This window comes from Phocoena phocoena, chromosome 2, assembly GCF_963924675.1.
Source record: "Phocoena phocoena chromosome 2, mPhoPho1.1, whole genome shotgun sequence".
Classification (NCBI taxonomy): domain Eukaryota; kingdom Metazoa; phylum Chordata; class Mammalia; order Artiodactyla; family Phocoenidae; genus Phocoena; species Phocoena phocoena.
Window position 1 is genome coordinate 93431398 of NC_089220.1, and position 122906 is coordinate 93554303.

At 37.9% G+C, this 122906-nt stretch overlaps 1 protein-coding gene across 1 annotated transcript; it reads left to right on the forward strand.

The window, feature by feature from the left end:
* Positions 1-22635: 22635 nt before the first annotated feature.
* AP4E1 (adaptor related protein complex 4 subunit epsilon 1) lies at positions 22636-90330 on the forward strand. The gene is made up of 21 exons (XM_065872125.1): positions 22636-22785; positions 24780-24851; positions 27829-27952; positions 31649-31722; positions 34141-34262; positions 37088-37247; positions 38813-38979; positions 42404-42477; positions 48886-49008; positions 49111-49220; positions 52567-52706; positions 53746-53858; positions 53966-54084; positions 60466-60768; positions 62915-63029; positions 72011-72134; positions 76012-76270; positions 85595-86152; positions 87270-87460; positions 88989-89146; positions 90170-90330. The coding sequence occupies exons 1-21, from the start codon at positions 22636-22638 to the stop codon at positions 90328-90330; spliced, it is 3417 nt and encodes a 1138-aa protein (XP_065728197.1).
* Positions 90331-122906: the final 32576 nt, after the last annotated feature.

A 122906-nucleotide genomic window follows, 5' to 3' on the forward strand; every position in this document is an offset into this window, starting at 1 on the left:
GTGTTTAGGTTTCCTCAAAGTGCTTTCCACCACCCAGGGAATTACGAGTTTTACATTTTGTAAAGGGCTTAGTTGGGTCATTTCACCAGGACAAAGGGTGACAACAATGAGTAGTCAAGTTTTTACCTCTTTCTAAGCTGAAAAACTCTCTAGCTTTGAAGCAATAGCTTTTCTGGATTCTTTCAATCGACTGCCAACCCTCCCTCACTTAAAAAAATCTTGTAAGTTCTGGGCATCCTGCTGAAACAACCCCATTTAAAGGATTAGAAAACTAAGATCTAGAGAGGCTTAATATCCTGCTCAAGATCAGGCAAGATGTGCCCAAATTTTAGATATAAATGCCACGTGTTCTCCATTGTAGAACACTGTAAAATTAAATACTATAAACTCACAAAGAACTTGAGAGGTACTCCTTAATAAGGTCCCAAGGTTGAACATGCCCCTATGTATTTTTTTCTGTGGAAGAGAAACTAGCCCCAATCTCTACATGACTATAACTGGAAAAATAAATATTGATCCCATTTCTTCCTGTAATTCTAAATTCTAGATCATAGGAATTTAAAGTTGTAAGCAAATTTTAGACATTAAAATCCATCATAAATTTTAAGTATAAGGGAAAACCCAGAATAGCCTTATTTAAAACAAAAAAAGCACCTTTAGATAAAATGCTTTTTCACATACACATTATTGATAAATGAACCTATTGAGACAAAAATATTAGAATAAGCTATCTCTGAGGCCACAATACAGGTCTGGTCCTTTTTATGTTAATGGTAAAATTACAGGCTTAAAATATATACGTTAGGGGCTTCCCTGGTGGCACAGTGGTTGAAAGTCCGCCTGCCGATGCAGGGGACATGGGTTCGTGCCCCGGTGCGGGAAGATTCCGCATGCCGCGGAGCGGCTGGGCCCGTGAGCCATGGCCGCTGAACCTGTGCGTCCGGAGCCTGTGCTTCACAACGGAAGAGGCCACAACAGTGAGAGGCCGCGTACCGAAAAAAAAAAAAAAAATATATATATATATATATATATATATATATATATATATATGTTAGGATGAAGGTGAAAAAAGTTATTTTACAAAGATCAAAGTACAATGAAAGTTTTGGCTTTCATACAAGGTTTGAATTTGTTTTGTAGATTCTTCTTTGTAATTAGATTTAGGGTTTAGATTATCTCACATGACTCTCTTATAAAAACAGAGGTTTTAGTCAAGCACTGACATGTAAAATAAAAACAAAAAATGGTTTCCTTCAAGGACTAGCCTAGCTATAGTTTTAGTTGTAAGTTCAGTAATGCATCTACACATACATGGTAATTAAATCTAGCTTCTAACAAACTTAAAGATAAATTTTAATGACCTTTTATAGCTGGGCAGTAAATTATATGTAAATGAGTCATGGATATAGACCTTAGTTTATAGAAAATGTCAAAAAACAGTACTGATTGATATACCACAAAGAAAAGAGGCTGTTGGAGATCTGCGTTCTAAATCTAACTCTGCCACCATAGGTCCTTCATCAAATCATTTAGCTTCTCTGGGCCTCAGTTTACTCATTGGTAAAACATGAGGTTATTACATTTGGTTAATTGTAACTAATGTGTGTATAGTGCTTAAGTTTCCAAAGCTCCTTTCTGTGCATGGTCTATCTTAATTCTTTTAACTCTATGAAGTAAGAAGGACAGATACTGTTACCCTCATCATACAGATCAAGAAGCTGAGGCTCATAAAGGCTAAAATATAAGACCAAAGTCATGCAGTTTGTAAATGGTAGAGCTAGGATTCAGATGCAGCCCTTCAGACACAATTCTGTATAGGAAGACACCATGCCTACCACCTCTAAATGTCCGATATAATAAAGTCGTGTTTAGTCATCACTCAAATATAACCAGACTTTTAAAGTACCTTAAACACCATTCAGCAAGCACAACATGTTCTCTAGCCTGCAGGACTGAATGCTTTTATGATCCACTGTAGGAGGATCCAATTAGGTGCTAAGTTAATAGCCAACTTTATAGCCAAGCTAATAGAAAAGCCACATTACACTGGCTCCTTCTTGTCAGACCAGTCACTTTTAAGACTTTGTGCTGATTTATGTCCCCTGATATTTATTGGAATCTCTAGGTTACTGTAAAATAAAAATGCTCCCTATTTCTCTGTTACTAAAATGTGTTAAGTCACAATTGTAGCCAGACCACTTGTAAGTAAACAATGTAGAGTATTCAACCAGTTTAAGAAATAATGCTAGTTATGTCTCCAAACTCTTTCCTCAGATGTTTGACCCCAGGCATTTGGTAAATCCTAATAAGCCATTTCAGCTGGGTTTCCTCTTCAAGTCAAGCCAAATATTACATGTGCATGGCATGCTTTTGTATTTTTCAAAGGGCTTTCATGTTCATTATTTTGTTCTAGCCTGATATAACACTAATGTGTAGGTTGAAACTGTTCTCTGTGGTCTCCCAAAACAGCTATTTATTTAGTCTCTGATTTTCTGTCTGCTTTTAACCCACTGGGGCATTGCAAACATTAAAGAATGAATAGAACAGGAGCGTCACAGAACTTTTATGAAGATAATAGAATGAAGAACAGGAGTGTGCGCTAAGTCCACCTTAAGTTAGCAGTGCTTGAGACTAAGGAAGCAACAATAATAAAATAGAGCAACAAATGTTTCAAAAGTTATGAATCAATCTAAAAAATATAAACTAGGTTCAGTCATCAAATTTGTAATTCGAAAGGAAAAGAGAAAGTTGTAGGAATTGGCAAAAATACCTTTGTAGCAGAAATGCCCATAGCACTTAAAGATTCAGAAGGAGGCCAAAATAAATTAATGCTAATTTTTCGAAAGATAAAATAAGAAATAACTGAACACAGCTTTACCAAAACCCATGAATGTTCAAAGTAAGAGAAGAGAATGGAGAGTGAGGTTAACTGTTAGATGTCATGGTTTAATCAATAGTCCTTTTTATAATAAAGTTTTAAAGATTATTTGAAAGTGTTAGTTTTTCTTTTTATAAAGAAGAAAACATGCTGGTATGTACTTAGGAAAGAATATCTGGAGGCATATACATCCCTTTATTAGCAGGAATTGGCAAGAAGAGAATACTTATTTGTATGGATCTTGATCTGATCTGACACAGAAGTTTCCAAATGTTCTCGAAATATGTGTGAGTGTGTTCTCTTTCATAAGACAGTAAGCTCAGTCTCCTTTAAAAATTCCAGCTGGAGAGCTACTGATCTGCCTGTAAACTTACTGTCCCTTGAGACATTTTAAGTCAGTGTGTTTCAATCATGGGCCTATCAAAATCTGGCTTCATGCCTCTCATAAATTGGTTGAGGGAGAAAGAAGAGAGGAGAGAATAAGAACCAGAAGTCACAAGATGGAGGATAAAATATTGTTGTTGTATTTCAATTTATCCAGGAACAGAGTGGGCAGCATTCTAAGTTTATTGCCAGTGATAGCATATTTCAGAATGCTCAGGGCCTTCTAACCATTTAATATATGCAAATTCTCCTAGAAAAATGCTAATTTGGTTGACTGCCACTTTGGGACCATCCTGGCTCTGGGGCTGGAGTTGTTTTCATCTGTTCCCTCTGGGTGCAGTTAAATGGCCACCTATTGACTGAGTTGGGAATTGCAGCTCCCCTACAGCCCCGGAAGCTTTTCAATTGAGCCACTGAAGGAGAGAAATTAGCCTGGCAAACCTCTCCCTAACAGAGACCTCCTTAATGACCCACTTTGCAAGTCTTTTTCCTTGTCCAGAAGAATTTCTCACAGAGCCTTCAAGTCTCACATTTCCTAACAGGGTTACCAAAGGGATAAACTGAAATTATTGATATATAAACTGAAACACATAAAAGTAGTTTAAAAAATTACTGTTGTTTTGTTTGTCAAACCCTTGGAATAGGTCACCAAAGAGCCTTGTGAAATGCAAGACTGTCATAAAATCAGGAATGTCAAGCTAGGCAAGATTTAATGAATCAATAGTCTGAACCCTTTATTTCAAGAATCAGGAAACTGAGCCTCAGAGAGGTAAAGAGGAGGAACTTCACGGGGCTGTTATACTTTCATTCATTTACTACCAGATATTGTTCACCGAATTTCTACTTGGAGCTAGGTGCTGGGGAAGCAAAGATGCATAAGATCCAAAGAGCACTCTATCTAGATGGGAGCCAGACTTGAAAGCAAGAAAAAAGAGTGTGGGAGTGCAGTGGTGGAGCTGTGCAAAGGACCTGCTCATGCCAGATCCACTAGGGACCCTGGGTCCCACATAAGTCAACACACTTTAAAAAGCACACAGAATAAAAAAACACCAAACATGGTGTATCTGTACAATGGAATGTTATTTTGCTTTAAAAAGGGAGGAAATTCTGACACATGCTATAACATGGATGAATCTTGAGGACATTATACTAAGTGAAATAAGCCAATCATAAAAGAACAAATACTATATGATTCCACTTACATGAGGTACCTAAAGAAGGCATATTCAAAGAGACAGAAAGTAGAATCATGGTTGCCAGGGGCTAGAGGAGGGGCAGGTGGGGAGTTATTGTTTAATAAACACAGAATTTCAGTTTGGGGAGATGAAAAAGTTCTGGAGACAGATGGTGGTGACAGTTGCACAATCTTGTGAATATACTTAATTCCACTGAACTGTACACTTAATTGTTTCGATGGTAAATTTTATATTATACATATTTTACCACAATTTTTTAAGAAGTACACAGAAAGGAATGAATGAGAATGAACTAACTATAGCTCCACACAATATGACATGAAACTCTCACAATGTTGAGCAAATGAAGGCAGGCACAAAAGGATGCAGATTGTGTGCTTCCCTCTATATAATCCATGTATTAAAAGTCAGGGTGTGGGTCACCTCTGGAGGAGGCACAGATGAGATAGCATGGGCTTCTAGGGTTCTGGTAATGCTTCTGTTGCTTGATCAAGGAGTGACTCTGTAAAAATTTCACTGTGTACATATAATCTGTGCACTTTTCTGTACATATATTAAGCTTCAGGTTTTTGTTGTTGATACATGGGACATAGACGAACTGAAGAGGAATCAGTAGGAGAGTGAAGGGATTTTAAACTTTCATGGGAGGAAAGGTTGAATATTTTCAGGATGGTCAAAGTAGTCTGTAGTATTCAAATACCTGAAGGAGTGGCATGCAGAAGAGGAAGACGACTTTGCTATACCGAGGGGTAGAACTTGGAGGTGAAGGTGGGTGGGAGGTAGAGGAAGACAAATTCAGCTCATTATAAAGTATGCTTCAGGGACTTCCCTTGTGGCACAGTGGATAAGACTCTACGCTCCCAATGCAGGGGGCCTGGGTTCGATCCCTGGTCAGGGAACTAGGTCCCACATGCATGCTGCAACTAAGAGTTCGCATGCCACAACTAAGGAGCCAGCGAGCCACAACTAAGGAGGCTGCAAGCCACAACTAAGACCTGGTGCAACCAAATAAATAAATAAAATATTAAAAAAAATAAAGTATGCTTCCGTTATAGGGTTAGAATGGGATCTCTTAGAAGATCATACAGTCAAGTGGAATGAGCACTGACTTCCAGGCCAACTGCAATGGGTACGAACCCTGGCTTTGCCACTTGGACTAACTAAGTCACCCTATCAAGTCTCAGTTTCATATTTGTAAAATGGGGCTAGTGCTAACTACCTTGCTGGGTTATTTTCAGGATTAGTGACAATATATACAAATGCCTAACTCAGGCCTTGGCCCTTAGGAGGTGCTCAATAAATGACAGAAGTTATTTTCAGTAGAACATTAAATAGAAGGTGGATAAAACTTCTGTAAGGTATTAGACTATGTATTCAAGCACTGAACCCTTTCAACCTCAAGAATCTATGATTCTTTGCATCTTTCTTTGTAACTTTCCCAAGATCACACAGCTACTGATTGGCAGGGCCTTATGTCCCTGAGATCAGTTCACTCTGGTAGCTGCCTCAGGTAAGAGGGTTACCAAGCAATCCCTTACCCAGTGGGAAGTAGATAACCATCATCTGCATTAGGCCCTGAGGGATAGGGCCCTGTTCCTTTAAATTCTGAGTGCGCTCTGGAAAAGTTCAAAGAGGGGAAAACCTGGGAAGGTTGTTCAAGTGGTGGGCTGTGAACAGACAGGTTACAGCTTGAGGAAACCATGGATCTCTGGGGCAGGGGAGGGGGGAAAAGGGAGAAGGGAAGGAGAGATGGAGGGGAATTGTATTTAAAAAGTGAATTAAAGACAAAATTTGAAGACAAGCTTAGCCTGACTCGCCATTTTTTAGGGTCCAGTTGTTACTGGCCAAATTTATAAAGCATAAATAAGAGATGTTACTTTGAAAACCAGTTTCTTCATTTGTAGGAAAAGCAATAGATTCATTCCACAAAGGCAAGAAAAACCTGTGTTAGTTTAGCACTTTGGGCTAAGTTTTCCCAAAGCCTCTTATCCTGACTCCAGGCTTACTAACCTTTACATTTCCAAAGGAAATGACTTGCTGGAGTGGGGCTTCTCAGTTTTACTCAAGGCTACCTTCCTGACCTCTGTTGAATATTTCTGCCTTGGATTTATGCCCTGGAAACAAGGTGACTCCTTGTGACAAGAGACCTGAGGAAACAAACACCTAGAAACAGTCTCCCTTTGTCTTAGGCATTATACATTCTAGTCAGACTGACCGTTTGAACTTGTTTATTCTGTATTGGTGCTCAAATGTTATGTCTTGGTCTATACGACTTTCATATTGGATGAAAAATAAATGGTATGAATTTAGCTTGCTATAGCTTTGACCCAGGCCAAAGGAAAGAAATACCATCAGCTTCCTTTTGCAAGTAGCAACTTATTTTAGCATTTTCCCTCCTCAGACTAAAGCCCTTGGTAAAAACCAACATTACAGCCCAAGCCTACACAAAAACCTCAGATTTTAGTCATATGTCTCACAAGGATATTACATCATTTCTTAGTTTACCAAACAAACATTTCCTGAAACACAGAGATCCACTGCAAGCTTTTGCCTAAAGGATTTTGGGGTGATCTGTAACTAGATCTCCTTACTTGGCTATCCCATCACAGGTTTTTTCTTTCAGCTTGGTCAGTGGGTCTGTCCTTTTCACGAGCAGAGGACAAAGCAGTTAGCTGTCTTATTTTTTGGATCCCAAGAAGCCCCTTGTTGACATTGTTAGGGTCCTGCAGGAAACCATGGCATACTCAAAATGAGTAATTTGAGGAGAGTATAGTAAAAGGACTATTTACAAAGGTAAACAGAGTTTGGGGAAAAACAACAAAGGACTGTACAGTATCGCAGGGTTAGAAGCTGTGAGAGAGAAAAAAAGAGTAGTTAGTTACAGCAGTGGTTGTCAAACTGTGTACGAATTACTTGCAGGGCTTGTTAAACATAGGTTGCTGGGCCTCCCCCTGGAGTTTCTGCCTCAGTAGGTTTGGCGTAGGACTGGAGTATTTGTATTTTTCACAAATTCACAGGTGATGGCAATGTTGCTGGTCTGGGGAGAAAACTGTGTGGAGAAGGCAGTTTGATTCTAGCTGTGCCCTCCATAGAGAGTTGCAGCCAACCGGAGGAGAACCAGCAGGGAGGAGACCAGGGGAGTCTAATCCAAGCAGCTGAATAGCCCCCTCTCCAGTCTCTTCTGTTGCTCCTCATTGATGAAACTCAGCCAGCAGCCAAAAGACAAGGGAACCCATTGATGCAATTCAGAAAGTTCAGCCTCTAGGATACAGATGAGAATGGAGAGTGGATGTGGAAGATCAAATGGAAAATACCAGCACTTCCACCCCAAAATATCTTCAAGTACCTTGTCCTCACTATTTTTTTCATGCTGCCTTGTATTTCTAACATGCTTTCCAGTGTACATGAACATTCACATACACGACATAATGTATTTCTCAAAGTAACCCTACAGGGTAGGTGGGAATGATATTTATGCTCATTACAAATGTGGAAACTGAGGCTCAGAATAGTAAAGGCTGCACATTTGATAAGAGCTGGGACTTCAACACAAGTTTTCTGGGTCCCAATTCATGACTCTTGCCACCACTTCACACCTCAGACATGAGGGGATCGCAGTGACGTCAGTCTCCCCTCTTCTGGCTCCTGAGAAGCTGTCTCTGCCTCCTCACTGTCCCATGTGCAAGTCCCTCATGCTGTATCCTCTTCTGGAAGAGGTGGCTCCCTTCCCGACTGAGGAGCTCAGCTCTTGCTCAAGGGCATATGGTGAATTTAGTCTCCTGCTAAAGTCATTTCTTTGGGTTATTCGCTGGTTTTTAAACTCTTCAGTGGCAGGGCTCCTTAAAGTCTTAGTATGGGGGCTTTGAAGAGGCCAATAAACTGCAGCTCTTACCCCCTCTGCGTTCAGAACCTTATGAAAAACAGGCATGGAGATAGAAGCGTTATCTTTGATAGGGTAAGGTCACAGTGCAAGAGCCCCACAGGTCAGGGCTTAAAACCAGACTTCCTGACACTTGCCCCCTAGACCTCCTGGGGAGGCAGGGATGGATACATGTGTGCGGGGACTCAGGGCTGGAAGCACCTGTCTGGCGGGCAGGCTAGTCCCAGGAGGAGATGAAGAAGGGGCCGAGTGTGCTCAGTTCCTTCCCTAGTGGCCCAGTCAGCTGAGTCCCTCCTGCCCTGGGGAGAACTGAGAGGGAACTATCAGGAAGGCAAATGTCTTTCACAATTTTGAAGAAGTGGAGATTCTATTTTATGGACCTGGGAGAGGGAGAGAATGACCTCCCTCCACAATAATGCCATTTGAGGAATATCTTGCTCTTAGCGGTAGGAACAATTGATGTAATTAATTCTCTCATATGATCTAGGTACTGTATTTTTAAAGATTTGACTCTCATTAGTTTATTAGTATAGCCTCAGGCCTCTTTAGGTGATTAATACCACTTCAGGTGATAGTATATTATCACCTCTTTGGAATGCTACTTTTGTTTCCTTCACCTTGATTCATTTCTGATCTCTTGATCATTTTTTACAGTGCTTTGGATTAGAGCCTCCTTGAAGATTGAAAAAGTTCCCATGGTTTCCTTCTGAGAAGATCCTGCTTATTGAATCTACAGTCTATCTCTTTTTCTTGTCCAGGATCTGGTAGACTATTGGGAAAAGTCCTTACAAGCGTTTCCTGGGAACTGGATTTTTAAAACAAGTTATCTGTGGGAAAATACTCTCCAAGTACGAAGGGGCTCTGTTTTTGCCTCTACTTATTTCTCAAGCTCCTTGGGGAAAAGAAAGTACTACAGGTCAAATCTTTTTACAAGTAAGCTCCATTGGACTGTCCAAATACGTGGTATGGATTAGAATTTTGTTTCATTGACTGTGGCTTGAATTAGGTTATGCATAAGCTGTGCTGTGGAGGACTCTTGGTTAAATAAAGATTTTCATTGCAAATTTATTTGTTTTAGAGGAATTTACCTGGTAAACACAGATCTCTTCCAGCTAATGTTTTCACCAGGCTGATTCAGACTGGGGAACAGGAGTGGGAAAACACTGTGGACACAGTCTGCTGGCTAGCAGTCAAGGCAGAGGAAAGAAAACATAGGCAAAGGTCTCTGTGAAATATGAATCTGAGTCACAGAGGGAGAGGAAGAAAATAGTATGTGTCATTCTGAAAAAGCTCCTCTAAGGGCAGTTTCTTTTGGCTATAACAGTTGCCTCTCTCCTGGAGACAGTCACAGGGCCTCAGCTGGCTCTTCCTGCCCCATTTTCAGATTTAAAAGGAAGCCACCTTCAGGCAAATTCCCCCTTCCTCCCAAGAAAGAAAATAAAAGGAAATTGAGAGTACTGGTCTCTGAAGAACCTGGGTGGGATTTTGAATGGACCTAAGAGAGTGCCCTCCCTCAGCTGAGAATGTCTGCAGTCACAACTGGGACTTGCTCTTCTGGTGCCCCCTTGGGCATGAGGGTGTTCTCTAAAGTTGCCTAAATCCCGACTATTGCAGTCACCAGAACTCTACCCATCATGTCTCCTTTTCTAGGCCTTGCCTCTCAGTGTGGAGCGTTTCCTGACTAACTTTTGGCCGTTCCCAAGGCTGCTCTCTTGAACTTTTTCTCTGGCCACTCCCTATAGGCCCTCCTCAATATATTCATTTTTCTAACAAATTCTTTCTTTCCATTTGACATGCATCTCTGGTCACTAAGTCCCAGAAAGATCCTGCAGCAAACAGTGAATCAATAATAAAGGAGCATTTCTAAAATTCATTTAAATATTTTACACTTTTATTTACACTTTTATTTTATTGGGATATAACCTATATACCATAAAATTTACCCATTATTCACTTACAATAGTGTACAGTCAATGATTTTTAGTAAATTTATAGTGCTGTGCAACTACTGTTACAACCTAGATTTAGAACATTTCCAAAATCCCATAAAGTTCCCTCATGAGTATTTGCAGTCAATTTCACCTCCAGTTTCAGGCAACTGCTGATCTGATTTCTGTCTCTACAGATTTGCCTTTTCTGATCATATCCTATAAATGGAATCATACAATATATAGTGTTTTGTAACTGGCTTCTTTTACTGAGCACAATGTATTAGAGACTTATCCATACAGCATGTACTTCATTTCTTTTTTCTTTTTAAAATATTATTTATTTATTTTAAAATATTTGTTTATTTATTTATGTATTTATGGCTGCGCCAGGTCTTAGTTGCGGCACAAGGGATCTTCGTTGCAGCATGTGGACTTCTTAGTTGCGGTATGCGGGCTTCTTTAGTTGCAGCATGCGAACTCTTGTTTCGGCATGTATGCGGGATCTAATTCTCTGACCAGGGATTGAACCTGGGTCCCCAGCATTGGGAGCGTCGAGTCTTACCCACTGGACCACCAGGGAAGTCCCTTCATTTCTTTTCATGGATGAAAAATAGTCCATTGTATAGATATATTACATTTTGTTTATCTATCATCAGTTTATGGACATTTGGGTTGCTTCCTGCTTTTGGCTATTATGAATAAAGCCTCTATGAACATTTATGTACAAGTCTTTGTGTGAAGATATATTTTCATTTCTCTTGGGTAGACACCTAGTAGTAGAATTTCTGGGAAATTTGTTTAGGTTATTAAAAAAAACTATCAATCTGTTTTACAATGTGGCTCTTCCATTTTACTTTCCTACCAACAAATACATGAAGATTTTCCCACATCTTGTCTACCACTTAGTATTGTCTGTCCTTTTGATTATAGCTCTAGTGGGTATGTAATGCTACCATATTGTGGTTTTAATTTGCATTTATCGAATGACTAATAGTGTTGAGCATCTTTTTTTTTTTTTTTTTTGCGGTACATGGGCCTCTCACTGCTGTGGCCTCTCCCGTTGCGGAGCACAGGGTCCGGACGCGCAGGCTCAGCGTCCATGGCTCACGAGCCCAGCCGCTCCGCGGCATGTGAGATCTTCCTGGACCAGGGCACAAACCCGTGTCCCCTGCATCGGCAGGCGGACTCTCAACCACTGTGCCACCAGGGACGCCCTTGAGCATCTTTTTTTAAGTGCCTTTTACCCATTCATATATCCTCTTTGGTGAAATGTGCATTCTAATATTTCCCCTATTTTTAAATTGGATTGTTAGTCTTCTTATAACTAAGTTATGAGTTCTTTGTATATTTTAGATAAAAGTCCTTTATCAGATATACAATTTGTAATATTTTCTCTCAGCCTGTATCTTGTCTTTTCAACTTATTAATATTATCTTTTGAAGCACACAAGTTTTCATTTTGATAAGGTCCAATTTATCAATTTTTCTTTTGTGGATTGTGCTTTTGATGTCATATTTAGGAACTCTGGGACTTCCCTGGTGGCGCAGTGGTTAAGAATCCGCCTGCCAATGCAGGGGACATGGGTTCGAGCCCTGGTCCAGGAAGATCCCACATGCCACAGAGCAACTAAGCCCGTGCGCCACAACTACTGAGCCTGTGCTCTGGAGCCCGTGAGCCACAATTACTGAGCCTGCACCCCTAGAGCCTGCGCTCTGCAACAAGAGAAGCCATTGCAATGAGAAGCCCGTGCACCACAACAAAGAGTAGCCCCCACTTGCCACAACTAGAGAAAGGCCGTGCGCAGCAATGAAGACCCAACACAGCCAAAAATAAACAAACAAACAAACAGACAAAAACTCTGCCTAGCCTAAGTTCATGAAGATTTTATCTTATGTTTTCTTCTAGAACTTTTATAGTTTTACTTTTACATTTAGGTGTAAGATCCATTTTGAATTAATTATTTTGTGTATAGTGTGAGATAAAGGTCTAAGTTAACATTTTTTTTGCATATGGATATCAAATTGTCCCTGCATCATTTGCTGAAAAGATTGTCCTTTCTCTATTGAACTGTTTTGGCTACTTCATTGAAAATCAATTGATGGGGACTTCCTTGGTGCCGCAGTGGTTAAGAAGCCGCCTGTCAATGCAGGGGACACAGCTTCGATCCCTGGTCTGGGAAGATGCCACATGCCGTGCAGCAACTAAGCCTGTGTGCCACAACTACTGAGCCTGCACTCTAGAGCCTGCGAGCCACAACTACTGAACCAGTGTGCTGGAACTACTGAAGCCCGTGCATCTAGAGCCCGTGCTCCGCAACAAGAGAAGCCACTGCAATGAGAAGCCCGTGCACCACAATGAAAAGTAGCCACCGCTTGCTGCAACTAGTGAAAGCCTGAACAGCAACAAAGACCAATGCAGCCAAAAATAAAGAAAGAAAGAAAGAAAGAAAAAAAGAAAATCAATTGACCACAAATGTAAGAATTTATTCCTGACTCTCAATACTGTTCCATTAATATATATGTCTATCTTTATGCCAATACCATACTGTCTTGATTACTGTAGGTTTACAGTAAGTTTTGAAAATGGATATTGTAAGTCATCCAGCTTTGTTCTTCTTTTTCAAAATTGTTTTGGATATTCTATATAAAATTTAGGATCAGCTTGTCTGCTTGTGCCAGAAAGGCTGCTAAGGTTTTGCATACAGTCTATAGATCAATTTGGGCAGAACTGCAATCGTAACAATATTGATTCTTTCCAGTCCATGAACATGGAGTATCTATTCATTCACTTATATCTCCTACCTATCAACAGAAAGAAAAACTGACAAAATTGAAAAGAGAAATACAGTGCTACAATAATAGATGGAGACTTCAATATCCACTTTCAACAGTGCACAAAAAAACCAGACAGAAGATTTATAATGAAATATAGGCCTTGAACAACCCTATATACCAATTAGAACTAACAGACATATATAGAACACTGTACCCAACAACAGCAGAATACACATTCTTCTCAAGTGCAGATGGACTAGTCTCTAGGATAGAGTATATGTTAGGCTACAACACAAATCTTAATACATTTCAAAAGGCTGAAATCATAAATACATGCAAGGTATCTTTTCTAACCACAATGGAATGAAAGTATAAATCAAAAACAGAAGGAAAACTGAAAATGTATGGAAATTAAACAACATACTCTTAACCAATAGGTCAAAGAAGAAAATACAAGGAAATTAAAAAATACCTTGAGATGAACGGAAACAAAAACACAACATACAAAACTTATGGGATGCAGAAAAATAGTGCTAAAAGGGAAACTGTAAACATATACATTAAAAAAGAAAAAGAATTTCAAATCAATAATGTAACTGTACACATTAAGTGACTAAAAAAGAAGAAATATCTAAACCCAAAGCTAACGGAAGGAAACAATAAAGATTTGCGCAGAGATAAATGCAATGGAGAACAGATAAACAACAGAAAAATCAATGAAACCAAATTTAGTCTTTCAAATGATCAACAAAACTGACAAATAACTAAAATCAGAAATGAAAGAGGGGACATTACGACTGATACCACAGAAATGAAAAGGCTTATAAGAGAATACTATGAACTGTTGTGAGCCGACAATTTGGATAACCCAGAAGAAATGAATAAATTCCTAGCAACACACAACCTACAAAGACTGAATCATGAAGAAACAGAAAATCTGAACACTCATAATTAGTAAGGAGATTGAATCAGTAATCAAAAACCTCCCAACAAAGAAAAGCCCAGGACCAGATGGTTTCATTGGTAAATCTACTAAACACTTAAAGAAGAATGAATACCAATCCTCTTCAAATTCCTCCCTGATACCTAAGTCAGAGAAAGACACTACAAGAAAAAAAAAGTATATATCAATATCCCTTATGAATACTGATGTAAACACCTTCAACAAAATACTAGCAAACAAAGTTCAACAGCACATTAAAAAGACTATACACCATGACCAAGTGGGATTTCTTTTTGGAATGTAAGAATGATTCAACATACAAAAATCAGTCAACGTACTATACCACATTAACAGAATGAGGAAGTAGCTCATTCAGATTCAATATAATTATGCATATGGCTGGATTCGTGTCTTCCATTTTGCTATTTGTTCTCTATGTACCACGTGTTTTTTTTCTGTTCCTCTTCTATTGTCTTTTGTTATGTTTAATATTTTTTGTATCCCATTTTAGTTCCTGTGTTAAGTTTTTACTATATTTTTGGTATTATATCAATGTACCATGAATATCTTTCCATGACGATAGATACAGATTCTGTTCTGGAATTGAGAATAATAAAAACATGCTCTCTATCCCTGAGGGTTCAGTTCTAATAGGGGAGAGACATAAAAATAGATCATTTCAATTCAATTTTAGTAGAGGTTGTATAAGGTACAAACATGGGGCAGGGAAGGCTTCACAGAGGAAGTGATGCCTGAGTTCTGTTTTAAAGGATAAATAGCAATTTTCTAGTTAAGTAAGGAGTAGAAGGATATTCCAAACAGTCAGCATGTGCAAAAACATGAGGAGTTAAAAGTGCGGCATGTTCATGGAACTATCGACAGCTCAATATCCCTAAAACAACAACAAAAAACGCTAACCTAAGCCTTGCAGGAAAAGAGGCTAGAGAGGTGGGCAATGGGAAAGTTATCGAGGTCTAGATCCCCCAATAAGGAGTTTGCAATTTATCCATCAGACTATTTTGAACTGAGAATAATATGATCAGATTCTGAAATAGAACGCTCTCTCTGAAGGATTAGCTGAAAAGAGAAGAAATTGGTGGTGGTGGGTGACTAATTAGAAGATTTTTATAATAATCCAGGACAAAGATGAGATAGTAAAGCAAGATGGCAGGGGAAGTGGAGCAATGGGGATATTTTAAGCATGTTATCTGGGGTAAATGGAGGCAATTTAGCTTGAGTGGGAAATCAGAATTATTGGTGAGAGCTGACAAGGGCTTTGCAAGGAAAACAGTGCCAAATGTTAAATGCAAAGGGCAAGGGGATGAAGAAAGCTAAAAGGAGTTTAGAAGTTGAGGGGGTTGGGAATGGGATGGATGACTTAGAGCCTAGGTGAGAGTCTGGCCAAGGATAGAGGGTGAGAACTGGGGCCGTGGGTATGTATGTGTCCTGTAATTCCTCTGTCAGGTGGTTCCCGTGCACATTCCTGGGAAAGCATGGAAACCTTTGAGTAAGAGAGTGTGAACAACTGTTGTCTGTCTTCAACAGTCCCATCAACTGAGGGCAGGAATTTTTGGAAAAATGTTAGATGAAGGAATGATTCCCTAGAGATAAACTCTGAAAATAAGTGGGTTGAATTCTCTGTGGGCACAGGGGTGGAATCTAAGGCTTTCAAAGTGAAAGCTAATGTTTATGTATAAAATATTTCTGAAGAAATAGATCATAGCAGTTGTTTCTACTGAAGGGAAGTGGATGGCTGGGGAATGGGAAGGGAGGAAGACTTTTCTGTGTATAACTTTTTGTACATTTTGAATTTTGAATAAACTGCATTTAACATCTATTCAAAATAAAAGTTTTAAAACAGGAAGCTGAGGAAATGTATTGGAGAAAAATATTTATCACCCCTTCACACATCTGTATGTATTTTCAGGTGAGACATCCCTGCTTAGACAGCCCTGTTTGTTCCTGTAGGGGAATAAACTAGTTTGCCCCCTACTGTCCTAGGACCACTGCACCTTCTTAAAATGTACTGAGTCACTTCTCTGCCCTATTTTCAGCTCAGTGAGAGCCACCTTCCTCCCTGACTGGAAGAAGAGACAGAGGAAATCCAGTTCTTGAGGGTTTAATTTAATAGGTTCAATCCCTGTGACAGTATGTCATTCTGAGTGAAATTACCTGGGACAGAGGTAGAGACAGGAAAAGGAGAAAGAAGAGCCCATATTTACAGGAAAAATATACAGCTAAATTTACAAGCTTAAAAAAGAACATCCATATCCCCTACATTTTGGGGTAGGACTTGGAGCCAGTCTCAGAACAGGAAGCCACAGACAACCTCTTTACTGTCAATACCATGAAAGTACAGGTGAAATATTACAGGCTCAGAATCTAGATTCAGGGCTGTAATTTCAGTTCTACCCCTAAGGTTGTGCGACCTAGGTCAAGTGGCTTCCAAAATCTAAGTATCAGTATCCTTTTCTACAAAATTAGCTGATTGGATGTATAGATGAACTCCAAATATTCTTTCAGTTTCCACATCTTATAATTCTAAATCTTAGCTGGGCCTGCCATATAGTTCTGTAGCTTCTCCTAATAGCCATTTCACTACTGGGCTTTTAACATTTGTTTCTTAGCTCTACTTTCAACTTTTAGTTTCGGGAGGTGAAAGCTAGAGGAGGAATAGTAGGAATTGGTGGGTATTCAATCTTTGTGCCTGGGCCACAGGGGAGGAAGCTCTAGTTGTCGTTTCAGCAATTATTCCTTCATAACCTGGTCAATTGGAGACAATTTTGTCTTTTTCTCCCCCCCCAATTTCTTTTTCTGAGAACTCTTTTGTCTTCTTCCCTTGCAAACATCACCCTACCCCTAAACTCCTGCTGTTCACTGGCCTACACTCATATACTGATTGTTGTGACTGAATTATAAATATAATGATTATTTCAACAAATAATTGAGCACCTACTATGTACTAGATAAGCAGTTTTCAAACATTTTGGTTTCAGGACCCTTCTATATGCTTAAAAATTATTGAGGGCCCCCCCCACAAAGCTTTTGTTTACATGGGTTATATCTATAGATATTTACTGAATTAACAAAGTAAAATTGAGAAAAATCTAAGCTATTGATTTTAAAATAGCAACAGTAAACATGTTAACAACATAAAAAAATAAAAAACAACTATATATTCAAAATGAAAAAAGTGAGAGAAGTAGCAATGGTTTACAAATCTGCAAATCGCTTTATGTTAGGCTTAATATAAGACAGCTGGAATCTCGCATGCTTGGTTCTGCATTTAATCTATCACTGTGGGGTTTGCAATAGTTTCCTGGGGCTGCTGTAACAAATTACCTTGGTGGCTCAAAACAACAGAAATGTAATCCCTTATAGTTTTGGAGGCCAGAAGTTCAACATCGGTCTCACTGGTTAGAAATCAAGGTGTGCTCAGGGAAGCACTCCCTCTGGAAGCTCGAGAGGAAAATTCATTCCTGCCTCTTCCAGCTTCTGGTGGCTGCTGGCATTATTTGTGACTACTTGTTCCAATCTCTGCCTCTGTCTTTACATCAATTTCTCCTCTTTTGTGTGTGGCGGCTAATCTCCCTCTCTCTCTTTTTTTTTTTTTCTATAAATTTATTTATTTATTTATTTTTGGGCTGCGTTGGGTCTTGGTTGCTGCACGCAGGCTTTCTCTAGTTGCGGTGAGTGGGGGCTACTCTTTGTTGTGGTGCAGGGGCTTCTCATTGTGCTGGCTTCTCTTGTTGCGGAGCACGGACTCTAGGTGCGCAGGCTTCAGTAGTTGTGGCATGTGGGCTCCGTAGTTGTGGCTTGCAGGCTCTAGAGCTCAGGCTCAGCAGCTGTGGTGCACGGGCTTAGTTGCTCTGCGGCATGTGGGATCTTCCCGGGCCAGGGCTTAAACCTGTGTCCCTTACATTGGCAGGCAGACTCTCAACCACTGTGCCACCAGGGAAGCCCTGCCTCTCTCTTTTTTTTTTTTTTTTTTTTTTTTTCTGCCTCTCTCTTATAACAACATTTATGATGGCACTTAGGGCCCACTGGGATAATCCAGGATAACTTCTTTGTTGCAAGATCCTTAATTTAATCACATCTGTGCAAGTTTTACTATATAAGATAACATTCACAAAGTCCAAAGATTAGGATATGACCATATCCTTGGGAGACAGTATCAGCCTACCACAGGTTGGTATGTTGTTTGAAGTTTATGAAGAAAACCTGGTCTCACACAGATATGTAGTTCAGGAAAAAACAGTATTTTAATAGCCTTTTCAAATAATTGTGGATGTTCTTCTTTGATACCATACCAAAACTCAACAAGCAGTAGTTTCTTAAAGGTTTGTTCCAATTTTAAATTATATCAGTGAACTTTTTGTATAGGGTTACATTAAAATCATTGGTCTATATTCATTTTAAATAGATCTTCACTCCATGTATAATTTTATAACATCATGCATTGATCATTTGGAAAATATTGTTTCATTGAGCTATACAGATCTTCTGAATACTGACACTTTTAATTATACACTATCAAAAAATAACATTCATTAATATCACCACTGATCTTGTCAGAACAGTTCTTACATATTAGAGATTACCAGACTCCTGGTAGCAGATACACATTTTTCAAAATTCCAATTTACTCTTGAAAGTTTGAATTTTATTAGTGGTAATGAATAATGTCAGTTATTTCTCTTGAGGCGACAGACTCACTGCTCATTTTCAAGAAAGCCATTGTTTGTTAATCATTATTTCAATTAAAATTGTATTCCATGAAGAAAAGTGGCTGGTTCAGCTTTCAAGTCAAACTGCACCAGTGCTTTTCCTTGAGAAACCTTGATTACATGTCAGAACTGCTTTATGTGTACTCCCCATTTTGTCACACACAGTATTTAAAAGAAATGTACTCAAGGGTTGATATTTAATAAAATTAAAAATTCTTACTGCTTCATTAAAGATATTCTTTTGTGAAACTGGCTTTTTTTAAAAATGTGAGTGTCAGTGGTGAAGAGTACAGTTGGGAGCCTCTGCCTTGATTTGTGCCAAGGTGCCAGCAGTTTTGCCCAGTATTGCTTTTATACAATTAGTGCAAATATCAGCACAGTTGTTCCAGAATAAACTATAAGATTAAAAAAAATTGTACAATGTTTTATTTCAGCATCACTTTAGTTTATTGCCAGGCATTTATATAGATCTTCAAGTATTAGCTGGTGCTGCCACCTGACAGATATAAGCAAAGCAACAAGACTAGCTACATCTATAATTATATAATTTTTGTCCATCTTAAAGACAGTATAATTCTGCAGATAGGATATTCACCCAGTCTTTATGTTTGCAACAGAATTTCTAATTTGGTGAGTTACTGCATCTTTGGAAAACAGCACTGCCATGATTTCTTTGACTGATTTTTCATCTAGCAGACATTCACCCAGTAATGTACAGGCTTTATTAGTCTTTCAGCTATCGTATGCCCTTCTCCAGCCAGTGCAATACAATAATTTAACCTGTAAAATGCTTCAGCTGGTTTTTCATTTGTACTTTGAAAAAGTGGTAACAAAATAAGCTTTGGCTTTTAAAGAGGTTATCATTTTAATTTTTTATTGTTTTCTAATTTTTTATTTTTTTTAGGTTATCATATTTTAAATATTCAATTTTCTTTAAACTCTGAATGATTGGTCTCAAAATGATGCCTCAACTACCTGGCACCATAATAGTGCTTGAAAATATTCTGTTGAATAAGACAAAATAAGGTAAATCATTAACATCTCTAACATCAAGGAAAAGAAATAAGCTTTTGTCACATTTTCCTTTCTTATTTACAGTTTCACCCAGATTATTCCCTTTACCTGAGTCAGAATCCTCTGATATTGATGTCAATATCATATTTTTCAGCATCTTTAGATGTGGGAGATTGCGAAAGCAGGTCTTCTAATCTCCCTCTTGTGAATCAATGAGAGAATCTAAAATAAAAAAAATTATAGACAAAATTTTATTTTAGAATAAAAGATTAAATTCTAAAAAGTAAGTTTTAGAAAAAATTTAAATATTTAGAAAAGTTTTCAATAAATTAAAAATATTCTTGCAAAACAAGTAAACAAAATGAACTTTTTTCTTGTGTTTCTACACAGGCACAAGGAGAATTTAGGGATTTCAAAATACCATTTATTAGATGATTAAATGAGGAGAGATAAGTATAAATGAATGTTGACAAAATTCTTTCTTAGGGAGAAATGGAAACTTTTATTCGAGCCAACTGAGGATTACAACCTGGGAGACAGTCTCTCAGAGAGCTCTGAGAACTGTCCTGAAGAGGTAGAGGGGGAGGCCAGTAGTATATGTGACTTTGGCGTAGGGGTATGTGCAATCAAGCATTCATTCACCTTGGTAGAAGGTTACTGCTATTTCCGAGGAACAGATATATTAGTTAATGGTTTTAGTACTTTTCTAAGTATAAGAAGATGCTGGGTTCATAAAATTTTCTCCTAAAAATATCTAACTATCTGAGGGCCATTTCTGTCAGTTTTCCAGAGCACAAAGTGCCTCATGCTGAATTCTTTTCAGGGTATATTGTAGGTCAGCAACTACAGTGGCTGATGACTTGATTTTTGTATAACTGGATGATCTTTATTTTACAATCCCTTCCCTTTTGGTCTTACTTTTGACTAAGGTTTGGGAGTCATTTCATGACCAATTTGTCCCATGGTGCTAGGAATGCTCATTCCCAGGTCAGACAAGGATTTCATTGATATGCCCCTCACTGTGCTATTACTGGACTAGGCCCTGTTAACAGTAATCAAAAGCCTCTGTACTGCCTGTCTTACTAGTCTGTTACGGTCCAGGAAACGGTTCCATCTTGTTGCTTCTTCCCATATTTGGAGTTACACTATTAAGATCATTGATCTTATAGGACTATATATTTGACCAATAGTTTCAAATCACCTAATCATCATTAATTTTATCTGAGGCTCAGCCACACATTTGGTGATGCAAAAAAACAATAATCTTATAAAATACATGGAATACAAGTAACGTTCTAAGTAAATATTTAAGCTAAGAACTTCCACTAGGTGTGGGCCAGTATCTCCCCAGGTTATCTGACCAGCCTGTTGTGCACCACCCGCTATCTTTAAGGGAAATGATATACTGGCATTGTACATAAAGTCCACCAAAGTTGTCTGCACATACAAGGTGAGTGGTGGAGCATTGTGACCCCTTACAGGATTGAGAAAGGAATGTTATCTTCTAAGAGTTACATGGCTGGAGCCAGAAGAAGGAAAACTGATCTTTACGGCTGAGCAGATACTTCTGCCATTGGGGAAGTCTGGTTAATGCATGATGCACAGGCACAATGAACACTAGAGGGGAGAGAGGAGGCCCAAATGGGCAGAGAAAAATTTTATGTCGAAATTTCTCATCTTGCCTTAAAATATGAATTTTTATTTCATCATAAAGATAGCTTGTAAGAACACACTAGAAGTACTGAGGACAAACTGAGTTAAACTCTGAAAACTTATACCCTAAACCTTAGACGAATCTATAAAATACAAGAGTAGTACTCAAGCACACACTTCATCAGTCAGTTGAGAGGTTCTAAGTCCTCTATCTTGAAAACTTCTCTATATGCTCTGGAGAGGATAAGAGTGAAAACAACAAATAACATTTAAGTAATATTATGAATATAATTTTGACTTCCTGGATCCTTTGTTAGGGTCTCCTTCAGAACTCACCAGACCACATTCTCCAAAGCACTGCACTAGATTCTGTTCTAGATGGAAGCTGAGGTGATAGTAATGAATAAGACAGGGAGATACATATTTATGTAGTGGCAACTGCCATCAGTTCTAGAATGGAAAAGAACAGAGCGTTGTGAGAGGATAGGACTGCGACCTGCTGGGCAGGAGCAGGGGGGTCTGGGGGGCGCGGGGGTGGCCAACCGACCACTTCCCCTTCCTGGCTGCCTCTCCAAACCCCAGGAGAAGGGGGGTCGGAGGGGAAGAGACAGTGGCCAAGAGTCCCCCGTACGCGGTGGGCGCTGAACCCAGTAGGATGAATCCACAGGACTGCCGTGCCGTCATTCAACACCACCAGGGTCCCCGGCACCGCCAGGGCCAGGGCCGCGCGTGGCGCCGGGGCCCAGCATCGATTCCGCCCCTCCGAGTGCGGCCGAGGGAGGTGGGCGGATTGCCGGTGGTCCCATTGCCGGTGGTCCCCCAGTGAGAGGCCGCCGAGAGAGGGCCAGGAATGGCCACCTCCCCGTGCGGTCTCGGGCAGCGCGGAGGCGGCCAAAGGGAAAGGGAGACTTTTGCGGCCGAAGTATAAAAGGGACAGACGGCAGCGGCTACCTCAGGAGGACCCAGAGAAGCTCGGGACGCAGAGGTTGCCGTCGAAACCGGGAGCGTCCGGCCCTTCTGCTCCTCCACAGGAGGACCACGTCCACACAGGCTTGGCGCGCGGTCTTTCGCTTGCGGACTCTCGCGCCCTCACGCGGCGTCTCTCTAGAACAACACTGTGCTTGTCCGCGCAGAACGCGAATAAAGATTTCTTTTTCAGACAAACAGGAAGTGCCTACGGTGGCCGGGGAGGCGGCGGGGCAGGGCCTGGGCATGAGGCCGGGCGGCAAGCGGAGTGCGGGTGGCGGCGGCGGCGATGAGCGACATTGTGGAGAAGACGCTGACGGCGCTGCCGGGACTCTTCTTGCAGAACCAGTCGGCTAGCGGGCCCGCGGCCGCCAAGGCGTCCTTCTCCTCCCGACTGGGCGGCCTGGTCCGCGGCATCACCGCTCTCACCTCCAAGCACGTAGGTGTTTTCCGGGCCGGGAGGTCAGGGGCGCCCCGGGGAGGCCCCCTCGCTGGGAGGCTCCGGTCCGGCGGCGAGCCTCCGGGGCTGGCCATGAGGCGTGTGTGTCTGTCGGTCCTGGCGTCTGTCCGGAAGCGTCACTTTGCTGCCTGGACTGACAGCTGGGAGGCCGGGTTTCCACGGTTGGCCCTGACACTGACTCATTATTATCTGGGGCAGATATCTTTAATCTTTGAGCCTCCGTGTGTTTCTTGAACGTTGACATAACGGAGTACCAATACATATTTCATAGGTTGTTTCGAGAGTTAGATGAGACATCGAGCGTGTGAAACTACCAGGTACCATGGAAATGTCAGCATTATTCTTCTAAAAAGTTTCTTTCGCACTCGGGTTCTTTCTGGTTCCCGGTTCTTTCAACTGCTAGATGTCATACACTAGAACAGACCCTGTCATTTGAACCTGTTGTTCAGTATATTTGGGGAGCTTGAGGTTCTCAAGTTAGACCCACGGGTTGGGCAAAGAAAAAGCATAATTCTCCCCAAATGCACTATTTGCTGAGTAAGTCTCTGCCTCAGATGGGCTTTGAAAACGAGCAGTTACAATGTAAGTTTTTAAGTTCCCACAGACTTTTCAAAGCTTCAAGGATTTTGTATCTTAAAAAAAGATCATGTGGTAGGTCAAAATCTGTTCAAAAGATATTTGTGGAAGAGACTATGTGTTAGACCCTAAAGAAACAGTGTAAAACACATTTCCTTTTCCCAAGGATTGGTCCTTCATCTTGGGCTTAAGACAGCTGTAAGCAGTATACAATGAAATATGTGTCAGGAGAGAAGAAAAGACAAAGAGAGAAGGTTTTTCTTCAAAGTGCTCTGAGGGTTTAAAAACGTTCTTTTTTAAACTGAAATAAGATGATGTAGTGGGGAGGATCTGCTTCACATTCAAAAATCACACAAAAATAATTATTTGTAGACTTGATATTGCTTGTCTTAAAATTTTGTCCTTTGCTAGTTTTTATGAGGTGGCTGAATGAAATAAAATACTTTTGGTTTTTTGTTTTTGTTTTTTTTTGCGGTACGCGGGCCTCTCACTGCTGTGGCCTCTCCCGTTGCGGAGCACAGGCTCCGGACGCGCAGGCTCAGCGGCCATGGCTCACGGGCCCAGCCGCTCCGCGGCACGTGGGATCTTCCCGGACCGGGGCACGAGCCCGTGTACCCTGCATCGGCAGGTGGACTCTCAACCACTGCGCCACCAGGGAAGCCCAATACTTTTGGTTTTAAACTGCAGTTTGAAACTGTACATAAGGTATCTAAATGTAGCTGTACTTCACTAGCATTGTTAATTCTTGGTTAGTAACCTAATGGGCACCTGCTAATTCAATGTGTAATTTAAAGATAGCATGATATTCGTCAAAATTGGGGTCAATTTTCAAGTGCTTAAGGAGGTGAAATACAATGCAGACAGTAGAAGTAACCATATTCGTGTATTTATTCTGTGTGTGTGAGAGAGAGATGGGAAGTGAGGGGAAGGATGCAAAGAATAAGGAAAAAAGGATAGAGAAGAAGAATATAGTTTAAGGGGAAAAGAACAGTTTCTGTTTCTGCCTTCTTACCCTGTTTCTGTATTCCATGAAGAAGGAGAAGGTGTGAGAACCTTATTCTGGGCCACTACGTAAAGAATTGCTTTTCTACTTTCTCTCCACTGTTAATTTTTTTTAAAAAAGGTTTTCTGCTAACCCGTCCTTAAGGGGACAGTAACTGAGTGAAGAAAAGAGGAATGGTGAGTTAGCATGAAAATATTTATTCTTTCCAGGAATGATTCTGAGAGTTGTAGAAATGCCTGTAGGCAAATCTTAAGTGCATAATTTTTGTAACTCTCCTTTAAAATAATGTATCTTTTTTACTGAAAATATTATAAGTTATATTTTTCCCTTTAAAAATACTGTTACAGTTTAAAAAGATGGTTATTCATGCATTCAAATATTTTCATTTTTTCAGGAGGAAGAGAAATTAATCCAGCAGGAGCTGAGTAATCTGAAAGCAACTGTTTCTGCTCCTACTACAACTCTGGTAAGTTTGCATAGTCAGTGCCAGCACATTTTGAATTTGAAATCTGGTCTACTGCGGACTCAGTAGTGGCATTAATTGATCAGTTGCTAAAATCTCATTTATCACAGTCAAGATCAGTTATGGATGGTAACAAGTCAAACATTAATTTTAGCCTTTTATTGCTGACTGGCTGCACCAGAGCAAGACTTGTTTGACTGATGTCAGTTCAGTGCCAACATGATGATAGTTACATAAATGTGGGACTCCTGGGACCCCAAGGCTGATCCTATTGTTTTAGTGTTGTGCACTGGGAGAAGGTTAGGACACATCATTTAAAATAATATTTTCAGGGGACTTCACAGGTGGCTCAGTGGTTGGAAGTCTGCCTGCTAATGCAGGGGACATGGGTTCCATCCCTGGTCCGGGAGGATCCCACATGCCATGGAGCAGCTAAGCCCGTGCACCACAACTACTGAGCCCGTGCGCCACAGCTACTGAGGCCCGCGTGCCTTAGAGCCTGCACACCGCAACTACTGAGCCCACCTGCTCTAGGGCCCACGTGCTGCAACTACTGAGCCTGCGTGCTGCAGCTACTGAAGCTTACGCTCCTAGAGCCTGTGCTCTGCAACAAGAGAAGCCACTGCAATGAGAAGCCTGTGCACCGCATCAAAGAGTAGCCCCCGCTCGCTGCAACTAGAGAAAGCCCGCGCACAGCAACAAAGACCCAACGCAGCCAAAAAAAAAAAAAAGTAAAAAATAAAATAGTATTTTCAGACCTGAATTGATATATTGTAAATCTCTCATTTTACTGTTATACCTTGGAATATAGGTTGGCTGACAAGGTAGAAAAGTGATTTTCTTGCTGTAAAACTGAGTATATTGCACAATAGCTAAATCAGGATCTAGTTTTTAAAAAACTTGGTTCCATATAATTTGATTTTCAAACAGCATTCATTCAGCAACTATTTAAGCTGTGACCACCATATGCAGACCACTGTAGGACTGTGGGACTGTCCCTACATAGTTAGATTAAGGCCTACTTTTTTTTTCTTTTAATTTTTATGTGGTTTCAGATAATGAGATTTTTCCAAGCAACGTTTATTCAGCAAATATTTTGTGAGTGCCTTCTTTGTGTAAGTTACTATGGAATACACTTCTAATAAAAATATTGTGGTGATCATTTTGCATGAATACATGATTATGTATGTGAATAACACTTGTAAAGTCTGAGAGAATGTTTATATTTCCTTTTATGGTCATAATAATATGTGGACAAATGAAACTCAAAACATAGTTAATGTGATCTATGCATGTATGTGTATGTATAGATATGTATATGTTTTTATGTGTATGTATAAAATCACTGTGTGTTATGATACTTGATAGAAATGTTACAGAAAAATGGCTTCTCTCTTTTCATTTAGTTTGATTTCCATTTTCTATAATTGGCATCAGTAAATACAGTTTTCATGTTACCAGGCATAAACCTGGTGTTTACAGAATTAAGATAAGTAGGTAGAAGTTAGGGAGCCAGAGTTTGAAGGAAGATTTTATAATATTTATGGCCATCCAGCTCTGGGCATACTTGACAGAATAGTCTGTCCCTGAGGTGGTCATGTAGAAGTTGGATTATAATTTGTTAAAGAAATCTTTTTAGAGTGAATTCCTGCATTGGGAAAAGCATTTTCTTCTCCAAAAATAAGAGAATAATAATGTAAATGCAATAGAATTTTACTTAAACAAAGTCCGTAATGACTTTTGAAAAACTATGAGATAAAATGTTACAAAATCAGGGTTGATACTTAATGGCTTAAATGAACACTTTCACTCATTGATGTAGAAGCCTTTGAAGAGGCTTCCAGTATACTTTAAGCTTGTTTTCTCAGTGTTTAGTAGTTTTAATTAATGTGCTGATGGATTAACTTTTATTAAACACAAGGGACCTAAAAAAAAAAAAAAAACACACAAGGGACCTAAATTAAATCATTAAACATTATTCCCTTAAGATTTTCCTATGGTTTATTTTTAAACTCTTTCATATTTACATGTACATGTGTGTATGTGTATATATATATATATATATATATATATATATATATAAAATCTACTCTCTGTATATAATATATATGAAATATTAAATGTTATTCTTTAAAACATTTTATTTTACTGTTTCTTAAGCATTTTGTGATTCAGTAATCCTGTAATATATCAACCCTAATTAATTTTTAGATATTAAAATAGTCTGAGCTTTTCTTATTTTGAAACACGTTTATATTTTAAATTGTTGATTAGAATTTGCTATAAATATTGATGCATATATTCTCATACTAAGAAAACAGATTTATAGAATCTCTTAAAACAAGTTATTAGCTCGTGTTGTAAATATTGAAAGATCCAGTTAAGTTAAATATTGGAATGATTATACCATTAATGAAATCATAATAGTTGTGAGAATTGTTGAAAAAGTAATGCTTATACAACAAACTATCGCCTATTATAATATAGCACAGTAATTCTGAAGAAACTCCAGGTGCAATTTAGTCTTTAAATGTGAACAATATTTTCATTACAGAAATTATTACCAACTTGTGGGAACTGTATGGATGCTTTCATTTGACAAAGTATGTTAACATGATGTGCTACATTCTAGAAGCCACGTTAGAGTACCACGAGTGAAATTTTGTCTGAGGACCATGTGTGTCACGTTATAACCAAATTTTATGCGAGGGACACCTAGAATTAGAAATAGCTACGTTTGATTTATTTTGTATTGTTGCCAGTAACAAAATATTGAGATAATTTTACTAAAATGTGTACTGTTGGTAGTTAAATTTGGGAGAAACTCTTTATAAAGTCTGACTTTGGGTGATTAATTTATATATGTTATTTCTTCAGTGCCAGGATTAAAGGACTCTCCTATTAAATGATTACAACATACTAAAAAAAAAGTCAAAGCATTCTATTTATTTATACTGTTACTGGATATTTTGTTTTTCAGAAAATGATGAAGGAATGTATGGTGAGACTTATATATTGTGAAATGCTTGGATATGATGCTTCCTTTGGTTACATACATGCAATCAAGTTGGCACAACAAGGAAACCTTTTAGAAAAAAGAGTAGGTATGTATGTGTTTAAGACTTTTGCACTTAATGTTGTCCTTAAAGTTCTGGCTGTTATATAAAGTGAATGGTGGCAGGTGTGTAGTATGTTTTTAGAACACTGGCTTGTGATTTCCAAAGCTTTAAAAGATAACACTTCAAAAACTCACAGCCTAAAATGGAATCAATTTTCCTGATTCATAGCGTTTTGGAGTTATAGAAAAGATGAAAAATTGCCTGTTCTTGTGATGGTGGTTAGATGACTTTGTCAAAGCTCATTGAACTATATACTTAAAAGGGTGAATTTTCTTATATGTAAATTATACCTCAGTAAAGCTGATTTTAAAAAGTCTGTATAACCTCATCAGTTTAATGATAAGGGATGATTTTTTTTAATAGATAACAACTGAAATTGACTTGAATAATTTTCGGTATCCTGCTCCTAGTTTCACAATTGTTAACTATGAGGATTTGAAGTATCTTTTAAAAAATTTTGTTTCTATAATCAACCTTTAAGTCTATTAGGAAAACAAGGACTTAAATCTTGTATTCATATATGTACAGCTTTATATCAGAAACTTAAGAAGGAAGCACTTTGAATAATACAGGAGTAGAACACGTTCTTTATTCAAAGAAGTTGATAGTGTCATGTTGTCAGGGACCAACATTCTTCTCAAGTTATATTGACCTGTGCTGTCAGATGATGGGTACGGCGTGGGAGATGTCTTGGTAAAGACTCTGAGACTATATGAACACAGTGTTCCACTTGTTGAATCTCACTCCACTGAAAATACTCTTTTGTCTTCTAGATTTGTTACATTCTTCCCTCCAAGTAGAGTGTCCTCTGGCATCCTGTCTCTCCCTTTCTGTATTCCAAATCAAGTTTTAACTCTTCTGTGATCTCTCAGGTGGCTCCTACCATCTGTTGTCTTATGGTGTTTGTCTTTTCATGTCTTTTCCAAACTAATTCTGAGATCCCTAACAACAGGAAATTTAGAAAACAATAGATAATCTATACTTTGTACATCTGTTGCTGTATTTTGCTTTTTAGACTTTCATGTAATTTTTCCATTTTCAATTAAATTTTATTTTTATTTTTATTATTTTATTGGTTTTTTTGGCCACGCCACGCGGCTTGTGGGATCTTAGTTCCCCAACCAGGGGTTGAACCCAGGCCGTGGCAGTGAAAGCACTGAGTCCTAACCACTGGATCGCCAGGGAATTCCCTAAATTTTATTTTTAAAATATGTAAAAACTACATATGTAATTTGTAATTTATACATGGTCCAAAAGTTAAGACCTGATAAAAAGGTATAGTCAGAGAAATTTCATTTTTATCTCTAACCCCTCTACCAGCTTTGCCCCTTACCCCATGGGTAACTATTTTCATTAGTTTCTGATTAATCTTTCCATTGTTTCATTTTGAAAAAACAAGCAAATTCATGAGTACACGCTCAAATACTGTCTCTTACACAGAAGATAGCATGCTACAGAGATTACTCCGCACCTTGTTTTGACATCTTTATACTTTTATACAATTGCATAGTTTTCAGTGGGCGGATGGACGTACTGTAGTATTTTCATCTAGGTCCCTATTGGTGGATATATGGGTAGTTTTTATTTTTTGCTCTAATAAATAATGTTGCAGTGAAGGACCTTGTATGTGGGTTATTTCATAGTTACAGTGACTAAGGAAACCTCACAGTCATTTTTACTGAGATTCATGATCTTCCTTAGGAAAGTATTTTATTGACACCTAGAAAGACGTGTATGTGGGTATCAGATATTCTTTATGTGTGCTAATGAGTGGAAGTTTTTTTTAAGATAGCATTTAAATTTTTTATGCCTTTACTCCAGTACCATTGCCTCATCTACTCTCCTGAGATTTCTGAGGCTAGCTTTGGTGCTTTCTCTGATAGATAATGCATTCTTATTTTTCACATGAATACTGCTGAGTAAATAAATCTCAGTACCCACTAAGTCAGGAATTATGTTAGGTGCTTTATCTTGTGAGATGTTATTTCGTTTGACAGAGGAGAAAACTGAAGCTTAGAAAGGTCAAGTCAATTTTCCAAGGTCATAGAGCTACTAAATGGTGAAGCCAGAATATAAACCCAAGTTTCTATGAGTCAAAGCCTGTATTCCTATCCTGTACCTCACTCTTAGTCATATCAAATGTATTCTATAATCATAGTTGTTATTCTTTGTTTTCCTGAAACCTTTAAAATTTTTTGAATCACAGAATATCTTTTTCCCTGTTTCCTGATTATCAAAACAGTTTCCTTGTTTTCCCTGATTGTCAAAACAGGATATTCTTTTTAACAGATAGAATTAAGATTTCATAAGGTTTTGAGGTGGTCTTTGGATTAGTTTGTTGATCTTCTTGTATCTTGATATTGGTGACTTGAGAGGGGGTGATATCTTAGCTGAACAGATGTAATCTGATAAGACCTAATTTCTGCTTTAAATGCTGTCTAGGGTTTTTCTCTTTCCTGGTCCTGGTTTGTTCTTTTTTGTCTCTCCTGATTGTGGGAGTGATAGCTCTGCTCCTCTGACCTTCAGTGAAGATGTTGCTGTGGGTCATGCTGCTACTCCTTGGTTATGAGAACAGGAAATTTTTACAGTTTTCCCATCTTCCCCAACAGACACATTATGGATGCTGGGTAGCAATAGGGATAGTTAACACTAGAATTCCTAATAAAAAGGCTGGAAGAATTGAGAAGAATGAAAAACAATGGGGATGGGAGTCAGGGAATAAGGTCTTAAAGTAGACTGTGTGAGAGACAGAATAACATAGGGGTTAAAAACATGAACTAACTCCTACTGGCTGGGTTGTAGTCTTGGCTCCACCATGTAGTAGCTGTAGACCTTGGGCAGTTATCCTTTTGGGGCCTCGTTATTATATTGGGGATAATAATAATATCTGCCTCATAGAGTTGTGAGGATTAAATGAAGTGAGGCTTGTAATGTACTTAACCCACAGTAACTGTCTAACAAATGTTATCGAAATTAAGGGTGACAGGAAAATGACATGGGGCATCTAGATTCCATGCACATGGTATTTGTCAGTGTATTAATGTACTTCCTCAATTTTAAGTTGTATTTTTTAATATTTTGATATTATTAAAATAAAAGTACTTAAGTAAATGAGTACATTTAATGTGGTAGACATTGTTTCTTTCCTCAACAACTTTTATTCATTCAATAGTTTATCATCAAATTGAGAAAATAAGGTATTGTTTATGGCTAATAGATGATTTACATCATATGGATTGGTATCAGGTAGCTCATTCAGTAATACAAATAGCTAGTAACTCACTATTTATTAACTGTAGTAGCTATTAGTTTTTAAATAATTATATTTGGCTATAAGACAGAAAATGTATGGATTGATTGTGTAGAGATTTGCACAGAAGATGGAAGGCATATATTCCTAATGTCATTTACAGGACTTTAAGTTGGTGCACATAGCCTCTTTTCCATTTCAGTTATATCCTGTGAAATACCTAATTGTGAAAGACTTCAGGATGAAGAACATCTGAAATCTTCCTTACTGAATTTTTTGAACCTTGTTATTTTACTATTTGTTTTTATATTTACCTGTAACTGGTATCTTTGACACTTAAATTTTGGAATATATTATTGCTTTGTTTAACTTCTTGGGAAATGTTAATTTTTGGCAGGTAATTATGAGACTTTTCCTCTCAAATTTTATAGGTTATTTGGCTGTTTCTTTATTTCTACATGAAAGTCATGAACTGTTGCTTCTCCTTGTGAATACAGTTGTAAAGGTATTGTATTGTATGCTGGTTAATATGAAGTCTTAAATTATTCCTTCAGGCATCTGACATTTCTCATCCATCATATTAAATTAGGTATTTTTCAAAGAAGGTAGGCTTATAGAATGGGCTTAGAAAGATCTTTTATATCAGTTTCTGCATCTGTAAAATGAGGATAATAACAGAACTTAACCAAGTTGTTAGGGTTAAATGAAACACTGTAGAGAATAATAGTTGCTACTGCTGCTGTTATTATTGTTTCATTTAAAAAAGCAGAGTTAACGAAAATAAACTCAAAATGGTCTAAAGACCTACGTGTAAGACCTGAAACCATAAAACTCCTAGAAGAGAACATAGGTGGAACACTCTTTGACATAAATTGTAGCAATATTTTCTTGGATCAGTCTCCTAAGGCAGAAGAAAAAGCAAAAATAAACAAATGGGACTTAATTAAGCTTAAAAGCTTTTGCACAGCAAAGGAAATAATGGACAAAACGAAAAGACAACCTATGAAATGGGAGAAAATATTTGCAAATCATGGGACAGACAAGGGGTTAATATTCAAAATATACAAACAGCTTATGCAACTCAATATCAAAAAAAACCAAACAACCCTATGAAAAAATGGGCAGAAGACCTGAATAGACATTTTTCCAAAGAAGACATGTGATAGCTAACAGGCAATGAAAAGATGCTCAACATCACTAATTAGAGAAATGCAAATCAAAACCACAATGAGGTATCACCTCACTGAGAATGGCTATCATGAAAAAGTCTGTGAACAGCAAATGTTAGTGAGGATGTGGAGAAAAGGGAACCCTTGTACACGGTTGGTGGGAATGTAAATTGGTCAGCTACTGTGGAAAACAGCATGGAGGTTCTTTAAAAAACTAAAAATAGAACTACCACATGATCCAGCAATTTCACTCCTGGGTATATATCTGGAAAAAATGAAGACACTAATTTAAAAAGATATATAACCCCAGTGTTCATAACAGCACTATTTACAGTAGCCAAGACATGGAAGCAACCCAAGTGCCCATCAGCAGACAATTGGATTAAGAAAATGTGGAAAAAAAAAAAAAAAAAAGAAAATGTGGTATATATACACAATGGAATATTATTCAGCCACAAAAAAGAATGAGATACTGCCATTTGCAGCAATGTGGATGGATCTAGAGAATACTATTGAAATTAAATATTAGTAAATAAGTCAGAGAAGGACAAGTACTGTATGATATCACTTATATATAGAATCTAAAAAATAATACAAATGAATGTATATGCAAAACAGAAACAAACTCACAGACATAGAAAAGACACTTGTGGTTACCAAAGGGGAGAGAGGGAGGGACAAATTAGGAGTATGGGATTAATAGATAACAAACTACTATATTTAAAATAGATAAACAAGGACAGCATAGGGAATTATACCCATTTATCTTGTAATAACCTATAGTGGAGTATAATCTGCAAAAATACTAAATCACTGTGCTGTACACCTGAAACTAATACAATATTATAAATAAGCATACTTCAATAAAAGAATACATTAAAAAAAAAAGCAGAGTTGGAATTATAACTCAGATCTCCAGACTCTTAGTTAGATGCATCTTCCATGCTGTTGTCTTTTTCTCTAGGATCTGTTTTAAAGGGATGTGATATAAACTGAATAATTGAAGTCTTTTAAATTCTGAAAGTCAGTTTAAAGAAGAACAGAGTTTAATTGGGTAACTGAAATGTACAGATAATAAAAACACAATTTAATGCATACACAGTATTGTTTCCTGTTAAACGTTTAAACAAAATTGGTAATGAAGTATAATTGAATTGTTGAGCTTTTTCATGTTTATCTTGTTTCAGTCTTTTGATATGTGAGAGAGAGTGTGTGTGTGGGTGTGTAGTATCAATACTTTCTGAATTAAGTTATATACTCTCTTAAGTTTACTAGTAGCTTAAACTTTTGCAAACTTTCAAAAACGTAGTTTTGGGTTCTGTTAGAACGGCTTGTAAACTTTGTGCTTATGTAAGTATATATAAATGCATGCATTTTATCGTATATATTCAAGAATTGCTTCCTTTTAAACTTCCACTCATATTGTTGATTAACAAGAAGAATTCATAAAATTATTCTGTTACTAGTTTAGAAAAGTTTTAAAGGCTGGAATAAGGAAGACTACTTTGGTCATTGTCAGGACAGAAATACAGTCTCCTTTAGTTCAGTTGCCTTTTGGCTATCTTTATCTATTGACTCTATTAAGGCAAATGAAACAGGGATATTCCTATAAAATATGAGGTAAGCCTAAATGTACAAATTAATTTAAAAAGTTAGTAGAAAACTATTAAGTGTGTAGGACCATTGCAATGTTGAGCTCAATGTCCCTAGATTCAGAATTTGCACTGAATGTTTTCTTTGCTTAATAATGTTAGGACTTGCAGAGCACTAACCTAGTAGAAGTATGTATGGCACTTACTATCGTCAGCCAGATTTTCCCTCGAGAAATGATTCCAGCTGTTCTTCCATTAATAGAAGATAAACTTCAACATTCTAAGTAAGTAAATTCTTTTTGGATAGGTGTCTACACTATGTATTTCAAAAGGAAAATTTATACTCAGAAGTTTATTCTAACTTTAACTTAATGCTACCAGGATAGAGAATATTCTTTGACTGCCAGGTATAATGCAAAAATCCCTGATATTTGTCCTTTATTGTCCTTTATTTTTATGTGGGTTTAGAAAAATGTTAGGCAACTTTCTAAAGTTAAACTGAGAGTCAGTGAGGCTTAGCATCAGGAATCCTTGGCTTTCTTCCCACTTCTTCTGCTAACCATCAGGGGTCCTGTTTTTCTCTTGGCTATATGGGGTTGGTTGAAGATCCTTAGTTCTCACAGATTTGTTTTGAGGATAAAGTGAAGTAATGGAAAACATGGAAATGGTTCAAGTGCTATGAACATAGACCTTCAATGTATTGGGGATGCTTTATATCAAAACTGCAACTTTCAAATTCTGTTTTATAGCAGAATATATCCAAATGAGCCTTAACTTGTATTTTGCTAATCTTGTATGATTCCTTAACTCTCTCCTTCTCAACTTGATTACTTTTTCACCACATTTGGAATTATTTTGTTTTTGACCATGCCCCTTAACTTCATAATCTTTAAAGTTAGGGAAAAGTTTACAGTCACTTGCCATTTTTCCTTTGTGATTGCAGTATTTTAGTTATATATACATTTTTGATAAAGATTTCTTTTGTTACTCATATTCATATGCTTAAGTCAGTATTAAGTCAGTATTTTTAGTGTTCTAAGATTTTAAAATGTTGTTTTATGGTTTGTGTTCTTTAAATCTCGGACCATGAATATTTCAGCTAAAAATGATAGCTTTTTCTAAGAATTATGGAATAACTTCAGAGACTTTTCAGACTTGTAATATTTTGTTTATATCAAATCTGTGTTTAGAACAAATGATGGGTATGGAAAATTAATTACTGGAAATAAAATATTAGCTTTTCTTAGATAATTAGAGGTTGATATGATCACAGCAGAGCATATTTTTATGAAATTTTTCCATACCACCACTGTTTTGTGGTAGCCATACTTATCCTTTGTATGAAATCTTTCAAAGAATTGAATTTTTTCCTTGTTGCTTCCCATTTACCCTTTCAATTTTTTCCTTATTGCTTTCCATCTACTGTCACTTCAAGTCCTGGCCTTTCCTGTCTTGTACCAGTTAGAGTTTAGACTTTCTGAAACTCTGCTTTTGCAATTATGGCCATACCTAACTCCATGCTATGGAGTAAAGAGCTAAAGACAGAGCTGTGGGACAGAGCTACAGATAAACCAGTAAATATCACAACGAAGCTATGAGACAGGGCTTGGACTCGACTTTTGAATCCCTGGTTATATTTCAGCACGCCAAACTCACAGCCCAAATCCAGGTTTTTTGATATCTTGTGTTATTGCCACCACTTTGGGCCAGACCTAGGGATTCCTGAGCCTGTTCAGAGTTTGTATTCTTTTTCCTCACCTCATTTACTTACTCTCTCCCGGAACTCATATTGGTTAATGCCCAATAGCAATACATTGGGATATAGTTTACAGTTACTGTAGTATTAATACTAATGGCAAATCTTTTGTTAATCTGCTTTTCTTTTTATGTGAAAAGAATTTTCCAGCATGACATAGTTTACCTAGGAAGATAGTAGGTTGCTTGTTAATGCAGAGGCTGGGTGACCATTTGTTAGGAATCTTATAGAAAGTATTCTTGAGTGAAACACAGAGGATTGCATTGAATAATCTCAATTTTGAGATTCTATGATTTTTAGGTAACAGAAATACATATTAAGGAACCCTGAAAATAAATACTTCTGTACTGCTGTTGTGGGCACTTCCAGCATAGTCTGCAAATATGAACTATGTGGAAATAGGCATAAGAGACAAAAACAAAGAATATAATTCCTTGGAAACTACATTATGTTCATAGGATAGCAACTCTTTATTTTTGCTTCTTGTGTGCTAGACATTATCTGTTACAAATGAAGTGCAAGACTTGTGTATACTTTCCTCTTCATTGTAATGAGGTTTTTGAAACATGAGCTGGGCAAGGAGAGGAGTAACATCTTTTAATGTAAGTCCCCCTTATACTCCCCTGCCCCCCCTCAAGTATTTGGAGTATGTTTGCCCATGATGTAAAAAAAGAAATATGAAAAGCTAGAATGTTAAGGAGACTTTTAATATTGATGAAGAGACTGTTTAATGTTATTGGCAGAAATTACCTCTCATTTAAATTTACTGTTGATTCTTTTCCCAATTTCTACAGATATGGCTTTCAAAGATGGAATTAGGGAATTAAGGAATTTATCTTTCCTGGTTTGTTTTGGTTTCAAAAGTAATATATGCTTGTTACCAAAAAATTTTATAACTAGAGAAATATATAACATGGACAGTTAAAGTCTCTTGAGGTCTTACCTCCTAGAGATAACTACTTTTATAGTTTGGTAGATTAGAATAAAAAATTAATAATAAATGTGTAACTCTTTCTTTTTAGCTTCAGGTAACAGCTGGTATTTTTTTTTTTTTTTTTTTTGCGGTACGTGGGCCTCTCACTGTTGTGGCCTCTCCCGTCGTGGAGCACAGGCTCTAGACGTGCAGGCTCAGCGGCCAGGGCTCACGGGCCCAGCCGCTCCACAGCATGTGGGATCTTCCCAGACCGGGGCACGAACCCGCGTCCCCTGCATTGGCAGGCGGACTCCCAACCGCTGCACCACCAGGGAAGCCCAACAGCTGGTATTTTACAATCATCTGGTCCATAATCTTTTCAAACTAATAAATGCCTGATAATTCAGATGGTTTATTTAGATTTTATTTTTTATCTTTAGGGAGATTATACGAAGAAAAGCTGTCCTAGCATTATATAAATTCTATCTCATCGCTCCTAATCAAGTACAGCATATCCATATTAAGTTTCGGAAAGCACTTTGTGACAGAGATGTTGGGGTCATGGCTGCATCCTTGCACATATACCTTAGGATGATTAAGGTAAGTTGGCATTTTGAGCAGGTACTGAGTAGCTACCATTAGAAAAATGTAATTATGTAATTAAAAGAAAACTCATATTTTTCAGTAAAATGCTTAAGTCACATTTAAATTTGTATTATTGATACTTTAATAGTAATTTTTGCATGTTGTTGATCACGAGTTGTAGACAAATTATAGATTTAGTCTTTTTTTATGCCTAAAATTTTTTCATGTTACGAAAGAAGCATGGAAAAATGGTAGCTCTGGAAAGTGGTTGAAATTTTCAGATTTGTGGTTTTTCAAGCAGTACCTCCCTTTTATACAACTTCATGGGATACATATAACGGTTTATAGAAATGAGGAGAGCTGGTGGAGAACGTGCAAGGCATAGTCTACAGTGTTGACTCCATGCGTTGATACTGTGTTGGAGGAGGAAGGGGGGTTGGATACTATGGTAAAAAATTTTTCTAAATGATGATACGGGTTTATACTAATTCATCCCCAGTGTATTGCCTGAAACCCTTTGTGTCTGAAAGTATATACTTGTGAGAGATTTCATCATACCTCATAATGAAATGGAATATGCTGTTGAAATCAATTAAAAATTACAGAAACTGAAGGTTGTCTTTACTTTTATGCATTGTGTGCTCCAAAATAGTGTGGTATAAATAGATAATTGATGTTAAATCTTATTTTTCCTCTAACATTTATTAAACTCTGAAAGAGCTATTATTTCCCTTCCAAAAATTTGTCCTTGATACACAGTAAAAATTACAATGAAGAGTCTAACATTCATTTTGAGGAATGTGTATTTAATTTCCCCAGTTCAGGCAGATGGTTACTAGACCTATAGTGGTGATCAATTTGTAATATACATAAATGCTGAATCACTATGTTGTACACCTGAAACTAATATAGTATTGTATGTTAACTACACTTCAGTTAAAAAAAATAAGATGAAAAAAAAATTTCCCCAGTCCAAGAGATTAGTCAGATAGATAATCAAGGCATACTCATTCAGAATCACAAATATGTTTAAATGCTATAGAGTTAATTAATTTTTGATAAACAGGCTTACTGATTTTGGGGGATTTAAATGTTTGAGTAATTTTGGCTATGCTCTTCCACCTGGAACATATTTAGTTCAATCACATGAAGAAGTCTTGAAAACAAAATTCAGAGATTGGAAACAGACCTTGGTTTTCATCAAAAGTAGAGGTATTACTGCTTTTTTCAGTATGCCAGTTCTTTTCAATTTTTGCTTTAATTGCTGATACTAGCTTTTAAAGGTTCTAAGATGTAATTATAGAACTTTGGAAATGTGATTAAACTGTATAGGAAGTAGGAAGTGGTGGAAGCTTTTTGGGGCATGATTCAGCTCTGGATCTGGTAGCCAGAGGAGTTTCATGGTGGAAGAAATTACACAGTTAGAGGACTGTTTCATTAAATATGAACATGAAACTTCTTAAGTGAGCATGTATTAAGTTAGATTCTATATGGCATTTCAACCAGGTCTATTTTATTTTTAAGACATTATTATTAACAGAAAGTTTTTTGTTTTGTTTTATTTTGTTTTTTGGATGTAGGAGAATTCATCTGCATATAAAGACTTGACTGGGAGTTTTGTAACAATTTTGAAGCAAGTGGTTGGAGGAAAACTCCCCATAGATTTCAATTACCACAGTGTACCAGCACCATGGTTACAAATTCAGCTGTTGAGAATACTAGGACTTCTAGGAAAAGATGATCAAAGGTAAACTATTCTAGGTAAATTTGATAGGCTTTAGTCATCTAGAGGTTTCACGATAAAGCAGCTTCTCCCAATGCTTAATTGACTTAATAGTGATAAATAAGCCACTATAAGAAGTGTAAAAATTCAGGTTGCTGGGATAATCCTGGCTTTCTGCTTATCTCAGTCCTACTCACAGTGCAAGATACCTTTGAAGCTCCATATGTTCCATGAAACTTTCTTAACCATTCTAGTTTGGGGCTTGGGAAACTTTTTTATAAAGGGCCAGATAAATATTTTAGGCTTTATGGGCTATATGTTGTCTATTGCAACCATTTAAATCTGCTGTTGTATACAGCTCAAAAGCAGCCATAGATAATATGTAAATGAATGCGCACAGCTATGTTCCAAAAAAACTCTTTAAGGACATTAAAACTTGAATTTCATATAAACTTTTTGTGTCATGAAATATTATTCTTTTGATTTTTTTTCAACCACTTAAAAATGTAAAAACCATTCTTAGCCTGTAGCCAATACAAAAACAGGCATCTGGGCAGATTAGGCATTCAGACTATAGTTTGCTTACCCTGTTGCTCTAATTGGAACAATTCATTTGTTTGAATTACTCTTTTAGGCAGTAATTTTATTAAACTTTATGGGTGCCTTTCCAGTTACATATATTTTTGTAACTTTTAATTTTGCTGTAGTTTTTCAAGCTTACAGAAAAATTCCAAGAATAGTACAGGGAGCTCTCTCTACCTCTGTTCATCAATTATTTGTATTTGCTTTATCATTCTTTCTCTCTCTGTGTGTGCATGTGTGCACACCTGTTATTTTTATTTAAGAATTTTTTTTAAACTGTTCAAGAGCAACTAGATTTGGTCCCCTTGAGAGCAAGGACCATGGCTTGATCCCCTGATGTGTTTCTGTCTTGAGAAAATACTATTGATCAGGTTCTGACTTTAGAGATGTGGTTTTGTTTAATACAGTAGGGTACATTTATATGCTAATCCTTTTTTAAAAAATTTTGTTTATTTTTGGCTGCATTGGGTCTTCGTTGCTGTGTGTGGGCTTTTCTCTAGCTGCCACAAGCGGGGGCTACTCTTCGTTGCAGTGCATGGGCTTCTCATTGCAGTGGCTTCTCTTGTGGAGCACGGGCTCTAGGGCCCACGGGCTCAGTAGTTGTGGCGGACGGGCTTAGTTGCTCTGCGGGATATGGGATCTTCCTGGACCAGGGCTTCCCTGCATTGGCAGGCGGATTCTTAACCATTGCGCCACCAGGGAACTCCTATATGCTAATTCTTTAGTCTCACTTTACTAAGGGATTGTCCTCTAGGCTATTATTGCTCCTAGTAATGTCTCCTCAGTGTCATGTCAGCATCTGTCTTTGGTGAGCTCCTGATGAGCGCTAACTGGGCTGTATCACTCTTGGTGTTGCTATTTTACTTTTTTCTATGTTTATGAATCTCAACCTTGATTGAAACCTAGGGTGGAAACCTGGAGTTGATGTAGTAGACACACACATTGGAAGTGTTTGTCCTATTGTGGAGCTCTAGTTGGAGTTCACTAGAATTCTGTTTTAAAACCATGAATTTCATAGTAATGCATTCAGATCTCACTGGTCCAAAAGGATTTAATGCCATCATATGTTGTCAGGAAGTAACTTTGGAGGCATTTAGTGAATTTACTAAATTCATTAACTCATTATCTTCCTTCTTTCCTTCATGGATGAATTTGAAGAATATGTACAAAGATGAGTGTGTTGAATAGAGTTCAGAGAGCTCAGTTGAATAGAAATTAGGCTTAATTAAATGAATAAAGAGTAGAACTCTCTTATAATGTTATGGAACATTAGAATGTTCGTTCCCTCCTTTGTTGTTTGAACTCTAATAAGATTTTATGTTAACGTATATTTCTTAAGTTATGATTAGCTCAATGTGGCAAAGTAAAAATGTTAAGTTATTTTATAACAGGATTCTAATGTATTTAATTGAAAGAATTAACTTACTGGAAAAATCTCTTATATTTATGGTCTTTTATATCTGTTGTTTGAATATTTTCTTGTGTTTTATAGCATTCTGCTTCTTAGGTTATTAACATTTAGCTCCATCATGTCTGCAAATGTTTCCACATTTCATGTGGTTAATTATGACTCTTATGCCAGACATTGGCTTTTAAAATTGGGCAACTATACCATAATCTAAGTGTAGTATTACCAAATTTGGGGAGGGAAGGATTTGTAATGTCTACTATATGGTTGTTGTCTGTGGAAGCAATGCTTACATAATAAAATGAGGAATTTTAGATATGGTTCTGGATTCTCACTGGATATTTATACTTTAGTTAAGATGCAATAGAAGTACATGCATTTCATATTGAGTTTTACAGCTGTATATTTGGAAAAAAAAGACATTTTCTGAGAAAGTTGTAACATACATGATATGTAATTTGTATAGCCCCAGATTATTTTCATCTTTTTGTTTGTTTTATAGTGTAGTTTCTCTGCAAGAAACAACTGTGTATTCTATGGGTCGGGGTTTTTTCTGTTGTTGTTGTTACTTTTTTTTTTTCGCTACGCCACGTGACCTATGGGGTCTTAGTTCCCCGACCAGTGATTGAACCTGTGCCCCCTGCATTGGAAGCGTGGAGTCTTAACCACTGGACTGCCAGGGAAGTCCCTGAGTATTCTGTGTTGATGGTGCTTTTTTCTATTAGTGCTTTTTGAGTTTACAAAACATACAAAAATATCAGCTGAGAAGCCATAGTTTTCACATTGGCCTCTTGGAGAGGACTTTTCCTTGGAGAAAAGGCTTGGTGGCAGAGTGCTAGGGCTCTATAAAACACTGCATTTTTGTATAGTATCTACCTCAACCCAGTAACTGTAACTGTTATCAGTGACCATAAATATATAGGAATAGTTTTAATCTGTTAATTCCACAAAATATAATTTCTTTATATTTAACATAAATGAAAGTTAAAATTTTCTTTCTGATGAACCTGGTACTACTCAAAGAAAGACTAGTATTTGAATATTTTTTAAAAACTAAGTGTTTGAAATACAGATAATATACTGTCTGGAGTAATCCGGTTATGTGAAGTATTAATGTAGTAACTTTAAACAGGTAGAAATATTATATTATGAAGAAAATTATAAAAGATAGCATGTTCAACCAAACAAAAACTTTATTTGTAAAGTAGGTACAGATTGAGGAAAGAGTTGATTGACTTATCTCTTCATTGACTAGTCAGCTTTGATAAAGCAGGAAGTTAAACTCATGAAAAAGAACAAATGGAATCTTTAAGAAGTGAAATTCCCAATTCATAAAATGAATTTCTTTCACTTCTTTTCTGTAGATCCTCAGTTTTAAAGAGAGAGAAGTTTGAAAAACTATGTTTTATTGGGTTATAATACTATAATTCTACTGCAAATAAAATATCTTTTAAACAGGACAAGTGAATTAATGTATGATGTTCTCGATGAATCCTTACGAAGAGCTGAGTTAAATCACAATGTCACATATGGTAGGTAACATATGTAAATGCTGCTCTAATGACTAATAATGTTTTCAGTATTATAGCTAAATCTGTGTTAGAATATACATTTCAATAGAATTTTAAATGTTAATTTTTAAGGTGGTTTTGGGATTATTATTTTTCACTGGAAGCATTGAATAACTAATAAAAAGAATTTGAAATTACACCATTGTTTATATGTTGACCTAAATTGACTATTACAATTGTCTCTCTTTTTAAGTCTTTATTTTTAAAGAGAAATTGTCTCTGTTTTGAAAATGTCCATCAAGCATCTAATTGACTGTGAAGATAACCTAGTAGGTCCATTCCATACTTAAGACAGTTCTTAAATGAAATAATCAGTCAACTAGTCACCAAATATTTCTTAAGTTTTTGTTATTTATCAGACCCTGTGAAAGATGCTTGGAATACAGTCGTGAATAAAATAATATCGTTGAGCTCGCAGCCTAAATAGATGGAAGGGGACAGGTACTAGAAATGTTACAGAGATGAATTTACAAGGTACTCTGGAGAATACAGCAGCTAGTCTTAGATGAAAGGGAGAACAAGGAAGGCTTTTCTGAAAAAGTGATATTTAAGAAGATAACTGAAGGATGAGTACGATATAGATAAGAATATATAGATGTGGAATAATGTACTTTTTAATGAAGAGACAATAGCTATTTATGTTAAATACAATTTTACAAAGTAATTTAGTGATAAGAGACAAGAGTAAAATGGGGGAGGAGGGAGGAGAACTGAGAAAAGTAACCAAAAAAACTTCCAGTCTTAATAGCCAGAGGGAAGAACTCTTAGTTCTTTATTGATCAGCCTGAAAAAGCTCATTGAAGAAATTGGGATATTTGGAGATATTTAAAGGATAGAAGTAAAACAGTTTGAATCTCACTTGGTATGGAGAAGGGCAGTAGAAGAGATATAGAGAGGTATAACTCAAATGAGAAGTCACTTCTTAATCTGGTAAAATACCGTGAAGTAGGGGATGGAGGGCATTACTTGTTCTTTCAGACAATGGTAAACTGTGGATCTTTAAGAACAATGGTTGTAGAAGTGCAGAGTAGACTAGAGGGCAGAAATTGAACTAGTTTAACTGTAATAAAAGTGCTTGACAAAAATGCAGTAGGAATAAAAAGAAAGGATTGCATGCATAAGACTAGTATGGAAAAAATAATGCACGTGGTAGTGAATTGGGATAGTAAATTTTGAAGGATAGATTTATGTTTTGCGTGTATAAATGGTAATTAAGGTAATAAGTGTGGTGTATTCATTTGTTCACCCAGTATTTATTAAATGCCTACAAAACAAAAATTTAATTTGTAAACTAGGTACAGATTGAGGAAAGAGTTGATTGACTTAACGTATTCCTCCATGGTAAGTGTGGGGGCTTAAGGGAAGAATAAGGTAGACACAGACCCTGCCCTTATAAGTGTATAGTATAATGAATAGTTGACATCATCTAGGATCCTGCTATGTAATGAGAAGAATAAGGTGCCAGAGATAAGGATGATCGTTATTGAGGCAGGAGGTTTGGCTAGGAGCTGTCAGTGTATCCAGAGTAGTGTCAGAATCTTTGGAGGCAGCTAAAGTAAATTAAAAAGTTTTGCTTGAGATATAATCATGGTCTAGGATAAGGGTTTGAAAGGCTCTCAAGGAATTCTGTTTAAAATCAATTTTCTGCTTTTTTTCCTTGCAGAAAGTTTTTTTTTTCTTTCTGTAATTGACTTTTCAGCTTTAATTAACAAATTTTTTTGAATAGGTAATATATGCACATGGTTCAAAATTCAAAAGGTACAAAAGGGTATACAGTGAACAGTAAGTGTCCCTTTGACCCTTATGACCCACCACCCAGTTCCCCCTCCTGGAGATAACCACTGTTACTACTTTCGATTTAGAGAATACTGTACACCTGAGGAAATATTTTTTAATGTTCTCTATTAGGATATCCTTCTTTTATTAAGATTGCTGGGACCAGTGCCAACAGTTTATTTCTTTGTAGTCTGTCAGTCCAGTGTTTCACCTTGCCAGAGAAACTTAGTTTCTGTTGTTTCCCTTTTTTCCTTTATTTATCTTCTCTTTGTTCTACATTTCCCCCCGTATTTGTACTGATACAGTTTATAGCTTACAGTGAGTTTATCAATGGTAGAGTGTTCTCTAGTAAACCTAATATAAATATCTTATTACTTAAAAATGTGAATTTTAATTTTAAACTTCATAAGTGCAGGGACTGTGTCTGTCTTATTGGCCAGCATATCCCAGTATCTGGCACTGGATTACTCAGTGAGTAATATGTTTTAATTGAATTGAAAGAAGAGAAAGTTATTTTACTTTTATCAGTTATCTTATTGGGTTTCAGTCTTAATATTTTTTAAACTGTATTTTTATGAAAGTTTCGTTATTATAACTTAGTGTCAAATCAAGAAATAAATCACATCAGAGGCATTTACTGAGTATCTACTATGTGCCAGGCATTGCATAAAGTGATGTAGAGGATATGAAGAAGTATTAAATATAATCTTTGCCTTCAAGGAATTTACAGTATAATGGAGAAGATAACTTATTTATGAAAGCATAATATCAGTATAAGGCAGAATGCAAAAGGGAGATAAAGTCAATAAATATTACAGGAATCCAGAGGCGATAAAGATCACTCTGGGCTTCAGGGCACATAAAGATTTATTGATGTAATAGGACCTTGAAAGATAGGATTAAGATAGCCAGAAGGGAGGTTAAAAGTGGTTCTAAGGCAGAGGGAACATGAGAGAAGGTGCAGAAGCGGGCGTGTTTAAAACAGTTTCAGAGAACAGCGACTTGCCAGCCTGTTTGGACAGTTCATAGTGAAGCAGTGGGAAGCCCATATTGTGGAGGTCCTCCCATGGCAGACAAAGGAACTTTATACTGTATAAATCTGGAGGTATGGAATAGTTTTGGGCAGGGTACTGATAAGATGAGAAAGACATTTTTAGTAAACTATTTGGTAAATTGGGAGAATTACATAAAATGGAGTATAAGGGATAGAACCATCAAAAGTAGATAGAAGTACTTTTCCCACTAAGTACACCTAAAAACTCTGGACATTATATGTAAAATAAACATATAAGACTCTGAAGGTGGATAAATGAAGGGAGACTGGTTGGGGACCTTTGCATTCAAGGAACAACACCAAGGTGAGTACCCTGGGCTTTCTTTTTGCCTCATATACCCCAGACTGGGTACTGAAGAGCCAGCAGTCTGAAAATGCCAACAGGTGCAGACAAAAGTGCCCTGAAAAAAGCCTGCTCTCTAGCCAAAGGACTAAGGGAAAAAGGGCAAACTAGCAAGATAGAAAACTTTTAGACAATAGCTCTTCTATTACAGTCAAGCATCAGACAGAAAAAACTGTGGACCACCCACAGCGGCAGAGGCTGAATGGAGAATCAAGATTTCCACCCTTACCAGATACAATGAAGTGCCCCAACCCTCCCACGGGGCTAGTGGTGAAGACCAAGAGGGGCAGCTGCAGTTTCATCCCTGCCAGACGTTAAGGGGGACCCTCCCTGGCATTGCCAGTGGAGACGATGTGGGAAGCCTGGATTTCACATTATCCAGGAGTAGGGAATAATGAGGTACCCCTCCCATCTTTCCTGAGGTGGCGTTAGAAGAAGTCTAGTGACAAGTTAGGGCTTTTAAACTGGTCACGTATACCAGGGCCACCCCCTTAATCTCAATGCAGGTCGTATAGGGAGCAGTAACGGGGTGCCCCTCCCTCTTCCAGGCAGGGTACTTCCATCCCCCATACAGAAGGAACCAGCATCCCCTGCCTCTCCAAGTGTTAAAGGAGGCAGAGCGGACTGCCACCCTTATTGCATGGTACCCGCATCTCCCTGCCAGAGTGGTGACAGTAATTTATTTAAAATGAAAGTAAAGTCTAGTCTGAAGGATACAGTGTCAGTAGAACTTCTTCAAATTTTGTGCATAATCCTACCCAAAATATCTATGATAAAATCACAGTGTCACAAATGTTAGAATGTTATTAATTTTTAATTTGTTAATTTTTTACTTGATGGTATTTTGATTAGGACCTGGCTTCCTCTGGAAGAGTAAACAAAGCTCCACGATGCATTTTACCTTTAGAAATCCTTAGAGGCTCTACAGCAAGTCCCCCTACATACAAACAAGTTCCTTTCCGAGAGCATGTTTGTAAGTCCAATTTGTTCGTAAGTCCGACAAAGTTAACCTAGGTACTCAACCAACACAGTTGGCTATATAGTACTGTACTGTAATAGGTTTATAACACTTTTCACACAAATAATACATAAAAAACAAACACAAAAATAAATAAAGCATTTTTAATCTTACAGTACAGTACCTTGAAAAGTACGGTAGTACAGTACAACCGCTGGCATACAGGGGCACATTTGTATCTTCGAAAGTTTGCAACTTGAAGGTTCGTATGTAGGGGGCTTACTGTATTCTTTTAACCACTGCAGTGAGGAGACAGCAGAGTAATTGCTTTTTCATTTATGGACTTAGACTTTTGTAGAGTTGGAGAATAAAGGCTATTAGCCTCTAAATTATTTAAAAATAATTTTAAAAACCTGTTAAGTTCATTTCAGCTCATTTATGCCTAGGTTGACTAATAAGTGCAATTTTTGAACTATTAATCTTACCTAAACTAGCTTTTCAGAAATCTTATGAGCATCTAAATATAAAAGTTTAGGTTTTAGATGGGTAATGAGAAGCTTTTGTTGTCAGTAAAACATCTTGATAGGAGAGCTCTAAATGGTAGAAATCCATAAAGGAAAATATGTCAGTTATGATAGAAAATGGAACATCATCATTTTTAATCTTACTTAGGACAAGCATGTTTGTTCAGGGTTTGGCAAACTTTTTTTGAAAAGAGGGCTAGATAGTAAATATTTTAGGTTTTGTGTCGGTCATATAGGTTTTTGTCATATATTCTCCTTTGTTTATTTTAAACCTTTAAAAATGTAATTGTATACCTAAAAGTAATAATTTTATATGTCAGTTATATCTCAAAAATGTAAAAATCATTCTTAGTTCACAGCTTACAAAGATAGGCTGAGGGCTGTATTTAATGATGTGTTGCCTACTCCTGCCTTAGTTGATTAGTTAAGTTAGTTGACTAAGGCTCTCTCTGTTTACTTCGTGAAGTCATAAAATCAGCTTTTTTCATAGCACAGAGTAACAACTTTTTACAGCATAACATCTGGATATATAAAGAATCTTTTTAGGTTCAGTTGACTTACTTTGTAGGTTTTCCTTTAATTAAAGTCAGTTCCCTTCTTAAAGAGTTGTTTATTTCTTAAAAATCTTTCCTTCTGATTTCTTTTCTCTCTCCTTTAGAAAGTATTTATTTATGTAAAGCTTTTTACCAGAAATTTATATGTGTATCAGTTGATAGGCAGCTTAGCAGTGTAAAACATAGTTAGTTGAATATTCAGGATCTATCTTATATCCTGTATACAAATGTTTGATTGTTATGTTTTAAGCTTTTGGAAAAAGAGCAGGAGTGATTCTATCAAAGACACAATATGCTTCAACTATATAGTAGAACTGTTTTTAAGCCTGCTGATTCTGTGTCTTACTTCTCATTCTGTGATTCCACAGGACATGCAGGACTTAATGGCGCCTAAATGATTCTTCTTTACCATGGCAAAGCTCCAGCTCTTTGACTTATGCTCTTTAAGAGAGTTTGAAAAAAATTTTAGTATCCACTTTGATCATCTATTATAGCTATCAGATCTTTGATGAGACCAGAAAATCAAATTTGAACACTATTAAGATGTTCAGTAGATTTTCTATATCCTTGGAGGTTAATTGTTAAAAAGTGGTTTGAAGATTTTTGAGTAGTGGCACTATTTTGAAATAAATGCTAGAGTATCCTGAAATGATTATGTTGAAATAAACTGCACTGAAATAAACTACATATACAGTTTCTATGTAAAAGTGATAGAAAATGCCTAAGAATAAATTATTTTAAGCATTCAAGGAGTGTTGGAAGTATCTATTTATATGGGAACAGTGAATGTATTACTTACGTGTCCGTTAGAATGCGATTTCCTTGAGGGCAGGGGTTTTTGTCACCGCTGTATCCATACTAGTAGAACAATGTCTGGCTCATAGGAAGTTTCAGAAAATACTTGTTGCATGACTGAATATATCATTCTTATCTATTAATATATATCATTCTCTTTAAATTGTACTGTGGTAACGTAATCCTAACAACTGTATAAAGCCTGAAAACAGTAAAGTTCTTATCTTTGAAAAATTTTCCATAAGTAAGATTTTTGACTAAAACTGACCTTCCAATTAGTTTGTTTTGTTAGGAGTTCTACACAGATATATTCTTTTATTATGCCTTAATATGATCCCTGACATTATAATATTTTATTTCTGTAGCTATTCTGTTTGAATGTGTACATACAGTCTATTCTATTTATCCTAAATCGGAATTACTTGAGAAGGCTGCCAAGTGCATTGGAAAATTTGTTTTGTCACCTAAAATAAATCTCAAATATTTAGGTAAGATGATTGGTTCTTTTGATGGAAATTACCAAGAGAGTTTTTGAAATTTGCTGGGCATTTGTTTTATGTCACTTTCTATAATGTAATCTTTGCTTCTAGGATTGAAGGCTCTTACCTATGTTATCCAACAGGATCCCACTCTGGCTCTTCAACACCAGATGACAATAATTGAATGCTTAGACCATCCTGATCCCATTATTAAAAGAGAGGTAAACTGGTATTTTGAGTAATGTATGTGAAGTGTTAAAATTTTTAAACTTTTTGTTGGTATTATGGAGAGAGATTAAAATGGTGGGCAGTGTGTATTTGCACACGTGTGTATTTTAACTTTTGAGTGCATTTTATTCTTTCTATTGAAGTTTAAGGAACTTTTCTAAAAAGCACTTGAGTCAGTAATTACAAGAATGGTTTATTTATTTATTTTTTAAAACATCTTTATTGGAGTATAATTGCTTTACAATGGTGTGTTAGTTTCTGCTTTATAACAAACTGAATCAGCTATACATATACATATATCCCCATATCTCCTCTATCTTGCGTCTCCCTCCCAACCTCCCTATCCCACTCCTCTAGGTGGTCAGAAAACACTGAGCTGGTCTCCCTGTGCTATGCAGCTGCTTCCCACTAGCTATCTGTTTTACATTTGGTAGTATATATAAGTCCATGCCACTCTATCACTTCGTCCCAGCTTACCCTTCCCCCTCCTGGTGTCCTCAAGTCCATCCTCTATGTCTGCGACAATAATGGTTTTAAATTATGAGTTGGGGCTTCCCTGGTGGCGCAGTGGTTAAGAATCTGCCTGCCAATGCAAGGGAGCCCTGGTCTGGGAAGATCCCACATGCTGCAGAGCAACTAAGCCCGTGCGTCACAACTACTGAGCCTGTGCTCTAGAGCCCACAAGCCACAACTACTGAGCCCACGTGTTGCAACTACTGAAGCCCATGCACCTAGAGCCCATGGGCTCTCCCCAACAGGAGAAGCCACCACAATGAGAAGTCTGCGCACCGCAACAAAGAGTAGCCCCCGCTCACCGCAAGTAGAGAAAGCCCACACGCAGCCATGAAGACCCAACACAGCCAAAAATATAAATAAATAAATAGATAAGAAATAGTTTTAGAAATAAATAAAATAGAAAATGAAACAAATGCTGTCAAGACAAGAGCACTCTTAAAAAAATAATAAAAAAATAAATTATGAGTTGGAGGAGTTAGGTCCAGTTACCTGTATAGGATTCATTAATATCTTTTTGGTCCAAGAATTGTATGAATCGGAGACCTGAACTCTATTCCCAGGTCTTCTATTAGTACAATTTTAAGAAGTTATTTATGATGATTAATTTTTTCCATTATTAACGTCTATAAACTAGGCTAATGCAGTCCCTATTGAATATGTAGGAATGTTGAAAGAATTAATAAAGATATCCCTAAAATGTTTTGAACTTTTTGGAAGGAAAGTTGTATAATTTAATTAATTTTTTTCAACTTTTTCCTTTTATAAAATTGCTTCAGTATCTACTTGGGTGTCCATGTAGATATATCTGTTAATTCTTATGTAGAGAATCACTTTATACCTTCATTTAAAATGGTATATGGGACCTAGGTAAGAAGAGTAGATAGTTTTATTTCTGATTTTAAAAATAATAAAGATAAACAGAATCTACTAAACATCTAAATTACTTAAAAGCAGTGAATTAAAAGTAGTTTATTTGAGAGAACACTGTATTACATTAAACAACTATAATTTTTAAAAGATAAGATTATGAATTTTGAATTTTAGTACTATTTTTGAAATAATATTTTCAAGAAATTGCCATCTACATATATATACATATATGTTTTTTGCATTCATAGTTTTAATCTTCTGAAAATTGTTACCTGCCTTGAATGAATCCAGGAAGTTTACAGATGTACTAATTTCTATGTGTGGACATTGTAGAAAAATGAGAAGATGCCAAGGGACAGTAGCAAATAATTATATTGCTCTTCCACTTTGAACAGACATAGAGCATGCATTTTCTTTGTGTGGTTAAGTACTAAATTGAACACGGTTGACTTAGATACAGTTTTCTTATTGCTGTATTTATTTATCGGGATCTCATTTAAAACTGAGAGTCAAAGGGAAACTAGACAACTTTTAAAATTATGAAGTCTGATCTGTAGTGAGAAAAGTAGCTTGAATTTTTGGGGAAGGGTACTGAGTATCAGTGGTGCCCCAAGAAGGTACTGCAGTACTGTCTCCTCGATGCCACTGTCACTTCTAACCTCCATCAGTAACCATATGGCAAGAACTTTGGTCCTGGGGTATGGAGTGACCTGTTGCTTGGGGCTGGGATTCCCTTTTACCTGATTTTATTACTTTTCTTTCATAGCAGGGAGAAAGAAGGCAAGAAGGAGTTAACAGAAAAGACCTCTAGCCATGCAGTTCATAGTACCAGTCCCCATTCAGTCCTGGAAATGCTAAATTTCATGGTCTTAGAGTAGGAAGTAAATTTGGTGTAGATTATCTTAAAATATGTGACGTATAGAGTCTACAGGAAGCATGTCTGAAGTAGCTTCATAGGTTGAAAGTTATAAATACATGGGGAACCTATGTATTTATAGATTTTAAATGGTGTTAAGGATTAACTGGAACAGTTAAAAAAAAATTGAAAATCTGTTGTCCTTTGTACTTGAAGTCCTGGGTATAGGACTGAAAAATTAGAAAGAACCCTAAAGATAGATGAACAAGTTTGATGAGAAGGATATGTGGAAATTCTCCTGCAGCTAATATTGTTGCTCCTGAAATGCCAGTAAACGATGCTTTTTCATTATTGCCCTTTGTCTCCTACTGATTTCTGGGAACTATGATATTTTTACAACCCTGATGTAGAACCTCAGAAAGCCAGCCAAATGGGAGCTTACTCTGGTACTGGTCTTCCTTCATCTTTCTTCAGGCAGCAAGAGGTATATGCCTCATCACTGAGAAAGCTGTAAAATGGTTCTTCCTTGATACCCGAGATTCTGAACGTAGGCCTTGCTGGGGTTTGAAGTGCTTGCACTACCTTATCCATCCATTAGAGACCATTTGCCCTTAGCTGACAAATCCATTCAAGTGTGGTTTTCTGTTGTTCGGGTAGTGTGGAAAAAGCATTTTGCAAGACTGGATTTTTATATGTGTATGCATGTATACACACACACGCACACATGCATAGCACACAGGTATAAGTAATGTAGGTTTAAGAAGCTGTTACATTTTTAGAAAATAGATTATTAACCTTTTAACTTTTTAGTCTTTACATGGCCTGTCATGTAGAGATGTCAGATGATTATTATCTATATCAATAGAAGGCTTTTAGACTTTGGAGTTGATTATAATTCTTTTTTTTTTTTTTGACAATAGTCTTACCTTTCTTAAGTTCTGTTCAGTTAAAATGTGCATTTCTTGAGCACCTATTAACTGCCCAGTAGAGCTACATAAAAGTGGAAAAATCAACTGTTATAAACTTATATGTTACAGTATTTATTTGTTATCATGCATAGTTTTATAATACTATTTTTATTTTTCTTTCTTAAATAGACTCTGGAACTTCTTTATAGAATTACTAATGCACAGAATATAACAGTGATTGTCCAGAAAATGCTTGAATATTTACATCAGAGCAAAGAAGAATATATTATTGTCAATTTGGTTGGCAAAATAGCTGAGCTGGCTGAGAAATATCCTTTGTTTGGACCATGAGTCATAAAATACCTTTAGTTACACAGTGACTTTAAAATAATTGCTCTAGACATGGTCACTTGCACGTTGAGTTCAGAGGCCCAGCAGTAACTTCCATTCCTGATATTCAAGCCTCTCTTGTTGTCAAAAGCAAGAATTTGTGTAGACTTCCTAGGGGATGACTTTTTTCCTGGTTCTTTTTATTCCATTGGTCAGTATTATCAGCAGGATACAGGAATCTCTGTCTGATTCCTCTTAGAGTCCCTCCTTGTCTTTGACTTTACTTCCTACTCAGTTTCTTTCCTGAGTAAAAGTTCTTGTTGTTTTCAGGGGATTGTTGAGGGGATCAGGATGCTAAAAATTTATCCTTTACACTACTGTTTATACTAGAAATTGTCACAGTGAAGTAGTTGGCAACTCCATTCACATGTTACTTTTCTTCACATTTGTTTCTTAAAAGTCAAAGGAACTTTGCAGGTTACGAGGTTACTCATCATTCTTTTTAAGATGTCTGTTGTTTAAATCTAAGATTGAATGAATGAATAATGCTGATCAAAGTATCTTGGAAATTGCTTAAGTATAGTTTTGTCCTAACCAGTGCTATAGCTCTGGCCAGCAGAATGATAGAATTTTAGAACTGAAGAAGAACAGATTAGAAAAGAGGGTCAACAACTTGTTCAGATAGACATGTCACAACATTTAGTTTCTGAAGTGCATATCATTTTCCATTGTTTTTGTCCATAGTTAGCTGGAACATTTCTTTCAATTATTTCAGAGTTATTTATTGGACACCTGTTATGTGTAATATATGGTGCTAGATAAAGCACCATGAACTGGTTTATTAAGTTTATTCAATAAGCTTTTACTGAGCACCTATTTTACATAAAGCTGGAGTATAGAACAATTTATTGGCAGAAGTTAAAGGTATAAATGCCAAACTAGGATGAACTGAGGGTTATTTTTTTTAAGATTTATACAGAAAGGATAATTTTAATAAGTGGCATTTGGAAGTGTACTTGTTCTTAACACTGTGGACACATATGCTCCTGATAATGCGTGGTTTATTCAGACAATGAATGCTGTATTTTCAGTGGGAGGAGATGTTATGCATCCTGATATTCCCAATAACTTTCTGAGACTGCTAGCAGAAGGTTAGTAAACTGTTGCATTCTGCAAAGATTTTAAAATTAAATGTTTTTATTACAGAGTCCTTAGAGAATTTAGTAGAAATTAAAATGGTATATTAATTTCTTTGTAGGTTTTGATGATGAAACAGAAAATCAACAATTAAGGCTCTATGCAGTTCAGTCTTATTTCACTTTACTAGATGTGGAAAATGTGTTCTACCCACAGAGATTTCTTCAAGTTATGAGTTGGGTGAGCAAAGTACATTGAATCATAAATGTTTATTTTTTTTTTATAAAGTCAAATACTAATAATATATTTCTTCAGAAATCATTCTGTTCTACTCAGTTAACTCCTTCAGCTGTCAATTTTCTTTCCCAGTGGCTACCTTCTATCACTTAACTATTTACTTATCTATTCATTCTCTCTGCCATCTCACTTGACTAGTCTTTTAAATATGGGTATTTATTTAGATGCCTGTCTGTGTCTACAATGCATTTGTTGTGTTTTCTATGTGAATCTATTTTTGAATATGTGAATACTCATATATCTGTGCTATGTTAGCTTTCTATTGCTGCATAATAATGTTACTACAAACTTAAAACAACATACATTTGTTATCTCACAGTTTCTGTGGGTTAGGAGTCCAGGCATGGGTTCTCTGCTTAAGGTCTTTCAGGGTTGCAATCATCATGTCACTTGGGGCTGCTGTTTCATCTGAAGCTTGATTAGTAAAGGATCTGCTTCCAAGCTCACATGTGGTTGTTGGCAGAAATCAGTTTCTTGCAGCTGTAAGACTGAGGGTTTGAGGTTCAGACTGTTGACTGTTGCCTGCCCTTAGCTCCAAGAGCTGCCCTCAGTTTCTTGCCAGGTGGGCCTCCCAACATGGCTGCTTGCTTCATCAAAGCCAGCAAGGAGATCATCTCTGCAAAACAAGGTCACAGTTTTACGTTATATAAACCTACATAATCGTATACATCCTGTCACCTTTGTATATTCTTTCTTGTGCATATGAGTGAGCATTTCTTTAGGGGGAGATTTGGAGAAGTGCAGCTCTGGGTCATAGGATATTCACACTTTAATATTTTATGGTTTTGCCAAATGTTAGCGTGTTAACCATAATTTTACCCAGACTTTTATTAAAGAATTCTTTTCTAATCTACAGGAAAGTTGAAAAAATGGCGTAATAAATACCCCTATACTTTTCACCTAGATTCCCAGTTAATATTTTTAACCACCTTTGCTTTACTGTATCTATTTGGTTCCCTAAGATCTTATGGAAAAACCCGAACGAACTTTTTGGCCAACCCAGTACATCTATATCTATAGCTAGGTCTACCTATATACAGTTTGTTTTGTTGAGCCATTTAAAATTGAGTTGCAGGGGCTTCCCTGGTGGCGCAGTGGTTGAGAGTCCGCCTGCCGATGCAGGGGACACGGGTTCATGCCCCGGTCTGGGAAGATCCCACGTGCCGCGAAGTGGCTGGGCCTGTGAGCCATGGCCACTGGGCCTATGTGTCCGGAGCCTGTGCTCCGCAACAGGAGAGGCCACAACAGTGAGAGGCCCATGTACCACAAAAAATAAATAAATAAAATAAATAAAAATAAAATTGAGTTGCAGGCCTCATGACACTTACCCTATAAAAAATTCAGTGTGAATCTCCCAAGAGTGATGTTCTAGATAACCATAAAACCATTATTGCACCTAAGAAATGTGACCTTAATTCATTAATATCACCCAATATACAGTCCATATTCAGACTTATCCAGTTGTCCAAAAGATGTCTCTTATGACTATTTTTCTACTCCCAATCCCATATCAGGTTAAGATTCACAAATTGCATTTAGCTATGTCTTTTAATGTCTTTTATTTTACAGTGATGCGCAGTTTCTTCTTGTTTTCATGACATTGATTTTTTTGGATGAATACTGTTGACTTGCAGAATGTCCAGCATTCTGAATTGGACTATTTCTGGTTCAGTTAAACATTTTTAGCAAGAATACTACATTGTCAATATGTATTTCTCACTGCATTGTATCAGGATGCATATAATGTCAGTTCCTCCAATTATTGGTGATAGTAAATTCTTTTGTTTGGTTAAGATGGTGACCTTTGTAAAGGTTCTCGCCATTGTAAACATGCTGTTTCTCCTTACTAATTTAGAACTAATCTGTGAGGTGATTCTGTGAGACTTTGTGAACATCTGTTCTTCAGCTATCTTTCATCAATGGTTTTAGCATTGATAATCCTTGTCTAAATTGATTGTTGTATTTGGTGTCCATTTGTATTTTCCTCCATGAACATGATATGTTCATATATTTAGAGTGTTTCTTTTTCTACAGCATACAAATCCTGTACCTTTTTTGTTAGATTTATACTTAGGTACAGATGGTCCCTGATTTAAGATGGTTAAGCTTATGATTTTTCAACTTTACAATGGTGCAAAGTGATACAAATTCAGGAGAAACTTCAAAATCTTTTTTTTTAATTGGAGTATAGCTGATTTATAATATTATATTAGTTTCAGGTGTATAGCATGGTGATTCATTATTTTTGCTGATTATATTCCATTATTGATTATTACAAGATAATGGGTATAATTTCCTGTACTATACAGTATATCCTTGTTGCTTATCTATTTTATACATAGTAGTTTGTGTCTCTTAATCCCTTACCCGTAACCTGCCCCTTCCCCTTCCCTCTCTCCACTGGTAACCACTAGTTTGTTTTCTGGTTCTTTTCATTTTATTGAAGTATAGTTGATTTACAGCATGTGTTAGTTTCTGGTGTCAGCAGAGTGATTCAATTATACATATATGTACATACTCTTTTTCATATTCTTTTCCATTATGGTGTAGTACAGGATTTTGAATATAGTTCCCTGTGCTATACAGTAGGACATTGTTGTTTATCTATTCTATATATAGTAATTTGTATCTGCTAATCCCGAATTCCTAATTTATCCCTCCCCCAACCCCTTTCTCCTTTGGTAACCATAAGTTTGTTTTCTATGTCTGTGAGTCTGTTTCTCTTTTGTGGATAAGTTCATTTGTGTCATATTTTAGATTCCACATATAAGTGATATCATATGGTGTTTGTCTTTCTCTTTGACTTCACTTAGTATGACAATCTCTAGGTCCACACATGTTGCTGCAAATGACATTATTTCATTCTTTTTTATGGGTGAGTAGTATTCTATTGTGTATATATACCACATCTTCTTAATCCATTAAATATGTTGATGGGCATTTTAGGTTGTTTCTTTGTCTTGGCTGTTGTAAATAATGCTGCTATGATCACTAGAGGCGTGTATCTTTTCAAATTATAGTTTTCTCCAGGTATATGCTCAGGAGTGAGATTGCTGGATCATATGGCAACTCTACTTTTAATTTTTTTAAGAAACCTCCATACTGTCTTCCATAGTGGCTACACCAATTTAAATTCCCACCAACCATATAGAAAGGTTCCCTTGTCTCCACACCCTCTCCAGCATTTATTATTTGTAGACTTTTTGATCATAGTCATTCTCACAGGTGTGAGGTGGTATCTCATTGTGGTTTTTATTTGCTTTTCTCTAATAACTAGTGATGTTGAGCATCTTTTCATGTGTTAGCCATCTGTACGTCTTCTTTGGAAAAATGTCTGTTCAGGTCTTCTGCCCGTTTTTTCATTGGACTGTTTGTTCTTTTGATATGAGCTGTTTGTATATTTTGGAAATTAAACCAAAATATACAAATTGGTTGCATTATTTACAAATATTTTCTCGCATTATGAGGGTTATCTTTCATTTTGTTGATGGTTTCCTTTACTGTGCAAAAAGCTTTTAAGTTTAATTGCATACCATTTGTTTATTTTTGCCTTAGGAGACAGATCCAAGAAAATATTGCTACGATTTATGTCAAAGAGTGTCCTTTTCTAGGAGTTGTATGTCTCAGGTCTTACATTTAGGTTGTTAATCCATTTTGAGTTTATTTTTGTGTATGTTGTGAGGAAATGTTCTAATCTCATTGTTTTACATGTAGCTGTCCAATTTTCCCAGCACCACTTATTGAAAAGACTGTTTTTTCTCTGTCCTATACTCTTGCTTCCTTTTTTTGTAGATTAGTGGACATTAGTGTATAGGTTTATTTCTGTATTTTGTTCTTATACCCTGCAATCTTGCTGAACTCACTTATTAATCTAGAATTGTTTTTTGTATATTTCTTGAGACCATGTTAATAATTTTTGCATCTCTGTGCATGAGGGATAGTGGTCTGTAGTTTTCTTGTTTTTTTCTGCTATGTTTGGTTTTGGTATCAAGGTAATACTGGCTTCATAAAATGCTTGAGAGTGTTCTTTCCTCTTCTGTTTCCTGGAAAGATTGTGTGCAAGGGTGTTGTTTAGTTTTTAAGGGTTTTGAAAATTTCTTGTTATCTTTCCTGTTACTGATTTCTAGTTTGATTCCATTGTTGTCAGAGAAAGTACTCTAATTTCAGTTCTTTTAAGTATGTTGAGATTTATTTTATGGCCTAAGATATGATCTGTCTTATATGTTCTGTGGGTGCTTGAAAAGAGTGGGTATTCTGCTTATTGTTGGGTGGTGTGTTTTATAGATGTGGATTAATTCTTTCGGTGATGGTGTTGAGATGGGGTGTAGATATCTCTAACTATGTGGCCTCCACTGAGCCTGAGTCTCTGCTAGGCTTCCCCTGACACCACTCCAGCAGAGAGGGGGAGGGCTACTTCTTTAAACTTGGGTGGAGGTGAAGTATAGGCTTCCTATGTAGTCTTCACAGACACTGCAGAAGAGTGGGCCTTTCTACAGCTTGGCGGGGATGAAGTTCCTGGTTTTCACTCAGTCTCTCTGTTACCACCCTTGCTGGGGAGTTGAGATGCTTTTTACAACCTGGTAGGGGTTGAAGTCTTGACTCTCCACTCCACCTTTGCTGGTATGGGTGGGGCTACAGTTTTTTCTATTTGGTGCTTGGCTGGAGTAGAAGGATTATTATCTGAAAGTTTTCTGTCTTCCTGGCCCTTTGGCTAGAGGGCAGGCTTTTCTTGGGGCTTTTTTGTCCTTTCCCACTGGCATTTCTAGGTTCCTGGCTCTCAAGTCCCCAGTCTGAGGTATATGAGGCAACAGATAACCCACTGTATTGTTCCTTAGGTCCCAAGGTTCTTAGTCATCTGCCTTTTTTTCTCTACTTTCAGTCTTTGTATATGTGTTTTATGTATAACATCAAGGGTTTTTAGGCATACTTAGCAGGAAGAATAGTGGAAAAAATTCACCTACTCTATCTTCCCAGAAGCTTAAGTCCATTGATGTTTTTTTAACTAATTAATTTAATTTATTTATTTTTGGCTGCATTGGGTCTTCGTTGCTGCTTGCGGGCTTTCTCTAGTTGCAGTGAGTGGGGGCTACTCTTTTTTTTCTTTAACATCTTTATTGGAGTATAATTGCTTTACACTGGTGTGTTAGTTTCTGCTTTATAACAAAGTGAATCAGCTATACATATACATATATTCCCATATCTCCTCCATCTTGCGTCTCCCTCCCACCCTCCCTATCTCACTCTTCTAGGTGGTCACAAAGCACCGAGCTGATCTCCCTGTGCTACGTGGATGCCTCCCACTAGCTATCTATTTTACATTTGGTAGTGTATATATGTCCATGCCAGTCTCTCACTTCGTCCCAGCTTACCCTTCCCCCTCCCCGTGTCCTCAAGTCCACTCTCTACGTCTGGCAGGTTGATTCTTAACCACTGTGCAACCAGGGAAGCTCAAGTCCATTGATTTTTGAACTGGGATTTAGGTTACCTGTTCTTCTAGAACTTCCTTCCATCTTTTATTAAACCAGTCAAAAAGTTATCTTACTATTTAAGGATTGAATTTATGTAGTCCTATTTCTTTTTTTTTTCCTCTTCTTGTTACTAGCCATAAATCTTCCCTTGCCTATCACCTCACCTCACTGTTTTTTCTTGCTGGTCCCAGTATTATACATGAATATACTTCATAAATACTACTTAGGAAAAATCTCACACTCCATGAATTATCAGTTTATTAAGGATCCTTAGACCGATAGGATTATATATCACCTGAATAAATTAGATGTAGGAAAGAGTATGTGTAAAATAGATCAGTGTTCGTCAGAGTCTCTTCTGTGGATCATCTACATCAGAATCAGCTGATGCTTTTTCAGAATGTGTATTGTATATCCCCACCACAGACATACTAAATCAGATTATCTGGGAGGAGAGTATAGAAATGTGTATTACTATGAAACACCTCAGGTGGCTCTTATGCATACTAGTATGTGAGAACCACTTGTTTAAATGCTTATTGGAAAAAATAGTAACAGAATGTGAAAGTGCTTTTAAAAACCAACATCCAAACCTGGAAGTTCAGAAGAAAGCTAACTTGTAACGGTATGCTACTTTATATATTGTTAATGATATGGAAAACCTTTTTGTACTCACTTCCAATTCTTGATGTAATTTTGAACCTAAAATATACAATTGTATCTTTAATAATTTCTTCACCATGAGAATACGTTTAGTATAAATTAAATTCATTCCGGCAGTAGGCACTTTGTTTAAATTTCTGAGTATAGTTGTTATATAACTTGATATTTGCATATATACATTTCTTTATTTTAGGTTTTAGGGGAGTATTCCTACCTCTTAGATAAGGAAACGCCAGAGGAAGTTATAACCAAGCTCTACAAGTTACTTAGAAGTGACTCCATTTCTTCAGAAACAAAAGCCTGGATAATTGCTGCTGTGACCAAGTTGACACCTCAAGCACACTCTTCTAATGTAGTTGAGAGATTAATCCAGGAATTTACCACATCTTTGGATACTTGTTTGAGACAGCATGCATTTGAATTAAAACATTTGCATGAGAATGTGAAATTTATGAAGGGCTTGCTTCCAGTTGATAAGAGTTGTGAAGACATGGTGGTAAGATATCTGCATTCCATCTTTTACAAAATTGCATTGTGTTTAAACAGAATAATTCTTGCATTTGTGATATATCTGGAATATGCCAAAATGTAATTTCTGTAGCACTTTAGATGAAGGTTGGCATTTTTCTCACATTAGTGTGAGAGAGCATTTGAGAGCTTCTACTCAGTAGTGATCCTAAATAGTCAGGAAGACTAATCTGTTCTGGAGAACTGCAGTGCAGGGGTTTATAGTCTATGACAATCTCTTTTAACATATAATAATTTGAGAACTTAAAAATTTTATCTCCTTTGAACTTCTCTAATATGTCGTTTTATTATTGCTCTCTTTGAGAATGTAAGAAAAAAAGTTCTCCATTTTATTTTGTCCATCTACTATCTAAATCTTTACTACTTTGGAACCTGATCACCCGCCTTTTCTTCTCCCACCGACTTTCAGCCAGTGCTGCCTTTAATCCAAAGCACTTAGTTACTGCTCACCTCTGAGTTCTCTGTCAGATTGGTGTAAATCTGAAAACTTCCAGAAGGAAGTCAGATTTGTTCAGATTTTTATATTAGATGTCATATAGTTGAAGAAGAGGGGAGGATGGGCAGTATTCCCACTAATTATGACTCAGATGTTCATGGCTTGTATTCATTTTGAACCTTTGTTCATTAATTTTTTTCATTAGCTCCTCATGGGTAGAGGCCTTGGTTTAACATTTGGTAGGCATTCCAGAGACTATATGAATAAATATGCTATACATAGTATTAAACTAGTTAGTTACTCTACTTCCCTTTCTTACAATAAAAGATAATGATGATGACATGGCTTCATCTCTTAAGAATCTTATTGAGGGACTTCCCTGGCGGTCCAGTGGTTAGGACTTTGCCTTCTAATGCAGGGGGTGTGGGTTCAATCCCTGGTTGGGGAGCTAAGATCCCACATGTCTTGTGACCAAAAAACTAACGTGAAACAGAAGCAATATTGTAACAAATTCAATAAAGACTTTAGAAGTGGTCCACATGGGAAAAAAAACTCAAAAAAAAATCTTATCAAAACTAAACTTTGCCAAATGCACAGTGTGACATGCCACTTAAATTTTTTGAGAATTACCTGCTGTTCTAAATTATCTGAGCTGTTTGTATACACTTGGCTAAATTAGGAGAGGCAAATCTGTGGTTTCTGAGGTCATTACTGCTATATCCTCTTGTGTATCTCATTTTTATTTCTCTCCTCACTTTTTCTTTTCTCCTTTTCCCCTTACTCTTTCTTCATCTCTTTTCATTTAAGCATTCTCTTGTACCTTTCTATTCTTGTACTTGATTGAAATTAAGTAATTTTCCACAGGCTTGTAACAAAGCATTTTTAGGTAGAATGGAATAGGATAGTTAAATCAAAGGCACTGTGGGAGGCTGGATAATGGGCCTCCCCAAGATATTCACATCTTAATCCCTGTAACCTGTGCATAAGTTACTTTATATGGTAAAAGGGACTTTGTAGGTTTGATTAAGTTAAGGGTTTTGTAATGGGAAGACTATCTTGGATTATCTGAGTAGGCATGATACAATCACAAGGGTCCTTACAAAAGTGAGGCAAGAGGTCAGAGAGGAGAAGGCCAGGTAACAATAGAAGCAAAGATTGGAGTGATATAGCCCCAAGCCAAGGAATGCTGGCAGCCTCTAGGAGCTGGAAGAGACAAGAAACCTATTCTCCACTGGAGCCTCCAGAAGGAACTAGCCTTTGCTGGGGGCTTTGTTTTTAGCCCCCCACAGGAGGAAACTAATGTAGACACTATAGCTCATAGTGTATGTGTCTTCTCCTCTGGTAGGTTACAAGTCTCATGAAGCAGGACTTGTGTCTTACTTTGTCTCAGTTATAACATCTAGCATGATGCCTTAACATGTTGGATGCTCAAAAATGTATTCTGCAGTGAGTGAAATGAATAATAAGTGCACATGACTTATATTGTTAGATTCTTAGCTGAGTGTTTTGATTATAGATGTTTCAGAAAGAGTTGAGTAGCAATTTTAGAGTTGAAGTTCTGTTTTTCACTTAAAAATTATTTTTAGGAAATATGGGCTGAAATCACTTCTGTGAATATGCAGTCTAATGTTTAGGGTAAGTTTTTTTAATTCCTAATTTTTGCTTTACTTTAATATAGGTAGATGCTTCCTTATCTTTTCTGGATGGTTTTGTGGCTGAAGAACTAAGTCAGGGGGCAGCACCTTACAAACCTCACCACCAACGGCAGGAGGAAAAGCTTTCTCAGGAAAAAGGTAATTTTTCATGGGTTTATAATAAGCTAGATTGTAGGGACATCACTTTTTAATGCAATTGATATTATAGTCATGTAAGTAAATAACTAAGGAGATTCACTATCTCTTGTTAAGTCTGCTTGTGACTTATTCACCCTGACCTTATTTGGGGTAAACAGGAAAAATAAGTTAGCCTAGAGGTGTTCCCAAAGCCATAGGTTTCATGTACATAAGTACCTAAGATATGGCAGCCATCCTGGAATTTTAAAAGAACTTGAAGGTGGAATTATCATGTTGGTCACTGTGCTAAAGGGCTGACAGATATCAGCGTGAGCATATCTGCAGAAGAGTTTCAGAAGAAAACTCTGGTTACTATGAACTAGTGAGTTTCATTTTATTCTGAACAATCTTGTATAGCTTAAGTGTGTTAAAATGCTTCCTCCAGCGAAATGTCTGATAAGTGAATTTAGGAACAGCCTAGAAAGAAAAGAATAACTTTACATTTAAAAAATGTAGGCTGTCAGGAAAAGACTTCTGTCATTATTTTAGTAAAGAGGAGATCACTGAGATATTTGATGGTGGATGGCATATATATATAGATATATATACATATATATATACACACATATGTATGAATAAAGGGAGACCATTGAATATTATTTGTATAGGAATTCAGAATGTTAATACTGAAAAGTTCAATGCTGAAAGGTCTTTTTTTTCTCCTATTCGTTATTTAATGATTTTGTAGAGTACTTATTATTTTTTAGGTTCTGCGCTAGGCATATGAGTACAACTAAATGGTTCATCCTACAATGAAACCAAAAAGTATAAACACTAATAATAGGCTTGATGTTATTATTTTGCAGAAGTATTTGTTCTTTTAAAGTTTTTGACATTATTTAGCACAACGATACCTAAAGGCCTAGAAAATACAATTTTCTTTCAAAGGGTAATCAGTTTCCTTCCCGTTTAACTCCTCATATATTGATAGAATATGTGAGGGGAAATAAAGTTTTGAATTAGAGTTGCCCAACCTCTGACTATAGTGCATATAGAGGCCTTATGACATCCAAGGCATGGAGTGAAAATCTGGAGTTCCAGAGTGGGAGACATGGTCCAGTTGTCATATTTCCTTATTTTCAAATGTCTGGGAGCCATCAGTTGCTCTTTTTTTTTCAGCTGTGCTGTGTGGCATGTGGGATCTTAGTTCCCTGACCAGGGATCAAACCCATGCCCCCTGCAGTAAAAGTGCAGAGCCCTAACCATTGGACCACTGGGGAATTCCCCATCAGTTGCTCTTATTACTGCAATTCAAGGCTAGGGTAGGCAAGAGGGGGTAGGACAAGGACCCTAATTTCTGGCACTGCCTTTCTTCTTTCTTAAAATAAGTTAAGTGGCTGATGCAAATATAATAGACCTGAAACTCCCCAAGCTAGTATATTCATTTGCCAAGTACATTTTTGATCATGGAATCATCATTATAAATGGGGTTAAACTGTCAAATTAGGCTCTTCCCCTCTCCTCCCAAACCTATTTTTCAAAAGTTCTCTAAAGTAAAATAGAAATTTCATGAGCCTAAACTGTCTTTTATATCATGGAAAAGAAAATCAATTACGAGACAGGACATAGCAAGTGCTTATGCTATGTACTTGAAGAATAAGTTATAAAATCATGGATCTTATAATTGTGATTATTACAGAAAGTAAAGAGTGGGGGAAAAATAGGTATTTTCTGCTTAAAAAGTTGTTAATTCTGGAATCCTTCAATTGGCAATCGGTTCTGATACTGATCTTGTTTGAGATTTTTATAAATCATTTGCAGAGTAGTAGTCAAATGTCACTTTTATGAAAGATACAGTACTTAGCTCTCTCGGGTAGAAAAATGCCAAGTTCGTAACAATAAACTTCAGGAAAATATTGTAAGATAATGTGAATTAGCAAACATAGGTGGGATACAGGGAACTAACTTTTATTACCAGTTCCTACCCAAGAAAAGCATTGAGGAATCAGTGTGGATTATTCTGTTAAAATGTTATTTGAATATGTTGTAGCCCCAATGTTAGATAAAACCAGAGATAATAAGGGGAAGTAGCAGGATAATCTCCTGTCTACAGAACTGTGGATTTTTGAAAACCACATCAAGTTTAGACTGTTAGTCTCTCAAAAAATAAAATTAATAACAGCTGGGGATGGTCAGAGAGGTATAGCCAAATGATCAAGGTATAAAAGAACTGCAGAGAACTTCAAGATGGAGGAGTAAGACATGGAGATCACCTTCCTCCCCACAAATACATCAGAAATACATCTACACGTGGAACAACTCCTACAGAACACCTACTGAATGCTGGCAGAAGTCCTCAGACTTCCCAAAAGATATATATATTTTTTTCCTTTTTTTCTTTTTCTGAGTGTGTATGTGTATGCTTCTTTGTGTGATTTTGTCTGTATAGCTTTGCTTTTACCGTTTGTCCTAGGGTTCTGTCTGTCCTTTTTTTTAAGTATAGTTTTTGTTATCATTGGTGTATTTGTTTTTTTGGCTTGGTTGCTCTCTTCTTTCTTTCTGTCTTTTTTTTTTTTAATTTTTAATAATTTTTTTTAGTTTTTATTTTAATAACTTTATTTTATTATTGTTATTTGTTTATTTCTTTCTCTTTTTCTCCCTTTTCTTCTGAGCCATGTGGCTGATAGGGTCTTGATGCTCCAGCCGGGTATCAGGCCTGTGCCTCTGAGGTAGGAGAGCTGAGTTCAGGACATTGGTCCATCAGAGACCTCCTGGCTCCATGCAATATCAAACGGTGAAAGCTCTCCCAGAGATCTCCACCTCAATGCTAAGACCCAGCTCCACTCAATGACAAGCAAGCTGTAGTGCTGGACACCCTATGCCAAACAACTAGCAGGACAGGAACACAACCCCACCCATCAGCAGAGATGCTCCCTAAAATCATAATAAGGTCACACACATCCCAAAACACACCACTGAATGCGGTCCTGCCCACCAGAAAGACAATATCCACCCTCATCCACCACAGCATAGGCACCAGTCCCCTCCAACAGGAAGCCTACACAACCCACTGAATCAACCTTAGCCACTGGTGACAGACATCAATAACAACGGGAACTACAAAACTGCAGCCTGTGAAAAGGAGACCCCAAACACAGTAAGTTAAGCAAAATGAGAAGAAAGAAACACATAGCAGATGAAGGAGCAAGGTAAAAACCCACCAGACCAAACAAATGAAGAGGAAATAGGCAGTCTACCTGAAAAGAATTCAAAATAATGATAGTAAATATGATCCAAAATCTTGGAAATAGAATGGAGAAAATGCAAGAAACGTTTAACAAGGACCTAGAAGAACTAAAGAGCAAACAAGCAATGATGAACAACATAATAAATGAAATTAAAAGTACCCTAGAAGGGATCAATAGCAGAATAACTAAGGCAGAATAATGGAGAAGTGACCTGGAAGATAAAATAGAGCAGAATAAAGAAAAAAGAATGAAAAGAAATGAGGACAGTCTCAGAGACCTCTGGGACAACGTAAAACACACCAACATTTGAATTATAGGGGTCCCAGAAGAAGAAGAGAAAAAGAAAGGGACTGAGAAAATATTTGAAGAGATTATAGTTGAAAACTTCCCTAATATGGGAAAGGAAATAGTCAAGCCCAGGAAGCGCAGAGAGTCCCATACAGGATAAATCCAAGGACAAACATGCCAAGGCACATATTCAAACTATCAAAAATTAAATACAAAGAAAAACTATTAAAAGCAGCAAGGGAAAAATAACAAATAACATACAATGGAATCCCCATAAGGTTGATAGCTGGTCTTTCAGCAGAAACTCTGCAAGCCAGAAGGGAGTGGCAGGACATATTTAAAGTGATGAAGGAGAAAAACCTACAACCAAGATTACTCTACCTAGCAAGGATCTCATTCAGTTTTGACAGAGAAATTAAAACCTTTATAGACAAGCAGAAGCTAAGAGAATTCAGCACCACCAAACCAGCTTTACAACAAATGCTAAAGGAACTTCTCTAGGCAGGAAACACAAGAGAAGGAAAAGACCTACAATAACAAACCCAAGACAATTAAGAAAATGGTAATAGGAACATACATATCGATAACTGCCTTAAAGGTAAATGGATTAAATGCTCCCACGAAAAGACATAGACTGGCTGAATGGATATAGAAACAAGACCCGTATATATGCTGTCTGCAAGAGACCCACTTCAGACCTAGGGGCACATACAGACTGAAAGTGAGGGGATGGAAAAAGATATTTCATGCAAATGGAAATCAAAAGAAAGCTGGATCAGCAATTCTCATATCAGACAAAATAGACACTAAAATAAAGACTATTACGAGAGACAGAGAAGGACACTACATAATGATCAGGAATCAACCCAAGAAGAAGATATAACAATTGTAAATATTTATGCACCCAACATAGGAGCACCTCAATGCATAGGCAAATGCTAAGAGCCATAAAAGGGGAAATCGACAGTAACACAATCATAGTAGGGAACTTTAACACCCCACTTTCACCAATGGATAGATCATCCAAAATGAAAATAAATAAGGAAACACAAGCTTGAAATGATACATTAAGCAAGATGGACTTAATTGATATTTATAAGACATTCCATCCAAAAACAACAGAATATACTTTCTTCTCAAGTGCTCATGGAACATTCTCCAGGATAGATCATATCTTGGGTCACAATTTAAGCCTTGGTAAATTTAAGAAAATTGAAATCATATCAAGTATCTTTTCCGACCACAACGCTATGAGGTGATACCAATTACAGGAAAAAAAAATCTGTAAAAAATACAAATATGTGAAGGCCAAACAATACACTACTAAATAACCAAGAGATCACTGAAGAAATCAAAGAGGAAATCACAAAATACCTAGAAACAAATGACAATAAAAACACGAACACCCAAAATCTATGGGATGCAGCAAAACAGTTTTAAGAGGGAAGTTTATAGAAATGCAGTCTTACCTCAAGAAACAAGAAACATCTCAAATAAACAATCTAACCTTACACCTAAAGCAATTAGAGAAAGAAGAACAAACAAAACCCCAAAGTGAGCAGAAGGGAAGAAATCATAAAGATCAGATCAGAAATAAATGAAAAAGAAATGAAGGAAACAATAGCAAAGATCAATAAAACTAAAAGCTGTTTTTTTGAGAAGATAAACAAAATTGATAAAGCATTAGCCAGACTCATCAAGAAAAAAAGGGAGAAGACTCAAATCAATAGAATTAGAAATGAAAAAGGAGAAGTAACAACTGACACTGCAGAAATACAAAGGATCATGAGAGATTACTACAAGCAACTCTATGCCAATAAAACGGACAACCTGGAAGAAATGGACAAATTCTTAGAAAAGCACAACCTTCTGAGACTGAACCAGGAAGAAATAGAAAATATAAACAGACTAATCACAAGCACTGAAATTGAGACTGTGATTAAAAATCTTCCAACAAACAAAAGCCCAGGACCAGATGGCTTCACAGGCGAAATCTATCAAAACGTTTAGAGAAGAGCTAACACCTATCCTTCTCAGACTCTGCCAAAATATAGCAGAGGAAGGAACAGTCCCCAACTCATTCTACAAGGCCACCATCACCCTGATACCAAAACCAGACAAGGATGTCACAAAGAAAGAAAACTACAGGCCAATATCACTGATGAACATAGATGCAAAATCCTCAACAAAATACTGGAAAACAGAATCCAACAGCACATTAAAAGGATCATACACCATGGTCAAGTGGGGTATATCCCAGGAATGCAAAGATTCTTCAATATATGCAAATCAATCAATGTGATAAAACATATTAACAAACTTAAGAATAAAAACCATATGATCATCGCAATAGATGCAGAAAAAGCTTTCGACAAAATTCAACACCAATTTATGATAGAAATCCTCCAGAAAGTAGGCATAGAGGGAACTTACCTCCACATAATAAAGGCCATATATGACAACCCCACAGCCAACATCGTCCTCAATGGTGAAAAACTGAAACCATTTCCACTAAGGTCAGGAGCAAGATAAGGTTGCCCACTCTCACCACTCTTATTCAACATAGTTTGGGAAGTTTTAGCCACAGCAATCAGAGAAGAAAAAGAAATAAAAGGAACCCAAATCGGAAAAGAAGATGTAAAGCTGTCACTGTTTGTAGGTGAAATGCTCCTATACATAGAGGATCCTAAAAATGCTACCAGAAAACTACTAGAGCTAATCAATGAATTTGGTAAAGTAGCAGGATACAAAATTAATGCACAGAAATCTCTTGCATTCCTATACACTAATGATGAAAAATCTGAAAGTGAAATTAAGGAAACACTCCCATTCACCATTGCAACAAAAAGAATAAAATAACTAGGAATGAACCTACCTAAGGAGACAAAAGACCTATGTTCAGAAAACTCTAAGACACTGATGAAAGAAATTAAAGATGTTACAAATAGATGGAGAGATATACCATGTTCTTGGATTGGAAGAATCAACATTGTGAAAATGACTATACTACCCAAAGCAATCTACAGATTCAGTGCAATCTCTATCAAACTACCACTGGCATTTTTCACAGAACTAGAACAAAAGATTTCACAATTTGTATGGAAACACAAAAGACCCCAAATAGCCAAAGCAATCCTCAGAAAGAAAAACGGAGCTGGAAGAATTAGGCTCCTGGACTTCAGACTATACTACAGAGCTATGGTAATCAAGACAGTATGGTACTGGCAGAAAAACAAATATAGATCAGTGGAACAGGAGAGAAAGCCCAGAGGTAAACCCACATACATATGGTCACCTTATTTTTGACAAAGGAGGCAAGAATATACAATGGAGAAAAGACAGCCTCTTCAATAAGTGGTGCTGGGAAAACCGGACAGCTACATGTACAAGAATGAAATTAGAACATTGCCTAACACCGTACACAGAAATAAACTCAAAGTGGATTAAAGACCTAAATGTAAGGCCAGACACTATAAAACTCTTAGAGGAAAACATAGGCAGAACACTCTATGACATAAATCACAGGCAGGATCCTTTTTGACTCACCTCCTAGAGAAATGGAAATAAAAACAAAAATAAACAAATGGGACCTAATGAAACTTAAAAGCTTTTGCACAGCAAAGGAAACCATAAACAAGACAAAAAGACAACACTCAGAATGGGAGAAAATATTTGGAAATGAAGCAACTGACAAAGGATTAACCTCAAAAAGATACAAGGAGCTCATGCAGCTCAATATCAAAAGAACAAACAACCCAATCCAAAAATGGACAGAAGACCTAAACAGACATTTCTCCAAAGAAGATATACAGATTGCCAACAAACACATGAAAGAATTCTCAACATTCAGTGCAGAGGCTGGGTGACTGACTGTCACAGCTGCTATTTAAAAGAGGCCTTCTAACCTTGAGATAGAAGGTTAAACCAGATGATTGGAAAGCTTAAAATGAGAGGATATTCTATCTGAAAAGGACCTTAGATTTAGACAGTTGGTTTCGAAACATGATTCAGAATCCGAATCACATAGAGAGTTTTAAAAAAAATGATACAGATTTTTGAGACCTACTCCTATACCTTCTGTAAGTATATCTCTGAAAGCCTGGTTGTATGTATAAAAAGATACGTGAGAGATTCTGTGAAGCCAGCTTGTTCCTGGTTATCAAATCAGCACTTGGAAACTGCTGACCTAGTCTGAACCCTTCACCTGTTTATTAATTAGCCCATTATTTTTTTATAGTGCACAGTCATATCATTCATTTAGCTAACACACAAGCTAATTTATTTAGTACTCTTTGGATTAGGTGCTGTTTCCTTTGAAGGAGACAGTGTAATATAATGGTTGAGAGTGCAGTTCTGGAACCAGAGTATCTGATTTCTCATTTGCCTCTTTCATTTCTTGTCTTTGTACTCTTCGGTGACTTTTTGGCAAGCTCTTTGCCACAGATTCCTCATTTGTAAGATGAGGATAATAATTACAGAAGTTCACATTTTATTTTCTAAGATACTTTTTATGATTTAAGAAGGTCCTTTGTATTATAATCCAGACAGTCCAAAGAGATAATGTGCCAGTTAGGATTAAGTTTAGCTAAATAGCATATTAGAAAACAGAGAAAGTGGGGCTTTATACAAGGCGGAGGGTTATTGCTCTTTTCCATTAAAGAAATCCAGAAGTAGGCAGCCTAGTATTGATGATGGTTTTTTATGAACATAAAAGAGGAAGGGAGAGAGGAAGTTTTTTCTTCCAGGAGGATTCCTCCCCGAAGTTGTACACAAAATGTGTATATAATTTCATTGGTCAGAATTCAGTCACATGGCACAGGAGTCTAGAAATGTCATCTCTTTTCTGGGTGGCCATGTACCTAGCTAAGAATCGAAGGTTCTGTAGCTTAGAAAGAAGAGGAAAGTGGATATCGGTATCTGCTCTACCACAATAACAATATGAATTTTATGGCTCTGACTGAATTCGTTTGGGTGTACAGATGCAAAGGAATCTGAACCTGGGTAAACCTTGTTCTTTGTCAGTAAGGGGGATTTCACATTGAGGGCTCCATCAGTCCAGTTGGTACAGGAATGTGCCTAAGAGCATTTTGTTAAACAGAAACATGGTCAGGTCTTCATTCATAGTTCATTAAACATTTTTGCATGAGAGCAGCAACTTTTCAGTAGACCTGGTTTATCAGTTGTCTTTCCTAATTGAATTCTTTTTTAGCTTTTAAGGGTGGTAAAAAGAAAAATGAAAGACTGGCTTTGATTAACTAATTGTATGAAGACTGTAGTAGAAATTTAATAAATCATAGCTGCTTTATTATTATTGCTATAAATATTTGATTAGATCATTTCCAAAGTCCCTTCCAGTTTAAAAATTGTCACTGGATTCTAGTTTTCTATTATTTTATATTTTGCTTTTTTTTCATAATTTTTGCTTTGTTTTAAATATGAACCTCTGTTGTTGTTTTAAAATTCTAGTTCTCAGTTTTGAACCATATGGACTCTCCTTTTCTTCATCTGGCTTCTCTGGACGACAGTCTCCTGCTGGCATTTCTCTTGGTTCAGATATATCTGGGAATAGTACAGAGACCGGGCTAAAAGAGTAAGTTCCTTTCTTAAAATTGAGAACATGGGAGTGTTTAAATGTCTTTACATGTTGAAGGATTCCTGAAAGCTAAATTCTGCATGGGTTGTTGTTTCAGCTGTTTCTATTTATTGCTCTCGAGGTATTCATAGTGTATAGCCTGTCCTTGTACTTTAAGAGAGCTTGCTTACTTCCAAGACAGTATAGAATGTATACAAGCTTTACACATAGTAATGATGTGTGTGTTATTACTACACATCATGCATACACACACACACACACACACACACACACACATTTTTAAAGAAATGTATCAGAACTCATATACCCAGTGAGGTGACTGTTCATATCATTCTGCATTCCTCATAATATACTTCTTATAACCATCTCATTAAAGATTGACGAATATATAGATGAACATAAAGATGATGGACTTCACTTGAGAAAGCTGTGTACTTTGTTCAGAATACTTTCAGAGCTTCTTTCCAGCCACCTTGAAAATTGGTGATACATTTTTCTAAATGTCTTAACATGGAGTCAAATCTTCATCCTTTTTAGGTAAATTTTGATTTTGGAAATATGAATAAATTACTAGAAATATGATTAAGTTAATAAAATGAGATAATGTATGTAAAATGCCTCATACAACTCAGTACATAATAAATGATTGATAAATGGTAGCTACTAAAATTAATAATTGTCATTGCTATCATTATTGTTATTATCCAAAAACTGAATTTACTACATAAAATTAGTAGTCAAGCTGGATAACTTTGGTCAGTATACCAATGTGACATAAAGTAATGAAAATGACTTTCTTGTTTGTGAAGGAGCTTCTTCTAAGAGTTCAAAAATGTTTTGAGAAATGGCAACATTGTTAGAATAAATGATAAAATCTCAAAGGTGACAACTTTGAAAGATGACATTTGAACAGACTCAGTAACCTTATTTTATGGTAGTCTTTGCATTTGTCAGTCTTCCAGTGATATGGTTATAAGAAGTATTTATCAGAAAAATGACACATAGATTATGAGGAATGTAGAATGATATACTGATTGAAATGGCATAAGTTCAAAATCTCTTTCTTAGCGTTTTTTTCCTGCTCTGTTGACACCCTTTTCTTTCCCAGACATTTAATTTCAGTATTATAAGCATGGGGAGCAGATACGGTTTGTGAGCATGTGATGGTGGTGGTGATAGCAATTAAGTGCCTCAAACAGGGAATAGAGGGGCAAGGGAAGGAGAGACAGAAACTCTCCAAACCCAGGGAGGAAACGTAGTCCCTTTTGCCTGCACAACAGATGATGGCATCTGCTTTTTTAGTATTGAACTAGGATCTGGGGGACTTGACAGGGCCTTGTAAATCCTGTATGTGTACATGTACTACCCTCAGAGAAATGACATTTGGCAAAGCTGCTCAGGAATTATACATATGCTGGATTACCATGAAGTGCAACATGAGGGATGAATTTAAAATTTCTTTCCAAAGAGGACCACAGCTCACACATTATTTCAGATTAGGAACCTAAGTGGTAATTGGTGAGGTGTATCAGCTTTAGAGAGGAGATGATCATTCTTCTGCAGTCTCTGGCAAGCTGAGAATAAAGTGGGGCAAGCCCAATTTAGCATTTCTTACCTTAAGCCCTATTACGGAGCAGCACCCTACCGCAAATGGGAATTTCTAGAGCTCAAAGTACATTCCTAATCTTTTGAAGATTGCTTGGCCATAATCTACATCTGTGTTTGAATGGTCTGATTAAAAACAACACAAAGGTATACCGTATAAAACCATGAATTATAATATTATTGTTGTCAAAATCCAGGCAAAGTTGACTTATGTTTAAAATTTTTTTACGTTATGTTTCATATCATAAAGAGGCATATTTTGTGTATGAAACAGTTTTATGCTGCTCTCTTATTTATCTACCTCCTTTTTAGACTTTCTGTATGTAATGCATGACAGTGAAAATTTATGTTGATAATAGGCATGTATTCAGGCTCCTTTTTCTTCCCCTTCTCATTTTTGCCTGTTATTGTGGGTTGAATTCCCTGGGAAGTGCATTCCAAGATGGAATTTAGCATGCAGAATATTAAGGAGTGCCCTTGGCATCAACAACTGTGGAAGGAAAGGAAAGGAAGAGGGTTTGGGCAGAGGAAGAAGTTAAGCAATGCAGTGCCAACAACAGTGTCTGCTGACCCCATAGGAAGCTCTGAAGCTAGAATGGCCCATCTGAGCTGTCCTGAGTTAGGCTAAAATGGGTGGCCAGTACTCTATACTTCTGTTCATCAATTATTGGATATGGGCTGCCCTGGAAAAGGGCATGATCTGCAAATGAGGTGACTCTCTGCAACTGAGGCAAATCCCTAAGGGTGCTATGCTCCTAACAGCTGCGCCAACAAAGTCCTTCGTTGAAGGGGGATCTGGATGGAACATCCCAGGGTCTACCACACCTACCTTTTTTTAGTTAAACTAATATTTGAATCATTTGGGGCGTTGCTTTTTTTTATTCCCCCCACCCAATAATTAAAGGATATATTTTGGTAAACAGGGTTACAAAAAACACTGTAATCCTGCTGTTGGGCATTCATGAATCCTTTTGAGTTGTTGCTGTTGAGCATCCTAGAAGTGCTGGGGTCATTTTAGGGGTTCCCCTGATGACTTTTTTGTCTGCTCACACAAGATCAACCAGTTTTCTTCTAAGAGGTTTGATAGATAACTAACAGGTTTTTTTTTAACTTTTTAGAAAACTCTTTTGGTAATTGAAAGAAAGGGATGAATGAAGATATTTGTAAAGGAACATTCAACAGTAAAATTCATTGAGTAGGAATGGACTAATTCCCTATAGGGCGTTCTTTATTAACATTAGACTTTCTTTTAGCCAGTTAGTACTTAATAGCATTAGTTCTTCACTCAGTATGAAGTATAATGATCTGTTTTTGTTTCTGGCATACTACAGAAAATCAAACTGACCATGATTCCAACAAATTAAAATGGAATAATAGTACAGATATTTCTGAATCCTTCTTTTAGATTCATTTCACGATCTGCCTATCTTGTAGTACAAATTTTAAAAATTCAGTTTTGGATCATGAGAGGGATACTTAAATGAGCCAGTGCCAAGGACACATGGTTCTTATATGAAAACAATAGAGGCAGTCTTTGGTTGTTTCAGCCTGCACTTATGATTCACAGCTGTAGCTTTTGGGACAACTGTAGGTGAGACCTAATTCTAATCACAACTTTATTCTTTTTCATCTCAGGTGTAAAAAAACTCCTAACCTTCATGCTTTTTCCAAAAATACTACTGTTTTCTTCTACAGATCAAACTTCATTCATTTTTATAAATGTACATTTATAATAGTTGAAAGTGTAGCTTGTGCTCACATTAAGAAAACCTTGTGGATTAAAGGTAAATTTACACATAGGAGTAGATTTGAATGATTTTTTTTTTTTTGCTCTCAACAGGATTTTATGTAGTGAATTTATGTAGTGTTAATTCCTTCACTGAGTGATTATAGGTATGAAACATATCGTTTCTGATCTTTAACCCATCAGAATTAAAGGTATTTTTGAAAAGTCAATAGGTGAAAGGAACTGATTTACAGTAGTTCTATTTTTGGACATCTTATTCAAGGAATTAAATGAAAATTAATCTGAAATTTTTAACTAAGTCTAGAGTTCTGTTGCCTTAAATCTTTTGGCTGGAGAGTTAGGGGAGGTTGGCTATAACTAAAATAAAATCTAAAGATCTAGGTTTTATTTCTGGCACGTAGAATATAATATGAAAGCTATTTCTAAAAGGTCATGACAATGATGTGTTTTTAAAAACGCCTCAAGAAGGTAACTATTTAGCAGTTATTTAAATTGACTTGATTTCATTATCAATCTCCTTAGGACAACTAGCTTGAAGCTGGAAGGGATAAAGAAATTGTGGGGGAAAGAGGGCTATCTTCCCAAGAAGGAAAGCAAAACTGGTGATGAAACAGAAGCTCTGCCAGTCCCTCAAGAGAATATAATAATGGAGAATGTAGATCAAATTATAACAAAAAACGATCAATCTCAAGCCCTTACCCAATCTAAAGAAGAGAAAGAAAAGCAGCTGCTGGCATCATCATTATTTGTTGGGCTAGGATCAGAAAGTACAATCAGTTTGGTAAGTAGTCAGTTATATTCCTTTGAAAATCTGTGTTCCCTGTTTTGAACAAAAAAACTGGCCCTACAAAAGCTCGTGACTGTTATCTATACACATGGTAGGAATGGCTTCCCCAGCTCCAGAGCCACCAGTGACATACCTTTTATATTCCTAAAAGAGAAAATCTAATTGGCTCAGCTTCAGTCAGGTATTCTCTTTAGTCCAGTCAGCTGGGGTGAGTCCGGGTCCAAATTAAGTTAAAAATATGACCATGTGTATTCTCACCCCCATTGGTAGAGAGGACAGGTCTCAGTGGAAAGGGGACTTGATGGAAATATTACCAATAGTAATAGTTCAACAGTATTGATATGTCTATGGAAAAAGTACTTCTTAAAATGGTATTTTTAATAGTGAAAAAGAGGAATCAATTTTGATATCCTAACAGGAGAATTGGTACATAAATTATATTAGCTCTAATTATTGCTTCGTCATTAAAAATGATAAATGTTGCATTGTAAAATTAATACTTATTAAGCAAAAAAAGCAGAATATGAAGTTTTACTTATACCTTGCTTAAAACTGTTAAGGTAAAAGTATATTGAGGTTGAAAGGAATTATACAAAAATGAAAATTATATTCAGACATTATGATTATTATTTTCAAAACTTTTTATGCTGATATATTATTCTCTTAGTAAAAAAATATAAAACTGGAGTGAAGGACAAGTGCTATTTTTGAGTATCTGAGAATTCCACATGCAATTTCCTGTTTGGTGGGCAGATGATCCCACCTAGTGCAAAACTGTGATTAGAGCTATATTTTCTTCAGTTTTACATCATCACAATTCTTTCATCCTCCATTTCCCTTGGTGGAATTTCCCTTCATCTCTGTCAACATTAGGCCAGTCTCTAGGCTACACTCTTTGCCTGTATCTCTTTCTTTTCCAGACCCCACTTTTTTCACTTGATATTCATTTCTAAGAAAAAGCAAATTCAGCCTAAAAGTATTAATAAGTATCTTAATGCTGTTTTAGTCAGCATTTGTAGTTCAGCAGCAGAGTGACTGATTTTGGTTCTTTAAGCTGTTCCAGCAGGCCGTGCTGAGGGTACCAGAGAATGATCTGGCACTGATAGGGCAAGTTCTCAGTGGTCAGAGTGCATCAAGTTCAGAGTGCATCCAGGCTTATGGAGCCCTGATTTGTGAACCTCATTGCTGGTGTTGAAGGATTCCTGCCTTCTCAACGAAGTGCATAGCTTTCACTTAGAGTATTTCTCTGGACAACATTCAGGGTGATAAATTAATTACCAGACTTTTTTGTGGTGGGCTTGAAATCAGAAATGTAATTAGGATGTTTTTCTATTTAAGTTAGGTTAAATCCTTTTTGGGTTACCCCTTTACATTTTTCTTTTCCCCTCAGCTATCACTAGAATAGTTGAAAAAAAAAAGGTTATTTCCCTGTTTTATGGGGCCATGAATTCTGTGAGGAGCTATAACTCAGATGGCACCTTGCAGGAGGGGAAGCAAATAATTACATTAAATTAGCATGTATTCTCTTACCCCTCATCCCCAACTTTTCCTCTCTCACTCGGGCAAAGCAGACAGGATTGGCACTGGATATGCTTCATCTGTATCATAAGTCCTTCTGCATGGCTGCTTTTCTCTAGCAATCCTGTTCTCTTCTGACTTTCCTAGTGTTTAAAGTTCTCAGTTACATAGATCTAGGCTGTATTGAGTATTTCATTTTAACTAGCTTTTAGGTCTGTGGTCCATTTTCAGTTAATTTTTTTACATAGTTCACTGTAGGGGTTAAGGTTTTTTTTTTTTCTTCCCATCTTTGCCTTTTATTTCACCGTCATTTAAAACAGTATTTTCTCTGGGCTGTGAACCCCTGAGGTTGACTGTTTCTTTTTTTTTTTTTTTTTTTTACATCTTTATTGGAGTATAATTGCTTTACAATGGTGTGTTAGTTTCTGCTTTATAACAAAGTGAATCAGTTATACATATATATATGTTCCCATATCTCTTCCCTCTTGCGTCTCCCACCCTCCCTATCCCACCCCTCTAGGTGGTCACAAAGCACCGAGCTGATCTCCCTGTGCTATGCGGCTGCTTTCCACTAGCTGTCTGTTTTACGTTTGGTACTGTATATATGACCACGCCACTCTCTCGCTTTGTCACAGCTTACCCTTCCCCCTCCCCATATCCTCAAGTCCATCCTCTGGTAGGGTCTGTGCCTGTATTCCCGTCTTACCCTTAGGTTCTTCATGACATTTTTTTTTCTTAGATTCCATATATATGTGTTAGCATATGGTATTTGTCTTTCTCTTTCTGACTTACTTCACTCTGTATAACAGACTCTAGGTCCATCCACCTCACTACAGATAACTCAATTTCGTTTCTTTTTATGGCTAAGTAATATTCCATTGTATATATGTGCCACATCTTCTTTATCCATTCGTCCAATGATGGACACTTAGGTTGCTTCCATCTCCTGGCTATTGTAAATAGAGCTGCAGTGAACATTTTGGTACATGACTCTTTTTGAATTATGGTTTTCTCAGGGTATATGCCCAGTAGTGGGATTGCTTGGTCATCTGGTAATTCTATTTGTAGTTTTTTAAGGAACCTCCAAAATGCTCTCCATAGTGGCTGTACCAATTCACATTCCCACCAGCAATGCAAGAGGGTTCCCTTTTCTCCACACCCTCTCCAGCATTTATTGTTTCTAGATTTTTTGATGTTGGCCATTTTGACTGGTGTGAGATGATATCTCATTGTAGTTTTGATTTGCATTTCTCTAATGATTAATGATGTTCAGCATTCTTTCATGTGTTTGTTGGCAATCTGTATATCTTCTTTGGAGAAATGTCTATTTAGGTCTTTGCCCACTTTTGGATTGGGTTGTTTGTTTTTTTGTTATTGAGCTGCATGAGCTGCTTATAAATTTTGGAGATTAACCCTTTGTCGGTTGCTTCATTTGCAAATATTTTCTCCCATTCTGAGGGTTGTCTTTTGGTCTTGTTTATGGTTTCCTTTGCTGTGCAAAAGCTTTGAAGTTTCATTAGGTCCCATTTGTTTATTTTTGTTTTTATTTCCATTTCTCTAGGAGGTGGGTCAAAAAGGATCTTGCTGTGATTTATGTCATAGAGTGTTCTGCCTATGTTTTCCTCTGAGAGTTTGATAGTTTCTGGCCTTACATTTAGGTCTTTAATCCATTTTGAACTTATTTTGTGTATGGTGTTAGGGAGTGTTCTAATCTCATACTATTACATGTACCTGTCCAGTTTTCCCAGCACCACTTGAAGAGGCTGTGCTTTCTCCACTGTACATTCCTGCCTCCTTTATCAAAGATAAGGTGACCATGTGTGTGTGGGTTTATCTCTCGGCTTTCTATCCTGTTCCATGATCTGTATTTCTGTTTTTGTGCCAGTACCATACTGTCTTGATTACTGTAGCTTTGTAGTATAGTCTGAAGTCAGGCAGCCTGATTCCTCCAGCTCCGTTTTTTGTTCTCAAGATTGCTTTGGCTATTCAGGGTCTTTTGTATTTCCATACAAACTGTGAAATTTTTTGTTCTAGTTCTGTGAAAAATGCCAGTGGTAGTTTGATAAGGATTGCATTGAATCTGTAGATTGCTTTGGGTAGTATAGTCATTTTCACAATGTTGATTCTTCTAATCCAAGAACATGATATATCTCTCCATCTATTTGTATCATCTTTAATTTCTTTCATCAGTGTCGTATAATTTTCTGCATACAGGTCTTTTGTCTCCTTAGGTAGGTTTATTCCTAGATATTTTATTCTTTTTGTTGCAATGGTAAATGGGAGTGTTTTCTTAATTTCACTTTCAGATTTTTCATCATTAGTGTATAGGAATGCAAGAGATTTCTGTGCATTAATTTTGTATCCTGCTACTTTACTGCTACAAATTCATTGATTATTTCTAGTAGTTTTCTGGTAGCATCTTCAGGATTCTCTATTATAGTATCATGTCATCTGCATACAGTGACAGCTTTATTTCTTCTTTTCCGATTTGGATTCCTTTTATTTCCTTTTCTTCTCTGATTGCTGTGGCTAAAGCTTCCAAAACTATGTTGAATAAGAGTGGTGAGAGTGGGCAACCTTATCTTGTTCCTGATCTTAGTGGGAATTTTTTCAGTTTTTCACCATTGAGGATGATGTTGGCTGTGGGTTTGTCATATATGGCCTTTATATGTGGAGGAAAGTTCCCTCTCTGCCTACTTTCTGCAGGGTTTTTATCATAAATGGGTGTTGAATTTTGTTGAAAGCTTTCTCTGCATCTATTGAGATGATCGTATGGTTTTTCTCCTTCAATTTGTTAATATGGTGTATCACATTGATTGATTTGTGTATATTGAAGAATCCTTGCTTTTCTGAAATAAACCCCACTTGATCATGGTGTATGATCCTTTTAATGTGCTGTTGGATTCTGTTTGCTATTGTTTTGTTGAGCATTTTGGCAACTATGTTCATCAGTGATATTGGCCTGTAGTTTTCTTTCTTTGTGACATCTTTGTCTGGTTTTGGATCAGGGTGATGGTGACCTCGTAGAATGAGTTTGGGAGTGTTCTTCCCTCTGCTATATTTTGGAAAACTTTGAGAAGGATAGCTGTTAGCTCTTCTCTAAATATTTGATAGAATTCACCTGTGAAGCCATCTGGTCCTGGGCTTTTGTTTGTTGGAAGACTTTTAATCACAGTTTCAATTTCAGTGCTTGTGATTGGTCTGTTCATATTTTCTATTTCTTCGTGATTCAGTCTTGGCAGGTTGTGCTTTTCTGAGAATTTGTCCATTTCTTCCAGGTTGTCCATTTTATTGGCATAGAGTTGCTTATAGTAATCGCTCATGATCTTTTGTATTTCTGCAGTGTCAGTTGTTACTTCTCCTTTTTCATTTCTAATTCTATTGATTTGAGTCTTCTTCCTTTTTTTCTTGATGAGTCTGCCTAATGCTTTATCAATTTTGTTTATCTTCTCAAAGAACCAGCTTGTAGTTTTATTGATCTTTGCTATTGTTTCCTTCATTTCTGTTTCATTTATTTTTGATCTGATCGTTATGATTTCCTTCCTTCTGCTAACTTTGGGTTTTTTTTGTTCTTCTTTCTCTGATTGCTTTAGGTGCAAGGTTAGGTTGTTTATTCGAGATGTTTCCTGTTTCTTAAGGTAGGATTGTATTGCTATAAACTTCCCTCTTAGAACTGCTTTTGCTGCATCCCATAGGTTTTGGGTCATTGTGTCTCCATTGTCATTTGTTTCTAGGTATTTTTTGATTTCCTCCTTGATTTCTTCAGTGATCACTTCGTTATTAAGTAGTGTATTGTTTAGCCTCCATGTGTTTGTAATTTTTACAGATCTTTTCCTGTAATTGATATCTAGTCTCATAGCATTGTGGTCAGAAAAGATACCTGATAGAATTTCAATTTTCTTAAATTTACCAAGGCTTGATTTGTGATCCAGGATATCATCTATCCTGGAGAATGTTCCATGAGCACTTGAGAAAAATGTGTATTCTGTTGATTTTGGATGGAATGTCCTATAAATATCAATTAAGTCCACCTTGTTTAATGTATCATTTAAAGCTTGTGTTTCCTTATTTATTTTCATTTTGGATGATCTGTCCATTGGTGAAAGTGGGGTGTTAAAGTCCTCTACTATGAATGTGTTACTGTCGATTTCCCCTTTAATGGCTGTTAGTATTTGCCTTATGTATTAAGGTGCTCCTATGTTGGGTGCATAAATATTTACAATTGTTATTTCTTCTTCTTGGATTGATCCCTTGATCATTATGTAGTGTCCTTCTTTTTCTCTTGTAATAGTCTTTGCTTTAAAGTCTATTTTGTCTGATATGAGAGTTGCTGATCCAGCTTTCTTTTGATTTCCATTTGCATGGAGTATCTTTTTCCATCCCCTCACTTTCAGTCTGTATGTGTCCCTAGGTCTGAAGTGGGTCTCTTGTAGACAGCATATATATGGGTCTTGGTTTTGTATCCATTCAGCCAGTCTGTGTCTTTTGGTGGGCGCTTTTAGTCCATTTACATTTAAGGTAATTATCAATATGTATGTTCCTATTCCCATTTTCTTAATTGTTTTGGGTTCGTTATTGTAGGTCTTTTCCTTCTCGTGTTTCTTGCCTAGAGAAGTTCCTTTAGCATTTGTTGTAAAGCTGGTTTGGTGGTGCTGAACTCTCTCAGCTTTTGATTGTCTGTAAAGGTTTAATTTCTCCATCAAATCTGAATGAGATCCTTGCTGGGTAGAGTAATCTTGGTTGTAGGTTTTTCTCCTTCATCACTTTAAATATGTCCTGCCAGTCCCTTCTGGCTTGCAGGGTTTCTGCTGAAATATCAGCTGTTAACCTTATGGGGATTCCCTTGTGTGTTATTTGTTGTTTTTCCCTTGCTGCTTTTAATATGTTTTCTTTGTATTTAATTTTTGACGGTTTGATAAATATGTGTCTTGGCGTGTTTCTCCTTGGATTTATCCTGTATGGGACTCTCTGTGCTTCCAGGACTTTTATTAACTATTTCCTTTCCCATATTAGGGAAGTTTTCAGCTATAATCTCTTCAAATATTTTCTCAGTCCCTTTCTTTTTCTCTTCTTCTTCTGGGACCCCTATAATTTGAATGTTGGTGCGTTTAATGTTGTACCAGAGGTCTCTGAGACTGTCCTTAGTTCTTTTCATTCTTTTTTCTTTATTCTGCTCTGCATTAGTTATTTCCACTATTTTATCTTCCAGGTCACTTGTCTGTTCTTCTGCCTCAGTTATTCTGCTATTGATCCCTTCTAGAGTATTTTTAATTTCATTTATTGTGTTGTTCATTGTTGCTTGTTTCCTCTTTAGTTCTTCTAGGTCCTTGTTAAATGTTTCTTGCATTTTCTCCCTTCTATTTACAAGATTTTGGATCATCTTTACTATCATTATTCTGAATTCTTTTTCAGGTAGACTGCTTATTTCCTCTTCATTTGTTAGGTCTGGTGGGTTTTTACCTTGTTCCTTCATCTGCTGTGTGTTTTTCTGTCTTCTCCTTTTGCTTATCTTACTGTGTTTGGGGTCTCCTTTTTGCAGGCTGCAGGTTCGTAGTTCCTGTTGTTTTTGGTGTCTGTCGCCAGTGGCTTAAAGTTGGTTCAGTGGGTTGTGTAGGCTTCCTGGTGGAGGAGACTAGTGCCTGTGTTGTGGTGGATGAGGCTGGATCTTGTCTTTCTGGTGGGCAGGTCCATGTCTGGTGGTGTGTTTTGGGGTGTCTGTAGACTTATTATGATTTTAGGCAGCCTCTCTGCTAATGGGTGGGGTTGTGTTCCTGTCTTGCTAGTTGTTTGGCATAGGATGTCCAGCACTGTAGCTTGCTGGTCGTTGAGTGAAGCTGGGTGTTGGTGTTGAGATGGAGATCTCTGGGAGATTTTGCCATTTGATATTACGTGGAGGTGGGAGGTCTCTTGTGGATCAGTGTCCTGAAGTTGGCTGTCGCACCTCAGAGGCACAGCACTGACTCCTGGCTGCAGCACCAAGAGCCTTTCATCCACCTGGCCGGCCCGCTGTCCCCACGACTGTTGCGGCTTCGGCCACTGGGGCCCCTCCAGAGCCAGTAGCCTCAGTGAGGCCGCCCTCCCCTCACGCTCCGGGGCAGTTCCGTGACGGCGGAGGGAAGAGACCCCGAGCTGGGAGTTCCAGCTCTGCGGAAACCGACTGTTTCTTTTCTTTAAGTAATTTAACAAAGTTGTCTGTCTGGTGTCTTCTGGCTTGTGTTAATTCTAACTAACAGCAGATTAGACAGTGCAGAAGAAAAGATCGGGGACTTCCCTGGTGGTCCAGTGGTTAAGACTCCACACTCTCAATGCAGGGGGCCCGGGTTTGATCCCTGGTCAGGGAACTAGATCCTACATCCTACAACTAAAGATCCCGTGTGCCGCAACTAAAGATCCTGCATGCTGCAAGTAAAAGATCCCACATGCTGCAACGAAGATCCCGTGTGCCACAGCTAAGATGCAGAACGTCCAAATAAATAAATAAATAAATATTTTAAAAAGTAAAGATCATACGCTTGAAGACAAAGTAATAGAAACTATCCAAAATCAAACAGAGAGAGAAAGAAAAGACAAAACAAAAAGCAACCCAGAGCATCAGTGACCTGAGGAACAATATTGAGCAGTCTAATGTACATCTAATTCGAGTCCCATGGCTACTGGAAATGGAAGTCCTCCTCCCCCCGAAACCCCCAACTTTTAAAATTAATTAATTAATTAATTTTGGCTGCAATGGGTCTTCTCTAGTTGTGGCGTGCGGGCTGTCTAGTTGCATTATACAGGCTCTAGAGTGCGTGGGCTCAGTAGTTGTGGCACATGGGCTTAGTTGCGGTATGTGGGATCTTAGTTCCCCAACCAGGGATCAAACCTGGAGTGCGTAGTCTTAACCACTGGACCTCCAGGGAAGTCCCCAACTTGTTTTCATTTTTGTGTTAATATAATGTTAGTTCTTGTTTTTTGGCTTGTGAATTGAAAGGTAAGAGACAAACTTAGCTGTTGAGACTTGGAAGAGAGCTAGAATTCTGGTTAACTAGAATCGTGTGAAAGATGGCCACTCAGTGTTCAAGCCTCCAGGAGGATGAACTTAAAGTAGACCCAGTCTGCTGCACTGATTCTACCTAGAACTTTGTGAGGCAAGGGGGCACTTGAGCCATCACTCTTCTTAGATGGATTCGCAGACATTTCCTTGGGAGGCTTAGCGCAAGAATCACAAGTTTGCTGTTCCCATCTCCTGAGTCTGTACCAAACATCCCTAGTTACTTTTAGAATTCTTTCCTGCCGTGTGTTCTAGTAAGCCACACTAGCTGATTCTTGAGGTGAAGTCAGTTTTTCTTCCCTGTTTATCGACTCACAGGTCATGAAAACAGGATTATTATAGATTACTGAACCAAAGTTTGACCCATCCCTGTATTTGAGGGTATCTTAGCTTCTACAGGACAACTCTGGAAACTCAAAAAATGGCTAGCTTTCTCACTGTTTTTAATTTGTGCAGTTCTGTACTCTAGTTTTCTTAAGTCTAACAAGTTTTTAGAATTGTTCATGATTGACTTTTTGATGTTATTTCTTTTTCTGATTTTATGTGTTTCTAGTGAGAAATAGATTTAGCTTACTAGTTCAGAGTTATGTAGCTGTCAGAATTTTAGGGCTTAACATTTTATTCATCTCTGAATTTTTGTTAATCTATGCTTTATAGGTAGAACCGTAGCAAGTTAGTACATTGCTCATTTGAAATTATAAAAAAAAAGTTTAAAACTCATGACTTAGTAGAATGGTTTCTTTTTCTATTATTATGTTTTATCTTTGCAGCTAGGAAAAGCAGATACCCTTTCTCACAAGTTCAGAAGGAAATCAAAAGTCAAGGAAACCAAAAGCGGGCAAACAACCACTGCTCAAAATATGACCTGTTCTTCCTTTAGTTCTTCATCAAATGTGACTTATGAAGAAGACTATTATTTGGATCATTTGCAGGATAGAGGAGACAAAGAAGTAAAGAAATTTTCTCTTAATTCAGAACTTTTAGATTCTGAGTCACTCACAGAACTGCCCTTGGTTGAGAAAATCTCAAATTGCAGGCTGTCTACACCCTCTTTGTTTGCTGATAACAACATGGAAGTTTTTCACCCTCCCCAGTCCACTGCAGCCTCAGTTGCCAATGAAATATCTTTAGCTGCTTCTTTGTTGGAAGAAACTACTGAACACGTGCATTCAGATCTTACGGAGGTCTGTAATAATGAAACCATATCAGTGTCTTCTTACAAAATTTGGAGAGATGAGTGTTTGTTGATGGTCTGGTCAGTTTTTAATAAGAGTGCTTCAGAACTGAAAAGTGCTAACTTAGAAATTGCTCCTGCAGAAAATTTCAAGGTAAGACAATGAATTACTTAATGTTTCTTAGTGTAAGAAACATTACTTAGTGTTTCTGCTGTTGACTCATCTGATGGCTTGTAAATTTCTCCCACATCCTTCTTTCCTCTTAAGCAAAAACAGTGAAAGGTGTGACAGATTGTTTTATTATTTTAAGTAGGAAAAATTTATTCAAAAGAGACAAGGAAACATAATAAAGATGTATTGGGGAAGACTGAGAAAACTGACCCAATTTATTCTATGAGCTAGAATATATTGAATGGGATACTACCTGGGCCTGACCTGGGCAGAAGTTCCTGACTGTAGATGTGCATTAGAATCACCTGTGGAACTTAAAAACACAAAACCCACTTCAGTTGTCTGAGCTTTACCACCAGAGCTTGAGTAAGGGTGGAGAATGAGAGGGAAAGATTTTTTTTTTTTGCACTCTTCTAGCTTTAAAAATTTGGTGCTAGGGACTTCCCTGGTGGTCAAGTGGTAAAGAATCCACCTTCCAATGTAGGGACACAGGTTTGATCCCTGGTCAGGGAACTAAGATCCCACATGCCCCAGGGCAACTAAACCTGCACACCACAACTACTGAGCTCATGTGACTCAACAAGAGCCCGCGTGCAGCAAACTATAGAGCCCGCACGCCCTGGAGCCTGTGCACCACAGCTAGAGAGAAGCCCATGCACCACAGTGAAGAGCCTGCGTGCCACAGTGGAAGATCCCGCATGCCTCAACGATTCCACATACCTCGATGAAGATCCTGCATGCCATAGCTAAGACCTGATGCAGCCAAAAAAAAATTAATTAAAAAAAAAACTGGTACTAGCTAGTATTGAGAGACACATGACTAGAGTTTAATCTGTTTTTTGTTGTTGTTAAACCATACAGACATTTTCATTGTAATACCATTTGTTACATAATTCTGACCTATGTATTATTATTTCTTAATTGTCTGTGCTAGTGAATTTTTCTCAAGTGAAGTTGTCAGTTATCTTCATGGTGTGGCTTGTTATTAACATCTCACAATTGTATGCTTTTGTACCACTTCAATTAAATAGAAAATAGTTATTCATATGATAGCCTGTATTGATCCCTTCTTCAATACTTACATTACTTTTATTTACAGATCACTGAGCAACCTGGATGCTGCTTGCCTGTAATAGAAGCAGAAAGCACCAAAAACTTTCAATACAGTGTGCAGATGGAAAAACCTTTTACAGAAGGGAATCTTTCTGGTTTTATAAATTACCAAGTGATGGATACTCATTCTGTTCAGCTCGAATTTTCAGTAAACTTATCACTATTAGATTTCATTAGGTAAATATTTTTTAGAATATTAATTCAAGTTATTCCTTCATTCAGCAAATATTTATTAGGCCTCTTCTCTGGACAGAGCACTGTACTAGGTGCTAGGGAGTGTAACAACTCAAAACTACACATACCCCTGCGTTTAGGGAGTGTTCAGTCTAGGGAGGAGACATCGAACAATCACATAAATGCATGTATAATTGTGAATTGTGCTATGAACAGGAAGTAAATGATATGATGGGCCATTATGGTGTGGGACCTGATATAGGTTCGAGTTGGCTGGTGATCTTGGAGAACTTCCGAGAGAAAGTAATATTAAAGTAATGTTTAAACTGAAATAATTTCAAAGATTCTGCCTGACTTTTTAAAAAGCTTTTAAAGTCTTTTTCATTTGTGTTTCATTTATTTGATTAATTCTTTAGTAAAGTCTGTTCATTAAAGTTTTAGAGATCTGCAAGAAAATGGCTCAACAAAGTTACTAAACTTTTATTAGACATACAGTATTTAGTATTTTACTAGCATTGTGCAGTTACCCAAATAATTGAAAACAACCTTTTAACCCTTCTGCTCTTATTTAGTATTATGAATATATTATACTGTATTCAAACATTTTTAAAAATGAAGCCTGCCTGAACCAAGAATGCAGAATACCAATGAATATCTGTAAAAAATTTTTTTTAACCTTCACACATCTACCTGTGTTAGACTACTATAATTTTTGCCCATTCTTTAAAGTCTTTTAGTAAGAACATGTTTATAAATCTGTCAGAGTATTTATTTATACCTGTGGTGCTGAAAAGATAGAATCTAGCCTTCAAAAAACTTACATTCTGTGACTATGAAGGTATGTCCCATGGTGAGCATTAGTAACCTGAAGAAGCACAACATATATGACACAGACGGTTCTTCTGTGCTTATTAATAAAATCCTCTGTATCTTAAAAAAATATTTTTCCTAATTATAAATTCAATACATAGTTATAAAGATTTAAATGCTATAGAAAAATATAAGTAGAATATAAAAATTTCCTGTAATTCCTCTCAGAGATACCCCATGGTTAACTATTTGATCTTCAATTACCTGAACCATTTAAAAAATACATTTATTAAAATCCTTTCTGTTGGTCCAGTTTGCTTAAGGTGCTAACTCTTTGTATTCTTACTCTTGTACATGACTTTGATAGAGTATCTCATCCCCAAATCTAAAGTATACATGAAAGAAAAGTTTTATATTTGAATGATTCATGAAATTACTTGGTGAAATTTTACTGTAATGACTAATACTCAGAAAAAGAGAGAACTGGGTGATTTATTGAAAAGACATTTGTTCTTTAATAACATTTGCTTTCAGCATTTTCTTCAGGTTGGAGGATAATGGTAAGTATTCTAATCATATTTGGTTTAAAAAACATAGATTTTGTGGGATTTACATTTACAGTGATTTTTTTTATTCCCATGAGTCATTTGAAATGTATTTGTCTGTTTAGAATTGTTTCATTCTTAATGGACATAAATCTAATTTTAAAAATTATTTTCAGGCCATTAAAAATCTCGACTGAAGACTTTGGTAAACTCTGGTTATCCTTCGCAAATGATGTGAAACAAAATGTGAAGATGTCAGAATCACAAGCTGCTCTGCCTTCTACCTTAAAGGCCCTGCAACAGGAACTAAGACTTCATGTTGTTGACATTATAGGTTTGTAGTGTTCTAAAAAGGCAATCTTGTGTTTATAGGGGCTTTCTTACAATCAGATAGCAAATCAACTCTTAGAAGTGTCAGATTTCTTAGAGCTGTATTTCATGTTATGAGTATCTTTCAGATAAGTGTGTTGTTCAGACTTCATTAAAGAATTTTTTTGTGTGGTAAAATATACATAATGAAATTTACCATTTTTAAATGTACAGATTAGTGGCATTAAATACATTCATGTTGTGCAGCCATTGCCACCATCATCTCCAGAACTTTTTCCTCTTTCCTAACTAAAACTGTACCCATTAAACACTAACTCCCCATTGCCCCTCCCTCTCCAGCCCTTCGCAACCACCATTCTATTTTCTGTCTCTATGAATTTGACTACTCTAGTTACCTCATCTAAGTAGAATCATACAATATTTGTCCTTTTGTGACTGGCTTATTTCACTTATCATAATGTCTTCAAGGTTCATCTATATTATGTGTCAAAATTTCCTTCCTTTTTAAGCCTGAATATTGTTCCATTTTACGAATATACCACATTTGTTTATCCATTAATCTTTTGACGGACACTGGGGTTGCTTCCACCTTTTGGCTATTGTGAATAACGCTGCTTTGAACATGGGTGTACAAATAAATCTGTGTTTGAGTCCCTGCTTTCAGTTCTTTTGGTTAGATACCCAGAAGTAGAATTGCTGAGTCATATGGTAATTCTATATTTAATTTTTGGAGAAACTGTCGTGTTGTTTTCCACAGCAACTGCACCATTTACATTCAGCAATGCACAGGGGTTGCAGTTACTTCACATCCTCACCAACACTTATTTATTTATTTATTTATTTTGATAATCACCATCTTAATGGGTATGAACTAGTATCTCACTTTAGTTTTGATTTGCATTTCCTTAATGATCAGTGATGTTGAATATCTTTTCATGTGCTTATTGGCCATTTGTATATCTTCTTTGTAGAAATGTCTGTTGAAGTCTTTTTGTATTAAAGAATTTCTCACTTTGTTTTGCTGTAGGCAATGAAGGGCTGTTGGCCTGTCAGCTGCTCCCATCCATCCCCTGCTTGCTGCATTTCCGAGTTCATGGTGACATGTTAGCCCTGTGGTTCAGATCCTCCTGCTCTACTCTTCCTGATTATTTACTATATCAGTGTCAAAAGGTGATGGAAGGATCCTAGCAGAAGCTCTGCTTATATTTTACTCCCTCAAAATAAATTGTTTACATAGATAAACTAATTTACCAAAGTAAAAAGGACTCATGGTACTTCTAATGAAAATGGGGATTATTATAAGTGTGGTTTTATGTGTTTTCTTTATGATTCCTGATCAAGAAAGATCCCCAAGAAACTGTACCCCTAACCTTTTACTCAGGATTGTACAGTATGTTTGGGTCCTAAAACAGTGACCTAAGCTAATGTTATAAACTGCTAATGATTTATATATTACTTAGTGTAGAGGGACTGAAAATATTTATTTTGTTATAAATAATTTTATAGCAGATTTACTCTAGTGCTGCCTGATGTATAGTAAAGCCAAGTCTCAGTTCTCTGCATTAGTGGAGGGGAGACATGGACTTAATAATCCCAAATCGAATTCAAATTTGGCTTTGGAATGCAATGTATGCTATTTGGTAGGCAAGTCATTACTTTCAGTAATGTTTTGCTTAGATCAGTATTGAACTAAGTTGACACAGCACACACTAATAGTTCAGGAGATCCGTGAGCATGTTGGATACTGGGGGGATCCAATCTGTGGTACAGTTTTTTTCTTTTCTTTTCTTTTCTTTTGTGGTACGCGGGCCTCTCACCGTTGTGGCCTCTCCCATTGCGGAGCACAGGCTCCGGACATGCAGGCTCAGCGGCCATGGCTCACGGGCCCAGCCGCTCCGCGGCATGTGGGATCCTCCCAGACCGGGGCACGAGCCCGTGTCCCCTGCATTGGCAGGCGGACTCTCAACCACTGCGCCACCAGGGAAGCCCGGTACAGTTTTTATTATAGGTAACTTGTTACACATAATTACAGACAGTTAGGCTATAAAATTTGTTTTCCACTTGCGTTTATTTTTAAAATTCAAAATGAATCACTGTATTCTTGTTTTACAAACTCAGAGCCATTTACAAAATATTGTATAGAAACAAAACCTGTAAGAGCCCACAGTACTAAAGCAAACAGGTATAAAAGGATTTTCAGTTATGGCAAATATCTTAGTTTCCACTTGGGGTTTTTTTTTTTGGCAAATTAAAATTTGTGATTAGAGTATAAATGGCAAAACCATCTTTCCTGGGCTTTGAATCCACTAGTACTCAATGGATACAACCAGAAGAGTGACTGTCTAAGTATACCATACAGGTTCTTCAGTAAAATATATGATTTTTATGTTATAGTTGTGCCTATATATATGGCCTTTGTCAGAAAAGAGGTTAAGCCTAATATGAATGATAGACCAGAATCTTGAGATTATACATTAATGTTAAAAACTGAAATAGTATTTTATAAAACCTTATGGTGCTGTGGAAAATATTTATTATTTCACTTTTTCTGATACTTCACCATGGAAACTATTCAGGTAATATAGTTTTAAGTCATTGCAGTTAATACCCTGGTTAATTGGTACTGTTTATCACCCGGGTGTGGATTTAGGTTATCTCATTATTAATCATAGCTGATAAAGATGCTGAGGAGATTCCCCAAAGCTGATAGAGTTCATTAGTCATTTGTGTTTAGCATATCTCTCCCTAAAAACAAAAGCAGCATTAAAAAAAATTAATTTATAAGTTACTGATAAAAAAAATAACACATTAATTTCATGCTTTTGAAAAACATACAGTGAAACCTTGCTGCAAGAGCAATGAGAAGTGGCTAGAATTTCCTGAGTAGGTTTCTTCCTTTGAATAGAAGATCAGATTCATCCTCAAGCTCCCAGCAGTGTCATGATGAAGGGAATGTGAATGATGGGGGAGTGGTGGACACTGGTGGCTAGACTCATCAGCTTTCTCTTTATTCCTGCATCTGTCAGCAGCACCCTCCCACCCTACCTGGTTCTGCTGATACTCTGACAAAGAGATAGGAAGTGCCCTCTCACTTTGCAAAAGAATGTAGAGTGTGGCAGAAGAGGTGCTTCTGGTTTTTGTGTCCCTGCTTCCATGTGTTTGCATGGTCACCAAGGCTGGGTGTGGAGCAGTGGATGTAAGGTGCCCAGCAAGCAGATGGACAGCTAGCTGGGAGAGATTACAGTGAGCTACTGTACTGCTTTGTTACAGGGTGTTCATGGGTGACAGTAGCAGTTTTCATGAGAGACATGCTTGGCGTACAGCTCTGTCTAATGGTGGGAAATGTGTAATGGTAGGTTAGGGCTGGGAGCATGATTTGGGGTCTGCCAAGGGGAACATGGTGTCACTTTTGTTCTTTCCAAACCCACTACATAGAAAGTAGGGTAACAGTTTCTACTGAAATGTTTAGTAGAATGTTTACATTTTTATATTTTTATGGTTTTTAAAAACAAACAGTAATAGGAAAGAGTAGATTTTAAAGAACTTTAGAGCAGTATATATTCTACCTAAACTAATGTTTTAAGTTCTAGATCAGGCATCACCAACCTTTTTTGCATTGTAGGAGATGTGATTATGAAGTAGGAAGAACAATTTTTGTGGGCAGATCGTCTCTTTACCTTCTAGTCATAATTTAGTCAAGTAAAGGGGCAACATCTGGAGTGAGAGCTATTGTGGGGGAGACTCAGCTGTGTGAGTTCTGTGCTGGGCATCTTTGCTGAGAATGCAGGTGGCAACAAGTGTGAATCTGGGGAGAATGAAGGGAAGACAGGAAAGCCTTAAGGGCAGGTGGAGCAAGAAGGATCAGGCTCCCACCAGAATAGTCCCTGTGGAGTCAGGCAGATTAGTCTCAGGGGAATGTGGGCCCCCGAGTAAGGGTCCTTCTGAAAAAACTGCAGGTGGAGGCCGAGCAGTTACCAAGTGCTAATGTGCCAAGCATGCCAAGCGCCACACACGCTCTGCAGAGGAGCATTATTCAAGACAATATTCTGTCATCTACCAAAACAATTGTGGTGAAAATGCAGTATTTTATTTGCTCCTTTATTTTAGTTCATGTCATGAATATTTTAAAATATCGAGTTTTTTGTTTTTAATGGATAAATGTGGTCTTTGTCTCATGATTTTGAGTCACTAAAAGTGCACTGAACCGATTCACATGTCTTTTAAGGTGTTTGTTTTCAAAATTTAGGAGGGAAAAATGCAAGTGAATAACAGCTTACCAGGCATTAATTACCTTATTTTGGAGTTGAATTCTGTAATATGAAAAAAATCATTTAAACGTAATAAATATTATGTGATCTATATTGTTCTTTGGTCTATATATATGCTTTATCATCTAAATAGCTGAATAAAAGTAATACTATTCAGTAATTAGATAGGCATTAGCTAAAAAGAGCAGAAGCAATTGGAATGGGATGAAAAGAGTAATATACTCATTACAGCCCCAAAGAATGTCATCTAATTGGTTAAAAATAAAGATAACTGCTCTTTCTATATGATGTTCAGAGAAAACTTTATGGGCTTCCGACAGGTTAGAGCATGGATCGAGCCTCAGGTGCCTGTCCCTATCCCCTGCTTTCATCCTGGCCTGACCAGAGCATTCAAAGCAGAGTGCTTTGTTTCTGTATTCCTCTCCTCAAGATGCAAGAAACACGGTAAGTCAGGTGGTGACTTAGTGTCCAAAGACTCTGAGTCTCCTGGCCATCTCTGTATTGTGTATCCTAAAACACAAAGCTAGATCAGAAATGGTATTTGGATCTCACTGATGCCTCTTGTTGGCTATACTGTGTAGCAAAAAAAATGTTCTGAGACTTGAAACCCCATCTTTGGGCCACAGAAGGTAAAGGAGGTTTAAATGCCTCACACCCACTGCAGTAACTAAAAAGAAGGGTGGCCTGCAGCCAAATGGACTGGAGTTAATGATTATATGGAAGTTACTCGTTATGTGTGTGCATAATGAGAGACATGAGCTTTTTATGGTTAGGAACCAGGTGTGTATTTTTATGTCCCTTTTGCCTGGTACCTGATAGTCACTCAGTTTATTGAATGAATGACTAAAGAGACCTGTCCCCTCAAAATAAGTAATCTGAGACCACGTAACATCCAGGGATTGATTTTAGCGATACTGTGGCTCTCCCAGAAATAAAGAAAAGTGATCTGATCTGGTTTAAAGATATAAGTCAGCAGAAAAGCGTTCTAGTGAAAATAGCTCGTGCCAGTTTGAACCAGGTAGGAGAGAGAAAATATGACCACTTGATGAGAACCTTACCAGCTTAAGGCTAAGTCCCATGATAATTTGCCATGTCATTTAAGAGATCTCTGCAAATGCAATGTGATTACAGCTAGAAGTTATGACTTGGAGAATGGGGACTTTGATGTCCACGAAGTTTTACTGGTCTAGAAGAACTTGTTCTAGGACAGGAAGCAGTAGACATTAGGTCAGTGAAGTTAAAGATAGGGAGCTAGTGAATATGATAAGGCAGATTTACCAGCTATATTAGTATCACTTACTTCTTTATCAAAGTAAGAACTGATAATGGGAGAGACAACTATATTGACATTAATAATGTCAATAGTGTCAGGAAAGTTGGGAAAGAACTGGCCCTCTGGGATGAAGCACAGGAAAAGGAGTTATTTAAAAGGAAATGTGTCTCATTTGCATCACACGGGAAACTTTATGGATCCAGGATAGGAGGATACCCACAAAAATGAGTCCCAGAAAACTGTGAAAACTTAAAGATTGTGGCTTGGATGCAGAGCAGATGGGCCTACCAGTGGGGAGAGTCAAACATGTTTACCTATAATGCTGAAAAAATAATGGGTCCTTGTAGGTGGTTGCAGCTAGTTTATGGGCTTTTTTCCAAGAGAGGGAATCAATTTCCTCTACTTATTTTAAACTGTTTTCCTAAGTGGATGCATACTTTTCCTTTCTTAAAACGTTAAGCTGCCAATGTGACTAAATGGCTGACTTCAGGAAGTTTTTTCCCTGATGGGGTCTGACAGGACTTATGCCAAATGGTTAGAGATTAGAGTCTAGAGATTATTTGTGCTTCAGTGAGAGAAAAGTAATTAGAATTTGTTTGCACATCTTCTCCACCCTTTATATTATGTGACAAATAGGAACAGAGGCAAGGCTTATATATTCTTAGGGAGAGGCATTTGCTCTGACTTGCTACCACATAATTTAATAAAGGTAAGGGCAATGTCAGTGACTAGAACAAACTGGTCCTCATTGATGATGGATATCAAGATGTAAGAATTTAGTTTTTTTATCTTAGTTGATGGTTGTTGGGGTTAAATAGAAGAGTTTTTGTGAGCTATGGGAAAGGTGAAATGATTTGAACCCAAATATTGGACGAGTCTTCACCTACAGAAGTGATAGGAGTGTCTTTTGTTACTCATAAGGAGCCTTTTTGAGCACACCTGAGTTAATGCTATTGAGGTGACTTTGGAGTGGAGCCCACACACAGCCTCAGAAAGGGGCTGGTCATCAGAGAGACCAAGTGATTAGACAGTTAAAACTTTCAGCCCTACCCACTGACCTCAAGGAAGGGGAAGGTTTGGGGGCTGGAGATTAAGCTCTAAAAAAACTATTGAACAAAGGGATTTGATGAGCTTCTGTGTTGGTGAATGCATCACATCCTGGGAGGGGACACACCCCAGTTCTAATGAGGACAGAAATTCCTGTGCTTGGGACGCTTCTGTTTCTCAGTCTATGTACCTCTTCATCTGGCTGTTCATCTGTATCCTTTATATTAATATCCTTTATAATAAACTGATAAACGTAAGTAAGTGTTTCTCTGAATTCTGTGAGCCACTCTAGCAAATTAATTGAACTGGAGAAGTGGGTTGTGGGACCTTCCAGTTTATAGGGTCATCCAGTTCATTGGGTCATTAGCATAGGTGACAACCTGGACTTGTGATTGGTGTCTGAAGTGGGGCAGTCCTGTGAAACAGCCTTTAATTTCTAAGATCTGGTGCCATCTCCAGGTAGATAGTGTCAGAATTGAGTTAATTTGTAGGACAGCCAGTGTGTGTCCACTTAGAATTGGAATTGCTTGGTGGTGTGGGGAAAAAAATGCATCAATTGACCAAAAAAAAAAAAAGTACATATTTAGGTTGTGCAGTGTGATTTTTTCAAGTTGTCCAACATGATGATTTAATATATATTGTGAAATGATGACCACAATCAAGTTAATTAACACATCCATCACTTCACATAGTTACTTTTGTGTGTGTGTGGTGAGAACGCTTAAGGTCTTAGCAAATTTCAAATATACAACATGAATACTACTAAGTATAATCACCATGCTATCCACTAGACTGAGGACCTTTTTAAAATCCCATACCCTAGACCATAATCAGATTCTCTGAGGGGTCAGACATAGGCTCCAGTTATTTTTTAACTCCAAAGGTAATTATAACATGCAGCGAAGTTTGAGAAGCCCAGTTTTAGACGCTATCTCACCCCATGCTTCCTCAGTGGGATTTTTATTTTGGTTGTGTTTTCCCCACACTCCTTCCTGCAATGGGGATTGATTAAAAGTAATTAGCTATTGAGTGGGAGGTAAGTAATGGCATTATTTGGAAAGATTGGGTAGGTACAGAGGAGGAATCTTGTGAGAATATATAAAAAGCTGTAGGTCCTATGGCAGTATCAGCTTAGTGTTTGAATTTAGCAGGCTTAGGTTTGCTCTTAAGATGATAGCATGGTAGGATTTGAGAGATGAGGGTCTCTCAAGTCCGAGTGGGAAAGTACAGTGGAAGTCATTAGGTAACTTGCAAATTGAAGTTGGATCGTCAAATTATAATTCTTGGCTTAACTAATTACTAATTTGTGCCTTTGGGAAAATTACTTAAACACTCTGTGCCCTAGTTCTCATCTGTATAATGGGGATAATAATAATACCTACCTTATAGGGTTACTGTGAAATGAGGTAATGCACATAGTGGTTCATGTGATCATAATCTTACCAGTTTCTTATATCAGCTTATTAACATCATTATGGAAAAAAAGAAAAAAGAGGGGACAGTAAAGATGAAGGAAAGAGAGGGTCCAGATAAAAGTGAGGAAATTTAGCAGTCAGAAAACATCAGAAAGCAAGTTGCCATATTTTTTAACATTATAGAAAAAACAGAAAAAAGAAAGCTTTGTGAAGTTAGAAAAGCTATTTTCAAGTATGTCTCTAAATATTTAGGAAAATAATTTTATAAAAATATAAGCAACAGAAAAATACTATGGTCAACTCCCATATAAATTTATTATGAGAGAGAGAGGGAGAGAGATATTAAGACGTGGGATAATATCTCTACAGAAAATAAAAGCACACTAGTATAACATGCTCACAAAATAGATCAAAACTGTTAACCTACTGTTTCAGAACAAGCTAGATGAAATTTTAAAAATGATTTAAGATGTGAAAGGACAGCATATATTAGTACTGTATAAACTCAGAAATGTGACAGAAATTAGGGAAGAAATAAAAATTAAAAATTTCAGAACTGTAAACTAGAAGAAACACAAACGTGAATAAACACAAAAAATAATGCCATAAAGGAAATAGAGGATGAAAGTGAGGATTTAAAAAAAATTATTTTATTTATTTATTTTTGGCTGCATTGGGTCTTCATTGCTGTGCGCGGGCTTTCTCTAGTTGCAGTGAGCAGGGGCTACTACTCTTCTTTGTGGTGCATGGGCTTCTCATTGCGGTGGCCTCTCTTGTTATAGAGCACGGGCTCTAGGTATGCAGGCTTCAGTGGTTGTAGCATGTGGGCTCAGTAGTTGTGGCTCACAGGCTGTAGAGCACAGGCTTAGCAGTTGTGGCGCCTGGGCTTAGTTGCTCCGCAGCATGTGAGATCTTCCCAGGTCAGGGCTTGAACCTGTGTCCCCTGCATTGGCAGGTGGATTCTCAACCACTGCACCACCAGGGAAGCCTGAGGATATTTTTAAACAAAATGAAATAGAGGTAAATATTCAAGAGAAAGTATCAAATATTGAAGATAGGCAAAGAAAGTCCAACATATGGCTTATAGGAGCTCCTGAAGAAGAAATCCAAAGCACAGGACCAAAACAAATCCTAAACAGGGTAACTCAAGGGGACATTCCTGAAAGTACAATTTAAAAAAAAAAAAATTGGGGCTTCCCTGGTGGCTCAGTGGTTGAGAGTCCACCTGCCGATGCAGGGCACATGGGTTCGTGCCCCGGTCCGGGAAGATCCCACATGCCACGGAGTGGCTGGGCCCATGAGCCATGGCCGCTGAGCCTGCGCGTCCGGAGCCTGTGCTCTGCAACGGGAGAGGCCACAACAGTGAGAGGCCCGCGTACCGCAAAAAAAAAAAAAAAAAAAAAAATTTGTATCTAGAGGGAGTACACTGTATACCTGAGACTATCAACTGATAAACACCAAGACAAGACATTCTAGCAAGATTACTAAACTCTTTTAAAAATAGAAAAATTCCATAGTCATCTAAGAAAAAATAGCAAGAAACTTATAAAGAAGTCAGATTATTATCAGACTGACACATGCTTATACCAGAAGAAAATAGGATAATATATTTTAGATACTCAAAGGAAGATGTGAACCAACGATTTTACACTCAGTAAAACTGATCTCCAAGTTTAAAGAGAACAAACTGCTATCAACATATAAGTAGTCAGGGAGTATTGTTCCTATGAACCCTTCCGGAGGATGAGATTCATAAGGACTGGTTGTGAGCATTGAATGTATGGTTATTTGTAGAACTAGCAATAAAAGAATTAAAAGGGAGAAGGTATAATATATAATGGCTATATGCACTAACAATGCAGATACAGTACCACTGAAAGAAAGGAGGGAAATATAAAAAGCATATGCAAAATCAAAAAATTTTTTTTGTAATTGTAACAGTTGTGGTAGTATTATCTGAGACTCTGTGTAATGTGGGATAAAACAAATGAGTAATTATGGGGTATTTCAATTTTATCATAGTCTGTATCCTTGAGACCAGTATTCTCAGAGTGGAGGAAAGTAAATACAGATACAATATAGAAGATGGTGTATAAATTCTGTAGTTCTCGTTTTGTGTTGAGGACACACACACACACACACACACACACACACACACACACACCCCTACTGCCCAGATTATGGTCCTGAAGTATAACACTATTTCCCACTAAAAGAAACTAAGGCTTCCCAAAGAAATGATTGATTCCAGGTCTGGGACAGAAAGTATGTGAGATGAGCCTGAAATATCTTTTATACCAGGTAACAAAGAATCTATCAAAGACCAGTAAAGTCATAACAAAGAGAGGCTTCCAGTGGCCAAAAATGAGATAATTTGAGCTTCAATGTAGGTATGCATTGAAATCCAAATATGCTTAAATCCTTGAGTTCATAATGCTTACTGCTGGAGGATTGTAGGGAATAAATTCATTGTGTTGAAAACTAGCAAATGAAGAGATTAAACCATTGGATAACCAAATGGTAGATAAAGAGAAGCATCTCTTAATAAACTATTCCTGCTAATAAATGAAAAACAAATGATAGAATATGTATACTTTGCAATCTTCAGTGAATTAATGGATCTAGGTATTGAACACTAAAGACTGTTAATACCACAGAGAAAGGCAACTAGATGTTTTGTGCCTCCCAATGAAAGAATACAAATCACCTATAATCTTAACCAAAGTGGTAGAATAATATGAGTTTGTTAAGTCTCTGGATAAAGTTGCCAGCTTGCAACTCACAATACAGAGGAGACAGGAATAAGTTAAACTGCATCACAAGTTTGTAGTCAGCAAAATTCAGACTGTGGAAAACCCTGGAGACCTTCAACAGATAAGGAAAAGAAAGAGATGGAATGGAATCTTTGGATTAAAAGAGACATACCAAGTTTCTTAAAAATGGGCAAGACTAAACTATAGTGTCTAGGGATGCATAGTTGGTTATTAAAACTAAAAGAAATGCAAGGAAGTGATTGTAATCAATGTTGGGTGATGTTACTTTGGGGCAGGGAGGAGATTGTGGTTGGAATTGGGCCCACTGAGTGGCTTTTTGGGTGGTTGGCAAAGTATTATTTCTTGACCTGGGTGGTATTACAACAGTTTCCCCTTTACTAATCATTTATTAAGTTAAAAGCAAAAATAAACAAATGGGACCTAATCAGACTTACAAGCTTTTGCATAGCAAAGGAAACCATAAAAAAAAATGAAAACCTACGAACTGAGAGAAAATATTTTCAAATGATGCAACCAACAAGGGCTTAATTTCCGAGATACAAGAACAGCTCATACAATTCAGTAACAACAAAAAAACAAACAACCCAAGTGAAAAAATGGGCAGAAGATCTAAATAGGCATTTCTCCAAAGAAGACATACAAATGGCTAATAGACACATGAAAAGATGTTCATATCACTAATTATTAGAGAAATGCAAATCAAAACTACAATGAGGTATCACCTCACACCAGTGAGAATGGCTGTCATTCAAAAGTCTACTAATAACAAATGCTGGAGAGGGTGTGGAGAAAAGGGAACCCTCTTACACTGTTGGTGGGAATGTAAATTGGTGCAGCCACTATGGAAAACAGTACTGAAGGTTCCTCAAAAAACTAAATATAGAGTTGCCATATGATCTAGCAATCCCACTCCTGGGCATATACCCAGACAAAACTATAATTTGAAAAGATACATGCACCCCTGTGTTCATAGCAGCACTGTTCACGATAGTCAAGACATGGAAGCAGCCTAAATGTCCACCTACAGATGAATGGATAAAGAAGATGTATATATGTACAATGGAATACTACTTAGCTATGAAAAACAATGAAATAATGCCATTTGCAGCAACATGGATACTAAACATGGATACTTACTTCATCATACTAAATGAAGTAAGTCAGAAAGAGAAAGACAAATACCATATGATATCACTTATATGTGGAATCTAAACTATGACACAAATGAACTTATCTATGAAACAGAAACGGACCTACAGACACAGAGAACAGACTTGTGGTTGCCAAGGGGGAGGGGGCTTTGGGAAGGGAAGGATTGGCAGTTTGGGATTATCAGATGCAAACTGTTACATGTAGGATAGATAAACAACAAGGTCCTACTGTATAGCACAGGGAAGTATATTCAATATCCTGTGATAAACCATAATGGAAAAGAATATGATAAATATATATATAACTGATTCAGTTTGCTGTACAGGAAAAATTAACACAACATTGTAAATCAACTATACTTCAATAAAATTTGAAAAAATAATTAAGTTATCCATTTGTATAGTGTGGTTTTCTGTATCTATGTTTTATTTTACTGTTTAAAAAGGGGTTTCCAAAAAAAGATTGTAGGTCATTAAGATGTCCCTAGTAATGAAGTTTGAGCCACTTTCTATAATGATCAGTTTTTTCATATCATATTTTTGCTTATTATTAATCTATGCTCTGTCTTTCTTGGAGAATATGGGAGCAGCAAGGCTACCACTACCAGTGGAGAAGGAAACACACCAGTTGCTCAGCTTTAATTTCTCCTTTTCCAGAGACTTTTCAAATTGAACTGTCCATGATGCGACGGTTCTTTGTTCAGCATATTTCATTCCCCTTCTCCTTTCTCCTTCCATTCTTGTTGGTATGGCCAATGGAATGTTAGTGAATGTAATACAAGCAGAGGTCTTAAGTGCGTATGTGGTTTGGCTGGGCTCTTGTATGATGGTGATTTGCTATGAAGAGAGTTTGTGCCCGTAGCTGATGCTCCTTCAGTGGCATGCCCTACTCTTTGCTCATTAGGTGGTCGGATAAAGAGAATCTGGTGAAAGTCTCCAGAAAGGAGACAACGGAGCCACTGCCTAAAAGAAGCTTGAGTCCCTGAATGAGGCAGAGTTCTTTTCCCAATCAACCTCCTTGGACTGTAACCCGAATTTACAATAAGTCTTGGGTTGTTAAGCCACTGTGACTTTTGGGTTTGTTGCAACACCTAGTATTACCCTGACTAATGCAACTGCATAGACTTATGCTGTCCAATATGTTAGCCACTAGACACATGTGCTAACTGTGCCCTTGAAATGTGACTAGTCAGGACTGAGATGTATTTTCAGTATAAAATAAGCATTGGATTTTAAAGACTTAGTACAAAAATGTAAAATATTAAAATTTTATAGTAACAATATTGAAATTATAATATTCAAATATATTAGACTGAATAAAATATATTACTAAAATTTTACCTATTTTTATTTTTAATGTGGCTACTAGAAAATTTAAATTTAAATATGTGACTACATTATATTTCTATGGAAGAGTGTTATCTTGGAACTAACATTCAACCAAGATCTCAATTTATAGACCTAAAAAGATCAAATCTAGAAAAAACAATCAGTGATTATTCCTTCCTTGCTGCTAATCCTAACATTAAATCCATTCTCCTTAAACTTTAATGGCAATTCCAAGAGAATTATGTCTTCTTAAAAGGAAGAATTTCAGGGACTTGCCTGGCAGTCCAGTGGTTAAGACTCCACGGTTCCAATGCAGGGGGCGTGGGATCGATCCCTGGTCAGGGAATTAAGATCCACGTGCTGAGTGGCATGGCCAGAACATAAGTAGTAGTAATAATAATAATAAAAGGAAGAATTTCCCTCAGCTTCTGGAAGAATTTGATATCTATTTGTTCTTGTCTTTGTCTCCTTCCTATGTCTAATTTACCTTTGTCTAAACTGCTGTTAATGTGTTTTTCAATTCAGACATAATATTCTTCATCTCTAGAGGTTCCATTTGGGTCCTTTTTATACCTTCATGTTCTCTCTTGATCATGCTCAGGTTTTCTCCTAGTTTCTTAAACATATGGAGTGTAATTTTATATTTTTTTAAAGATTTTTATTTTATTTTTGGCTGCGTTGGGTCTTAGTTGCAGCACACAGCTGAGTCATGTGGAATCTTTTGTAGTGGCATGCGGGCTTCTCTCTAGTTGTGGCATGTGGGTTTTCTCTTCTGTAGTTGTGGCGTGCAGGCTCCAGGATGCGTGGGCTCTGTAGTTGTGGCGTGTGGGTTCCAGAGCACGTGGGCTCTCTAGTTGAGGCACATGAGCTCAGTAGTTGTGGTGCATGGGCTTAGTTGCCCCACGGCATGTGGGATCTTAGTTCCCTGACCAGGGATCGAACCTGCATCCCCTGCATTGGAAGGTGGATTCTTTACCACTGGACCACCAGGGAAGTCCCTGGAGTGTATTTTTGATAGCTGTTGTAATGTCTTTTTTGAATAATTCCAGCATCTCTTGGCATTTCTGTGTCTGTTTCAGGGTCCAGAGTGCTAACCATTATACATGGGGACTGTGTCTGTTTCTATTGATTGTATTTTCTCCTGTTATTGGTCATATTTTTCTGCCTTTTTTACATGTCAGACATTGTGAATTTTAGCTTGTTGGGTGCTAGATTTTACTATATTCTTTTACATGGTGTTTGGGTTTGTTCTGGTGCTTGATTAAGGTACTTGGAATTGGATTGATCTTTTCAAGACCTGCCTTTAAGGTTTATTAAGCTTGGTCCAGAACAATCTTTAGTCTAGGGTTAGTTTATCCCCCCTAAGGCAACACCTTTCTGAGGATTCTTCCTCTGTGTCACGAGGGCACTTTGGGTGGTGAAACATCAACTATTTCTATTCCCAAATATAACCATCCTGGCCTCCCTGAACTCTTAGAACTTTCCTCCCTATCCTGTGCCCTGGAAACTGCTTCCAGGTAGTAAGGTGGGACAATCACAGGGCTTGATAGCTGTTGTTGTTGCTTTTGTTCCCCTTCTTTCAGGGAAATTAGAATCTTTTGCTGGTTGTTTCTCAAAGTCTAAACAAATCACGATTTCATATAATTTCTCCAGCTTCCTAGTTATTTAAGGCAAGAGGGTAAATTCAGTTCTTGTTACTCTTGGCCGAAGGAGGTAGTGCCCTAACCAGGTTTTGACTTCATGAAGGACACACTCCTACCCTGTTCTAGGGATTCCTGAGGCACTTGATCAAATTCTGTATAAAATTTGGAAAGGAGAGGCATGTGTCACTCTTTGTAGACACAGAACCCTCCTCTGTATGTTTTAGGTTTGGCCAGGTTATTAAAGATAATGAACCTATAATTAGGGAGTGCAGTTAGCATCAAAAGGGAGAGCCCCTTATTGTGGCAGCTAAGTGTTGATTAAGAAAACAGTGGAGTAGAAGAGGACTTCTTAAATCTTCCCATCAGAGTGAAGCCTCTGAAGACTTGCATCAACAGACATTGCCAGGCAGGCCAGAAAGGCACAAGCAGAGGCCTTTGCTGGAACAACTGCAGGCTAAAAACTCCAGTATTGGCAGTGGTATTTGGGAATGTTCTTTGTGGGAGAATACCGTGGACTTTGAACTACTGATTTGTCTGTGAATAGTAGGTATTTTGGGGAGTGAGGGAGCGGGGGAGAGGGTTGTTGTTTCTCAAAGTTTCCTTCCAAGGACATGGAACTTATAAATGTTGAAAGTGTTGTCAGCTCCTGGGCTGTCCAAAAGAGTATACATTCCCGACCTCTCCCTCAAGTTTCAAGGGCAGAAGTCAGAAAAGTAGGATATTCATGAGGAGTTGTCCCTGTAGTGTCATAGATCTTACCAGTATTGGCACTTCTGTTAGTTTTTTTTAAAATAAATTGTTTCTCAACTAAAATCTTGGTTTAAGAAGTATTATTACTTGTCTGAGTTTCTCTTGTCAAGTTGGCTACCACAGTCATTGCAGGTTTGTCCTTTGTGCATAGAAGATAAGGAATGGCATGTGCCTTCACTTCCTCTTCTGAGGTCGGGGTGGACATCGCAATCTACCACATCCCTCCTGCCCCTGGATTCAGGACTCAGCTTCAGAATCCTTTCTGCCATAGCACTTCAGGCATCCACTACTAGTTAGTCTGAGTTGCCACTCAGAATGAAACTTATTTGTCCTCTCTGTTTTAAAGAGTACAAAGCTGGTTTAAAATATCAGCCTCCGGGACTTCCCTGGTGGTCCAGTGCCTAAGACTCCACGCTTCCACTGCAGGGGGCATGGGTTCAGTCCCTGGTCAGGGAACTAAGATCCTGCATGCTGCGTGGCATAGCTAAAATAAAATAAAATAAAAACGTCAACTTCCCTTACATTAGGGGGTTCCCAACTTGTATTCTGCAATCTCCTCTATATAATTTATCTACTATCTATAATGACTTTCTACCCCTAATTAAATCCAAAAAGGTTCCAACGAAAAGTAATTTGTCATCAAAACAACCAGAAAACATTTATTGAGTGCCACTGGGTCAGAAGTTTGTTCCAAACACTATCATGGGCTTAATCTCCCTAAAGCCCTGAAGACAGATATTATTTTCCTATTTTATTGATGAGGAAACTGAGGCTCAGAGAGTTTAAGTGACTTGCCTAAGGTCACACAGATACCTAGCAGTAGAGTTAGGACTTAGATTGGGATTTTATGATCGTCTTTGAATACCATCTGCCTATTTTCTTTTTTTCTTTCACACCTCTTGGCTTTGGTGAGGAGCAGCTGGCCCTTTAGGTGTTCTGCCAATAAGAAGGTGCCATAACTTCCGTGAGCAGATTGACAAGCCTGTCACTGGGAGGGTTTTTCTTTTTCTACTGGAGAGAGACACATTTTGCTTTTTCTTTTCTTGGTTACTTCCAGATTTGGAGCCATTCGGAATGATAAAAGTCCAGCTAGTCTAAAGAAAATTGAGAAATTACAGTAATTTCTTTTTACTTTAGATTAATTTGGCAGGAAATTATATAATGCTGTGATTATTTTATTTAATTGAAACAGGTAATTGTGAAGCCAGAGGAAAACTATGTTTAACAAATTAATCATTGGTAATTGATTATTCACTGGTATTTTTTTTTGGTTTTGTTTTTTATTAGAATAATCACCACCAAAAATGAGTGATAAGCAGATTAATCCAGCATACATCCACAGATACACACACAGGTACATATATAATTATTCAATGAAATAATTATTTCAGCCACATCAACTTGAGATCTTCTTAGTACTAAGTTTCTTGGCCATTGTGCCCTGACTGCTCTCAACAGGGCATAGTAAAGAATTATCAGACCACCCAGGGCCTCAGGACCAGAGGTCAGGGGATGCGTATCTCTCTCTGGGGCAGGGCAGTCTGTCTGAGGCTGGATGTGAGGCTTTACTGTGGGTCCGGGGAGGTGCTGTTGCCAGTCCAGAAGCCCAGAGAGGAGAGGGAGCAAGTGCCAGTTCTCACACCAGGCTTCTCATGCTTCTTCCCAGACTTCATACTAGAGAACAGAGGGGGGCACGACCTCTGGAGGATTGGGGCTGCAGGAATAGAACAAGTAGCGGTAATACTCCCTCCTTCTCTTCCTCCTCCCCTTATTTCTTCCCTTTCATCATTCGAGCACCTTTTATAGGTCAGTTACGTGCTAGTTCCTCGAGAATGAGACCGGGTCCTTGCCCTTAGGGAGTTCTCGGTTTGGGAGAACTATCCAATGGCAGAGAGCAGTGACGGTAGGGACACAGGTAACTGCAGGAGCCCCACAGTGTGTTCAGAGGGGACCTTCTCCTCTGTAAGGGTGTGCAGTGTCCTGGTTCCTCAGGGTACAGAGGAGCTATTACCTGTTACTCTGGATTATTTCTTTCTAAGTAGGGTGATCATATAATCTGTGGTGGAAACTAAGACACTTAAAAGTGAATGATGGCTTAAATATAATTTGAATTATATAATTTTTGAAATATTCATTGATGAACAAATTGCTTTTGTTATATTGGTGGATTAATAAAATAAAAAACTATGATTAATAAAATAAAAAACTATTTTCAACAAATTTGGGGGAAAAAACAACACAAATCTATGTATATCAAAGCAAAAGTTTATATCTTTACACTGATTATCTGATCATTAAAAAAAATAACGTAAATAGAATTATTTTTCTTGGAACATATTCACATTTCCTAGCCATTTCTGTCCCAAGATATGTCACTGGTGTTTTTCTGAAGAATGCATTGAAAGATATGTTATTAACTTTTTCCTCAAAGTTGCCTGTAATCTTCTTCAAAGTTATATTTTATAGTTCATAAGTTTGAAATTGTTGATAATATTCTCTGAAGACTATGTTTGTTAAATTTTAGCATTTTTTGTTGAGATGTAATTCATATAACATAATATCCATCATTTTAAAGTGTACAGTTCAGTGTTTTTTAGTATATTAACTATGTTGAACAATCATCCCCACTATCTAATTTGCATCAACCCCAAAAGAAACCCCGTGCCGATTAGCAGTTAGTACCAATTTTGCCGTCTCCCCAGCCTTTGACAACCACTAATGTTATTTCATACTTATGGATTTGCCTATCCTGGACATTTTATAAAAATGGAATCATACCATATGTGGTCTTTTGTGTTTGTCTACTTTCACTTAGCATAAGGTTCATCCATGTTGTAGCATTTAACAATACTTATTGTTAATATTCCGTTGTATGGATATACCACATTTAGTTTATCCACTCCAGTTGATGGGCATTTGGATTGTTTCTGCATTTTGGCTATTATGAATAATGCTACTGTGAACATTTGTGTATAAATTTTTACATGAATATATGTTTGCAGTTCTCCTAGGTATACACCTAGGAGTATAATTGCTGGGTCATATGGTAACTCTATATTGAACTTTTTGAGGAACTGCCACATGGTTTCCCACAGTGGCTGCACCACTTTACATCCCCACCAACAATGCATGAGGCTTCAGATTTCTCCACATCCTCATCAGCACTTGTTATTGTCTGTTATTTTTGTTATATCTAGTGTGTGAAGTGGGTAAAGTGATATATCATTGTGATTTTGATTTGCATTTCTCTAATTCTAATGATGTTGAGCATCTTTTCATGTGCTCAACATCACGTCTTTTCTGGAGGAATGTCTGTTAACCTTTCGCCAATTTTGAAACTGGGTTATTTGTTGTTTTATTGTTTAGTCATGAGTCCTTTATATATTATGGATGCAAGACCCTTATCAGATGATTTGCAAATACTATCCACATTCTGTGGGTTGTCTTTTCACTTTCTTAATAGTGTCTTTTGAAAGCACAAAGGTTTTTAATTTTGATGAATCCAGTTTATCTATTTTTTTGTTTGATTGCTTGTGCATTTGGTGTCATATCTAAGAAATCATTGCCTAATCTAAGGTCATGCAGATTTTTCACCTATATTTCCTTCTAAGAGTTTTATAGTTTTACCTCTTAATAATACTTTATTAAAAGGTGAAAATTCCAGGACATATGCTAAAAAGATGTGATACCAGGACAAGCATATATTGAGGTTGTCCTTGGCAAACCAAGGATATATGGTCACCCTACCTCTGATGGACTGGGGGAGAGAGGCAGCTGGGGCAAGGGTTGATCAAATTCATTTCTGTCCTTTACGTTTATTCAAAGACCTGAAAAGACTCAACATTTCTTTGATGCCAGATGGGATCTAGACTGAGTTCCATGGGGGTACAGTGGCTTTCTTTAATCTTTTATGTAATCTACAAAGAGATCTTCACCCCCAGGCTGGGAATCCTGAAAAAAGGGGTTACATGGAAATGGAAGCGAGAACATGCCTAAAATCTACTTCAAGTTTTTATTCAAAAACGGATACCCTTGGGCTTCCCTGGTGGCACAGTGGTTGAGAGTCTGCCTGCCGATGCAGGGGACACGGGTTTGCGCCCCTGGTCCGGGAAGATCCCACATGCCACAGAGCGGCTGGGCCCATGAGCCATGGCCGCTGGGCCTGCGCGTCTGGAGGCTGTGCTCCGCCACGGGAGAGGCCACAACAGTGAGAGGCCCGCGTACCACAAAAAAAAAAAAAAAGATACCCTAGCTCTTGAGAGTAACATTCCCTCTTTTTATGGTCCCTTCAGCCCTAAGGATTGGTGGCAGCTTGGGTTCATGTCATTGCCAATCTATGGGGTGCATTAATGTACCCTGTTAGGCTTCTCAGCCTTCATCAACTTGATAATCAATTCCCTGTACCAAATTCTCTCATTTAAAATGTCTGGAGTGCTTTCTGTTTTCTTGACTGAACCTTGATTGATTCAGAGCTCTTCTCTATTTTCTTTTTGTCATGATCTTTAGGTGCTTAATGTTGCCCACATCATTCCATTATGGGAATCTACTTAGGGTTACTGCGCTATGCCTTCCTGGGTTTTCTGTATTTTATATACCCTGTCCTCTATCTTCTATCAAAACTTGCCACATCAATATTCCATTACATTGTTTTCCAAGAAAACAGCTAGCTATTTGACCTACAGCTGTGCCAAGGTGTTAGACATGATAATGGATTACTGTGTATCCTTCTCAGGAATATTTAAACTTTGCACAGAAATGTATGGCAATATGATGCTTTACTCAAAAGAAGGAGTCCCAATGTTAGAATTTTAGGCTTTTCCCTAGGAACTCCTAAAATTTCTCCAAGTGTGTGGTGCTTACATTAAGTCAGTCCTTTCTGCTGAGAGACTGTCGTTTTCTCCAACGGACCAGAATTTGGGAAGCCAGAAGTGAAACAAGATGGGCTCAGAGAGACCATAGATTGAAAACAGCAGGAAATTTTCTGTTATTTGTTTTTCTGAAGTGGGCTTCCAAGCAAGGTCTGCTGATCAACGGAATAGCTAAGTCCTGTTCTCTAGGGGTAAAGTTGTAGCATAGAGGAGGAATTTGGGTTAATGACTCAGGAGAGGGCAGGGATGGTGAGATGGAGAAATGACAGGGCAGGCAATTGTGTTTGAGCTCCAAAGCAATCAGGTTCTAGTTCTTGTAGGGAACAAGGATAGAAACAGGGGAAGCAGAGGGGAAGCAGAAGCAAAAGCGCAGCTTTGTGAATCCTCAACTGCCTCAAGACAGCCTGAGATAGGACTTGCTACAACCTGAGAACAACAGAAACCACTGTTTACCTGGGCAGGTGACAATGACCACACCCCTTTATATGAAGCCTTGGCTGCCTCCCTCCAGGATCAGCCTGCCCTTAAACAGTCATCCAGAAATTCCCCAGGGAAAGGAGTAATGTCAAATAAAATGACCTACAGTGAGGGATTCTTCCAAAACCCGAAAAGCCATTACCCAAAATAGGCATCCAACATAGTCATTTATGACTTGCCATAAATACCAGCTCTTGCAATATTATTTTCATATAAGGAGTTGACCTCATAGTGCTTTAGAAAGTTACAACATTATAAATATCTACGAATATGTTATTTCATCTGCTTCATAATTTGTCTGCTCCAACAAAGTTCTGACCAATTTTAGAAGTTTCCATGTAAATATTTCAATATAGTGGTAACAAGATAATGAAAACAGAACAAAATGAGGTCAAGTATCACATTTCATCCACAAACATTATGATAGAATGAAATTGTTTAATGGGTGACTAAAGTAAATTGTGTGTGTGTGTGTGGTGGAAGTGGGGTGGGGGGAAATGATGTGTGTTGTGTATAGCCACCAGGCTAAAAGAGAGAAAGGATGCCTAAATTGGGAATGCGAGGAGCAGACATCTTTAGAACCTCTTTTCCCCCCGCTCTGGTTAATGGTGTTCATCTTTAGAAATGATTTGGTGGTGACCTAACAGACTAGACTCAGCACATTTATGTACATATATAAATTTAAACTGGCACTTTAACAGTAACAAAAAATGTTACTTTATAATACTCAGTGCCCTGTGACACGTCGGGAAGTGTGCCATTAAAGGAAATTAATTCTGAAATGGAGTTGGTTCCCATCTATTGTCACTAAAAGTCATTTAGGTGGAAATGAACAGTTTGGGGTTGACTCTGTGAAGGTGTTAATTAAGGGAGCAAATACAGAAATGGATTAACAATTATTGCTCATGCCAGTTTTCTGAAAAAACATGCCTGGGGTCTGATCTGTGATTCTCTCTTCTCTCTGAGTTTGGAATCCTCTCCTCCCAGTTACTTTTCCAGCTATTTGAGATTTTCTGGGGAAACTTATTGACGGCTTTGGGTTCCCAGGTATGCTACAGGTTTGGAGCTGGCAGATTTCAGGTTGAGGAGGTTCAAGTTCAATACCCAGGAGACACATCGAGGGTTCAGCTGCTGTTTGAATGTCCATGTTGTATAGGTAAATTGGTGACAGGGTAGATTAAAAAACCATTGCTTAGTGGTTTGCTGGCAACTGATTTCCTCCAGACTTCCTCTCAAAGGCTCAAAGTGAACTCAATAATATTATTTCTAGGAAGAAGTGGCAGTAAAGGTGGTAAGAGTATTGATTTGAGACTAGGAGAGATGTCTAGGTCTGGAAAACTTGGTTCTTCCTCCTCCTGAGACTTCTGTTTATAAGGGCAGGAGATGTGGCTTTAGAGAGCAGGTATCTGCCATATAATCTGCTTTGGAAGTAAGCGGCAACAAAGGGGGAATGAAAAAAAATCTAATTTACCATTTAGTCTAAAAGAAAACAAAACTATACCTTATATCTCACCAATTCTTTAAGTTTATTTTTTATTTTTTGTAATGTGGTAGCTTCAGGACCACTTTGGATAGTGAATACCAGTGACCAACACCTTTTAAGTGCCTCCTGCTTGAGTGTTTGTTCTCTCTTGTCCTGGTTTCAGTGGAAACTCAGCAACCTCTGGGCCCTTTTACAAAGCAAAATTGGGGGCTTACAAAGAAAGAAGATGGAGTTAAGAGCACTCACAAGTAAATTCACCCAACAACTGCTATAAGGGGTGTAGGTAAGCACACACCTGATATTCAGGAAGGTTTGAAGGCTGAAATGAGATGCAGTGAGCTTATTTTAGAACCTGGTAGAGCTCAAGGAACCATTTCTGAGATAAACATCCTTATTCAAATGCCACAGACACACTGTTTCCCTCAACAGAGAGACTTGAGGCCCAGCAGTTTTTATGCTAGAGCAGATTTGGGTCAGAATCAAAGTTTTAAAGACTTTTTATTGAAGAAGTTAAAAGATTCATTGGCCAGCAGCCAAGCGTAGTCTGATTTGTTTGCATTTCCTCTGGGAACTCACAGGCAAGCAAGGAATTGGCCAGCCACGACTGTGAGGGTTACTCACTCCCCTGTGGGCCTTTTCTCCCTGGGCATTTACAAGGTGGGGGAGGAGAGCCGGGGGGAACTCTTTCCTCACAAAGGCCCAGTTCAGCAGCCCAGTCAAGCTGCAGTTCTCTTCAGGGTAAAGAAGCCTGCAGTCTCCCCTCCCATCAACCCAGTGTTTATTAGTCCACAAGTGAGACCAGCATCACTCAGAGGGTGAGAGGCAGTGAGGGGAGAGATGGGAGGCGACATGTTACCACTTCTCTCTACCCGTCATGGTCAGAGGACCTGCTCCAGGCTCAGAGGCATCAAGCATGCATGCTCATGGGCTAGTTTTCCTTGTTCAAGTTCTTGCAGATGTTAAGTTTTGCCAAGAATCCTTCAAACAACCCTACTGTCCGTAGTTAGAGAGCTTGGGGGAAATTTGTTGACAGAATTTAACTTTAAAAAAATTAAAAAAGGGCTTCCCCGGTGGCGCACTGGTTGAGAGTCCGCCTGCCGATGCAGGGGACAGGGGTTCGTGCCCCGGTCTGGGAAGATCCCACATGCCGCGGAGCGGCTAGGCCCGTGAGCCATGGCTGCTGAGCCTGTGCGTCCGGAGCCTGTGCTCCGCAACGGGAGAGGCCACAACAGTGAGAGGCCTGCGTACCACAAAAAAAAAAAAAAAGAAAACCAAACCCAAAACTTGGTATGGTTTTGTGCTTTAGAAGAAGGTGCTGGTATATCCACACGTGTGTGTACACACACACACACACACACACACACACACACACACACACACAGCATGAAGATCCCTCTCTTTTTCTCAGGAATTTGATCACAGTGGCAGAAAATTAGGCAAAAATGTAACAGGATATATGACTGCAAGAAAATGAGGAGGAGTTGAGAGATTTAAAGAGGTGGGTCCTTGGTTCTCTGGGACCAATAAATCCTGACATGTGGCTGTGATGCCCCTTGCTGAGGAATTCATGACCTCTTCAATAGTCTGAATACCCAGGTAGGGGGTGGAACAGGAAAACTGGAGGTCCTGCATATATAGATGTGCTAGGGCATGGGGTGAACAGACAGGGGACCCAAGGGTGAATGTGCCAAGGAGGATTCTGGGAAGGTGGTGGAGTAAGAAGCAACAGGAAATGTGTTTCCCCACCTAGAATAACAATTGCACTGACAGAATTTGTCTTACATAACTATTTTGGAACTCCGGAGTTTATTGAATAAGGCTTGTCACTTGCAGAGGAAGACCTGGAAGGTTAATTTTGGTCAATTTCAGCTCTTAGCACAGTAGTAGCTACCCATTCCCTATCCCCAGCCACGTGGCAGGCAGCTGTGCGCATATCCCTGTAGCATCTTATGCACAGCTTGCAGGAACCAAGGTGGGCAAAAAGGACCCTGTCTTCCAAATATCGGGGATCTGTGCTCTGATCACTGATTGCTCCTTCTGATCACAGAGGTGCAGGTGATCATTGTCGTACCTCCCACCATTGCTGTAAGTCCCTCATCTTCCAGCTGATGTGACTTCTAGGGGATTTAGAGAACTGGCACCTTCCCCTTGTCATATTTCTCTTTTTTTCCTTTTTGGGAGCCAGGTATCAAAGACAAGGACATTCAAAATCACCTTAATATATGGGGAAAATTAGAAAGTGACTATGCATGCCCAGGGAAAAGTGCAAGCTCAGAAAGGAGCTGAGAAGACCTTAGGTTTATACCTCAGGCTTGGCACAGAGACAGCCTGTGACAATAAAACAACAACAGAAACAACAAAATCTAGCAAGCTCTGGGAAAGGGGAGAACCTGATTTCCAAAGTTAACACATTATTAGATTCAAATGTCCAGTTTTCAACAAAAAATCATCATCCAAGAATCCTATATCTGGCTAAACTGTCCTTCAGAAGTGAGGGAGAAATTAAGACGTTCCCAGAAAAACAAAAGCTAAGGGAGTTTGTTACCACTAGCCCCACCCTGGAAGAAATGCTCAAGGGAGTCCTGCAGGGTGAAATTAAAAGACACTAGGCAGGGCTTCTCTGGTGGCACAGTGGTTAAGAATATGCCTGCCAATGCAGGGGACATGGGTTCGAGCCCTGGACTGGGAAGATCCCACTTGCCACGGAGCAACTAAGCCCGTGCTACACAACTACTGAGCCTGCGCTCTAGAGCCCACAAGCCACAACTACTGAAGCCCATGTGCCTAGAGCCTGTGCTCCGCAACAAGAGAAGCCACCGCAATGAGAAGCCCGCGCACCGCAATGAAGAGTAGCCCCCGCTCACTGCAACTAAAGAAAGCCTACACACAGCAACGAAGACCCAAGGCAGCCAAAAAAAAAAAAAAAAAATACACTAGGCAGTAACTTGAAGCTTATGAAGTAAAGATCTCAATAGCAGTAAATACATAGGCAATTATAAAAGCTAATATTAATGTAACAATAATTTGTAACTCCGCTTTTTGTTTTCTACATGATTTAAGGACTAGTACATTTAAAAGAATTATTTGTTTATGTTTTGAGGGACACAATGCATAAAGATGTCATTTTGTGATATCAACAACTGAAAGGGGTGGGGTCAGAGCTATAAAGGAGCAGAGTTTTTGTATGTTATTGAAGTTAAACTGGTATAAATTCAAATTAGAGTATTGTAACTTTAGGATGTCAAATGTAATCCCCAGGGTAACCACAAAGAAAATAGTTATACGCAAAAGGAAATGAGAAAGAATTTTAACATTTCTCTACAAAATATCAACTAAACACAAAAGAAGAAAGAAATGCAGGAAATGAGGGACAAAAAGCTATAAGGCATATAGAAAATAAATAGCAAAAGGACAGAAATAAGTCCCTCCTTATCAGTAACTACTTTAAATGTAAATAGATTAAACTCTCCAATCAAAAGACAGAGATTGGCAGAATGGATAAAAACACATGATCCAACTATATGCTGTTTACAAAAGACTCACTTCAGATCCAAAGACACAAATACGTTGAAAGCGAAAGGATAGAAAAAGATACTTCATGCAAATAGAAACCAAAACAGAGCAGGAGTGGCTATACTAATATCAGACAAAATAGATTTTAAATCCAAAGATGTTACAAGAGACAAAGAAGGACATTGTATATTGATAAAAGGTTCAATACAGCAAGAAGATATGACAATTATAAACATTTATGCACTTAATAGACCATCAAAAGCCATGAAGCAAGACGTGATAGAATCAAAGAGAGAAGTAGATGGTTCTACAATACTAGTTCGAGACTTCAGTACCCACTCTTCCTTACACTTAGCTGAATCCTCCCCCCTTCCCCCCCATGCAGAGGCTGATGAGGCTTGTCTTCAACAGAGGATGCTTGAGGCTCAACCTGGTTCAGCATAATGAGTCTTAGTCATGGGTGTCATCAGGATTTGTTTGCTCTGAATCTACAATCATAGGGCAATTCCAATATTGATAAATTACTGTTTATGATATTTTGTGGGGGAGGGGCGAGCCACTTTTATATTGCTAGTAAGGTGAGGTGGGTTTGGGAGGTGATAGCTAAAGGGTACCAGGTTCCTTTTTGAGGTGATGAAAATGTTGTAAAATTGACTGTGGTTGTGGTTGCACAAAACTCTGAATATACCCAAAGCCACTGAATTCTACACTTTAAATAGGCGAATTGTATGTTACGTGAATTATATTTCAATAAAGCTATTTTTAAAAAGGTGAGTTCACAGACTTAGAGAACAAACTTATGGTTACCAGTGGGGAAGGGTGGGAGGGAGGGATAGACTGGGAATTTGGGATTGACATTTACACACTGCTATATTTAAAATAAAATGCCTAAAAATAAAAAGGTGAGTTCGCAACACCAAGGTGCATGGAATATACTGTGTAAAGATATGTATTAAAGATGATTCAAACAATGCAGGGGAAGGTTTTGAGAATTCCATAAAATGTCCCATTTGTTGGGGGAATGGCTTTATTAATATATTTTAAAGTAATTCTGATAGTTTCCCATGATATTTGACTCAAATCGGTAGTGACTTATTCATGACTTTGCATATTACCCTGTTATCTCTACAGAGATACATGACTGGAGTTGGACACGTTTCAGCTTAAAATGTATGTCTCAGTAAAAGATCAGTCCTAACATTGAATAGCAGTGAGCTCCTGCTAAGCTGGTGACTGGCTGACTACCTGGGCCCACATTGTGCAGTTCACTGGTCTTTGTGGTTTTTACCTTGCATTTTCTGGCTTAAAGCTTTTCCCTTCTGAAATCACGAATTTAGATCTACAGTCAAAAATCTTTTTTTAAATTGAAGTATAGTTGATTTACAGTATTGTGTTAGTTTCAGGTGTACAGCATAGTGATTCAGTTTCGTTTGTTTTCCAGGTTATATTCCATTATAGGTTATTACAGGATATTGAATATAATTCCCTGTGGTATACAGTAAGTCCTTGTTGCTTATCTATTTTATGTATAGTAGTTTGTATCTGTTAAACCCATACCCCTAATTTGTCCCTCCTGCCCTCCCTCTCTACCCTTTGGTAACCATAAATTTGTTTTCTATGTCTGTGAGTCTGTTTCTGTTTTGTATATACATTCATTTGTATTATTTTTAATTTTTTAAAATTGTATTTATTTTTATTTTTGGCTGCATTGGGTCTTTGTTGCTGTGTGTGGGCTTTCTTTAGTTGCAGAGAGTGGGGGCTACCGTTCCTTGTGGTGTTGCACGGGCTTCTCATTGTGGTGGCTTCTCTTGTTGCGGAGCACGGGCTCTAGGTGTGCAGGCTTCAGTAGTTGTAGCTTGCAGGCTCTAGAGCGCTGGCTCAGTAGTTGTGGTGCATGGGCTTAGTTGCTCCGCGGCATGTGGGCTCTTCCCGGACCAGGGCTTGAACCCATGTCCCCTGCATTGGCAGGTGGATCCTTAACCACTGCGCCACCAGGGAAGCCCTGTATTATTTTTTAGATTCCACATTTGAGTGGTATCATATAGTATTTGTCTTTCTCTGTCTGACTTATTTCACTAAGCATGATATTCTCTAGGTCCATTAACCCCTAGTTGGCCTCATCATTTCAGATATTTTCTCCTATTCTGTAGGTTGTCTTTTCATTTTGTTGAAGGTTTCCTTTGCTGTGCAAAAGCTTGTAAGTTTAATTATGTCCCACTTGTTTATTTTTGCTTTTATTTCTTTTGCCTTGGGAGACTGATCTAAGAAAATATTGCTACAATTTATGTCAGAGAATGTTTTGCTTATGTTCTCTTCTAGGAGTTTTATGGTGTCATGTCTTATAGTTAGGTCTTTAAACCATTTTGAGTTTATTTTTGTATATAGCTTTAGGGAGTGTTCTAATTTCATTGTTTTACACGTAGCTGTCCAGTTTTCCCAACACCACTTGTTGAAGAGACTGTCTTTTCTCCATTGTATATTCTTCTCTCCTTTGTCATAGATTAATTGACCGTATGTATGTGGGTTTATTTCTGGGTTCTCTATTTTATTCCACTGAACTATATGTCTGTTCTTATGCCGGTACCACACTGTTTTGATTACTGTAGCTTTGTAGTATAGTCTGATGTCTGGAAGGGGTAGGCCTCCAGCTTTGTTCTTTTTCCTCAGGATTGCTTTGGCAATTCTGGGCCTTTGTGGTTCTATATAAATTTCAGGATTATTTATTCTAGTTCTGTGAAAAATGTTATGGGTATTTTGATAGGAATTGCATTAACTCTGTAGATTGCTTTTGGTAGTATAGCCATTTAAACAATATTAATTCTTCCAATCCAAGAGCATGGAATATCTTTCCATTTCTTTGAATTGTCTTCAATTTTCTTTCTTTTTTTTAAATTAATTTTTTTATTTCTTGGTTTTCTTTTTTTTAATAAATTTATTTTATTTGTTTTTGGCTGTGTTGGGTCTTCATTGCTGCACACGGGCTCTCCCTAGTTGTGGCGAGTGGGGACTACTCTTCATTGCGGTGCGTGGGCTTCTCATTGCAGTGGCTTCTCTTGTTGTGGAGCATGGACTCTAGGCACGTGGCCTTCAGTAGTTGCAGCACACGGGCTCGGTAGTTGTGGCTCACGGGCTCTAGAGCACAGGCTCAGTAGTTGTGGCTCACGGGCTTAGTTGCTCCGTGGCATGTGGGACCTTCCCGGACCAGGGATGGAACCCATGTCCGCTGAATTGGCAGGCGGATTCTCATCCACTGCGGCACCAGGGAAGACCCCCTTTCTTTTTCAAATTTTTATTGGAGTATAATTGATTTACAATATTGTGTTAGTTGTCTTGAATTTTCTTTATCAGTGTTTTATAGTTTTCAGCATATAGGTCTTTTGCCTCCTTGGTTAGGTTTATTCCTAGGTTTTTTGTTTATCTGTTTTCATTTTTGTTTTTACTTTCTATGCTGAAAGATCTTGAAGGGAATCATTGAGGTGTCATTTCTCAGTCCATTTGGAAGTATTGCTTCATTTAAATAATGAACAGCTTCACTTCTAAGAAACATACAATATAGAAATGCGCAGAGCTTCTTCCCTCTTATGATACTCAGAATGTGAAATTTTGGGACTGGAGGGATTCTTAGAGACCTTGTGCAACTCTCTGTTTTTACGGTTGAGGAAACTGAGGCCCAGAGAAGTGAAGTATTGATATAAGGAAATCACCAGGTATTGGGCAAGCTGAGACTAAACTTCCTGACTCATGGCTTGTTTCATAGTCTATACCTTCTGCTGCTTATGAAAGCTGAAAAGAAAATAAAACCCAAAATACTCATCTCCCTGGTCTCCCCAAACCCAAACTCAACAACCTGTTTCTAAAATCAAGTTGTAACTGTTTCTGAATCACAGAGCAGGGGTAGCCCCATCCTATCACTGAGGAAGTATGACCCTCTCAGCAGGGAAGCTGCTGCTCTGACAGGTGGAAGGACCCCAATTACCCGCCAGGGACCAGCCCACAAGCTCTTCTTTCACAAGTGAGAGAGGCTGGAAGAGTGCTCTCTTCCTCCATAAAGTAGGCTAATTGCGGCTTCCTTGCTAGCCTCCGCACTCGCTCTGTGCCAAGCTCTGGCTCCCACCCAGCTCCTCCTTAAGGCGGAGCCAAACCCCAGACTCCCTTGTCCCAGGAGCTGGTCCAGAAAGGCCTTAGAGTCAGTAAGAGGAGCTCTATACCACAGCCTGGGGGACCCTGGCTGCCCAAGCTCCAGCTTCCTGGGTGAGTGGCCAGACCTCTCCTCTGTAGAGACCTGCCCCAGCTCAGCATAGAAATGACAAGGTAGGGAAAGGACAGGTTAGTAGTGTCACTGAGGAATATATAAATATACCACTATACCAGTATAATGAGAATATACCAGTGCTGGAGTTAAGGTGTGAAAGAGAGCTTGCTCTGGCTGACCACTCCTTCTGACACTGGGAGGAATTCTGAGTGTCACGTGCCTTAAGTTCAGATAAGAAATAAGCTCCTAGGATCCTGGGACCACACAACTGATACCTGGGCCTCTGCACTCCAACAGGTACTGCTGGATTGGGAGAGTATGAGCAGGTGCAGGTGACTTTTCTTCACAAGGAGGTTTTGCAAGTTTTCTCCACTCTTCCCTTCCTTGGGAGGAGCAGTGTCTGGTGTGTCCAGCAATGGCCTTTTTTGTGCTTTGAGATTTATTATCAGAATTGCCAGGATGGATTGGTCAATTCTTATGATTACTTATGGTAGCTTTTTCTGGCCAGTTTTCAAAGGGAAGGCAGGACATGTAAGATCCCACCTCTTTCTGTAGAAGGCCTGTGTGTCCCCCAGACACAGGTTCACCCCTCAACCTTTGAGCCCCCAAAAACGAGTCACCGTCAAGGGCAGGGTAACATTCATTCTCTGCAAGCCTATACTTTCATATGTTGTAGCAACGTTTCTCAAAATGAAGAACTCATGGATGCCCAAGCTATGCCTGCAGACCCCTAGGGGATGCCCAGGTAGTTAGAGAAATGCATTAAGTTAAATTCTTTTCTTTCACTTGATCAATCAGCATGAACAACACTGTAAACACAAAGAGAAACTCGGACCCTGAAGACGGATGGCACCACGTGGCTATAAGGTAGTCATCCCTATGTGACTCAGAAAGTACTGAGGCTGATTTTGATTTTTTTAAAAAAATATTTATTTATTTATTTGGTTGCGCCGGGTCTTAGTTGCGGCACGTGGGAATCTCTTTGCTGCATGCAGGACCTTTGTTGCAGTGTGTGGGATCTTTAGTAGCGGCATGCGGGGTCTAGTTCCCTGACCAGGGATCAAACCCGGGCCCCCTGCATTGGGAGCGCAGAGTCTTAACTGCTGGACTACCAGGGAAGTCTCTGATTTTGATTTTTTTTTTTTTAAGTTGTCAGAATGAAAAAATTTAAAAACTCCATTTAGAACTCATGGACTTTAACCCACTCACCCCTGCTCCCCCAGAACTTTCAGGGATTTCCAGATGCCATTTTGAGGAACAGGATTGTAGAAGAGTCTTTCCCCTATCAAGCAAGGCCTCCCTCTAAGGAAAGAGCAAGAGGTGGCCTGGTTTGAGCTATGGCCCTATAGCAGGATCACACTAAACAAAGGAAACCCACTGACCACACAGTTCTGAGTTGGGAGGGCCCTGGAAACCCTTTCTTCAAAGGCCATCTGATTCATGACTCTATTGTCAATATCCCATTCCATCCCTGGACAGTTCCTGCTAATGCAATGTCTTTGCAGCCAGAGTTGGCTGATCTAGAATTTTCACTGATTGGTTTTGCTCTTGACATCTGGGACCATCTGGGCTTTTTTAAAGCCCCCAAAATATTGGGGCAGAGGGTGCGTAGGCCTGATTTGAGCTCCTTTCTTTTTTTATATAAATGGATACAAGAAGTTCATTGGAGCAGCCAATGAATGTACTGAATTGCTGCTGAAAAATGTACAGATGGGTGAGATGGGAGTTTGGAGGAGAAGTACAGATGATGAAGTCTTTTCATTTGGATTTGTCACTGAGCAGAGACCTGGAGTTGCTGAGGGTGTCAAGACTCACAAATGCAAACACAGGGAAGAAGAGTGATAACAGACACATGGCAGGCACAGCCAGCAGGGAATGTGTTTCTGTAGGGTTCAGACACACAAAGAAGGACACAACCAGGGGTGGTGTCCTCCCCTGGGGACAGAGCTGAGTGCTCAGGGATGGTGGAAGACTCAGTGATGTTTCCAGATGAAACTGCTCCTGCCACCCCCACAACCCTTAAAGAATGGGTCCTGTCTCTGCCCTTGGGTTGCTGAGCCAGGCATTGCTCTCTGAAGTTTGCGTGGGGCTTGAGCAAGTGAGTGTTTCAGTACTGTTGCTTCTTTTGAAATCGGTTTTCTTTAAGGTGCCACCTACATGTAGATATTGTAACTTTGCTTTTGTGGGTTTTCACTATCGAAAATTTAGTACAGAGTTCTAAGCACAAATGTATGTCTACAGAGTCTTATTTTTATAAGCATCTGCTGGCCTCTGTCACATTGTTTTCAACCAAAACAGCTTTTTAGGGGCACTAAGTGACGTGGTTAGAGTCTTCAGGATAAACCAATAATGAGATTCCTTGGCCACTAGATTGTTATGTAAAATATTTGAAATTTGTAAGCTTTTCTGTTGGCCCATGAAACTCAATCATCACATGAATTTACATGCCAGCGGTATATTTGAAAGGCATACACGGGATAGGTGTTGACTTTTTAGAGGCGTGGTGGGTTACTTGTGCCTGGGTAACCCAGGTTCCCTTGGCTACTGTTGATAAGATGGAGACATACCTGGCTGGCCTCGTGGTAGAGCGCCCTTTGGCTGCCTCAGTGGGGAAGCCTAAGGTGGTAGAACGTTTTGGTCCACACCGTCATTGCACCCCATTCCTTCAGTGGCTTGAGGCTCAGAACCTCCCACTGTGCTGTGACCTGTGGAGAGGGGAGAACCTGCAGTCCTCTTTGGCTGGGGATCCTGCCTTCTTCCCTGCTGTGTCTCAGATGGACAGGAGACAGTTCCACCCATTCCTTTGGCAGGGCTGAGTTCTCTGGGTAGGTCCACCTACTTAGTGAAAAAAGAACCTGCTTCTAGAACCATCCATCATACTAGAAAGCGGTCCTTCATCAGACAAGTACACCAACACAGGCATCGAGGAGGACTCTGTATGTGAAAATTCGGCTGTGGCTGGGCTGCTTGCTGCCTGGTGGCAGGTGGGCAGGGAGGAGCCTCTCACCCGTACCTTCCACGGGCACTGCCTAAATGACCAGTGACCTCCCCAGCCCAGATGTGCACAGGGCATCACTGTTCTGTCCTCGGGACTGTGAGAAGGGGCTGGGCCATGTTTGTCAAACATGGAGACAGGGGCTGACTTAACTATTCCCTATTCCCCACTGGACATCCTTCCTGTGAAGTAATTTTGAATACTGGTAGCTGAAGAACTTAACAGGATACTTTATACTGATGTTGACATGGGAGCCAGTTGGGGCTGAATGGCCACAGCAGGTTCAGTGACCATCTTTTCACACCCTCGCACCAACCATCTCTGCTAGAGTGAGGCCATGGGGTGGGATGAACCATGGGGCTGAGCTAATATAGTATTTTTGCATTATCATCAGATACAGGAGAAGCATAACAGGACAGGAGGTGATGATGGAAGGGCAAATCTCTTAAGGTGGTGTCCTCCAGACAACGTTATAAGGCATTAAATATTTTGTGTGAAAGCAAGGATTTGAGACATTCAGAAAAGG

Excerpts from the sequence above, each read along its gene's own strand:
- AP4E1 (XM_065872125.1), top strand. The coding sequence starts at position 22,636 with ATGAGCGACATTGTGGAGAAGACGCTGACGGCGCTGCCGGGACTCTTC. Across the intron at positions 27,953-31,648 it reads CCTTTTAGAAAAAAGAGTAG|GTTATTTGGCTGTTTCTTTA; the intron begins GTATGTATGTGT and ends CAAATTTTATAG. Across the intron at positions 38,980-42,403 it reads CTAGGAAAAGATGATCAAAG|GACAAGTGAATTAATGTATG; the intron begins GTAAACTATTCT and ends TCTTTTAAACAG.